This window comes from Tamandua tetradactyla, chromosome 17, assembly GCF_023851605.1.
Source record: "Tamandua tetradactyla isolate mTamTet1 chromosome 17, mTamTet1.pri, whole genome shotgun sequence".
Taxonomy (NCBI): domain Eukaryota; kingdom Metazoa; phylum Chordata; class Mammalia; order Pilosa; family Myrmecophagidae; genus Tamandua; species Tamandua tetradactyla.
Genome location: NC_135343.1, coordinates 47,553,350 through 47,691,168, shown reverse-complemented (window position 1 = coordinate 47,691,168; position 137,819 = coordinate 47,553,350). Strand labels below are relative to the sequence as shown.

Genomic DNA, 137,819 nt, shown 5'->3' with positions numbered 1-137,819 from the left:
AATTATTTGCTTCCTTTCTCTTTTTTCTTTGTCAGTCTAGCTAAATGTTTGTTGATTTTATTGCTCTTGTCAAAGAACCAAATTTTAGTTTTGTTGATTCTATTTATATATTCTCTATTTCATATATTTCCACTCTAATCTTTTCATTTCCCTCCTTCTGCTCACTTTGGGTTTAGTTTTCTCTTATTTTTCTATATTCTCCAATTGTGAATTAGATCTTTGATTTGAGATCTTTCTCTTATTTATTTATTTTTTTGTTTTTGTTTTTCTTTCTCTTTTTTAATGTAACCATTTAGAGCTATACATTTTCCTCTCAGCACTGCCTTTGCTGTATTCTGTAAGTTTTGGTATGTTATGTTTTCATTTTCATTCACTTCAAAATATTTCTGAATTTCCCTTGTGATTTCTTCTTTAACCACTGGTTGTTTAATAGTGCTGTTTAATTTCTGCATATTTGTGAATTTCCCATTTCTCCTTCTATTATTGATTTCTAGCTTCATTCCATTGTGGTTAAAGAAGATACATTGTATGATTTCAGTGAACTTACTGAGACTTTTTTGTGACCCAATATATGTTCTATCCTGGAAAATGATCCATGTGCACTAGAGAAGACAGTGTATTCTGCTGCTGTTGGGGGAAGTGTTCTATTTATGTTACGATATGTCTAATTTGTTTATAGTATGGTTCAAGGCTTCGATGTTCTTACTGATCTTCTCTCTAGCTGCTCTATCCATTATTGAAAGTGGTGTATTTGAAGTCTTCTACTATTAATATAGAAATGTCAGTTTCTCTCTTCAAATTTGTCAACATTTGCTTCCTATATTTTGGGGCTCTGCCATTAGGTGCATATATTTATGAATACATCTTCTTTTTATATTTTTAATTGCCCCTTTTTCAGTATATAGTGACCTTCTTTGTTTTTTGTAACAGTTTATGATGTAAAGTCTTTTTTCCCTGATTTTAATATAGCTACCCAGCTCTCTCTTGGTTACTATTTGCATAGTGTGCTGGTTTGAACCTGTTGTATACCCCAGAAAAGCAAAGTTCTTTAATCCTCATTCAATATTGCTGGTTGGGAACTTCTTTATTGTTTCCATGGAGATGGAGACATTTTCATGGCCTTAGAACTGTAAACTTGCAACTTAAAATATTCTTCTTAAAAGCTGTTCCAGTTCTGGTATAATGCATTCTGGCAGTTCGCAAACTAAAACAGATTTTGGTACCAGAGAAGTGGGGTACTGTGGTTTGCAAATACCAAACATGTTGGAATGGCTTTTTAAATGGGTAAGGGGAAGATTGTGGAAGAGTTGTGAGGAGTTTGATAGAGAAGGCCTAGAGTGCTTTGAAGAGACTATTGGTAGAAATGTGGACTTTAAAGTTATCTCTGATGAGTCTTTTGACAGAAATGAGGAATATGCCATTGCAAACTGGAAAGAAGGTGACCCTTGCCTTAAAGTGGCACAGAATCTTGCAAAATTGTGTATTGTAGCTGAATAAAAGTTAGAATTTAAAGGCAGCTACCCAGGATACTTAACTGAGGAGATTCCAATTAAATGTGGGATGTGTGGCCTGGTTTCTCCTTGCAGCTTATAGTGAAATGTGACAAGAAAGAGAAAAGTTGAGAACTGAAATCTTGGGTATAAAGAAACCAAAAACTGATAGTCTGGAAAACTCTGGGCTTCCACTTGGAGAGAGCGAGTTTGCCCTGAAGGCAGAGGGTGGGCCTTCCACCTCATTGCAGTGAATGAGTTGTGCTGCCTCAGGCCTTCGAGAGAGTAGAGCAGAGAGAGCCAGGCTTCCACCACATAGAGGGGTTGAGCTTGTGCCCTGGAGATTGCAGAGAGCCAGGGTGAAGCCCTGATGCTTGGAGAGGGTGGAGCTGAGAAAAATGTGGTCTCCCCAGTGCCCTCCAAGGTTTCATTTGGAGAGAGCTGGGCCACTGTGTAGGCCCTTGGAAAGGGTGGGACTGCTGCTTTCTAAAGCCCCTAGGATAAATGATTTTCAGACTTTAAAATCTAATGGAGTTTGCCCTGCAGGTTTTCAGAACTGTTTGGGTCTAGTGACTCCTGTGTTCATCCAATTTCTCCCTATGGAAATGGGAATATGTATCCTACAACTGTCCCTCCTTTGTAGGCTGGCAGCAAAAAACTTGTTCTGAGTTTTACAGGTCCAGAGCCAGAGAAGAATTTTCCCTTAGGATAAATAATGCCTGTCACTGACTTTGATGAGATTTTTTTACTGTTTCTGACTTTGTATCGTATTTGTATTGTTACTAAAATGGTTTAAGGCTTTCTGATATTGTTATGGAATGAATGCTATTTTGCATTTGGAAAGAACATATCTTTTTGGGGTCCAAAGTATGGAATGTGCCAGTTGAAACTGTTGTGTATCCCAGAAAAGCCAAGTTCTTTAATCCTCATTCAATATTGCTGAGTAGGAGCTTTTTTATCGTTTACATGGAGATGTGATCTACCCAAACATGGGTGATAACTTTTTTTAAAATTTATTTATTAATTAAAAAAAAGAAACAAAATAAAACAACATACATAATCAGTAATTCATAATATCATCACTTAGTTGCATATTCATCATTTCTTAGAACATTTGCATTAATTCAGAAAGAGAAATAAAAAGACAGTAGAAAAAGAAATAAAACAAACACAGGAAAGAAAAAAAAAGATTATACCTACCATACCACTTACCCCTTGTGTTCATTGATCACTAGCATTTAAAATAAATTTATTTTAGCATTTTCCCCCTATTATATATTTTTATTCCGTATGTTCTACTCGTCTGTTGACAAGGTAGATAAAAGGAGCATCAGATACAAGGTTTTCACAATCACACAGTCACATTGTGACAGCTGTATCATTATTCAATCATCCTCAAGAAACATGGCTACTGGAACACAGCTCTACATTTTCAGGCAGTTCCCTCCAGCCTGTCCATTACATCTTGAATAACAAGATGTTATCTACTTGATGCATAAGAATAACCTCCAGGATAACCTCTCGACTCTGTTTGGAATATCTCAGCCATTGACACTTTGTCTCATTTCCCTCTTCCCCCTTTTTGTCGTCATTCAGTGTTTTAACATAATTGTATTGTAGTTAGGTAATACTGTGCTGTCCATTTCTGAGTTTTTATATTCAGTCCTGTTGCACAATCTGTATCCCTTCAGCTTCAATTACCCAATGTCTTACCCTATTTCTATTTCCTGATGGTCTCTGTTACCAATGAAATATTCCAAGTTTATTCACTAATGTCAGTTCATATCAGTGAGACCATACAGTATTTATCCTTTTGCTTCTGGCTAATCACACTCAGCATAATGTCCTTAAGGTCCATTCATGTTGTTACATACTTTATAACTTTATTCTGTCTTATGGCTGCAGGTGATAACTTTTGATTAGATGGTTTCCATGGAGATGTGTCTCTACCCATTAAGGGGTGGTTGCTTACTGGAGCCCTTTAAGAGCGAACCATCTTGTATGCCTAAGAGTTACTTCTACAGGACCTCTTTTGCTGTTTATATGTGGCCTCACTTTCTCTAAGACCAACTCTGCAAGAGAAACCATTGTCCTCTCTCCTATTTGGGTCATGACATCGAGGGATGAAAGTCTTCCTGGTGGTGTGGGAGATGACTCCCAGGGATTAATCCAGGCTAGGCACCATGGGATCAACAATACCATCCTGACCAAAAGTAAAAAAATATTAGTGACTGAGAGAGTTCAAATAGAGTCAAGAGGCTACTCTGGAGGCCACTTTTACACAAGCTTCAGTTAGTTATTGTTGCCTATCATAACTTGCCAAACTCCAACCAAAACTGTTCCAGCAATTCTAAAGAACACCTAGGGCAATATATAAGATTCAACAGTTTCCATGCACTAGGGTAACTTTCCAGAAACCTACAACCTCTAGACGGGTCCCTGGACCAGATAAATCCTGAAACCTAGAGGGTCCAGCCTCTCCAGAACATCAGCTAATTTCATCTCCCTACCCCATATTACTGACAGCCCCTTCCAACATGAAAAAGTTAAAATAGCCATAGCCCAAATACCCCTAAAGAGTGGGACAGAAAGATCAAAGGTGATGGTGGAGTTATACAGAGAAGGTAGGGTTTAACAAACTAATATAATTGCTGAATCATTAAATTGATATTTCTTTTGGTTTCCATTATCTTAGAGCAGCTAGAAGTAAAAACCTGAATTGTAGAATTGTAACCCATACCAAACTCTGAAATCTGTTCTACAACTAATTGTTGTACTGTGAGAGCAACCAGAACCAACAGAGCCCACATAGCCAGAGACCTTTGGAGATAAAAGAAAATGCCCCTGGGGAGCTTCATGAAACAAGAAGCCAGGAGAGTAAGCTAGCCATGTGCCCTTACAACTGAGAGATAAAGCCCAAACTTCATTGGCCTTTCTTGAGTGAAGGTAACCTCTTGTTGGTGCTTTAATTTGGACATGTTCATGGCCTTAGAATGATAAACTTGCAACTTAGAATATTTCCTTTTTAAAAAGCCATTCCAGTTCTGGTATATTGCATTCTGGCAGCTTGCAAACTAAAACACATGGTATTTTCCATCCTTTCACTTTCAACCTACTTGTTGATTGAATATGAGGTAAATTTCTGGTAAACAGTCTATAGTTAAGTCATGCTTTTTTATCCATTCTGACAATCTCTGACTTTAGCCTGGATAGTTCAATCCATTGATATTTAAAGTAATCCATGATACTATAATAGGATTTTTTCTGCCATATTTTTTTGTTTTTGTAAGTCATGCCTTTTTCCCCCCAGTTCTTCCACTAATGACTACCTTCATATTTGTTTGATTTTTTACACTGAACAAAAGTTCCTTCTCATTTCCTTTTGTATGTATTTTTCAAATATTTTCTTCATGGTTATCATGGGGTTCAAGTTTAACATCCTAAATTTATAACAATCACATTTGATTTTATATCAACTTAATGTCAATAGCATGTACAACACTGTTCCTATAATCCTTCATCCTCTACTTTTTTGTTGTACTTGTTACAAATTATATATTTATACACTGTAGCCCTAAATTATTGATTTATCATTACTTTTTATGGATTTGCATATTAGAACATGTAGGAAATAAAAAGTGGAGTTACATATCTCCCCCCAAAACAAACCCCAATAGTATTTTTTAAAAAACTTTTTTATTGTATGCTATAACATATATACAAAGCAAAGGAATAAAAAAAGCAATAGTTTTCAAAGCACCCTTCATCAAGTGGTTACAGGAAAGATCCCAATAGTACTTTATACCTTTGTCACCCATTTAAGTTTTACTAATGCAGTCACCTTGGTTCACACTGCCCAGTGGTGATGGCAGTTCCTAGCTGCTTCTAGGTTTCTGTGAGGGACAGCTGTTGCTTTTGTCTGCTAAGCATCTGCTCCCCTTTCTACTACTAATGCCAACATAATTTTTCTTAGGAGAATTAATGCTCTCCCACTCTCAGTTTATGTGGTTCAGATGGAGAATAGGTGCATGGTACAAGCCTGGTCATCAGTACACTCCACGGTCTTGGCTAACGATTGACTCAAGGGTGAGGGCATGGCCAAAGCTGCCACTCAACGAGAACCCATTCCTGGACTTTTATTGTAACTGTCGGACACAGAAGTCCTCTTTTTCCTGATGGATTTACCAAGATAACAGCATATAAGCCTAGAGGGGTCAAAAGTACTATACTGGAAAAGAAAAAGATTAATTGAACAAGCACTGAGCACATAAGAACCAAGAGATGCATAAAATCTGAGTCCTGATGGCAATGGACACTGGATTTGGCTATGCCTGAAGACTAATATGAATTGAGCTTTCTGTTAGTGCAATTAAAAGAGTGTGACTAACATAAGATGCTCTTCTCATTATATGGTCTCTTCCTGGACCATTCTGAGGTTCTAAGGGCCATGACCAGAAAATTTGTGTTTAAAGAGTAATGCTGGGGATTCCAGGAAGCTGGCCAAATAGGGTAGGTCAAGTTCAGCTCTGCTGCAAGGAAAAGTTAGAGAAGGGACAGGAGGGCAACTGAGATGGTGATTCAAGAGTGCAACTGACCTAGGAGAGCCTTTTGATTCACACAGGGCAGCCCTGGTTGCAAAAGCTGATGAACTGAGAAGCAGAAAACTGAAGCCTAAGGTGGAAGCCCAGAACCCACAGGAGTGCACTGATGGGGAGACGGGGACTAGGAAGTAAACCAAGCTGCATTCCTTGAACGCACTACCCTCAGCGAAGCCCTGTGACCCCACACCATACACACCTGAACCCCGTCATCTGCCTCCACCTCCTGCACTCTAAGCATCTCTGCCCCCCCACCTGTGCATACCCACCCCACACACCCACCCACTCTACCTCTCCCACACCCCTCCCAAGCACTTCCTGCCTCTCCCTGCTGTCTGCAGGCTGTTACCAGCGCATAAAGGCTGTAGGCGCTTACCTCCATACCCAGGCTACACCCATGCCCCCTGCCCACAGGGTCTCACAGCCTCACCCCACCTCGCCTGAGCTCTGTGCATCAGTTTACGGCACTCTTAGACCCACGCATGCGCTCAGCCCCCAGTCATGTCCTTCAGCTCTGGGAACATCAGTTTATGGCACCCCTAGACCCATGAGTGTGCTTGGTCCCCAGTCATATCCCTCAGCTCTGGGAACATCAGTTTATGGCACTCCTAGGCCCACACATATGCACAGCCCTCAGTCATGCTTCTCATCTCTGAGGAAGTACTAACCTGCACAGCCAGGTCACATCTGCCCCCAGCCCATGAAGGCATAATGCCTACCCATTACCAGAGCTCTGCGCATGCACACAAACAGCCTCACACCCTAGACCAGTGCACACCAGAGTTACTCCCCCCAGACCTGTGCACCCATACAGCTACATCTTCCCTGGCCGCTGGGTGCCCACGTTCACAAGCACCAGCAACATCCCCAACCTGTGTCTATACCTGAACAGCAATGCATCACTGCATTTTGTGCCCCACCCTATACCCTGCATCCTACTACACAACCACCCCACAAACACAAGCCTTAGACCACTGAAGGAAATAAACTCCCAAAATAAATCAATCAAGATATTTACATGCTACAAAAAACAACAGAAGATCACTAAGCATATCACAATGCAGACAGATAAAGCCCAGCCTAATGACCAAATTAAAACACCAGTGGAGACACAGACATGGGAACAATTAATCAAAGATGTTCATATAAGTCTACTTAATAAAATAAGTGGGATGGTTTATGATATAAAGGAGATCAAGAAGACAGTAGAAGAGCATAAAGAGGAATTTGAAAGAACAAATAGAAAAATAGCAGATAACACAGAGATTAAAGGCTCTGCTGACCAAATAAAAACATACTAGAGGCACACAACAGCAGATTTGAAGAGGCAAAAGAAAGAATAAGTGATATAGAGGATAGGATAACTGATTTTGAACACTCAAAATAGAAAATGCCAAAAAAGATGGATAACTTTGAATTGGAGCTCAGGTAAATACTAGACAAAACAAAGGGCACAAATACAAGAATCATTGTTGTCCCAGAAGAAGAAGAGAGGAGTAAAGGGCTGAAAAGATTAGTTGAGGATATAATGGGAGAAAATTTCCCAACCCTTATAAAGGACATAAAATACAAGTCAAAGAAGCCAAATGAACTCCTAACAGAATAAATCCAAATAGGCCTTCCCCAAGACACATACTAATCAGTCTGTCAAATGTTGAAGAGAAGCAGAAAATTCTCTCTGTAGCAAGAGAAAAATAATCTACTACATACAAGGGATACCACATAAGACTGAGTTCAGACTAATTGGCACCATGGAGGTGAGAAGGCAGTGGTATGATATATTTAAGATCCTAAAAGAGAAAGACTTCCAGCCAAGAATTCTGTACCTAGCCAAACTAGACTTCAAAACTGACAGATAGATTAAAATTTTGACAGACAGACAAATCCTGAAAGAATCTGTCAACAAGAGACTGACTCTACAAGAAATAATAAAGGGAGTTCTGCCAGTTGCAAAAAAAAACAGGAGAGGGAGGTCTGGAGGAGGCCACAGAATTAAGAGTACCAGTAAGGACAACTTAAAGGATAAAAAGAGAAAGAAGGAAAAGAATATATAGATCTGACAAATAAAATAAAAAAGATAGGATGGTGGATTCAAGAAACACCTTTTCAGTAATAACTTTGAATGTTAATGGACTAAACTTACCAATTAAAAGATATAGACTGGCAGAATGGATTAAGAAGTATTATCCAGCTATATGCTGCATACAAGAGACTCATCTTAGAAACAAGGATACAAAAGATTGAAAGTTAAAGGATGGAAAAAGATGTTCCATGCAAGTTGTAACTAAAAGAAAGCAGGAGTAGCTATACTAATATTGGACAAAATAGACTTTAAATGTAAAGTCATCATAAGAGACAAAGAAAGACACTACATATTAATTAAAGGGACAATTCACCAAGAAGATATAACAATCTTAAATGTGTCTGCTTCCAATCAAGGAGCTCCAAAGTACATGAGACAGACATTGGCAAAACTGAAGGGAGCGACAGATGTTTCAACACTAACAGTAGAAGACTTCAATATACCACTTTCCTCTATAAATAGAACAACCAGTCATAAGACCAACAAGGAAATAGAGAAATTAAACAACTTGAGAAATGAATTAGACCTAACAGACATATATAGGTCATTGCATTCCAAAACACAAGGATATACATTCTTCTCTGGTGCTCATGGAACATTCTCCAGGATAGATCTTATGCTGGGGCACAAAACAGGTCTTTATGAACTTAAAAACACTGAAATTATTCAAAGCACTTACTCTGATCACAATGGAATGAAGATGGATCCCAATAACCACCAAAGAACAAGAACATTCACAAATATATGGAGATTAAATAATACACTCTTAAACAACCAGTGGGTCAAAGAAGAAATTGCTAGAGAAATTAGTAGCTATCTGGCGATGAATGAAAATGAGGCTACAACTTATCATAACTTATGGGATGCAGCAAAGGCTGTGCTGAGAGGGGAATTTATTGCTCTAAATGCTGATATTAAAAAACAAGAAAGAGCAAAAATTAAGGACTTGACAGCACGCCTGGCGGTCCCGCGGATCTGTCTCTTGCTTCAACAGTGTTTGAACGGAACAGACCCGGGGACTCTCCCCCCACCTCTCCGGCCTCCACCACACTCCAACTGCCTCTCCCGCTGCAACCTCTGGGACCAACTTCTGGGCCAGCCCCTGCCTCCAGGACCAGCTAACAGGTTTTTTGTGGTTAGCTCCTCATCGTCGACCAACCATGAACTCCCAGATTCACCAGAATTATACCGCCGATGTGGAGGCCTCTGTAAACCACCTGGTCAACCGGTATCTGCGGGCCTCCTACACCTGCCTCTCTCTGGGCTTCTATTTCGACCATGACGATGTGGCCCTGAAGGGCGTGGACCACTTCTTCCGCGAGTTGGCGAAGGAAAAGCGTGAGGGGGCCAAGCATCTCTTGAAGATGCAAAACCAGCGCGGCGGCCGCGCACCTTTCCAGGATGTGCAGAAGCCGTCCCAAGATGAGTGGGGCATGACCCTGGATGCCATGGAAGCCGCCCTGGTTCTCTAGAAGAGCCTGAACCAGGCCCTTTTAAAACTGCATGCCCTGGGTTCTGCCAACTCAGACCCTCATCTCTGTGACTTCCTGGAGAACCATTTCCTAGATGAGGAGGTGAAACTCATCAAGAAGATGGGCAACCACCTGACCAATCTCCGCAGGCTGGCCAGCCCACAGGCCGGCCTGGGCGAGTATCTCTTTGAAAGGCTCACCCTCAAGCATGACGACTAGGAGCCTCCAGAGCCCAGAGGCCTTTATGGGGCGCCCCTCTGCATTCCTCTGGCATCCAGGCTTCTGCCTGAGCCCCTCCCTCCAGCCAGGAGGCTCTCTTTAACCAGCTGCCCTGCCACCCTCTAACAATCCTTGAACCAAGTGTGAACAATAAAGCTTATTGCAGCAAAAAAAAAAATTAAGGACTTAACAGCAAACCTTGAGGAACTTGAGAAAGAACAGCAAACTAACCCCAAAGCAAATAGAAGAAAAGAAATAACAAAGATTAAAGCAGTGTTAAATGAATGGGAGAACAAAAGAACAATAGAAAGAATCAATAACACCAAAAGTTGGTTCTTTGAGAAAATCAATAAAATTGATGGGCCACTAGAAAGACTGACAGAAAAAGAAAAAGACGATGTAAATAAAATCAGGAATGAGAAGGGGTGCATTACCATAGACCCTGAAGAAGTAAAAGAAATCATAAGAGGATACTATGAACAACTATATGCTAACAAACTAGACAACTTAGATGAAATGAACAATTTCTCGGAAACACACAAACAAGCTACACTGACTCAGGAAGAAATAGAAGATCTCGACAAGCCAATCATACGTAAAAAGATACAGGGCAGGCCATGGTGGCTCAGCAGGCAGAGTTCTCACCTACCATGCCTGAGACCAGGTTCGTTTCCCAGTGCCTGCTCATGCAAAAAAAAAAAAAAAAAAAAAAAAAAAGATTCAATTAGTCATCAAAAATCTTCCTACAAAGAAAAGCCCAGGGCTAGATGGCTTTACAGGGGAATTTTATCAAACATTCCAAAAAGAACTAACACCAATCCTATTCAAACTTTTCCAAAAAATTGAGGAAAAAGGAACTCTACCTAACTCATTTTATGAAGCTAATATCTATTTCTTTTTTTTTTTTTTTGCTTGGGCAGGCTCCAGGAATTGAACCTGGGTCTCCTGCTCGGCAGGCAAGAATTCTTGCTACTAAGCCACCATTTCACCACCCTTGAAGCAAATATCATTTTAATACCAAAACCAGATAAAGATGCTATAAGAAAGGAAAACTACAGGCCAATCACCCTAATGAACACAGATGCAAAATTTCTCAACAAAATATTAGCAAATCAAATCCAACAACACATTAAAAGAATTACACAGCATGCCCAAGTGGGGTTTATACCAGGAACGCAACAATGGTTCAACACTAGAAAATTAATTAATGTAATACAGCACAGTAACATACTGAAAGGGAAAAATCACATGGTCATCTCAATTGATGCTGAAAAAAGCATTCGACAAAACTCAAAGTCCTTTTCTGACAAAACATTCCAAAAGATAGGAATCAAAGGTAAGTACCTCAGTATGATAAAGGGAATATATGAAAAACCAATAGCCAGCATCGTACTCAATGGTGAGTGGCTGAAAGCCTTCTCCCTAAGATCAGGAATGAGACAAGGATGCCCACTGTCACCACTATTATTCAACATTGTGCTAGAAGTTCTAGCTAGAGCAATCAGGCAGGACAAAGAAATAAAAGGCATCCAAATTGGAAAGAAAGAAGTAAAACTTCATTTACAGATGACATGATACTATACTTGGACGATCCTGAGAAATCTACAGCAAAGTTATTTGGGCTAATAAACAAATTCAGCAAGGTGGCAGGATATAAAATCAATGTGCAAAAATCTGTAACATTTCTATACATAAGCAATTACTTAACTGAGAAGTCAATTAAGGAAAAAATCCATTCAAAATAACAACTAAAGGAATCAAACACTTAGAAATGAACTTTAACTAGGGACGTAAAGGATTTGCACACAGAAAACTACATAACATTGCTAAAATAAATCAAAGGAGATTTAAATAGATGGAAAGACATTCTCTGCTCATGAATTAGAAGGCTAAATATAGTTAAGATGTCAATTCTACCCAAATTAATCCACATAATCAACACAGTACCAACCAAAATTCTATCAACCTACTTTGAAGACTTGGAAAAACTAGTTACCAAATTCATCTGGAAAGGAAAGGGACCCTGAATAGCTAAAAAGCATTCTAAAAAAGAAGAACAAAGTGGGAGGACTAACACTTCTTGACATTAAAACCTATTATAAAGCCACAGTGGTCAAAACAGCAAGGTACTGGCACAAAGATAGAAGCATTGACCAATGGAATCAAATTGAGAGTGCAGAAACAGACCACCAAATCTATGGTCAACTGATTTTTGACAAGGCCTCCAAATTCTCTGAACTGGGGCAAGCAAAACAGCCTTTTCAATAAATGGGCATGGAAGAACTGGATATCAATAGCCAAAAGAATGAAAGAGGACCCCTACCTTACACCTTTACAAAAGTAACTCAAAGGGGTTCAAACATCTAAATATAAGAACTAGCACCATAAAGCTTCTAGAAGAAAATGTAGGGAAACATCTTCGAGACTTAATAATAGGAGGTAACATCCTAAACTTAATATCCAATTCACAAGCAACAAAAGAAAAAATAGATAAAAGGGAACTCCTCAAAAACAAATGCTTCTAAGACAAAATCCTGGTAGAAGAGGGTTCAAGAGAGGATGCAGGAAAAGAAACTGAAGTCAGCCAGTGAGTATGGACAGCTCTTTCAAGGAATTTTCCTATAAAGAAACCAGGAAAATGGTGGCTAGAAGGAGTATGAGACCAAGAAAATTTTGTTTTTCTAGATCAGGGGTATTGAGCATAGGTTGTGATCTGATGGAGATGATAAAATAGGGGGAGAAACAGAACCACTTCCGGGTCAAGATGGCGGCTTAACAATGTGCGCGTTTTAGTTCGTCCTCCAAAACAACTACTAAATAACCAGAAACAGTACAGAACAGCTCCTGGGGCCATGTCAGTGACCAGACACACAGCATACTCCAGATTGGACCAGCTGGACCGGCTGCAAGCCCCCACAGAACCGTGAGTGCCCCAAGCCACGGCGGCTGGCGCCCCTCCCCCACAGGCTGTTTCCCAGAGGGGAAAGGAAAGAGATTTTACCAGCAGCAGGGACTGAGCATAATTAAACGCCAATTGTGGAATTAATTAACAAATTCTGACTACTAAAAATAGGCCCCCAGCTCAGGGGATCCTGGTCAAAGTGGAGATTGCTCATTTTTGCCCCAGCACCAAGAGGGCAGGGCTGGCGGAAAAAGGGGGAAAAAAAAAAAAGAAGGAAACAGAGGTTTTTGTGGTTGTGTTTCTACAAAGGCTTCACTGCTTTTGGATATAGCGGCAGGACTTCTCAGGCTGCAACGGCCCCAGGCATAGGCAGAACTGAGCTTTTTTGGGGGCTTGTCTGGAGCCTGTGCCTTCCCCAGGGGAGGGGTGAACCCCAACCCAGGTGGAATCCCTCCCTCAAGGAATTCAGACACCAGGGCTTGGTAATTTAAAGCTATTAAAACCAGCCTACAACCTCTCCTCTGTCTCCACCAAGCCCCCAGCAGGGAGAGTCCACCAAAGTTAAAGGTACCGCATCATCTTATGCTGGTGGGACCTGCAGGCAGACGAGCACCACATACTGGGAAGGATAAGAAAAACAGAGTCCAGAGACATCACAGGAAAGTCTTTCAACCTGCTGAATCTCACCCTTAAGGAAAACTGACGCAGGTGACTCTTTCTGCCTGATAGGAGGCCAGTTTGGTATGGGAAAACCCGGCTGAGGTCTATAATATCTAAATAGACCCTCCTAAGGGTTGGGGTGGGGGAAGGCACCATACAAGCAGGACAAGAAACAAGAAAACAAGAACAGAAAAATTCTCCTCTGTTAAACAAAACTTAAGTTAGAGGTCCAGATAAAGCTGAACTGAATATCACAGAACAGATAGACAACAAATTTATCCAACAAGAAAACCATAGGTAAAAGAAGTGCAAGCAATCTCCAGAATAAACTAATTAAGGTAATTAAATGCCTAGACGCCAGCAAAAAATAACAAATCACACTAGGAAAATTGAAGATATGGACCAGTCAAAGGAATAAACCAACACTTCAAATGATATACAGGAGCTGAAACAATTAATTCAGAATATACGAACAGACAGGGAAAACCTCATCAAAAACCAAATCAATGAATTGAGGAAGGATATGAAGAAGGCAAGGAATGAACAAAAAGAAGAAATTGAAAGTCTGAAAAAACAAATCACAGAACTCATGGGAATGAAAGACAAGGTAGAAGAGATGAGAAAAACAATGGAAATCTACAATAGTAGATTTCGAGAGACAGAACATAGGATTAGTGAAATGGAGGATGGAACATCTGAAATCTGACAAGAAAAAGAAAATATAGGGAAAAAATGGAAAAATATGAGCAGGGACTCAGGGAACTGAAAGACAATATGAAGCGCATGAATATACATGTTGTGGGTATCCCAGAAGGAGAAGAGAAGGGAAAAGGAGGAGAAAAACTAATGGAGGAAATTATCACTGAAAATTTCCCAACTCTTATGAAAGACTTAAAATTACAGATCCAAGAAGTGCAGCGTACCCCAAAGAGAATAGCTCCAAACAAACATAATCCAAGACATTTCCTAATCAGAATGTCAGAGGTCAAAGAGAAAGAGGGAATCTTTAAAGCAGCAAGAGAAAAGCAATCCATCACATACAAGGGAAGCCGAATAAGACTATGAGCAGATCTCTCAACAGAAACCATGGAGGCAAGAAGACAGTGGGCTGATATATTTAAATTATTAAAAGAGAAAAACTGCCAACCAAGAATTCTATATCCAGCAAAACTGTCCTTCAAAAATGAGGGAGAAATTAAAACATTTTCAGACAAAAAATCACTGAGAGAATTTGTGACCAAGAGACCAGCTCTGCAAGAAATACTAAAGGGAGCACTAGAGACAGATACAAAGACAGAAGAGGGAGGTGTGGAGAAGAGTGTAGAAAGGAAGACTATGAGTAAAGGTAAAAAGAAGGAAAATTAGATATGACATATAAAATCCAGAAGGCAAAATAGTAGAAGAAAGTACTACCTGCAGTAAGAACACTGAATGTTAATGGATTAAACTCTGCAATAAAAGACATACTCTGGCAGAATGGATTAAAAAACAGGACCCATCTATCTGCTGTCTCTACTCAAAGGACATGAGGGCAAGGACACAAATGGACATTTACACACCAATGTTTATAGCAGCATTTTTTACAATTACCAAGAGATGGAAGCAGCCAAAATGTCCATCAACAGATGGTTGGCTAAACAAACCTGGCATTTACATAAGGTGGAATACTATGCAGCTGTAAGACAGAATAAAGTTATGAAGTATGTAACAACATGAATGGACCTTAAGGACTTTATGCTGAGTGTGATTAGCCAGAAACAAAAGGACAAATACTGTATGGTCTCACTGATATGAACTGACATTAGTGAATAAACTTGGAATATTTCCTTGGTAACAGAGACCATCAGGAGATAGAAATAGGGTAAGATATTGGGTAATCGGAGCTGAAGGGATACAGATTGTGCAACAGGACTGAATATAAAAACTCAGAAATGGACAGCACAATATTACCTAACTGTAATACAATTATGTTAAAACACTGAATGAAGCTGAATGTGAGAATGATAGAGGGAGGAGGGCTGGAGCATAAATGAAATCACAAAGAAAGATAGATGATAAAGATTGAGATGGCGTAATCTAGGAATGCCTAGAGTGTATAATGATAGTGACTTAATGTACAAATTTTAAAACTGTTTTTGCATCAGGAAGAACAAAGGAATGTCATTTCTGCAGAGTGCTGAAAATAGATGGTACTTAATATTTTAAAAGTATTTAAACTTTTAAACTTATTTAATCAATAAGTTGATTATGTGTGAGACTAAAGCAAAAAATGTTTATTTGGTACAAAATTTATATTTTGACTAGTGCATTTCCTAATATAACTTATGTAGATAGCTTGGTTGAATAACATAAGTACATGGAACCTTGGGTAAGACATGAGATTTTGTTGGTTTGTCCAGCTAGATGCCCCAGTAAATCCCAGAATGATTTGATCAGTGAGCGGAAAAGTATATGCAAAGTCCCCTTTGGGAAATGGTGAGAACGGGAGAAAACTCAACTCCCCCAAGTTGAATTCTTGATATTCTCACAAGCAGTGTGGACAACCAAAGCTATAGGCTGAGCCCCCAGTCTTGGGGTTTGTTCATATGAAACTTAACCCCACAGGGGATAGGTCAAGCCTACTTAAAATTAGGCCTAAGGGTCACCCCCAAGAGAACCTCTTTTGTTGCTCAGATGTGGTCTCTCACTCCAGCCAACACAGCAAGCAGACTCACCACCCTCCCCCATCTACGTGGGACATGACTACCAGGGGTGTGAATCTTCCTGGCAACATGGGACAGAAATCCCAGAATGAACTGAGATTCAGCATCAAGGGATTGAGAAAAACTCTAGAATGAGCTGAGACCCAGCATCAAGGGATTGACAAAACCTTCTCGACCAAAAGGGGGAAGAGTGAAATGAGACAAAGTGTCAATGCCTGAGAGATTCCAAACAGAGTTGAGAGGTTATCCTGGAGGTTATTCTTACCCATTAAGTAGATAACACCTTGTTAACCAAGATGTAATGGAGAGGCTGGAGGGAATTGCTTGAAAATGTAGAGTTGTGTTCCAGTAGCCATGTTTCTTGATGATGATTGAATAATGATATAGCTTTCACAATGTGTCTGTGTGATTGTGAAAACCTTGTGTCTGATGCTCCTTTTATGTACCTTGTCAACAGATGAGTAGAACATATGAAATAAAAATAAATAATAGGGGGAACAAATGTTAAAATAGATTTAGTTTGAAATGCTAGTGATCAATGAAAGGGAGGGGTAAGGGGTATGGTATGTAAAATTTTTTTTTCTTTTTTTGCTTTATTTTTCTGTTGTCTTTTTATTTCTTTTTCTGAATTGATGCAAATGTTCTGAGAAATGATCATGATGATGAATATGCAACTATGTGATGATATTGTGAATTGCTGAGTGTATGTGTTGGGAATATTTGTGTTTCTTTCTTGTAATTTTTTTTTAATTAATAAAAAATAATTAATAAAAATTAAAAAAAATACTTCTGCACCTCAAAAGATTTTGTCAAAAAGGTGAAGAGGCAGATAACTCAATGGGAGAAAATATTTGAAAATCTCATATTAGACCAAAGGTTTGATATCCAGTATACACAAAGAAATCATACAATTTAACAAGAAAAGACAAACAACCCAATTATAAAATGGGTTAAAGATATGAATAGGTATTTTTCTGAAGAACAAATACAGATGGCTCAAAGCACATGAAGAGATGTTCATTTTCATTGGTTATAAAGGAAATGCAGATCAAGACATAATGAGATACCACCTCACACCTATCAGAATGGCTGCTATTAAACAAACAGGGAACTATAAATGTTAGAGAGGATGTGGAGAAACTGGGATACTTATGCACTGCTGGTGAGAGTTTCAGAATATTTGGCCTTCCATATTTCCTTAGGAAATTAAACATCGAGCTGTCCTATGACCCAGGAATAACACTACGTGGTATATACCCAGACGAGCTGAAGGCAATGACACAGACAGACATTTGCATACTGATGTTCATAGCAGCATTATTCACAATCACCAAAAGATAGAAACCCAAAAGCCCATCAACAGATGAGTGGATTAACAAAATGTGGTATATACATACGAAGGAATATTATACAGTAGTAAGATGAAATGATGTCCTGAAGCATATGACAAGATGTATGAGCCTTGAGGACATAATGCTGAGTGAAATAAGGCAGACACAAAAGGATAGATACTGTATGATTCCACTTTTATGACCATGGTAAAGGTAAAATCAGAGGCAAATAACACAGAATATAGGGGACTTACAGAAGCTAGAGATGATTGAATGGTTATCTAATGAGGTTGAACTCCAATGCAATGGAATAGATAGAAGTGAAGGCGGTTTCCTAGTGGGTCTTTAAGTAATATTACCATAATGAAGACGAACAAGATTGAAAGGGGTTGTATAGACCTATGTGTTCCATTGATTAACACTAGGAATATAAACTAGTTCTTATAAGAACTATTTCATAGTTATGATTTGTGAACCAAGAGTGTTTAAGTCTAGGGTACTGGGGGAAAACTGCTATTGTATGCTATGGGCTATGTTTAAAAGGAAACCATCAGCACTACCACAGCAACAGCAGAGGTATATAATGGGGTGAGGGACAAGAGTTAAGACGAGATTTAGATTTCCTATTTGGTGAGGGTGTGTGTTTATTGGTTTTCTTTCTCTTGGGAACAATGAAATTATCTAAAGTTGGGAGTGTGGATGGACTGTGGACTTTGGGCCCTCTACATGATCCCTGAAGAATGCGGGTGGCTGAAGGAGGCACTGACTGAGAAGTAGACTGGCGAACGATGGTGTATACTTATGAATGAATATTGTGCTGTACAAAAAAGGAATGAAGTCGTGAGGCATGCAACGATGTGAATGAACATGGGGGACATTTGGTGAGGCAAAATAAGCCAGAAACAAAAGAACAAGAATGGTATGGTCACCTTTAGAAAATGCTTACAAGAAAAAAGGAGCCTACATTGTAAGTTTTTTTTTTTTTTTTTTTTTCGCATGGGCAGGCACCAGGAACTGAAATCGTAAGCTTTAAATACCAGACACATTTAGTTTGGAGTGGTAATTATTATTTCTGGATTTTGAGAGGCTGTTTTATATGTATTATATATATATATATAACCTCATATTTAGAGATAAGAATGAAGCCAATCAGGTTTGGATTAGAGTAATTCAGAGCATAGAGATAAGGAAGACAATGTCTATATTGTAGATCTGTGCATACTCTTTGAGACCAAAGGAAAAAAGTTTATTTCGTCTGGAACCAAAATTTTGTGTAGCATGTAATCTAACTCAACCTATCTGTATAGCTCATTTGAACAACTGAAACACAGGGAGCCCAAAATAAGAAAGAGGTACTTTAATCCTGTATAGGTTAATGTAATGCCTGGATACATCCTAGAATATTTTAAGCAGATAATCAAAAAGTATTGGCAATGGGATGGGATGGGATAAAAAATATGGAACTATTAAACTTTACCATCAGGAAATCCCCTGACACTGTGTCAAACTATAGGGACACCCAAATCAATAAGCCATGCCCTTGATCATAAGGCTTACTCTTGTAGAAGCTTAGGTAGGTAGTGAAGAAGCTTAGCCTACCTATAGATATGCCTAAGAGTTACTTCTGGAGGATCTCTATTGTTGCTCAATGTGACCTCAGTCTCTCTAAGCCCAACTCTGCAAGTGAAATCATTGCCTCACCACTATGTGGGACATGACATACAGGGGTGAAAGTCTCCCTGGTGATATGGGAGATGACAGCCAGGGATGAATCTGGCCCTGGCACCATGGGATCAACAATTCCATCCTGACCAAAAGGGGGAAAAGAAGTGTAACTAATAACATATCAGTGGCAGAGTCAAGAGGTTACTCTGGAGATTGCTCTTACGCAAGCTTCAGTTAGACATTGCTACCTATCATACTTGCCAAATCCAACCAGGAACATTCTAGCCAATTTTAAAGAACACCTAAGGCAATATATGGGATTCCACAAGGGTTCCATGCACTAATGTAACTGTCCAGGGGCCTGCAACCTCCAGATGTGTCCCTGGACCAGATGAATCCTGAAAGCTAGAGGGCCTGGCCTCTCCAGAACATGAGATAGTTCTGTTCCCTACCCCATATTATTGATAGATCCTTTCAACATGAAAAAGTTAGAATGGCCATAGCCCAAACACCCCTTAAGAGGGTTAGAAAGATCAAGGTGATTGTGGAGTTATCCAGAGAAGATAGGATTTAACATGATTGTTGAATCATTAAATTGATATCTCTTTTAGTCCCCAGTATCTTAGAGCAGCTAGAAGTAAAAACCTAAAATTGTGGAATTGTAACCCATGTCAAACTCTGAAATATGTTCTACAACTAATTGTGGTGCTGTGCTTTGAAATTTATTGCTTTTTTGTATATATGGTATTTTTCATCAAAAAGAAAAAAAAAGTCAATTGTGATGATAAAGTATTTATGCCTTCCAGCCTGCTATATTTTGGAGTGGCTAGAAGGAAAAATCTGAGAGGATCATATTGTAGCCCATAACAAACTCTGGAATGTGTCCTATAACTACTTATTGAGGGGTGCTTTGGGAACTGTTGCTTTTTTATTTCTTTGCTTTGTATATATATATTATACAATAAAAAACTTATAAAAAGTCGATTGTGGTGATAAAAAAAAGCTTTCTAGCCTCCTATAATCTGGAGCAGCTAGAAGGAAAAATCTGAGAAGATGGTAAGGTAGGCCATGACAAACTCTGGGATCTGTCCTGCAACTACTGCTTTTTTATTTGTTTTGTAAATATGTTTTATACAATAAAAAAGTTCTTAAAAAAAGAGAGTAATGTTGGGACTGAGAACTAAAATGTCCATTTAACTTATCCTGTCTACCATGGTCCGATTAAAAATAATTTAAAACTCCAGAGTTAAGGGAAAGGTGGCTTGGGCAAGATAACTACTACAGACTCAGGTATTTAAGCATGGGTGCTATGAACTGTTCAAAATGGTAAAGGAACCAATGATACAGATGGCCTGGGCAGTGCTTTGATTGAATTGTACTTTGGTGTCATGCCATTAGTTTCTTTTAAGGTGAAGTGAGATGAAGAGAACAAACTGCCATGGATGAGGAAGCTAACTATAGGGAATGACTGAGGAATATCTAGGAATAGTTTGCTTGTTTTAGTCTAGGTGGATGTTCCACCTCTTTGACCCAACAATAACCCATTACCATTTGTCAAACACAGGTAACATCCTATGCTCTCACTTGGGCCCCAGAAAAAGGCAGAAATAACCCTTGGCTATTATGGAGGTATTTTTGGAGGAGGATGAAGTTGGAAAAAATAACACTTCCCTAGGAACCGATCACAGAGGAGAACTATGAGCTCCTGATGATTACACAGGACTTCTTCAGGCCATCAGACCAGCAATTCTCTCTTCTTAAGTCAATGCTTTCTCAGCTGTCTGCCCTCCAGGTTGTGTACAAAGATCTCTGCTAGCTTTTGCAGGCTAGGTTTATGTTGAACAGCCTCCAGTAGTGAGGTCACCCGCATGGAAGGTTTCCATATATGACATGCCTCTGCTGCTGCACCCAAGAGCATTCCCAAGGCCTTTTCACTGATGCTGTCCAAGAATAAAATCTTGGCTGGAGTCCCACAATGAAGGGGCAATGGAGTTTTGGTTTCTAAAAATACTAGGTATTGTCTTTTTTGTCCATTTATAAAAGGAATCTCTTTAGAAAGATTTTTTGTTGAACAGTACAGGTAATAGCCAAATGATTCTCTATTGTAACAGTTCTCTGGTGAAGATTTGGAAAATTCAAGAAAGTATAGAAGAAAAATAATATTACTCATTCCATAATTGCATCACCTATAGAAAAGTAAAAGAATATTTTGATGTAGTTCTTTCTCACAGCTTTTATAAATACATATATCTGTGTATATTTTAGGCAGGCAGTATTGCATTGTGATTAAAATCATGGGTTTAGAAGTCTGACACTTGGAGTTCTCATATCGAGTTCTGTGGCCTTGGACAACTTAAACTCTTTGTCTTACTTCCTTTATCACTAAAGTTTGCTAGTTCTTAATCTAATCCCCAACCAGTACCACATTATTTTAACTTCACTTAAAGATTTGTAAGAGTTATCTGTTAAGCAATTTCCCTCAACATTCTTCAATCTTTTTATTGTTGTTATTTCACTTATTTCAGATGAATTTTAGAATCATCTTTTCAAGTTAAAAGTAATATTTTTGGTTGACTTGCATTTCAATTTATGGATTTCTTAGAGAAGAACTAACATCTTTAAAGTATTAAGTCTTCCTGTCAGGGTATGTCTGGCTTTCCATTTAATTTCTTCATGTCCCTCTGTAAAGCTTAGTAATTTTCTACAGACAGGTCTTGTACATCTCCTGTTTGTTTGTTTTTTTTCCAAGGCAGTTTATATTTCTGGTTGCTAGGGTGAATAAGGGTTTTACCCCCCATCACAACTGTCTATTACATGTACCAAAAAGCTATACAAACATTTATATATACATATGATGTCTTATTGTAGACAACATTGCCAATCTCTTATTAAGTCTAACCATTTTTCAGAATTAACTTTAGGTTTCTAGGTAGATACTTAGTTTGCAGCCAAAAAATTATGTCTCCTTTCCAATAGCTCACTCTTTATCCTGCTTTATTACACTGGTTAGGTAATCCTTTAAGGACATTTTTCAAATATAGCAGTTAAAAAGGGTCTTTTCTTGTCCCTGACAACAATATTTTCTTAAAAGAATGATGCTGGGTGTTGTTTCAGACGATATATTTTATTGCATTAAAGAAATTTTTTCTTTCTTTATTGGAAGGGGGCTAAAATAAAGAGTAGATGTTGATATCCATCTTTAAATACCTTATCTATGTGGGACTCCCATTTTTGTTTCCTTTGACCTACTTTTGTGATATATTCTATTAGAATTCTTTATGCAGCCATCATTACTGTTTCAGTTTGCTAAAGGTGCCAGGATGCAATATACCAGAACTGGATTGGCTTTTACAACAGGGACCTATTAGTGTGCAAATTTACAGTTCTAAGGCTGAAAATGTCCCAATTAAGACATCAATAGAATGATACTTGCTCTGAAGACAGGATGCTGGCATCCAGGGTTCCTGTCAGCTGGGAAGGCATATGACCAGTGTCTGCTGGTCCTTTTCTCCAGTTTCCATTGCTTTCAGCTTCCATGTGTCCTTGCTTACTTCTCCAATATTTTCTCTTTTAGCTCTCTCCGGGTGTTTCTCTCTGAGCTCTCTGAGGTCACTCTGCTTTTCTATTCTTTACCCTCTCATAAAGGGCTCCAGTGCAGGATTAAGACCCACCTTGAACGGCATAAGTCACTTCTCAATTAAAATAACCCAACCAAAAGTTCCCACCCACAATAGGTCTGCCTTGACAGGAATGGATTAAAATAACATGACTATTTCTGGAATGCATAACAGCTTCAAACCAGCACAGTTACCTTCCGAGAACAAACCTACTAAATACATCATGAACTCTGGTGTTGGACAGACTTGTGCTGTTGTTCTGGTCTCCAACTTACTAGCTGGAGATCATGGGCAAATCCTTAGCTGGACTCACACAATATGTGCTGGCAGTTATGATAAACTATTCCTTTAGTATATTGTTGAATTTATTAGTGCTTTATTTAGGATTTTTGCATCTATGTTATTGAGATTGGTGTGAAGTATATATATGTGTGTTTGCATTCACAACAATGAGTTAGGATGGTATATTCCTATTTCTTGTGCTCTGCCACAGAATAAGAATTATCTATTCCTTGAAAGTATAAAAATAACTCAGTAGAAAAACAATCTGGAGATACAACTTGCATACTTTTTTCCATATTTTCATTGATTATTGATCAATTTGAGTCTTCTGCTTAAGATAATTTTGGTTTCCTGCATGAGTATAATATTGTTTTCCAGAAAAATATCCATTTCATTGAGTAGCAAATTCATTAGTTTAGTTATTCATTGGACTTTCTTATAATGTGAATTTGTCATAATCCCTCGTTCATTTCTAATTTTGTATGGTTTTTCTCTTTCTTCTTAGGCTACTTTATTGTTTTTCCAAAGAATGACATTATGAATTTTTCTACCAATACCTCTATTTTAAAACTCAGGGTGGGCCATGGTGGCTTAACAGGCAGAATTCTCACCTGCCATGTAGGAGACCCAAGTTCAATTCCGAGTACCTGTCTATGTTAAAAAAAAAAAAAGTCAGTAATTTCTGTCTTCATCTTCATTTTTTCCTACTTTATTTCTTCCCTAGAATATTTGTTCTTCTTTTCCTAATTTGCATCAAATGCTTAATTAAAATATTTTGATTATTTCTTATTTAATATAATTAAAGCACTTAAAGTTCTACACTTCTCTATAAAATTTGTAAAAATTTTAAACAATTTTAATTTGTGATGTTGCATTACCAGTCATCTCTAGATAAAAGATGAAAGGCTATATATGCAGTTTTAATTTTTCTTACCTTTTTCCTTCACCTTCTTAGAAATAACTTTTAATTTTTTATTGTGAAAATAACACATATACACAAAAGTATTAAATTTCAAAGCATGCCACAATGATTAGTTGTAGAACAGATTTCAGAGTCTGATATGGGTTAAAATTCCACAATTTTAGGTTTTTACTTTCTCACTGCTCCAAGACTCTGGAGACTAAAGTAATTATCAATATAATGATTTAGCCATCATACTTATTTGTTAAATACACTTAAATCCTATCTACTCTGTATAACTCTACCTCCTTCTTTTATCTTTCCCCCAATTTTAGGGGTATTTGGGCAATGCTCATTCTAATTTTTTCATATTCAAAGGGCTGTCGATAATATGGGATAGGGGATGGATCTTGGTGATGTTCTGGAGAAGCTGGGCCCTCTGTGCTTCAGGACTTCTCTGGCCTAGGAACCCAAGGGGAAGTTTGCAGATTTCTGGAAAGTAATCATAGTGCATAAAACCTTTGTAGAATCTCAGAAAAACCTTAGGTGTTCTTTAGGGTTGGCAGGAATGATTTTGATTAGGGTTTAGCAAGTCATGATAAGTGATGATGTCCAGCTGAAGCTTCCTTAAGAGTAGTCTCCCAAGTAGCCTCTCAACTCTATTTGAACTCTCTCAGCCTCTGATACCTTATTTGTTACACTTCTTTCCCCCTTTTTGGTCAGGAAGGCATTGTTGATCCCATGGCGCCAGGGCCGGGCTCATTCCTGGAATCATATCCCATGTTACCAGTGAGACTTTCACCCCTGGATGTCACATCCCACACAGAAAGTAGGGTAATGATTTTCCTTGCAGAGTTGGGCTTAGAAAGAGAGGCCACATCTGAGCAACAAAAGAGGTCTCTGGAAATAATTCTTAGGCATAACTATAGGTAGTCTTTCCTTCTCTGCTATATAAATAAGCTTCTCAAGAACAAACCTCAAGATCAAGCGCTTGTTTTACTCTTGCCACTTTCAGGATTTTTTCTGCTTCTCTTCCACATATGGCAGGCTGATTAGCATATGTTGTAGAGCAGGACTACTTGAATTTATTCTATTTGGGGTTTGTTGGGATTCTTTGATTTGCATGTTTATGTCTTTTATGAGGGTTGGGAGGCTTTCCCCCACTATGTCCTCAACTAATCTTCCTAGCCCTTTCCTCTTCTCTTCTTCTGGGACACCAATGATTCTTATATTTTCATGTTTTGTTCTATCCATCATTTCCCTGAGATCCAATTCAAATTTTTCCATCTTTTTTGCCATTTGTTCTTTTGTGCATTGGAAATAAATTGTTCTGTTGTCTAGTTTGCTTATTCTTTCTTCTGCCTCTTTAAATCTGCTGTTGTGTGTCTCTAGTATATTTTTTATTTGGTCTACAGAATCTTTAATCTCTGTGATATCTGCTATTTTTCTATTTATTCTTTCAAATCCTTCTTTATGCTCTTCTAGTGTCTTCTAGAATGCCTTTATGTCATTAGCCAATCCGTTGAATTATTGGGCTATATCTGTCTGCATCTTCATATGCTTTGTGATTTTCTGTTGCCTTCAAGGCATGTAATTATTTTGATAGGGTTATTTTGGAAGTTCATTGCCTTTAGTAGTCTAAAGCTTTGTATTTGTGTGACAAGCATGTGGCAGGACTTGGGGCATGAGGCAGGTCACAATGGTATGGTGGTGGGTTGCAGTGCAGGGCAAGGCACAGAGCGGGGGCACTATACTGGTCCCGGGAACATGGGCGTGGGGCACAGAGTTGTGGGGGGCTGGTGTGGGGGCCTTGGGAGTGGGATACAGCTCCAGCAGGCCTTGGAGCATAGGGGTAGGACAGTGTCAGGGACACAGAGGCAGGGCATGGAAGGAGGTGGATCAGGGGAACTGTGTAGGTGTGCACAGTTGGATGCGTGGGCAGGGTGTAGGTGCACACATGGAGAATAGGGGTCGTGGGTATTGAGGCACAGAGGTTGGGGCACAGGTGGAGCAGGACATAGCTGCATATGTGCGTGGGGGGTGAGGGTCTGAGATGGGCTGGGCAAGGAGCAGGGAGGGGCAGGGTGAGGATGCACAGGTACTTGGGGCATTGGGGGGCAGTGCTTGGGTGTGTGGGGCATGGGTTGCATGTGGGGTGCAGTGCACGTGGGTGTGGCACGTTCAAGGAACATGGCTTGGCTTATGTCCTAGTCCCCATCTCCCTGTCTTTGCATTCCTGAGGGCTCTGGGCCTGTGTTTGGAAAGGGGTGCATTAGGGTCTTGGCACTAGATGGATGGTCTTCAGTTCTCTGCTTCTCAATTCCTCAACTTTTTCAACCAGGGTCTCTCTAGGTGGTAAAGAAGACCCTCTCAGGTCAACTGCACCATGAAATCACTGTCCTGGTCATTTTTCTGTTATTTCTCTAGCTATTCCTTAAAGCATGGGTGAACTTGACCTATCCCATTCTACCATCTTCCTACTATAACTTGTTAATTTTTAAATTGCACAATCTTTAAAATCATTATTCAAAATTTTTGTACATTTACTTACTGTTTTGGTCCCAAAATGCAAAACTTTATCACTTATTACCTGGGTGCCTTTGGACAAGTCTGTTCATTTATCCATATCTTATTGCGTGTCAGGCACGCAATACAGATTGCGTATTGAGGACTGAGGATACAAGGGTGAACATGACAAAGTTGCTGTTCACAAGGAGTATACTTTAAGGGACAGATATACATAAGCTAGAACTATACAAACAGGATGGTTTTTTGTTAGTGACAGTGTGATATGGAAAGCAAAGAAGGTGACTTCATGGACTGATGGGTAGAGATTCTTTAGAAAGGGTCACCAGGGAAGACCTCTCCTAACTGCCACATCCTAAAGACCAAGATGGGTCCTTAACCAAAAACCCCTCTTGAGGCATTTGGAAGGACTGAACTCTTTAAGCCACTGTCTCCTTCAGTTTTGTGACATGATAGTGCTGTCGCTCTCCTAGTCTCGGCCTTCTTAGTAGACACTCTTCCACTGATCACTCGTTAGAGGACCTGTTGGGCTGAAAGACTATCTGCACTGATAGCTGGAAGGAGAATTCAACTGCTGACTCCCTTTGCTGACAGCCTGACCTTCAATTCCTTGTACCTTTAGCATAAGATGATGCTGGGGTGGCAGCACAGGCCCAAGATAATAATGTCTGAGTCAAGGAGCTAAAGATGGCTTCCTACTAGGTAGGAGGAGAGCTTCTCAGGGCCAAAGCAGAGATTCAACTAACTTCCTAGCATACAAAATATATGCACCAAGGGCACTATCTTAGAAGGACTAAGCAATAAGGAAATAAGGAAATGCTATTCTGACTGAAAGAAACTCAATAAAGTGCTATGGAGCAAAAGCGGTATCTACACTATCAGAACTTACACCATAGCTCAGAGATATGACTCTCACAAGAAGACAATGAGAAAATATTGCAAAATAGCAAGCAATCACACACCAAGTTGCATGGAAAAGGCAATAAATGCTATTAGTGTTTAAAGAAGGAAGCCCTTAGAGTAAACTTATCCAGTGAGAGAAGATATTTTAAGAAGGCGAATTGGAACCAAGCCCTTGAGTAGCAGGACACAAGAGTCCATGATTATGCAGTGCCACGGGGATGGGTCCTGGATCTAACAGGCATAGAGAATGATACTGGACACATCTTACAAGCTTAAGGTCTCACTTCTAACCCCTAGTTGGCTAAGGTTAACTAAAAATTGATACATGGATTAAGGACTGAAGACTTTAGCGAAAAGGTCCAATCATCTCTTGCTCTTCTTTCATCTCAAGAAATAACTGCATCAACAACAGTGAAATGTTCAAACAAGATTGTGTTGGAGCCAGGGGTTAAAAACAGATGGTATAATTTCCTTAGATACCGGCTCTGTTCTGGGTCATAGGGAAAATGAGTAAGAATTTGGAATGGTTCTTGTGATTCTTGAGATTCTGATTTCCTGCTCAAACACCAGGACAGCCCAGACAGAGATCTGGAGCAGAAGCCAAGCTAGTAATAAAAAAATATGGATATACCTGAAGAGTTCTCTGGCTGGAAGATGAATAAGATAGAGGTTCAGCAGATGGAAGCAATGGCACTTCACCTCTAGCACTTCAAGATATACAAATAATATCTTCAGTCTTTATAGTATCTTACAACTCTCAAGACCTCATTTGAGCTAGGCATATGTGCTGGCTTCAATCTCTTGTGAACCCCAGAAAAGTCCTTTAATCCTCACTCAATATTGCTGGTTGGGAGCTTTTCTATTGTTTCCATGGAGATGTGACTCACCCAATTGTGTGTATTAATCTTGATTAGAGGGAGAAATGACTCCATCCATTCACAGGTGGGTTTTTGATTAGTTTGCTGGAATCCCTTAAAAGAGGAAAGATTTTGGAAGAAGCCATGAGAACCAGGAGAGTGCAGGCAGCTAGAGACCTTTGGAGATGAAGAGGGAAGGCGCTCCCAGAGGAGTCTCATGAAACAAGATGCATGGAGAGAAAGCTAGCAGACATCGCCATGTTCTCCATGTGTCTTTCTTTCCAGTTCGAGAGAAACCCTGAACATCAGTTGGCTTTCTTGAACCAAGGTATCTTTCCCTGGATGCCTTAGATTGGGCATTTCTATATCCTTGCTTTAATTTGGACATTTTCAGGGCTTTAGATCTGTAAACTTGCAACTTAATAAATTTCCGTTTTCAAAATCCATTCCACTTCTGGTATATTGCATTCTGGCAGCTTGCAAACTAGAACAGCATATTAGACAAATTTCGTTTTACAGATTTTAAAGACATTTGGGAAGTTAAGTGACTCACCGGTGAATAAACAACTGGGCCTAGAAGCAAAGTCTTTAAATGTTCAATCTGGCACTTCTTTCATTCTACTAATTTGTCCCTGAAGAGAAGAATGTTCCAATGATCTTCATCTGAATAGGCTTTCTTAGTGCCCCAAGCAAAGCTCCTCACAAAAAGAAATGTGCCTTGACATAGAAGTTCCACTCTGGGCTCACAGGCTTGAGAGATCCCTGCACAAACTAATCTCCAAATCCACATGGGGTTAAAACACTAAGATTTTATGGAGTGGAAGGCCCAACAAATGACTTAAACTATTTTCCAGGGAATAACAACTGATCTGGCCTTAAAGCTATTCTCAAACTCCTTTTGAAATAGACTGAAATTATACGATTCTCTAGGCTTTCAGGGTTTTAAAGCTTTGTTCTCAGCAATCTTCAGCTTTAAAGAAAACAAAACAAATACATCTGAAGCCACACCCAGAGACTTAAATTCAGGTAGGGTGAGGGCATCATTTGTTTCTTTTTCCCCAGTCTTTTATACCTGGTAAAATACATAAAATGTACCATTTCCCCATTTTAATGTGTACAATTCTGTGGCTTTAAATACATTCAGTGTTGTGAAACCATCACCACTCCCTAGTACAAATTTTTTAATTATCCCAAAAGGAAACTGTATTAGTTAGGGTTTTCTAGAGAAACAGAATCAACAGAGAACACTCGCAAATATAAAATTTATAAAAGTGTCTCACGTGACCCCAGGAACGCAGAGTCCAAAATCCACAGGGCAGGTTGTGAAGCTGACGACTCCGATGGAGGGTCTGGATGAATTCCACAGGACAGACTCGCCAGCCGAAGCAGGAAATAGAGCCTGTCTCTTCTGAATCCTCCTTAAAAGGCTTAAAATCACTCATTGCAGAAGACACGCCCCTTTGGCTGATTACAAATGGAATCAGCTGTGGATGCAGCTGACATGATCATGATCTAATTCTACAAAACATCTTCATTGCAACAGACAGGCCAGCACCTGCCCAACCAGACAAACAAGTACCACAACTTGGCCAAGTTGACACATAAAACTGACCATGACAGAAGCCCTATCCAATTAAGCAGACACACACTTTTCCTGTCTCCCCAGACCCTGGCCATCATTAATCTACTTCCTATCTTTATAGGTTTAACCATTTTGAATGATTCATATAAATGGAGTCATACAATATGCGACTTTTATATCTGGCCTCTTTCATTTAGCATGTTTTGGAAGTTCATCCATGCTGTAGCATGTATTAGTATTTTCTTTCTTTTTATGGCTAAGTAATAGTCCACTGAAAGTATATACACTTTGTTTATACATTGTTGATGGACATTTGGTTGTTTCCACCTTTTGGCTATTGTGAATGATGCTGCTTTTTAAAATATTCTTTATTGTTAAATATAATATATATACAAAAAAGCAATAAATTTACAAGTCCATTTTAATAAGTAGTTATAAAACAGATTTTAAAGTTTGGTATGGGTTACAGTTGCACAATTTTTATTTTTTCTTCTAGCTGCTCCAAGAGACTGGGGACTGACAGAAATATCAATATAATGATCCAGCAGTCATACTCATTTCTTAAATCCTACTTTCTTCGTTATACTCCTCTTTCTCTTTAAATAACATTTATACATATAAGCAACAAATTTCAAAGTACATCGCAACAATTAGTTGTAGAACAGATTCAGGGTTTGGTATGAGTTACAATTTCACAATTTTAGGTTTTTATTTCTAGCTACTCTAAGGTACTAGAGCCTAAAAGAAATATCAGTATGATTCAGCACTCGTACTCCTTTGCTAAACCTGACTATCTCTGTATAACTCCACCACACCTTTGATCTTTCGCCCACTCTTTATGGGTACTTGGACTACGGCCATTCTAACTTTTTCATGTTAGAAGGGGCTGTCAATAATATTGGATAGGGGGATGGAAATAGTTAATGTTCTGGAAGGGCTGGCCCCTCTGAATTTCAGGAATTATCTGGTCCAGGGGCTGGAGATTGTAGGATTCTGGAAAGTTACCCTAGTGCATGGAACTTTTGTAGAATCTTATATAAAGCCCTAGGTATTCTTTGGGATTGGCAGAAATGGTTTTGGTTGGGGTTTGGTAAATTTTGATAGGTAGCAATGTCTAACTGAAGCTTGCAAAAGAGTGACCTCCAGAGTAGCCTCTCAACTCTATTTGAATCTCTCAGCCACTAATACCGTTTTTGTTACACTTCTTTTTCCCCTTTTGGTCAGGATGGCATTGTTGATCCCATGCTGCAAGAGCCAGGCTTATTCCTGTGGGTCATCTCCCATGCCACCAGGGAGACTTTCATTCCTGGATGTCATGTCCCATGTAGGGGAGAAGACAATGGTTTCACTTGCGGAGTTGGGCTTAGAGAGAGTGAGGCCACGCCTGAGCATCAAAAGAGGTCCTCTGGAGGTGACTTTTAGGTATACCTATTGGTAGACTAAGCTTCTCTGCTACATACATAAGCTTCACAAAAGCAAGCCTCAGGATCAAGGGCTTGGCCTATTGATTTGGGTGTCCTTAATGTTTGGATCTAGGGTTTCGCCAGTTAAAGTTAATAGTTCCATAATTTTTCTCCCATCCCTCAAAGGACTTTGCCAAGACTTTTTAATTATCTGCTTAATATACTGTGGCATGTATCCATGCATTACATTAAACTATTTATTTGTTTAAGAGTTTGTTATTTAATCTCCATATATTCGTGAAAGTTCTTGTTCTTTGGTGGTTATTGATTTCTAGCTTCATTCCACTGTGATCAGAAAAAGTCCTTTGAATAATTTCAATGTTTTTAAATGTATAAAGAGGGCAGTGCAACAGTGGCTCAATGGTAAAATTCTCACCTGCCTAAGGAAAAAAAAAATAAATTTATAAAGGTTGTTTTGTGCCCCAACGTATGATCTATCCTAGAAAATGTTCCATGAGCAGTAGAGAAAATGTATATTTTGGTATTTTGGGGTGTAATTACCTATATATGTCTGTTAGGTCTAATTCATTTATCAAATTGTTTAAGTTCTCTATTTCCTTGTTGATGCTCTGTCTGGTTGTTCTGTCTATAGAGGAGAGTGGTGTATTGAAGTCTCCAACTATTATTGTTAAAACATCTATCATTCCCTTCAGTTTTGCCAATGTTTGTCTCATGTACTTTGGAGCTCCTTCATTGGAAGCATAAACATTTATGACTGTTATTTCTTCTTGGTAAATTGTCCCTTTTATGAATATATAGTGTCCTTCTTTGTCTCTTATGATGTCTTTACATTTAAAGTCTATTTTGTCTGAAATTAATATAGCTACTCCTGCTTTCTTTTGGTTACAGCTTACGTGGAACATTTTTTCCATTCTTTCACTTTCAATCTATTTGTATCCTTGTGTCTAAGATGAGTCTCTTGTAAGCAGCATATAGCTAGATTATATTTCTTAATCCACTCTGCCAATTTGTATCTTTTATTGGTAAGTTTACTTTGTTAACATTCAAAGTTATTTCTGTTAAGGCATTTCTTGAACCCACCATCTTATCCTTTGGATTTTTTTTTTTTAATGCAGAGATGTTCTTAAGACCTTTATTTAGCCAAAACCTGAAAATAACCCCAAGAGCCACCAACAGGTGAAAAGATAAAGAAATTGGATTATTGTCAAAACTCATCAAAATAAATACATAAAATGGGAGCACTTTATTATAGGTAAACTATTCCTCAATCAAATTAAATTTTAAAAAATTTAAAAAACAGAGTGACTCAATTGGACACTCCGGGTAAATGGTCTACAGATTTTTCTTGTGCTGCATACTACAGTTCCCAGCATGAAAAATCCTTGGAACTCAAGTAATTAGCACTTTCCAGAATTTTGGAAGACAATGATAGTCAAATATTGAAGAGTCCAATTCCAGTTATAATCATCATAAGTACAGAAAGTGTCTGTGCACTCAATCAGCTTCTGCTATGCATCCCGGGTCAAGAGTAGACCCATATCGTGCTCTGTAGATTTTCAAGTTTTCACATCTACCTTGTCAGCAATTCCATAGAAACTAGAACTGGTAATATAGGTCCCCAAGGAGAGAACATCACACTCAGGACACTCTTGCTGCTTCAATTTCCACATCTTTTTGAAGATATGGTGAAAGTTTGGAGCTACGCAATGATCCTACTCTAAGAAAAGTATAAGGCCAGCATAGTCTTGAAGAATTTTAACCGTTTCCCAAACAAAATGTAGCTTCCACCACCAGGGGTGTTTGGTTTGGGAGAACTTGGCCTCTCTATAACGGACTACGGAATCAAGATAATCAACATTAACATATCACATTTTCAAAGCTGCATTCTTTTCCAGGTCTCTGGGGCAATCTCTGGGGTCACTGCCTGGAAGTTCATTAGGGTATAACTGAATGCTGCAAAGAAAGAACACCTGCAGAATGGGGCAGAAATCCACAGCGGCAATAAAATTATTTATCTGTCGACCAGAAATCGTGGTAAAGGACGATGAGAACGTTATCGATGTCTTGGCCTTTTCAAAATGAGTCCAGCAGCAACTGAGGTATTCAAGCCGATTATGCATCTGGATGACAAGCACTAGCTCCCGGGTCAGGCGGTGGGGACAGAGCAGGAGCTGGACTTACCTACATTTCTCAGCATCTGGTCAAAGTTCACTTGTAAACTAGAGATCTGTACTGAGGCGTCAAGTTGCCTGCCTCCAGGTACGGTGCAGCTGGGACCAGAGAAGCAGGCAACAAGTTTGAGATCCTATGGCTGCCCCAGGCAGGCTCAGTGTCAGAAGCAACAGTGGGGCTAGGGCCTCGTTCTTCCGTTGTCACTCATTGCTGCTCCAGCGAATGAAGCCGCAGGCGGCCACCAAGAATATCAGGATCGGTACCTTCCGTTTATAGATGTGGAACCTGATGATCTCCAGAGCCAGGATCAAGGGTGGCCGGGCGCAGAAAGGAGCAAGCTGCTTCTGCATGAAAGGTGCCAGCTGGCTGCAGCCGTTGCCTGGGCCTGAAGCAATTGGAACTGGTTCCCGCAACTGCCCTCACTAACTACTTGAAGGCTCACAATTTCCCCACGTCTCTCGGGGTCCACACATCTTTGTTTGGCAACTGCAGCTCAGCCAATGGCTTTGCCACTATACGCCCTGGCTTGGTGTCACCTTGGTCCTTTCCATTCAGTACCATGGTCCTGGAAGAAGCCCCCTCTCTTAGCTTCTTCAGGGTTTTTCTCTAAGCTCTCTGGGCTTTTCTATCATTTGGATTTTATTTGTCAGATCTGTATGTTCTTTCCTTCTTTCTCTTTTTATCCTTTAGGTTACCCTTACTGGTACTCTTCAATTCTGTGACCTCCTGCAGACCTCCCTCTCCTTTTTTTTTTTTTAGCCAGCAGAAGTGCCTTTTAGTATTTCTTATAGAGCTGGTCACTTGTTGACATATTCTCTCAGCCTTTGTGGTCTGTGAAAAAAATTTTTTTTTAATTTTTATTGACAAAACATATTAACATACAAACATGAACATTTTTAACATATGAACATTCCATTCTTGGTATATAATCAATGACTCACAATATCATCACATTGTTTTATGTTCATCACCATGATCATTTCTTAGAACATTTGCATAACTCCAGAAAAAGAAATAAAAAGAAAAAAGAAAAAACTCATATATACCATACACCTTACCACTCCCTCTCATTGACTGCTAGTATTTCTCTCTACCCAATATATTTTGACCTTTGTTCCCCCTATATTTTTTCTATATTCCTTACCACTCCCTTTCATTGATCACTAGTATTTCATTCTACTCAATTTATTTTAACCTTTGTTCCCCCTACTATTTACTTTTAATCCATATGTTTTACTCAGCTGCTCATACCGTAGATAAAGGAGCATCAGACACAAGGTTTTCACAATCACACAGTTACATTGCAAAAGTTTTATCATTATACAATCATCTTCAAGAAACATGGCTACTGGAACACAGCTCTACAGTTTCAGGCACTTTCCTCTAGCCTATCTAATAGTCCTTACACTAAAAAAGGGATATCTATACAATGCATAAGAATGACCTTCAAGATGACCTCTTGATTCTGTTTCAAATCTCTCAGCCGCTAACACTTTATTTTGTCTCACTTCTCTCTTCCCCCTTTCAGTCAAGGTTTTCTCAATCCCTTGATGCTGAGTCCCAGCTCATTCTAGGATTTCTGTCCCACATTGCTAGGGAAGTTTATACCCCTGAGAGTCATGTCCCAGTAGAGAGGGGGAGGGTAGTGAGTTTGTTTGCCATGTTGGCTGAGAGAGAGATAGGCTACATCTAGCAACAAAAGAGATTTTCTGGGGTGAGCCTTAGGCCTAATTTTAGGTAGGCTTAGCCTATCCTTTGTGGGGATAAGTTTCACATGAATAAACCCTAAGATTGAGGGCTTGGCCTATTGATTTGGTTGTCCTCACTGCTTGTGAGAATATCAGAAATTCTCCAAATGGGGAAGTTGAATTTTCCCCCTTTCTCACCATTCCTTCAAGGGGACTGTGCAAATATTTCTTTATTCACTGTTCAAATCACTTTGGGTTTTATTGGGGCATCACTCTGAACAAACCTACAAAATCTCATGCCCTATTCAAGGTTCTACACACTTATGGTGTTCAATCGACCTGACTATATTTGTATTAGGAAATGCACTAAAATGTATATTTTTTGCTTTACTCTCACACAGAAGTTGAAGTTTTAAAATATGAATGACCATCTATTTTCAACACCCTGCAATATTGACATTCCTTTGTTCTTCCTCATGCAAAAACATTTTTTAATTTGTACATTTAGTCATTATCATTGTACACTCTAGGCATTCCTACACAATAATATAAGTATACTGAATGAAGCTGAATTTGAGAATGATAGAGAGAGGAGGGCTGGGGGAGCATATATGAAACCAGAAGGAAAGACAGACGATAAAGACTGAGATGTCTGTGAAAATTTTAATCTCTCCCTCAGTTTTGAAGGACAATTTGGCTGGGTACAGAATTCTTGGCTGGAAGTCTTTCCTTTTCAGGATCTTAAATATATCATACCATTGCCTTCTCACCTCCACACCAGTTGAGTAGTCCAAACTCAGTCTTATGTGGTTTCCCTTCTATGTAGCAGATTGTTTTTCTCTTGCCTCTTTCAGGATTTTCTGCTTCTCTCCAATATTTGACAGATTGATTACTATGTGTCTTGGGGTGGGCCTATTTGGATTTATTCTATTTGGAGTTCATTGGGCTTCTCTGATTTGCATATTTATGTCTTTTATAAAGGTTGGGAAATTTCCCCCCATTATATTCTCCACTAATGTACCTAATCCTTTACTTTTCTCTCCTCTTTCTGGGATACCAATGATTCTTATATTTGTGCACTTTATTTTGTCCATCATTTCCCTGAGATCCAATTCAAATATTTCCATCTTTTTTACCATTTGTTCTTTTGTGCCTTCAAAAAAAAAAATTGTCCTGTCTTCTAGTTCGCTTATTCTTTCTTCTGCCTCTTCAAATCTGCTGTTGTTTGTCTCTAGTATATTTTTCATTTGGTCTACAACATCATTAATCTCTGATATTTGTTATTTTTCTATTTATTCTCTCAAATTCTTCTTTATGCTCTTCTAGTGTCTTTTTGATCACCTTTGTATCATTAGCTGATTTTCTTTAGTAAAGGTATACGAACATCTTTGATTAGTTATTTCAAAGTCTGTATCTCCTCTGGTGTTTTAATTTGGTCATTAGACTGGGCTGTATACGTCTGCATCTTCATAGTTAGTAATCTTCTGTTGTCTTTGTGATATGTAAATATCTTGTTAGGGTTACTTTGGCTGTTGATTTCCTTCGGTAGTCTAAAGCTTTGTATTTGTGTGACAGACATGGAGCAGGATGCAGCGTATAGGGAAGAGCACAACAGTGGTGTGATGGGTTGTGGTGCGGGTATATGCACAGGTCAGGAACCCTATGCTGGTGCCTGTAAGCATGATGTGTGGGTCATGGTTTTGTAGTTGTGCAGTGTGGGGGCCATGGGGGTGAGGTGCAGTTCAGGCAGGCCTTGGTGGCATGGGGGACACAGAGGTACGGCATGGCAGGAGGTGAATGGAGGCACTAAGCAGATGTGCTGGAGCTGGTATGTAGGCAGGATGTGGGTTGGAGTGTGAAGCACGTGGTTTGTGGGTGTCCCAGTATGGGGAATACAGGGCACAGAAGTCAGGGCACAGGGAGTTTGGGGTACGAGCAGATCCTTGCATGAGTTGGGGTCAGGGGGGCCCCAATGGGGCATCCAATACAGATGTGCTAGGGCACAGGTCATGGAGGTTGTGGAACGTGTCAGGTGTGGGTGATGACGGGTGGATGGGGCCCTGATGCAGGTCCACAGGCGCAGAAATCGGGTGGTTAGGGGTGCCCACTTGTTCAGGGTAGAGGCTTTGTGGCACAGACGTGCCTGAGAGCACCTGCCAGGTGTGGGAGAAGGGCACTGATACCATGGGGTAGGACGAGGGTGTGCACGTGTGTGGGGCAGGGGGGTGTTGGGCTGCAGGGGTCAAGAGATTCATGCACACATATGTGGGTGCCCAGAAGGAAGGGTGTGGCTGTGCCAGTGTGTGGATCTGTGGGGGCAGGGTCCTGGTATGTGTGGATGGGGGCGGGCAGGGCCCAGGCATGCATGTGCACAGAGCTTGAGGGTAGCGGTGTGTGCAATTCTGCCTGTGTGGGCTGGCGGCAGATGTGATCCAGACGTACAGGTCAGTTTCCCCAGAGCTGAGGGGCTTCACGTGAGTGTGCGTGTGCATGCATCTGTGGGGCTGGATGCTGATGTGTGCATGCGCAGAGCTCATGGGTGCCGGGAAGGGTTGAGAGACTGTACTGACTGGGTGTTGGTCTGACCAGGGTATGAAAATGAGTGGCTGCAGCCTGGATGCACAGTTGACTGCCTGCAGGGTACAGGGAGGTGGAGGGTGGGGTTGAGGGGCTGATGGTGGGTACATGGGTCTTGAAGAGGAAGAGCAAGGCTGTGCTTGCACAGGGAAGGTGGATCAGGCTGGGACAGGCTTGAACGCATGCATAGGGTGAGGGTGTGGGGCAGGTATGCAGGTTGGGGTGAGGGTACTTGGAGCGCAGTGGTGGGAGACAGGTGACAGGGTTCAGGTGTGCGGCGTATGGGGGGAGTCACAGGTTGCAGGGAGGGGACAGTGCGCATGAGTAGCGCATTCAAGGGACATGGCTAGGCCTACTTCCTTGTCTTACCTCCCTGTCCATGAACTCCTGACCACTCAGGGCCTCTGTATGGAAAGCAGTGCATTAGGTGCATGCACTAACTGGCTGGTCTCTGGTTCTCTGCATCTCAATTTTTCTTTTTCAATCAGGGCCTCCCTATGTGGTGTAGAAGACCCTCCCAGGTCACCCACACCCCAGAATTGGTCTACTGGTCCTTCTTCTGTCCCTTCTCTAGCTGTTCCTTGGAGTAGGGGTGAACTTGACCTATCCTATTTTGCCATCTTCCCAGAAGTCCTATAGTGTCTTTCTTTCATACACAAGTTTTTAATTTTGAAAAAGTCCAATTTATCTACTTATTTCCTTTGTTGACTGTGAGTTTAGTGTCATATCTAAGAATCCTTTGCCAAATCCAAGGACATGAAGATTATCCTGTGTTTTCTTCTAAGTGTTTTATAATTTTGGCTCTTGTATTTAAGTACTTCATCCATTTGGAGTTAATTTTTGTATACAGTATAAGGCAAGTGTCCAACTTCATTCTTCTACATGTAGAGATCCAGTGGTCCGAGCACCATTTCTGGAAGAGACTATTCTCTCACCATTGAATGTCTTGGCACTCTTGTCAAAAACCAATTGACCTAAGGAACAACGTCGTGAGGAATGCAACAATGTGAATGAACATGCGGGACATTTGGTGACACAAAATAAGCCAGAAACAAAACAACAATAGTATGATCACCTTTAAGAAAACAGGGGCCTAGCTTTTAGAGCAGACACATTAAGTCCAGAGTGGTGATTATTATTTCTGGATTTTGAGAGGCTGTTTTTTATATATAACCTGATATTTAGAGATTAAGAATGAAGCCAAATAGGTTGGGGTTAAAGTAATCCAGAACATAAAGGTAAGGAAGACAGTGTCTATATTTTAGAACCACACATACTCTTTGACACCAATGAAAGAAAGGTTTATTTGATCTGGACCTGAGATTTTCTGTAGTGCATAATCGAATTCAGCCTATCTCTATAGCTCATTTGAACAACTGAAACACAGGAAACACAGAATAAGAATCCTTTAATCCTGTATAGATTATTGGAATGCTTGGACACATCCTAGAGTATATTAAGCAGATAATCAAAAAGTATTGGTAAAGTCCCCTGAGGGAGGGGAGAAAGACTATAAAACTATTAAACCTTACCATCAGGGAATCCCCTGATACTGTGTCGAAATTTAGGGACACCCAAACAATAGGCCATGCCCTTGATCATGAGGCTTACTCTTGCAAAGCTTATGTAGGTAGCAGAGAAGCTTAGATTACCTGTAGGCATGCCTAAGAGTTACTTCTGGAGGACCTCTGTTGTTGCTCAGAGGTGGCCTCACTATCTCTAAGTCCAACTCTGCAAGTGAAATCATTGCCCTCCCCCCCTACGTGGGACATGACATCCAGGGGTGAAAGTCTCTCTGGTGATGTGGGAGATGACTCCCAGGGATGAATCCAGACCTGTCACCATGGAATCAACAATTATACCCTGACCAAAAGGGGGGGAAATGTTTAATTAATAAAGTTTCTGTATCAGTGGCAGAGAGAGTTCAAATAGAGTCAAGAGGCTACTCTGGAGGTTGCTCTTACACAAGCTTCAGGTAGACCTTGCTACCTGCCAACCCCCAACCAGGACCATTCCAGTCAATCCTAAACAACACCTAGGGCAATTTAAAACATTCCACAAGGGTTCCAGGCACTACAGTAACTTTCCAGAAACCTACAACCTCCAGATGGGTCCCTGGTCTAGTTAAATCCTGAAACCTAGCCCAGCCTCTCTAGAACATCAGATATTTCCATCCCCCTACCCCATATTAGAGACAGACCCTTCCAATATCAAAAATTTAGAATTGCCATAGCCCAAACAACCCAAAGAGAGGTATGGAAAGATCAACGGTGATGGTGGAATTATACATAGAAGATAGGACTCAACAAATGACTATGAATGCTGAATCATTAAATGGATCTCTTTTAGCTGTATTTTAGAGCAGCTAGAAGTAAAAACCTAAAATTGTGAAATTGTAACCCATTTCAAAGTCTGAAATATGTTCTACAACTAATTGTGGTGCCGTGCTTAGAAATTTACAGCTTTTTTGGATTTATGTTATTGTTCACAAAAAAAGAAGGAAAAATAGTTGATTGTGATGATAAAAAAGTATTTAAGCCCTCTAGCCTCCTATATTCTAGAGCAGCTAGAAGGAAAAATATGAGAGGATCATATGGTAGTCCATGACAAACTCTGGGATCTATCCTGTAACCACTTTTTGAAGAGTGCTTTGAAAACTATTGCTTAATTTCTTTGCTTTGTATACATGTCATACTATACAATAAAAAAGCTAAAAACAAAAAAAAAAAATTCAATTGACCTAAGATGTATGGGTTCGTGAATGTTGTTTTAAAAGTTCCCCAGGTGACTTTAATGTGCAGCCAGAAGAACTTTATGTGGAAAGTTCTGATAAAGGCTAAATTTAGACTTTAGGTGATGGAAAGCTATTGCATGTTTTTACACAAGAAGGGAAACATGATGATGGTTGAAATATGGGAAGCTTCTAATCATACTGTGCAGAACAGATCAGAATGAAGAGACACTGAAAACAAAGGGTCCCAGTAAAAAAACCTGCAGTAGTCCAATTAAGAGATGATAAAGTCTTGAACCAAAGTGTTAGCCTTGGGAATGAAAAGGAGGTGGAAATTTCTGGAAAATACAGTACTGGGCAACTTCAGGACTGTTTAAAGCAAGACAGAAGGGTCCAGGCTGCTTCTAGGGCCACAGCAAGGGAGGAGGGGGAGCAGTGGGGGAAGCACTCTTCCCTGTGCCCACACCTACTTGTCCCTATATTTGACTTAAACCAAAAACTGCAGAAGAAAGAATTTCTAATATATTGGGAGTTAAGAACACAAGAAATGGAAAAGAACACAGAGACTTAGTTATCTGGGGGTAGGGAGAGTCCAAACCACTAATTGAAGCAATAAAGATCAAACAGATTTAGGACACAAACTTTTAAAGTAAAGCCAAAAAGTCCCTTGAGGGATGGGAGAAAAAATATTGAACTATTAAGCTTTACCACGGGGGAAACCCCTGATACTGTCTCAAACATTAGTGACTCCCAAGACAATAGGTCAAGCCCTTGATCTTGATGCTTGTGCTTACAGCAGAGAAGCTATGTATACCTATAGACATGCCTAAGAGTTACTTCCAGAAAGCGTCTTTTGTTGTTCAGGTGTGGCCTCTTTCTCTCTAAGCCCAATTCTGCAAGGAAAATCATTACCCTCCCTCCGCTACGTGGGACATGATTTTCAGGGGCAAAAGTCTCCCTGGCAAAGTGGGACATACTCCTAGGGATGAGCCTGGCCTGGCACCTTGGGATCGACAACACCTTCCTGACCAAAAAGGGAAAACAGGATGTAACAAAATATGGTATCAGTAGCTAAGAGAGTTCAAATAGAGTACAGAAGCTTTTCTGGAGGCTGCTTACACTAGCTTCAGCTAGATACTGCTAATTACCAGAGTTCACCAAACCCCAACCAAACCATTCCTGCCAATCCTAGAGAATACCTAAGGCTTCATCTAAAATTCTACGAAAGTTTCATGCATGAAGATGACTTTCCAGAAACCTACAATCCCCAGATGGGTTCCTAGGCTAGATAAGTCCTGAAACTCAGAGGGGCCAGCCTATTCCCAGAACATCAACTAATTCCATCCCCCTATCCCATATTATCAACACCCCTTTCCAACATGAAAAAGTGAGAATGGGTACAGCCCAAATACCCTAAAGATTGGGAGAAGGATCAAAGGAAAAGGAGGAATTATAACAGAAGATAGGATTTAACATGAGTATGACTGCTGAATCATTACATTGTTATTTCTGTCAGTCTCGAGTCTTAGAGCAGCTAGAAGGAAAAACCTAAAATTGTAGAAGTGTAACCCATATAACACTCTGAAATCTGTTCTTTTTTTTTTTTGGCATGGGCAGGCTCTGGGAATTGAACCTGGGTCTCCAGCATAGCAGGCGAGAATCCTGCCACTGAGCGATCATACGGCCCCTGAAACCCATTCTATAACTACTTGTTACAACGTACTCTGAAATTTATTGTTTTATATATACATTTCACAACACAAATTGCTTTAAAAAAAAGATGAAACCAAATTTTATGCAGTTACAATTTCTTCCCCTACAGAATTCTGACATAGTAAGAAACCTCCATCCTTCTTCTGTAAGTTTCACAAACACCACCATTATTTCTATGCCACCTTTGAATACTAAGCTCAGCTCATAGAAAGAAAAATACAGAATCAATTGGAGTTTCAAATACCTTAGGTATTGCCTAAGTCAGAAAAGAAAAGCCAGCAAAATAAAATAGAGCAGGGGGGCTGAGAGGAAGTATGGACAGCGGGCTGATGATGAATGCCAGATGACTTGGATCTCAGCTAAAGGACAATATTCCATTTACTGAACGTGCAGTAACTGGGCTTTCTGAAAGTCAAGATCTTCTTTGGAAAGATTTTACTTGGGTGAGAAATGAACTTTTGCTCAGGTGAATTATCAAAAAAGAATTTGCAACTCAAGCAAGATAAAATGAAATTTTCCACATTGAGAAACATCCAGTGTCTGTTTGCTCCACTAAAATACAAGATAGAATTCAAAGTAGTGCAACATGCTCAGTGGCTACCACTTTTTCCAGACTCAAACTTGGATATTTTGAGCTCAAACACTAGATATTCTGAGAGGTAATGATGAGACTACTGTATTTCAAGATATTCTTAATGATCCATTCACAAAGTGAAAAGAATCACTTGTGATGGTTGAATATAAACTTGGTTTACTGTAATACAGTTATGCTGTTAATGAAAATAGAGTGCATTTGTTTATAGTCGTCTTTTTACTATAATTTAATGTATGTAACTTTAAAAGTACTGGCACACGAGAATTTTTACCTAAATAGTTATCAGTGATCATTTGAAATTATTTGGTTCTTTGGCTTATGACCATGTGACACTTGAAAACACTTAAGGGAGATGACATTAAAACTAATTTATATTAAAAACAGTGGCCAAGTCTTTTAAAAAAATCATTGCTAATGAATATTATAAAACTGCCTGCGGGTTTGAGTTAAACCCATTTTCTAGATATTACATAAAATGTAATTTTGAATAATCATTATCAGTATTTGTGCAGCCTTCCTAGGAGCATCTTTCAGAGTAAATATTTGTAATTGATTTCACTGGCAGCTTCAAATTAGGAAAAAATAAGAAATCTATACTTTATTCTGTTTCAGGATTATCCATTAATATAGCCATAAGAATATCTGTTTTATTGATATGCTTTTAAATTACAACCATTCTTTGACTCTTTCAGATTGAAAACCGTAAGTTCAGAGGTTTTGATTTGGGCTGTGTCTTTAAAGTGAAAAAATTAACCAGTATATTTAAAAACAGTGGTTCTCAAATAAATATAAATAAATAAACGAACAAATGAATAAATAAAACTGGAGCAGGGTAGCTAATACTCCAAATAATGGAAGCTTTTTAGGACATAAGGAAGAAGTGAATGGGATGACCCACTTGAGACAGCACCAAGGGAGGAGAGAGGACTTCACACCCTAGATGATGGCAACAGGCAGAGAAAAAACACTGAATAATTAAAAATGAATTGGGACACACCTTCAATATCAGTTCAGCTCATTTCTCATTTTTCCCTCACCTTTCCAAAGCAACCAGACCTTTTACTTAACCTGTTTATGTGATGCTCAATCCTACTGTTTACTCTAGAGCACACACGCACAAATAAGTTAATTGTTATTTTATTGCAGAGGAAAAATATTCTGAAATATTTGTTATATAACAATAATTATTGACAAAATAATTTTTTAGGGTTTGCAAGCTTACCATCTGATGAGATGTACTGAACTGTCAATATCCCTTCCCATAAACCATAGGAAAATCCAAAATATTTTCTCCATGGTTTCCAAATTTCTCCATAGATGCCCTAATAAGTCCAAAAGTAAACAATAAACAAATTGGCAGAGAAATGAGAAGGGTAGCTAAGAGGAAAAAATGTTAACAGTTGGTGACTCTAGAATGAAGGGTAGATAGATGTTCATTATACCATTCTTCCAATTTTTCTTCGTTTTTTAGATTTGCAGTTACAGGTAGGCTGAAAAGCTGTTTTACTGCAGTCATGCTTCTTTACAGACATGCCTAGAAAATATATTCAATTTTCTTTTCAAACCAGAAATAGAAAATCAGTTCTCCCCCAGGTTATATGCACTTCCTCTTCTTACCAAGCTTTCTGGCAATTTTAAATTAATGGACTATAGTTCAGTGATAAGGTTTTATAGTTCTTGGAGGAGTTTTGGGTCAAAATCTCATCGAAGGTCTGTGATGGTTACTGCTCGGTCCACAACAGTCACATGGCTGCAGCTCTGTGACAGGGAGAAAGAAGAAAGGTAAAGTCCTTGGAATATTCCAAAAAGTCATTCATTTTTAAAAACTCTTTATTTAAAATCCTCATTCTAGGGCAGTGCACAGTGGTTCAGTGGCAAAATTTCCACCTGCCATACCGGAGACCCAGGTTCAATTCCCGGCGCCTACCCATGTAAAAAAAAAAATCTTCATTCAAGACCAGTGCTTCTCAGTCTGAGAAGCTACCAAGTGATTTTATGGTCTGGGAATCAATACTCCCATCAATCCTATTTATAGATGAAATCAATGTTTACGCATATATCTTTGTTTCTTTTCCAAATATATGTATATTTTAGAGTGATCTGTAAAACACACATTTATTTAAAAGAACTACTGAATTCATGATAGCATTTTGATAATTCTATCAATCAAAAGATACTAAAATATACTTTTTATCACATGGGCCATGCTAACTTTTACATGCAAAAGGGGTTCTTATAGCTGAAGCTTGGGCACTGGCATCCTAGACCTTTTCTCCTGATTGTACAGGCTGTTTCAACATACTGGGACTTAGACATTTATTACATCTCAAGGCAGACCAACCCATTTTTTAACAGATCTGTCAGAAACTTCTTCCTTATACTGAGCTGAAAACTCATTCCAAGAGGTCTTAGATTTAGTATTTGAAGTCATATGAAATACATCCCCTAGCGCCTTTTTTCTTTTAATACTTAGAGTCAGCTCTTATTGCCTTCATACGATTTTTCCTCTAAGCATCTCCAGTTCCTTCTGAGTCCCTTTTCCATACTGACTCATCTTTTTTGAACCTAAAAGGAATAATAAGGAGGAGGTCTGGCCAGAATAGAATAAGGCAAGACTATCACATTAGATCTGTGAAGTAGTTACAACATATCACTGAAATTACTGATGTTATTATCAATTACAACTTTTCCATCACAGAACAAAAACATAGGGGAAAAACAGCCTCCCAGAAGAGTCAATGAATCCTTATCTAAGCAAAATTCTGAAATCAAATATGCTTAATCTAACTTTTTTTTTCCTGAGGTAAGATTTACATAATAAAAACACTAAACATTTTAAAGTGTACAATTCAGTGGCTTTTTGTACATTTACAATGTCCAACCATCACCTCTATGTAGTTTCAAAACATTTTCATCACTCCAAAAAGAAACTCTTTGCTAATTAAGCAATAACTACCTATTCTCTGCTCTTTTTGGCCCCTGGGAACGTCTAGCCTGCTTTCTGTCTCTATCAATTTACTCAATCTGGATGTTTCATAGCAAGGGAATCACACTATATGGGGTCTTTTGTGTCTGGCTTCTTTCATTGGCATGCTTTCAGAGTTCAACTACAGTGTAGTATGTAACAGTAATTCATTTCTTTTTTATGGCTGAGCTTTGCCTATCTATCATAAGTAGCTTTTTTCCCCACAGCATCCAAATCTCCTACTGAAGTACACCTCCACTTCCCAAGCCTCTAAAACTGAGACTTGGGGAGGTGAAGCAGTCTGATCAAAGATACACACACATTAAGAACAGAGCTATCCATTCCTATCTCACACTGCTTCCCATGGATGTCCTTATTGTGGGGATCTAGAGCGATAAATGACAAGGAATAACGTAGTATGTGGGTCAGAAAGGATGAAACACTTCATCACCTCTGACTGTCCTCTCTGCTTGAAGCAGAGCCCCAATTTCATCCACACAGATACATACACAGAACAGAGGTGGATTCTTGCTATGTGGATGAAATCCTTTCTGGCGACAGGAAGAAATCTCCTCTAGTCCATGGTCTGTTAGTTTAAAGAATCCAGTTCTGAAAGAAGAAAATGCAGGCACAGAGTCAAGCAAAGGTGTCCTCCCATCCCTAACACACACACACACATACACACACATATACACACACACTGGTTCTGGTCTACATCGCAGAGCTCATTTTGAGACAGCTTCATGCTGGCTCACAGGTCTCTTCTCTGGTGAATGAATCAAGGACTGACTCATCATTACCCCCATACTTGTTTTGCTGGGAGAATTCATAGTGAATGGTAGGATTTGGAATGAAAAAGAAGTAACTCTGTGAGATAATCTGTTTGATTTTTAAGTTCTCTAATCCAACAACAAGCTCTTGAAATGCCTATCACTTCAAGTAAACACTTCAAATTGTTCATGGATTGTTCTAGCTTGCTAGCTGCCAGAACGCAATATACCAGAAATGGAATGGCTTTTAAAAAGGGGAATTTAGTAAGTTTAAATTTATTAAATTTATTAAACTTATTAAAGGGGAATTTACAAGTTTACAGTTCTAAGGCTGAGAAAATGTCCCAATTAAAACAAGTCTATAGAAATGTCCAATTTAAGGCATCCAGGGAAAGATACCTTGGTTCAAGAAGGCCGATGACATTCAATGTTTCTCTCTCACCTGGAAGGGCACATGGTGAACATGGTGGCATGTGCTGGCTTTCTTGTGGCTCTACAAAAAGGGACTCCCTCCAAAATGTTTCCTCTTTTAAAGGATTCCAAAGCAACTCCACCTTCAATGGGTGGAGACATACCTCCATGGAAATCATCTAATCAAAAGTTACCACCCACAATTAGGTGGGTCACATCTCCACAGGAGCAATCGAAACGCTCCCACCCAGCAATACTGAATGAGGATTAAAGGACATGGCTTTTCTGGGGTCCACCATAGATTCAAACCAGTACATGGACTTTTCAAAGAAAAGCACATAAGTCATTGCTTGGATATTGTTTAAGTATCCTGGGCTTTTGCTTAAGCAAATACCATGAAATGGGTCCAGTTAACCAACGGGAATTTATTTGCTTACAGTTTGGGACCAAAAGAAAGTCCAAATCAAGGCACCATCAAGGCGATGCTTTTTTCCCCAAAGACTGTGGCATTCTGGACTGGCTGTTCATAATCCATGGTCCTCAACTTGTCCTTAACAAGGCACATGGTGGCTTCTCCTGGTCTCTCCCTTCTCTTCTGGGTTCCACAGATATTTTGCTTCTTGCTTCCTCTGGCTCTCTGTGTGCCTGAACTTCATTCTCCTTACAAAGGAGTCAGTTAATAGGATTAAGATCCATCCTGATTGGTTTGGGCCACATCTTAACGGAAGTAACCTCATCAAAAGGTCACACTTAAGAACATGCTTTCTGGGGTACATACACCTTTAAACTTCTACACTACACCTTTTGGATTCCAAAAAGGCACATTCTTCCTAGATGCAAAATACATTTCATCATAACATCTGAAAGCCTTAAGTCATTTCAGTTACAATGCTAAGTACAAATCTCATCAAAACTGGGTATGAGTATGGTCTGTTCTGGGTGCAACACGCCTCTGAGGACCCGTGAAATCTAGAAAACAAGTCATCTGCTTCCAATATACAATGGGAAACAGATATAGGATAAACATCCCCATTTCAATACGGAGAAACTGGAAGGAAAACAAGGGTCACAGGTTCCAAACAATTCTGAAACCCAGCAAGACAAATTATCCATTAGATTTCAAGATCTGAGAGACATGTATAGACTGATATTCTGTCCTTCAGGCCTGATGGAGTACAGCCCTGCCCTCTCCAAGCACTTCTCACCCAAACACTAGGGTGAAGGCTCAACCCTCTCTGAGCATCGCGATGGTGGCCAGGTTCTCTACAAACCTTATGGTTCAGGGCCCACCGTCTCTAAGCATTGGGATGGCAGGCAGGCTCTCTGCAAACTCCTGAACAAAGGCCCCACCGTCTCTGAACACTGAGGTGTCAGTACTCTCCATGAGTAACAGGGTAGAAAGTCCACCTTTTCTAAGCGCAGCGGCAGACTCACCCTTTTCATACACATACGTGGGCCTCCTGCCTTGGCCAGAGTAGATCTCTTCAGTTCAAACCTCAGCTTCCATGATTCTGTCCTTGAAGTCATTCTTCCTTTACTTTGTCTCTTCTCTGTCCCTTTCAATGAAGGCTGACAGTGTTTCCATTCACAGAAATTTTGCAAAATCCTTGTTGGTTTTGCATGTAGTTCACAAGGGGTCCAATCCATCAATTTCTGGTTTCTGTGCCCAAGAATTCATTTCTCAATTTATCCCCTTCCTCTCTCATTTCATCACTTTCAAATTCGGCCTTCCATCTGACATCAGAACTCAATTTTGCCAAGTTCTCTGCCACTTTAAAAGGACTGCCTTTCCTCAGGTTTCAAATAACACAATTCATCATTTCTAACTAAGGCCTTATCAGAAGTACCTTTAACATCCATATTTCTACCAACAGTCTCTTCAAAGCAATCTAGGCCTTTTCTATCAAGCTCCTCACAATTTTCCCAGCCTTTACTCATTACTCAAGTCCAAAACCATTTCGACATTTTTGGTATTTGCAATAGCATCACCTTACTCTCAATACCAAAATCTGTTTTAGATTTCTGGCCTGCTCAAGCAAATATCATGAAATGGGCGGGATTAAACAATTGGAATTTATTTGCTTATGGCTCTGAAGCTAACAGAAAGTCCATATCAAGGCATCATCAAGGTGATGCATTCTTCCTAAAGGCTGTGGTGTTCTGAGGCTGGCTACCTGCAATTCTTCATCCTTAGCTTGTCATGTGGCAAGGTACATGGTGGCATCTCCTGGTGTTACCTTTCTCTTATGGATTCGTTGTTGTTCAGCCTCTTAGTTCCTGTGGTTTTCTCTCTGTGTCTGAATTTCACTCCGCTTACCAAGGACTGCAGTAATAGGATTAAGACTCATCCTGATTTGGTTGGGCCACATCTAAACTGAAGTAACCTCATCAAAAGGTCCTACTTACAATGGGTTCACACCCACAGGAATGGATTCAATTTAAGAATATTTTTCTAGGGTACATACAGGTTCAAACCACCATAGATATCCTTTTAAACAAGTATAGGAGCTTTATCAGCACATGGGGCTAATAGGGAGTCTTTTAAAAGAGCAAATATATATATATATTTTTACAACCTATATATTTTATAGAGAACAAAGAGGCAAGGGCCCTTTAACTCCCAAGAAGAGAGACCTTTTCTTTTACCTTCCCCACTGCCTGCTTGTAACACTCAGACCCAGGTCCCATGTACTCACTCCTGGAACTTGGGGGAGCAAACAATAGCTATTGACTCTGGTAACATCATCTGGTAGGAGCAATGTGTATGTAGATCAACACTGGAGAGAAAGGCAGTCTGTGTGGGATGAGTCTGTGAAGAGAGAAACAAATTCAGAGAAGGCTCAGTGAAGCAAGACCAGACAAGCAGGGTACATGAAGAAAGACAGATCCAAGCAGCTGCTAATAGCTGGCTATAATCTCCTTCTCAAGTTCAAAGTTTTCTGTGACCATGAGGAGAATGTCAGAAATTCACAACTAATGTACTTCCATTCCAGTATTTTAAACAAATGTAGTTTAACACGCGTATGTGAAAAGACTCATAATTTCTAACTGACTATAAAGACTTAACTGGCTTCTCACAAGCTCTCTCTATACAATGGAGAGACACCCATCATGGAGCCAATTAGTACATACTGTCCAATGCCTCAAACTGGCAGAAATCAAGGACTTAACAAATCACAGTCAGAGGAATGATTCTTCTTCCTCTCCCAGGTGGTAAAAGGTCAAGGATGAATCTTCACAAGACATCTGGCTTCTGTGCCTTAATGCTACTTTCATCTTTTACTTTATCTCTCTGCTTCCTGACTCACAGTGTCTAAGCTCCCCTATGTAGCCTGTTCACAAGCTGCTTGTGAATTTCTTCTTGCTTTCTACTTTCACCCACTTGCAAGACTCCCAAGATCAGCTTTATAGAGAGGACTCCTAGATTTCTCTCTCCTCCATTGGCCTTGCTTCTAAGTTCCAGCCTCACATTTCCAACTGCCTGATAACCATCCCCACTGGTGATGCCTCAACCAGTACCTTTGATTTACTTGTTCAAAACTGAACACAACATTTGCACCACTTCCCAAGTAAGTCCTCCTCCTCAATTCCCTATTTCTGGTTTTGGAATGATCACTGCCACCCCCATGAGCTAGGCACAAACTCCCTGAGTCATCACTGATTCCTCTCTTACTCATTCCCCCTATTACCCTTTGAAATCTTCCTCACATTCATCGCTTCCTTCCTGAATATACTATCATCACCCTAGCTCTTATTGTTACTAGATTTCATCACTACAGTAATTTCTTAAATAATCTCCCTGCCTCAAACCTATCTTAAAACTGTCATTCTTTGAATTTTCTAATGTACAGCTTTGATCATCTCATTGCTCAGCTCAAAAACCTTCAAGAGTTCTCAACTTGAAAAAATCACAACTATCTTGCCTGTTACCCAAAGAGTATGGTTTCAATGTATTGCAATTTATTATAAAACTTATCTTCCACTGCTTCCAAACAGGAACCATAATCTGCAGCAAAACCACCCAATGCTCCAAACGCAGCCTGCCTTTACCCAATGCTGTCTCTTCCTTAGAGAATTCTTCTTTGTCCATCTCTTCATCTCAAAATCTTACCTTCCTTTTATGATCTAGCTAAATGATCACCTCTTTCATGGATCATTTTCAGCATTCCTTAAAACCAGGTAGGACCCCTTCCTCCTGAATTCTACAGCACTTTGCACCTTTTGAGGCACTTAGCATATTCTGGCTCATGTTAAGAGTTTTATTACTTGCCTATTTGTCTAACATCCTTCTTCAGACTAAAATTACATCTAACTCAAATTTGTATCCCCTGGAAGATAACGAACAAGTCTTCTATTCCCCATCAACTATAATGGAGGATACACAGCATTAGGCAAACCAGTAATCTAATCCTCAAAAGCTAACAGTGGAGTACAAGAAGTCAAGTATGCTAGGAACCACATCCAAAGGAAGGAAAATAATCTATATAACCTGGAAGCAATTTTCTTTACTAAGAGAAAGAAATAATCCGTGTGTTTATAACATTATGAGAGAAGAGGAGACTAACACTCAGAGAACTCAGAATTGCTTACATGAATCCAGCCCAGCGTGATGAGACCCTGCTGATCCTGGATGAGGAAAAGCTCTTCTTCGCTCTCTGTGTTACAATAATCAGAACCAGCACTTTGCTTGGGGATGAGAACATGGGTAATGGTAAATTCATTCCTCATCTGCCAAAGGAGAAAACAGTTCATCACAGTTTCATGTCACCTACGCAGCCCTACTATATCATAACAATGGAAAGTTAAACCTCTATACAAGTGAAAGCATTCTTAGCCTAGAACAGGAATCCTTCTTAGGTATTATTTTTTTTAAGAGAAGTTGTGGGTTTACAGAAAAATCATGCATAGAACAGAGTTCCAACATACCACCCTATAATTAACACCTTGCACTGATGTAGTATGCTTGTTACAGTGGATAAAAGCACATTTTTATAATCAAATTATTAACTACAGTCTACAGTTTGTCAGGGTTCACTGTCTGTATTGTGCAGATTTTTAAAAAATTTTATTCCAGTAACATATATACAACCTAAAATTTCCCTGTTTAATCAAATATATAATTCAGTACTGTTAGTTACTTTCACAGTGTTGTGCTATCATCAATATCATCCATTACCCAATTTGAAACTCTGTACAATTTAAGTCTTAACTTCCTATTCTCTACTCCCACCCCAATGCCTGGTAATCTATATTCTAACTCTATTGAGTTTGCTCATTCCGATTATTTCATACAGTGAGATCAGACAGTGTTTGCCCTTTTTCTGTCGGGCTTATTTCACTGAACATGATGCTGAGACTTACCCCAGAACCGTCTGATGCACAGCCTGGGTTAAATACCAAAGCCCTGGGGGAGTTTTCTGCTATAGCCAAATGGATATACTGATGGTTCTTGAAAAGTTTCAAGTAGAGTGCCATTTCTCTTTCTTTGCTAAAGCAGTTCCTCTTTCACTCTATTTCTCTAAGCCCTTCTCACCCTTAAGCCTTAGTTTAAATGTATTTCATTTCATTCATTTATTCATACCTCATTCATCTAGCAGTTAATAATGGGTCAAGTGTCTCAATTCAGTGACCTTTCCCTCCTCTCAATTTTTGTGCTCATATTGTACACACTATTTATTGTGCTCTTTATCTTTTGGTATATATTTCTCATCTCTCCAAAGTGATTGGTTGTTTTTTATGGACACAGTCTTCATGCCTTACACATTTTATATTCCAAGTCCCCACATAAAGATGCTCAAAAAATGACATAGAGGTAATGACTGGATCACCCCACCAAACTTAGAATTAGATATTTTTTACTACCAGTTTTAAAATAATTAATTTGTGTGATGGCTGGCACTCCAGCAGCCATCTCACTACCTAAAGAAAGAAGCCATGCATTGAGGTTGGCCAACCAAAAAGATAGTGGGAAGCTGGATCAGCTCCACACAAGCTCCAGTCTACTCTTATAAATGAGAGAAAGTTAATTCTTAATTCATTTGGGCCCCAATAGTTGGGCCTCTGTTATTAAGGGCAAAAAGCTGTAACAGATAATTAAGATCTTGAAGATCTTCTGAAATTTCATTCATTTTCATGACTGACCTGTTAACAGACCAGACACTGGTACAATGGTAACCACTTTGTTTCCCTTGTTATCCACTGCCTACTATTGTGCTGACAAACTGGCCCTTCTTTCAGCCTAGAATTCACTTTGCCTTTGGGGAGATGAGCTTTCCTCCATTATCTACAACTTTTTGTAATGAATATGCACCCCTCATCTTTCCATTCTTCTTTTTGTAGCACCGGCTCCTGCAAAACAGAAAACTGAGTTCTGATCTAGGCATGCACGGCTATTTTAGAGAGATAAGTGGCAACTAGAGAACGATTTCTGATAGAAGAACTGAAGCCTCGGTCTAAGGGATTTCTAGTGTAAGAATTCGAGAGTTTTCCCACGCAAAGGAGGACTCCAAGAGATGTTCTCTCATGCAACACGCAAAGGGGTTTATTTACCACACATGCGTGGGGCTCACTGAACGCGCAGGAACAGAGAGCCCCAAGCCTGGGTTTGGGGAAGCTTTTAAGGGGTAGGAGGAGGGGGGTGAGGGTCGAGCATGGGTCACAGGTGCTGCTTCATGCAAGAAGCAGATAACAAACTATTGCAAGAAGCAGATAACAAACAATTTGCAAGAAGCAGATAAACATTTTGCGAGAAGCAGATAGCAAACATTTTGCAAGAAGCAGATAACAAACATTTTTCGCGCATGAGTCATGGGAGCTGCTTCATGCAAGAAGGAGCTGTCTCATTGCGCAAAACTCCCTTACTCAACCTTCTCAGCTGCATTCTTAGATAAACTTCCTCCGGCAGTTACAACCTTCCATAACCAAGGCAGCAGATAACCTTGCATAACCAAGGCAGCAGATAACCACCCCCGGGAAGTTCCGGGTTGTTTTTCTTAGCCTGATGGGGCCCATAACTCTTTTCTTTACAATTCTTAACTCACACCAAATGCATAGCAGTGAATATAATATGACACAAATGCTTTTGCTGGATATTTCTATCATTCAGAAGCTAAAATATATGTAAATAGCTAAATTAAGCAAGAAAAATTAGCTACTGTTAAGCTTTATAAAATCCTTCTTTACACTAGAATAAAATAAAATGAAGTGTGAAAAGAAAATCTATTTGATTCAAGGGAATCTGAAAACCAATCAAATACAGGGTCACCAAATTCTAAGTGGCACGGCACCCTGATATGCTGTGCATGGTTCCTTCAGCAGAGAGATTAGCACAAAATGTAACCAACCCTGGATATCTTCTCTGAGAGTCAGAGAGAACAAGGAGGAAATAAACAGTCTCAGCTCAGGAAAAAGTTTGTTTTTACCAGTTTTCCACAGAGGATCCCACACGTCTCTACTCCCCGGGCGGTGTTGGCACTGGCTAACTGGAGAAACTGCGGGCAGAGCCTCCCTGGCACCACCACATGGCGCAGTCCATCAATTGTAGGAACTGCAATGGAGAGAGAGGGAAAATCTGAGACCATGGGGCTGAGTCTTCACAAGCAGATCTCATAATGGTGGCCCTGGGAGGCCCTCACTGAGGCCCTCCCAACTTCAGGCACTGAGTGAGGAATCTCTCCCCAATGGCAGAAAAAAAAACATTGGAAAATATCTTCCCCTACCTCTGGCCACAGCCTCTGGGTATAAATTACTTCAAGGAAAAAAAAAAATAGAGCAAGCTTTAATCATTCAAGTTAAGAAAAGGGTAAGCTACTACTTTACAAAAAGTTCCTGAGATATTCAGGAATTCTCTTTCAGAATCTAATGCAGAGGATTTAAAAAATAATCTCTCTGCAAATGTTCTAAGAAATGATGAATATGCAACTTTGTGAGGATATTGAGAATTACTGATTGTATATGTAGAATGGAATGATATCTTAATGTTTTGTTTGTTGTTAATTTTTTTAATTAATAATAAAATGGGAAAAATAATCTATCAACTGAATTTTCACTTTAAACCACTTTTTATCTCAGATAAGAACATGAGAGATGATTTTCAAAGAAATACCAAGGATGAACTCTTGATAATGGGAAATAATAGGGGTAATTATTTACTTCTGTACTTAGTCATTTAGAAGAAAGTTAAAACGTCAAGAAAACAAACCAAACAAACACAACAAAAACACAACCAGTATCTACCTCCACCCCCCCACCCAAAAAAGGTATAGACAAACAAATTAGCTCATAAAACCTGTTTCAGAAATCCAGTAACAGACCCCAGTCCTTGAACACCATAAAGAAACTCTATGAAAGAACCAGCAGGCTAAAGCTAGGGCGCATTTTTCCAAGTTACATTTCCATATTAAAACAAGAAAACATCAAAGGACAAGGGATGTGCTCCTGCACATTCAACAGCAGGATCTGAATTCCTGGAGAGAGAAAGTCAGACCAAGAGACACATAGCCAAACAGGCTTGGGATTCTGAAAGAGTAAGGCACAGTCCCTTCCTTTGAAGTCAATAATCATTTACTGAGTGTATACCAAATAGACACTCTACTTGTCCTGCAGGGAACACAATTATGAATTTAAGACTCAAGTCCTAATCCATCAGAAGCTAAATTTAGTTAGAGACAAATGACTATATTATCAGGTGGCTGACCTGAATTGCATCAGAGCTAAAAGGAGCTCTGGGGGTTAAGAAGAACAGAATCAATCTTAGTGAAGGGAGGGGTCTCTGGAAAAGCTTCAAAAGAACAAGGAAGGCAGACACCGAGAAAAAAGATTCTCAGTACAGGGCAAAATGTTAACAAACATCCTTGGATAAGATATTCTTGGGAATGTGCTGTGAACGTGAAAGTCCAATTTGACCAGAGGATAAAATGTGTGAAGGAACAGCAGTGGTAGATAAGGAACGAAGGAAGTGGGGACAAGCCCTAGGGGCCAGGTTTCAGAATGCAGCCCTCCTTAACCATTCTTACAGTGTACTTTTAAACCGATCTTCTACAAAGATGACTTCCTTAATGACCACTTGAAAGCTGATTTCTATACCAAAAAATCTACTCAAATCATCATGCCCTATTGTTATTTTCTCAGCTAATCAATCACTGATGAGAGGAGGACAGACTGTCAATAGTTTTTATGGCTAGACTCCTTAAAGATTAGGAATGCTTACAGGAGAAGCACAATTCTGCAGTCCTTACTTGTTTTTAAAAGTCAGTTGTAGGGTGCACAGGTGGTTCAGTGGTAGAATGCTCACCTTTCATGTGGGAGACCCGGGTTCGATTCCCAGACCATGAACCCCCCCCCCAAAAAAAATAAATAAAAATGTCAGGTGTAGAGTTGTAAAGTGGTACTATAAATTTCAAAGTTTCCTTCACAAAAGGCTGAGTGGTCTCTATTTCACTGAACATATTAAATCTCTGTATAACCCTGAAAAGTGAAGGGTCTGACTCTCAAGAGTCAGAAAACCAATCTGGCTCCGAGTAACTTATGATTTAAGTAAAGGCCACTTTTCTTACTAGCTCTGAATTATAATACAGTTAGTGTGACAGGACACAGTATGGCAATACTTAATAAATGGGTTTCTGTGATCAGAGCCTAATAAATAGGACCATGGTTGTAATTTTAGGCTGAATCCCCTAGAACGATACTTTTTAGTAGCAACAGAGATAGAAGAGGACATCAGAAAATGGACTTACTACTTTCTGAGCTGCTCCGTGCTCCAGGTTTCAAGGACCTGTCCACTGCAGGGGGCTTAGCTGGCCTTACACTTATATTACAGTCTGAAGGCTGTGTGGATGAGACAGGTGCTGAGGGAAACACATCTAAGGAAGGCTTTTCCAAGTCAGGCACCAGAGGGCCACCTACGCCTGGATCCACCTTCCCAAATCCTGTACTTTTCAGTCTCTTTTTTCTAGCTCCTGGTTACGGATCATCTCCTCAAAGGCATGGAACTGTTCCTGTTCCAATTGTTGCTGCTTCTGTTGTGCTACCCTCTGTCTTTCCTTTTCCAGTTCTTGCTGGATGGCCATATTCCGGGCAAGATCCTCTGCTTTCTTCCTCTACAAAGAAAGAAAAGGATTTAGGGTAACACTGGATCGACTTGACACCTGAAGAGAATAAGGCTTTTCAGCAGGGTGATTTCCCCAAATACGCTTCTACTCTGGACTGATTTCCCACCACACAACTCATGTTCCACTCAGTATCTCTAGTTCCACATGGACTATGGTTGCCACTCTTTTCTACTTAGCCACAGAATATCTTTTTTTTAAGGACAGTTGAAGTCCCAATCCTATCAGAAACCTTCCCAACATCTCTATTTTCTTCTTTACTGAAATCTCAATGCAACTTACTGTTCATACCCAGTAAGTTGTACTATATAGTTTTATTCACTAACCACACCATGTATATATTCTGTATCACGAGTAAGGCTGTAAGCTGGGACTAAATCCAAATCCACCCCTGTTATTTTGGGGTCTCTACTGAATTTTAAACCAAAATAAAGTCTTTACTTTTTGCTCTGGTCATCTGTTCAATATATATTGATATATTAAAACTAACAAAAGATATCAAGTAATAACCCCTTTATTAAGGCTCACTCAGTGCCTTAGAAATATGTGTTTCATAGCTGCTCAATCCTCTGCTGATTTTCAACAACAGAAAAAATATGGACTAGAGCTCAGCAAAGCACTACAAAATAACGTGTAAGCACTTGCGGTATATATTCAGGTCCAACACAAGTACACTGATCCATGTGCCCTTGGATTTTCTTCACATGTCTTAACTCTCACGCTTCCCAACAGGAATCATTTGAAAATAGCTTGGAACAATCAATTATTATAAACAGCTTCAGGCATAACCAAATGCAACTCAAACCCCCAAATTCTCTGATCTAAAAACCTATGTCTGGGTGAAAATTTACACTAGTCTTAGGTTCTCACTCTAGATGTAGCAGAAAAACAACAGATTTTCTAAGAGGACTAGTAGACTACATCTATGTTAAAATTCTCAGCCTAAACACTCACAGTCTATTTTTTTTAGTTTCTTGCAAAAAATGAGGTAGAAGGATCTGCTAAAATATCACATTAAAATCACAGGGCATAGCCCATGCACTTCTCAAACAAACAAACAAATGAAAAACCAACCAACAAACAAACATTCAACAAATGGTGCTGCAATAAGGGTATACTCACATGGAAAAAGAATGAAATGTGACCCCTGCCACACAGCATACAAAAAAAAAGCATAGGGCACAGCCTAAGCGTCCAAAATGCTTTCCTTTTCTTTTTTTCTTTATTGTTACATACTAACCTTTTCTGCATTATATTCTGCATATTCTTTAGTATATCGTTTTAATAGCTCTGCCTTCAGCTCTTCTGCTGTGGGAAATGCAATCTCCTTTAATTTCTGAAATACAAAACAAAAACTAGGAATGAGAGCAATTGCAGCTAATTGAGACAATAACTGAAGTCAAGTTGGCAAAGTCAATAATGTATCTAAAAATGATTTAAAATACTCTCTACTGTACCATAATTGCTACTTCACAACTGCTCTGGTGAAGTGGCCAGAGATGCATCACCTAATGCAGGATGTGATGCTCAAATGCAGAGATTATACTAGTTTTACCCTGAATTAGTCTGCGCTGCTTTGAAGCTTTTAGATGGGCAACATGAAAAAAAGACCTACCTTTATTATGTCTTTCTTTTCAGGAATGACAGTTGTTTTATAATCTCGATGCTTTGGTAGTTTTTCAATAAATAGCCTAAGGGAACACATCATAATGATTATGATGCAAAGAAAATGCCAGAAAAAAAAACACAGAAAAACCCCTGCCTTGACATCTCCCTTTGCCTTGAGCCACTACATGAAGAGTCTCCAAAACTAAGGGGAGAGAGAACAGACAAAACTCAGACCCACACTCTCTACTCATCTCCAACCCTACAGAGAGCAAAAAGTGTTTCCCTCTTCTCCCAAATCAGACTTTTATGACAAAAGATGATGTACTGGGCTGAAATTTATATACACTCAGAACCTTAAACTGTAACTTCACTTGCAGATACAGTCTCTGAAGATGTTATTAGTTAAATTGAGGCTTCAATAGATTAGGATGGGCCCAAATCCAATGACTGGTGTCTTTATAAGAAGAAAAGCAGAGATAAGGACACACTGGGGAGAAGGCCATGTGAAGAAGGCAGAGCCTGGAGTGACGCAGGTATAAACCAAAGAACGCCAAGGATTGTAGGCATTTCTTTCAGAAGTTGAAAGAGGCAAGGAAGGTGTGGTGGGTTGGAATTATATATCCCAGAAAAGCATGTTCTTACTCTTAATCCATTCCTGTGGATGTGAACTCACTGTTAATAGGACCTTTTGATGAGTTTACTTCAGTTAAGGTGTGACCCAACTCAAAGAGGATGGGTCTTAATTCTATTACTACAGACCTTACAGAGAAGGCCACAGAGAAAACTACAAGGAAGAATCAGAAGTCAACTGAATTTGGAGGAGAAAAAAGAAGGCATCATCATGCACACTGCCATGTAACAGAAAAGCCAAGGACCAAGGATCTCCAGCAGTCAGAAAAACACAACCGCTGAGGAGAAAAATTTCTTTGCTGACACCTCGATTTTGGACTTCTAGTGTGCTGGTTGGTGGACCCCAGAAAAGCCATGTCCTTTAATTCTCATTCAGTATTGCTGGGTGGGAGCATTATAATTTTCCCATGGAAATGTGACCCACCCAATTGTGGGTGGTAACTTTGATTAGATGATTTCCGTAGAGGTGTGTCTCCACCCATTGAAGGTGGAGCTGCTTGCTGGAAGCCTTTAAAAGAGGAAACATTTTGGAGAGAGTTCTTTTTTGTAGAGCCACAAGAAAGCCAGCAGATCCTGCCATGTTCACCATGTGCCCTTCCAGCTGAGAGAGAAACATGAACTTCATCAGCCTCCTTGAACCAAGGTATTTTTCCCTGGATGCCTTTGATTGGACATTTCTATAGACTTACTTCAATTGGGACATTTTCTCGACCTTAGAACTGTAAGCTAGCAACTTATTAAATTCCCCTTTTAAAAGCCATTCTGTTTCTGGTATATTGCATTCTGGCAGCTAGCAAACTAGAACATATGGTCTCAAAACCATGAGCCAATAAATTCCCACAGTTTAAGCCAATCCACTGTATGATATGTTTAAGCAGCCAGGCAACTAATACAGAAGAATTCTTCCCTAGAGCCTTCATAGAGAGCATGAACCTGCTGACATCTTGATTTCGAACATCTAGCCTCCAAAACTATGAGAGAATACATTTCTGTTGTTTTAAGCTACTCAGTTTGTGGTACTTTGTTATGGCAGCCCTAAAAAACTAACAGAGATGGAGAAAAACAACAACAAAAAAACTATTCCATATCCAAAAGTATACCTTGAAAGAAAGAGACACCAGAGCTGTGATTATGTCAGGCTTTCAGGGGAAAGGCTTTCATGAAAAATTTTTGGCAGCCAAGAGTAAGAATCTAAGAGAGAGTTCCCAATTCTCCATTTCTACTCCTAGCCATGTATGATCTTTAGCCTGGGCTTTTTTTCCCCTTTAGGATTCATGTTCCTTTAACAAAGAATATTTCTTGCACCATGTTAAGCACTGATATGCTCAAACGGTACATGAGTTACATGTGTGAACTAGATATTTATCATAGAAATAATGTGTTAAAATCTTTGATGAAAGAGAGAAATATAAGATCATACATTTTCTCTCAGTTCTTGTCCTCAGCTATAAAGATGAGTGGGGAAACAAAATCAATTAATAGACCTAAAATATTTAGAATATCTACTTAGGGAGACTGGAAACAAACAGTCAAGACTGAGTAAGAACTCAATTAGGGATATAATTTTATTCCACTTACTGAGTGCTTATAACATACCAGGTACTGTTCCAAGTGCTTTCTTTACATGTATTAACATTAATTCCTCACACTATAACAGAATGAGATAAGTCACTGTAATTGTCCTAATTTTACAGACAAGGAAACTAAGGCACAAAGAAGTTGAGTACTTGTTATAACTAGAAAGTGGCAGATTCAGAATTTCAACCCTGACACCACCTCCAGATTCTACCCTTTGAGCCACTACACTATACTCTCTGGATGGTTCTTGGAATCTTCGGAACTTTTGGAGGGGCTGAACAAAGGCATCTTTTAATAGAATTAAGTTGGAATAAACAGAATGGAGACCCAAAACAAATAGATAGGAGGGTAAATTATAACAATCCTAAAATTCTGTATTGGAGTTAGGATAAACTGACTCTTTTTGTCCATGGAATAGAAGTAAATGCAGGAAGAAGCCTCTCAGTAAGGGGAAAAGATGACCCCCACCAAAACAAACCCTCTATAAATGGGCCTTCCTCCTTCAGGTCTACATAAGGAAAATGAAAATTTCATTTCAAGCCATTTTTTAAGGCCTCTCAGAGAGGAATAAATTCTGAAATCAAGATAAATCTAAAAATCTTCCCTTTGGGTTCATAAATAAGATATAAAAGTTTCTTCAAAGTCTATTAAAACAATTACAGGTTATATGTTCAAACCATAAGGTCCTAAGGAGGATATCTGGATAAATAAAACTTTTTGTTCCAGAGACTTACATTTCAGTAGACCCTGGCCCCAAAGACCCAAGTAAATATTTACTTTCTTGTGTAGGCTAAATGTGCTCTGTATTGAAGCCTGAACCAGTAAAGAAAGCATCACTTCATAGAAATACCATGTTCACTTATGTTCTCAACCTGAACAACTAGACCAAACTCCCTAAGCCCAGAGATTTCTGTTACATACTTCTTTGTATTCTCATTTAAAACCATCCAAATGCCTTGTATAAAGAAGCACTTAATAAATATCTGATGAATAAAATGGCCCTAAAGCCTTTAAGTGAGTTAAGTGAAAAAAATCAAGGCGTAAAAAGTTTATCTAGTATGCTACCTTTTGTGTAAGAAAAGGGAAAAATGATATATATATATTTATTCATTTTGCTTTTATGTATATAAAGAAACATAGGAAGGACCTACAGAAATCAATAAAAGTAGTGGGCAATAGAAAAAAAGTAGATCAACAAGAGTGGGAATGAAACTTCTCACCAGGTACCTTTGTATATTATTTCAATTTTGAACTATGTAATGGAATCCAATTTATAAGCAAAGACAAAACTCCCAGATCTGTACATGGATACCTTCCATTGTTCCACAACTGTTGTCAATGGGGACATTTGAGCAGAAGGATTGTTCGAAAATAGAATGAGCAACACAATCCAAGGTCCATACTGGAGGCAATGAAGCTGAGTGGTTAAGAGGACAGGCTCCAGAGCTACTCTGCCTAGGCTCAAATCCTGGCTCGGGATTTGACTTATGAATTATGTTCTTGGGCAAATTACTTACTCTCACCATCCTTAAGTTTCTTCACATGGAAACAAACTAGTCCTACCTGATAGGATTACCTCAAGGCTTAAAAAGATAATGTAAATAAAGTATAGTGCACAGTGTTTAGCATATAGCTAACACTGTTTGCGTGCTTATGTGATTGTTTTTACTAATAAACAAATCAAAAAAAAATGTGGGCAAGAACAAGAGATGATGATGTTAACACCACAGCTAGAAACTTTCTAGGCCCAGAATAGGTGTGACCCAGGTGTACACTGGTCTCTGGGGTTGTATCTGGTTGCAGTCTAGAGAGAGGAAATATATCAGAGCAAACAAATTGGCAAAAACAACTGAAACAACCCAACAAGACACGGAAAAAAGAAGAGATAAGCAAAAAAGGTGAATAAGTATATTCAATGGTACTCAACTTCACTCATAATGAAGGAAATTCAAATTGAGATGTCACTTTCATTTAACAGACGGGCAGAGGTTTAAAGATTGATTATAACCAGTGTAGAGAAAGGTGTAGGGAAACAGGTATCCTCATACACTGCTAGCAGGGTTATAAATTGGTATAACCTTTTTGCGTAGGGAAGGGAGGGGGCAGGAAACAATTATTCAAAATTTAAAACATGTATATTTTTAAAATTCACAATTCCATCACTAGGAATTTATCATAGAGAACATCACAGAAGAGTAGACAGATATCCGTGTAAGACTATTCAATATAGCATTGTTGATTAATAGTGGGCAAAACTGAAAACCACCTATGTTCATTAACAGGGGATTATTTAGTAAATTACTATTCACCAAAATGTGAAAAACAAAGTATTCATTCATTCAAATAACATTAAGTGAGCATCTACTATGGGCCAGGAATTATTCTAAAAGCTGGGGCTATAGCAGTGAATGAACAACATAGTTAAATCCCCTCTTCCTCATAAAGCATATACCACAGTGGAGAAGCAGACAATAAACAAAACCAAAATAATGTTATAGTAACAACTAATGAACAAGTAATTAATAAGGAAAGGGGATAGGACATGATGGGGAGGGATGAAATTTTAGATGAAGCTAAGGAAGGCATCACTGAGAAAGCAAGCCATGGAGATATCTAGGATAAGATTGCTCCAAGCAGAAGGATTCCTCCCTGAGGTAGAATGAGAAGGATTAATATATTACTGTTAAGAAAGTAAGTTGCAGAACATAATATATCTCATGGTCCCATTTTAAGAAAAAAGGACGCACCTGTGTGGTTCCATGTACCTAACAAACTTTTTCTCTCTCTCTCTTTTTAAAACATTTTCTTGTACACACAAGAATTGTAGAAAGGGTTACCTCTGGTAGACGGGGATTTTCTTCTAGCTTTGTATCTCACTTACTGTACTGTTTGAAAAATTTTAAAATCATGAACAAGTATTAATTTTATATGAAAGTAATTCAAAAAAGTCAAGCAGAAATTTTATAGAATGGACAAATTCAGACTCTCATATCACTTATTCAAATTTTAAAAGTTAATCAACCAACGATGCATAACTGCAGATGAAAACCTTCAGTCTATAACTTCCAATCCCATCAGTGAATATTATCCACACAGGAGACAGCTCATTTTTCAGAAAGAGGGTCTGTGTTACAGGAGGCCCACATGGCAGACAGAACTTGCCTGAACACTCTGCAACTCCCTTCTATGTAGCCGAGTCAATGACCATAAAAAGCTGTGAAATAATCCACTGCCTGGTTTATTGTCTGTGCTCATCATGAAAATATGTACTGATTCAATATGCTGAAGCTCCTTCTGCTATACTGGGGTCTGCAAAAGGCAGTAAAGTAAAGAAAACCACCGAAGGAGGAAATATGCCTGAGATCATTAAGATGCCTGAACTGCTCCAGGAAAAAGAACAGCATGCCTTTTTAAATCCTGAATTAAAGTACCCACAAAAGGTCTAAATAATGATTCTCAATACTGGGGAAGGGAGAAGGATGGTGAGGTAGCTGCCTATCCTCCTCTCTCTTCTCTTCAACTTAAGAACTGCCTACATGGAATCACTGTTACTAATAGGAATAGACCAAGTAAAATGTGATTGAAAAGCAGATTGAGAATCATTGAGCTAGGAGGGTTTTTTGCAATTCCTGGGACTTATCAGTTCGCAGAATCAGAATCAGGATCTTGAAGAGCTATCTGCAAGAAAAATTAAGGTAGCTACATTTATTGCTCCAAGTTAAGCCAACCCAACAAAGTCCCAAATTAAGCCCCAAATCAAACAAATTAAGTAGATCAGTGCTAAATTTCCCTACACTCAACTCTCCACCAGCCCAGTTAATCATATCAAAACAGTCCTATAAGGAACATTCTACACAAGATGATACTGACTCCCTATATCAGTCCTTGCTATTTACATCGATATTTACGTGTCTCAAAAAATAAGTTTTAAATACACGTGTACTCAATCTTACTCCCTCTCGCCATCTGAATAAGTTTACTGCTATACTGTACCATTAGCCTGTCCTTCTCCACCCAGTCCTTTCATCAGCACATACACAAAAATACTGTAGAATCACTGATCTTAAAATACACACACACACACATACACACAATCCTTGACTCCCTTCAACCATTTCCCCATTTCTCTATTTTTCTTTCTATCTAAACTTCTACAAAGAGTTGTTTTGGCAAACTACCTTCAGTCAATCAAACCCAGCTAGCTACCTGTTTTTGTAAATAAAGCTTCACTAAACAATCAAAATAAAACAACCACAACCAAAAACGCTTCCTCGGAACACAGCTACACTATTCATTTACGTATCATCTATGGATGCTTTCACACTGCAAAGTTGAGGTGAGTAGTTGGAAGACAGACTAAATGGCCCACAAAGCTGAAAATACTATCTGGCCCTTTACAGAAAAAAGTCTGCTGAAGTGTAGTCTAAACTCAGTTCTCACTTTCCACTGTCCATTCATTTTTCAATCCACTCCAAACTAGCACACCTCTAATCCTTCCAGTGAAACTACACACCAGTATCATCAATGACATCATGTTACCCAACCCTGAAGCCTTCTACCTGCACCCATGTGACACAGCTGACCACTATCCCTGCAAACTCTGACTTCTTTTGGCTCCCATGACCCCACTCTCTTCTAGTTTTCTCCTACCTCTCAAATCTTATAAGTCTCCTTTGCTGCTCCTCTCACCACCATTCTCAGGGCTCAATCCGAGGCTCCTGCTCTCCTCATTCTATAGTCTTAGTTTCAAGGATTCTTGACCTTTCATGTGCCACATAGGCCCTATCTAGTAAAGCCTATGGGTTCCTTCTAAGAATAAATTAAGAGATAATATAAAATACAAATGGATAACTAAAGAAAACAACTCTACTGAAATACAGATTTCAAAAATTTTTGAAAAAATTGTGATATTGTTAATACATGTGCTTCTTTATTAATGCATTAAATAACACGATCTAGTCATGGGTCTAATAACTATGTTCTGAAATGTTAAAGTAGAGATACGTGTATATGATATTCGCTATAAAGTCACAAATATTACTGTGTGGTTTGAGGCCTACATTCAAAACTAATGGAGAGGCTTAAATTTCAGTTTGAGATTAGTAAAAATATGAAAAAAAATTTCCCATCCAAGTTCATGAACCCTTGAATTCTATCAAAGTATCCCTGTGGGTTCCCTAGAGCCCGGATTAAGAATCCTGGCACTATCTCAACCTTTATCAAGGTTTCAGAACCATGTGCATGTTGAGGACTCCTGAGCATATTATATTTCCAGCCCAGACCTCTTCAGTGAGTTCAAACAGCTATACTCTACCTCCTATTTGACATCTTTACTTGGATATCTCAAAGGCAAATAAAACTTAAATGACAAAAAACACAACACAACAAAAATCCTTGAACTGTTTTTTTTTTGCATGGGCAGGCACCGGGAATCAAACCCAGGTCTCCAGCACAGTAGGCGAGAACACTGCCTGCTGAGCCACTGTGATCCAATGCTTGAACTCTCGAATCTCCCCACCATCCAACCCATCTTTGACACCATTCTGCCCACCTCAGTAAACAGACCATTACAACCTAAGCTGCTAAAGGCAGAAAGCTGGGATCAACCTCAATGCCACCTTCTTTCCCAAACTACCAGCAAGTCCTGTGTTCTTTACTGTCAAAATATCATCTCCAACTGCTGCTTCCTAGCCCAAGACACTAGAATCTCTCCCAAACTAGTATGAGTTGCCTAACTACTTTCTCTGCCTTCTCTCAACACCTCTCCACCATTTACCACATTATAGCCAGTATTTATATATTTCAAATGTAGGTAAGATTAGGCCACAAACTCACTTAAAAATTTTCAGCAGTTTTCTACTGCTTTCAAGATAAAATGCGAACTCCCTATCATGGCCTCTAAAGGCCTACATGTTCAGACCCTGTCTGCCTCTCCAACCACATCTGCAGTCCCTCTCCCTCCTCACTTGATACATTACAAGCACAACGATCTTTCAATCCCAGAACACACTACGGTGTTTCCTACTTACGAGCTCCTGAACATGTGGTTACCCATTTTAAATGCTGTGCCCGATGGCCCTGGAACGACCAACTCTATTGTATCCTTCAATACTCAAATCTTACCTTCTCAGACAGACCTTTCCCTGGCTACTCTATTTAATTAGACACCCCTGGTTATTCTCTGTCACAGCACCCTCTTTGTTGCCTTCATAGCATTTTCCTGATTTTGAAGCCTTGTATTTATTTGCTTCTCTGTTTACCGTCTTCTCCTACAACTAGAAAAGAACATCAATAAGGGCAAGGGTCATGTTTGTATTCACTACGTATATCCAGCACCTAGTGCAGTGCCAAGCACACAGTTGGTATACTCAATATATATTTGTTGAATAAATATGGTGCTAGCCTCCAAGCACGTTCTTTGTGGGACAACAGGACCCAATAGCCCTTTAAAAAATACCTAGTTGAGTGAGTTCATGACTCTACTCGATTATCTCAATTAGTGATTCCCAAAAGGAATTATGCCTATTGGTCCTCTTCTGGGGAGTATAATCTACAAGAGTACTGGAAATAAGCAGTGAGGACAACCAATTCAATAGGCTGAGCCCCTCCCTGATCTTAGGGCTTGCCCCATGAAGCTTATTCCTGCAAAGGAGAAGCTAAGCCCACTGATAATCATGCCTTAGAGTCACCACCAGAGAACCTGTTTTGTTGCTCAGATGTGGCCTCTCTCTCTAAGCCAACTTGGCAGGTGAACCCACTGCCGTCCCCCCTACGTCAGATATGACTCCCAGGCATGTAAATCTCCCTGGCAATGTAGGACCTGACTACCAGATTAGCCAGGCCCTGCATCATGGGAATGAGAAAGCCTTCTTTACCAAAAAGGAGAAGATAGAAATGAGACAAAATAAAGTCTCAGTCACTGAGAGATTTCAGAGTTGAGAGGTTATCCTGGAGATTATTCTTACACATTATTTAGAAATCCCTTTTTAGTTTATGATGTATTGGAGTGGCTAGAGGGAAATACCCAAAACTGTGTTCCAGTAGTCATGATTCTTGAAGAAGCCTGTATAACTATATAGATTTTACAATGTGACTATGTGACTGTGAAAACCTTGTATCTGATGCTCCTTTTATCCAGGATATGGACAGATGAATAAAACATAATAATGATAATAAGGATAAAAAAAACAAATAATGGGGGAGATAAAGGGTAAAAATTGGGAAGATTGAAATATTGTGGGTCAATGAGAGGGAAGAGTAAGGGGTATGGAATGTATAAGTCCTTTTTTTTTCTTTTTATTCTTTTTCTGGAGTGATGCAAAAGATTACTGGAAATACACAAGAATACTATTTCTACTAATAGGAGCATATATGAATAGAAGCACAGCAGCCACAGAAACTTCTCAGGAAAACAAATTTTGTGCCCTCTGTAACTAGTATTGAAAACTAGTTAAAACTAAGTGAATAACTTATACCAACAATAAGAGGTAGAAATAGAATTACAATTCTGTGAAACTTTATCAGCATTGAGGTCACCTGCCAGGGCATGATGGCACTCATGAACTACAAGGTCTCTCAGGAAACAGGTTAGTAAGAGTAATTATCTCTGGAGGGGGAAATTGAGGGCTTAGAGGAAGAGAGGAGTGGTAGAGAAATTTACTTTTCAACCATAGATATTCTTTTGTACTTTCTGAATTCTGCACCATACACACACACATTTATCTATCTATCTATATATATATAACCTACTCAAAAAATGATTTAAAAATAACAAGAAGAAGTCAGTGTGGCTCAATACTATAATATCAAAAGACTACCTACAGGGTGCATGGGTGGTTCAGTGGTAGAATGCTCACCTTCCATACAGGAGACCCAGGTTCGATTCCTGGATCATGTATCCCCACCCCCACCCCACCCCCAAAAAAAGACTACCTTCAACTCAAAGAACGTTACCAAATGGAAAACAAAAAGAACAGGATCCATGTCATAGACTGAGTCCCGAATTAGGAATTTGAAAACCTGGGTTTTCTCACCCTGAACCATGGAACCTGAGCACAACACTAAACTTCTCTGAGCTTTGTTTGCTGGTGTACAGAATGGCAAGAAGGCATGAGGATGTGCTCTACTTGATGCACAGGGAACTCTGAAGAGGAAATGGAATCATGTAGGTAAAATGTCCTATGAACAAGTAAAAACCATATAAATACACTGTAATAATAATTGTTACTGTTTTAAAAAGGTCCTGCCTGGTATTATGAAAGAACCAGAATAATTATAATTAAGACCTTTTAACATTATTCCCTTCTTAAATTACAAGTCATTTCATTGCCACAGAGTTTAGGAGTTGTGCCTGCTACAGTACTGAAATCTTTCATTTATACTGCCTGCTCTAAGATACTAAGCAGCTCAAGGGAAAGGTCTTAATATGATGAGCCATACAAACTATAGGCTGTCAATAATTAATTTGATGACTTGGGTGATCATGAGAAAGGTTAAGAAAAGATTCCTCCTAAATGACTCAATTTGCTGCAAAATAAGTAAAGGCAGGAATTCTACCTCTGCTAACCCTCAACACTAATCCTCTGCCTAGAGATGCCTACATAGAGATGCCAGTAAAAACATTCATCAATACTTAGCACACTCAATTTAACCACCAATGCTTTTGCCTACAGCTGGGCCATGTACGCATAGTCCAAGAAGCTACATCTCTTACTCACGAAATTACTGAGTCACGAAAATAACATCTTCAGTGCCTGTGTCTGTGAATGGCAAAGACATCAATACGGAGGAGCTGCCAGCAAAAATGATTAATATTAATGATGTGGTAAAGTTCTCTAGTTTTAGCAATTCTGAGCAAAACATGTACACAGAAGAGCAGAATAAGTGAGGCATCAGTCACTGGGAAAGGAAAAAAAGTAAACTGTAGATATCTTACGTGATATACTTGTTATAGAGAATGAAGGCATGTTCAATGTTGCCTTCTTCCAAGTAAACAGATGCCATTCGGATAATCTCAACTCCAGAGCGGAAGTATCGACGGGGTGGAATATCTTCATTTACCTCCACAGTACTACCCCGCTGGGAGAGAAGCCTTACCCGGTCTTCGGGTGGGAGGCTCACATCCCCATAGTCAGACATCAGGACCAAGAAGTTCTAAGACAGGAAAGAGAAAACATGGTATCAATACCACGGCCCCCAAAATCCCAGCACAGCTCAGCACATAACTTTTTTATCTCACAAACCTTTTAAGAGGTATGCTGTGGCTCATAACAAATAAGATCTCCTTCCTACGAGAAAGCTGAGATGTTCAAGGAAGCTAAAATCACAACAATGAAAGGAATGGCAGACTTAAAAAACTACAATCTCTGTGGCATAATTAGGTGGCACAAGGAATATAACCATAATTTATGGGACATATGGAATTCAGTTCTACTCCTTCCTGTTAATCATTCCCTGTCACAGGTGTCCCTGCTTTCAGCACTAAGACTGGGGACAATATCTTTTTATTTCTCTTTCTAGTTGCCCACTTTCTTCCACCCCAGTACCTGGCAGAGTACACACAATGAACTTTCATGAAGATTGTTAATTGACTTCAAATTTGATCATTTTTATTTAACCTGAGGACAAGTGACATTTTTCTGTGGTACACTTTTTCAAATTGGAGCATAAGGTTAGTTAGGGGAACTGGTCTGGGACTGAATGGTCATAATCCTAACTCTGCTTGCTAAACCAATCAATATAATATCACATCATAGCAAGAAACTCTGGTATTGAAAACAGCCATTTAGTCAAATCTACCTTCAAAGACTAAGCACTCTTTGAATAACCAAAGGGCACAAAGGTAACTTGGATTGAAAAAAACAAAAAAAAGCTGGGAGTTATCCTTGTGTCCCCAAATCTATAATTTCACTTTTACAATCTTTATCAATATTGTTGCTGTTAGAACCAGACTCCAATTTCCAATCAGATATCATCACTCACTGTCATCTTCAAAAGGAATCTGGGTATTTGACACACAATGAATAACAGCACACCTTACAAAGCATGCTCTAGAATATAAAAACTACAGTAGAACTGATCATGGAATTCAAGGCCCTGTGTCAACTAGTCCTATCTGATTTTTTTCAATCTTATACCCTACTCCTTTTCAACAGAGATCTTTTGCTTCAGTCAGGCTTCTGACCTGTCCAGGCATCCTCACTTCAGTTTCACCTGCTTCCATTGTTTTTTGACTCAACCTGTTCCTCAGAGGTATTCTTCCCTCGGCCAATTCTATTCTAGCTCTCTTTGATAAATTTGGCTCCTCCAGAAAGGTTCCCTTCTAAAACACCGTCATTACTAACAGTACAAAACCTGTGGAGGCTACTGGGGGATGCAGAGGTATTTCATCTCCCACAGAGCCTCTTGGTGGACTCAAAAAGCTACGAGCAAATCTCAAACCTCCCCAAGTAGTCCGATTAGTGAATCCAGTCCATAAAAGCTAATTGAAGCAGAAAATGCGCGTCGTATCGCAGTGCCTTTCGAGAGGGGATTTTCGGAGTCGTGAAAATAACCTCCTCCCGAGGTCAGCAAGCGGTCCTGGGTACCAAAGGATTGAGCAATATTCCGAAGCTATATGGCATTCCCAAATGAGGGAGGAGCGCGGCAAAAGGGACTGAGGGGGAAAGACCAGGAAGCGGCGAGAGGAAGCAACACGAATAAGTGGAGAGGAACCATGGAAAACTTCTTGGAACGCCCTTCTGGAAGACACTCAAGACCAATTTCCCGACCCGGGGCAAAATCATCCACAGTTTTCACGTCTTTTGTGCGCGGTGGGCGGGGAAGCGCAGGGCCCGGCGGGTCGGACGCCAGCCCACGGGAACGACAGCCAGCGGGGGACTCGCCCGCGGCGGGCCGTCGGGGTCACGGGGCAGGGGAAGGCTGTGGCCCTACACTCACCGCGGCTGCTCCCCTCCAGGGTCCCGCCACGCTCAGCGCCCGGCCTCACCACACAACCCGGACCTTACCCACGTTTCCCCCGGACGACACTCGGAGCTTCCGGAAACGTCACATCCGGCCCCCCCACGCACTCTAGCTCGTGGGTCAATTTTCTTTTCCAGACATGAATGGAGCTGTGGGTGGGGCTAGGTTCGCCCCTGCGGAAAATCTGACCAATGAGGAGACTGCACGTGAGAGGGAAACGAGGCGAAGGAGGAACCGTGGAAGTAAAGAAACGGATCGGTTAAACTTAAAACAGAAAAAACCGTACAGTTTATTCTATGAACATTTGCAAACATACAGAAAAATTGGAAGAATTTTACAGCGAATGCCCATATACCTACCATATGGTTTCCATTCTTACCATTTTACTATACTTGTTTTATCACCTGTCTATCCGTGCGTGGATCCATCTTATCTGTAAAAATGCAGTTCAAAGTAAATTGCAGACATCACCTTACTTCCACCTGAGTACTTAAGCACGCATATCATTGACTAGAGTTCACTAATTGCTTGCAGTTTTTTTTCTAACGGGAAAAATACAATGAAATGCACACATTTTAAAAAACTATTATAAGCGATGAACCGACATACGGACGTTCTTGACATACAATCATTCTTGACATACGCACATTCTTGATATGGTTACAATCGATGGCTCATAATATCATAACATTGTTATGTATTCATCACCACTATCTTTTTTTTGGACATTTTCATCTCTCCAGAAAATGAAAGAAAAAAGAAATAAACTCATATATGCCATACCCCTTACCACTCCTTTTCATTGATCACTAGTATTTTAGTCTACTCAATTGATTTTAACCTTTGTTCCCCCAATTATTTATTTTTTATCCATATTTTTTACTTATCTATCCATACCATAGATAAAAGAAGCATCAGAAACAAGGTTTTCACAATCACACAGTCACATTGCGAAAGCTCTATCGTTATACATTCATCTTCAAGAAACATGGCTACTGGAACACAGCTCTACTGTTTCAGGCACTTCCCTCTAGCCTAATAGAGCTTAAACTAAAAAAGGAATATCTATATAATGTGTTAAGGATAACTTCTAGAGTCTGAAATCTCTCAGCTACTGACACTTTTTGTCTCATTTCTCTCTTCCCCCTTTCAGTCCAGAAGGTTGTCTCAATCCCTTGATGCTGAGTCCCAGCTCATTCTAGGATTTCTGTCCCATGTTGCCAGGGAGGTTTACACCCATGGGAGTCATTTCCCAAGTAGAGGGGGTGGGGGGGAAGGCAGTGAGTTTGCTTGCCCTGTCAGCTGAGAGGGAGAAAGAGGTCACATCTGAGCAACAAAAGAGGTTCTCTGGGAGTGACTCTTAGGCCTAATTTTAAATAGGCTTAGCCTATCCTTTGTGGGGATGTTTCATAGGAACAAACCCCAAGATTAAGGGCTTGATCTATTGATTTGTTTGTCCCCACTGCTAGTGAGAATATCAGGAATTCTCCAGATGGGGAAGTTGAATTTTCCCCCTTTCTCCACATTCCCCCAAAGGGACTTTGAAAATACATCTTTATTCACTGTTCAAATTATTCTGAGATTTATCAGGGCATCACACTAACCTGGACAAACCTACAAAATCTGATGCCCTATTCAAGGGTCCACGTACTTATGGTGTTCAATTAAACTGTCCATTTAAGTTAAATTAGGAAATGCACTGGTCAAAATATAAATTTTGGACCACATAAATATTTCTTGCTTCAGTCTCACACAGAAGTTGAGTTTTTAAAATATGAATGACCATTTCTTTTCAACACCTTGCAATATTGACACTCCTTTGTTCTTCCTCATGCAAAAACTTTTTAAAATTTTTATGTTTAGTCACTATCATTGTACACTGTAGGCATTTCTAGAGTATACCGTCTCAGTATTTATCATCTATCTTTCCTTCTGATTTCATACGTGCCCCCAGCCCTCCTCCCTCTATCATTCTCACATTCAGCTTCATTCAGGAAATGCACAGATCTTAAGTGTATGTTTGTTGAATGTTTACAAATACATACCAGGTATTACTTTAATACACTGCCCCTTACCCCTCCCCCCAATTAATTGGTTTTTTTCCAAATCATTTTGACTTTGGATAGGGATTTTCTGCCAGATAGCCCCTCCATCACACTCAGAAAAATCCTGCATTCAAGGAGGCATTACTGATCCAAGGGCCATATGTTAAGATTTTGAGGAAAAGATTTTAAGTTATGACTGAGAAGGATATAAAAGAGGGGCGCACATAATCATAAACAGTGACCACCAGGCAGACAGACTGTGCCTGTTAGAAAACCAATAAGCTCAGGTGCCGGCACGTCTCATGATGACAACTAAGAGAATATAGAAAGTAGGTGTCAGTCCTGGTGGTGAGGAGATTCATAAGCGTTCAGCAAAATGTTTGGCCTCTACTGCAAGTGGGTAAACATTCTTGCTTTACCTTATATGAACCAGAAGCAACAAGCAGAGAAACCCCAGCCAAATGTGAATACCTGATAGTCCTCCTTTCCTGCTCAGCTGGAGAAGTTGAAAAGTGGACAACTTTGTACATACGACCAGGAAGTTAATGCTGCAAAATTTCTACCAGGTTCTTGGCATAAGTAGAACTTCGCTTGATATTCTCTCAACTCCTCCTCCAAAGATTGGAGTCTGGGCATGGGAGGCATTCTGTTAACTAGCAGGTGTCAGCAGCTCTCCTGGTGGACTAAGGCAAGGCTAGGAATTTAGGTGCTCTGTCCTTCTGATGCCCACATCCGGCAAGTAACCTCTTGCATACTTCACTATCAGTCTCCTGCTCTACTGCACATTTATTCCTATCTGCTCTTTCCTGGGCAGCGGCAGGAGACTTCCAAAAGACCAAATTCTTAACTTGAACTATAGCATTATGGTACAGAAAACACGTACTGAGAGAAGCCTTCAAGAGGAGACAAAATCAAGAAGACTCCAGGCAGATGTCACTTGTCTACTTCGTTTATTTTGAAAATTGCTATCTCTTGTCAAAAAAAAAAAAAAGATTAGTTGGGAAAGTGAGTTCTTATACAAATTTGGAAAAATTCTTGATGTGTAATGTTAGAATTAATGCTTAGATGTGAATGCATGAGGTCAGTTTTATTTTAGATATATTTCCTTTCTTTTTACCTACTAGTTAATTGTGATATATACTTTATTTCCTAACTGAAGTAGTGCATCTCTTGGCCCCAGTGTATAGGTGCTGAGTAAATGGTGATTTTTAAAAATTATTTGTTTTTATTAATATATATTATATATTCACATACCATGTAATCATCCAAAGTGTACAATCAGTTATTCACAGTATCATCATATAGCTGTGCATTTATCATCAAAATTGACTTTTTTTTAGTTTTTGCTAAACACGTGATTTTAAAGGCAGCCTTATATTCTCCTTCCCTTCCTTCCTTACAAATGTCAATGATTTTGTAAAACATGTAAGTTTAGTTTGCACACACTTCTATTGGTAATATCTCAAACAGTATTCCTGAAGGAGTATGCAGGACTGTTTTTCTTTGAGAGAATTAGGTAGTAATTCTCCAAAAAAAGGTCTTTTTAAAACCACTTTAACCAGAGGGAACATAGATAGGTTGCAAAAAAATGCCCTTTTAAAAGTATATTGCAATAATGCATTTTTGCTTGTAGATTTTATAGTTTGTGGATTAAAGCACTTAAGAATGATGGCAGGAGGGTAGTGAAATCAGATTTAAGTTCACCCAGGAATAGGGTCGGTGTTGGAAAGAGTGGAAGATACAGTAGGGAAAGAGGTCTCATTTTGACTGACTCATTCTAACTCACCTAGCAAAGAGTTAACAGCACAGATTCCTGGAATTCACCTTAGATGATTCTGATTCAGTGACCTGGGAATAGGTGAGATCCAGGGATTGCCATTTTTAAAACATGCCTACCTTGGGACTCATTGAGTAAATAGGCAGCTCAGTTTTCTCAATTTACTCAGCCATATCTAACTAGCACTGTAAGAGGATTTCAAATCATGACTAGGACCCGTGTTGTAAAGGCCAGTCTTTCATTTGTTCACTCAATCTACAAGCATTTACTGGGTGCTTATTCTGTGCTAGCACTAAATTAGGCATTGGGCATTCAAGAGGGATCAAATTCCTATTAATTGATTGGAATTTGGGGGTGGGGTGGGGGCTGTGTGGTGGGGTGCATGGCAGACTCAGGTAAATGCTTTCACTATAATGTGTTAAGTGTGGTGGAAAGGATACAGGCACATTGTCATGTGAACATGGATGAGGAATGCCTACCTACCCTAGGCTGGGGCTTTTTGATGCTATGTAATTTTACAATTGTGCCTCTCTACTCCATACACATATATGCTCATACATTGTGCCTATGGAAATATTTACCTTTGAATTTAAAGTAAATTAAAAATTTGAGAAATGTAATGGCACCTTTTGACATAATTGAGGTGCTTGAATTTTGCACCCCAGTAAAAATCATGAGTGCTGTATTAGTTAGAATTACATTCTAAACTCCAATGAACAGCAGCTTCAATAAGTTAGAAGTTTATTTCTGTCTCAGGTAAACAAATATGGAAGCAGATAATCTGTGGCTAAGTATGGTGGCCCCTGAAGAATCCAAGTCCCAGTGTTCCTTTTGTCTTGTTGCTTCATCATCTGTGATAGCTTAAATCTCATTGTCCCAAGTGGCTACTTAAGGTCAGGCCATCATGCCCATATTTCAGACAGCTGGAAGGAAGAAGGGCAAACTATAATATGTCCCTCCCTCTCCTTTAAAGAACATGTTCTAAAATTTCACTCCGTTTTCGCTTACTCCCCCTACTCCAAAGCTTAGAGCTACTAGCAAGGTAGCAAAGTTTGACTCCCCCCACCCCACCCCACTGGGTCATATGCCCAGTTCTCTCACTAATGAAGCAGAGGAGAATATGTATATTGGGGAACCCTCTGCAGTCTCTGCCACAGAGATAAAGCCCCCTTATTCTCAGATAAGCAAAGGACCTAGTAAGCTTTTTTTTTTTCAGGTGATTCTTTACCCAGGTAAGTCTTAAGTATGCCACCTTAGCTGCATTAACATTTGGAATGGAAAAGAGATGCTCTCAAATTATACCTACCAATATTTTACTGCAGAAGGGATTTTTGAACTGTGCTTTGCACATACCATTTTTTTTTAAATAATAATGTTAATGTCTTAGATAATAGGGTTGATTGTCACTAGAGTATTGTACTAGGTAGGGTTCTCTAGCGAAACAGAATCAGCAGGAAATATATTTAGATATAAAATTTATAAAAGTGACTCACTTAACTGTGGAAACATAGAATGCAAGGTCTGTAGGCAGGGTGCAATCTGGTAACTCCAATGAAGGTCCACAATGAACTCTACAGGAGAGGCTTGCTGGCTGAAGCAGGAAGAGAGACTGTCTCTTCTGAATCCTTCTTAAAAGCTTCCCAGTGATTACACTAAGTGTCACTTATTGCAGAAGACACTCCCTTTAGCTGATTACAAATGCAATCAGCTGTGGATACAACTGATGCAATCATGATTAAGTCCATGATGTCCCCATAGCAACAGACAGGCCAGCACCTGCCTGACCAGAGAAATGGACACCACCACCTGGCCAAGTTGACATATGAACCTGACCATCCACCCCTTGTCAACTTGGCAACTATACACATCACCTTAAACCATACTTAAACTCTGAATAGAAAACAATAACAGGCACATTTTTTCCCCTTGCCTAACAATACTCAACTGTCCTATGTACAGCCAGAAATGCATTAAATCTCCCCAAAATAGGGTGCAAGTCCTTGGGTAATATTCATTCTTAAATTTGATATCTGTCATGGTTAGGGACAGGTGTCAACTTGGCCAAGTTGTGGTACCTGTTCATCTGATTGGGCAAGCGCTGGCCTGTCTGTTGCAATGAGGACATTTCATAGGATTAGGTCATGATCACGTCAGCTACATCCACAGCTGATTCCATTTGTAATCAGCCAAAGGGGAGTGTCTTCTGCAATTAGTGATGCTAAATCCAATCATGGGAAGCCTTTTAAGGAGGACTCAGAGGAGACAGGTTGCATTCCTGCTTTGGCTGGTGAGCCTCTCCTGTGGAGTTCGTCCAGGCCATCCATTGGAGTCATCGGCTTCGCAGCCTGCCCTGTGGGTTTTGGACTCTGCGTTCCTACGGTCACATGAGACACTTTCATAAATTTTATATTTGCAAGTGTTCCCTGTTGGTTCTGTTTCTCTAGAGAACCCTAACTAATACAATATCTTACACCTTAAATACTATAACATGAACAAAACAGCATTACAGTCCTCATTTTTGTATCTGATCATGTGGTCATAGTTCATATTTATGACTATCTTCTTCCATGTTCCCTTTACCCTCAGCAAGCACTTCAGCTGGCATGGTTCTTTGCCTGGTGGGGTGACCCAAACCTTCATTCCTGAAGTTTCAGAGCCATTGGTAGTCCTGCCTGGGTTGAGTTGTTGCAGTTTTCCATTGCCTTTAATCACAGGACATGATAGTACTAAAAGATGCCCTAGAGGATCTCCTATATTCCAGGAAAACTCTTCTTTACCTCCACTGTGTAATTGCAGTCCTATTTCACCTGAGAGTCAGGGTCAGTCACCCCAGCCAGTAAAGTAATCCCCTTCTTGGCTTGTTAACCCAGGGACAAGAGTAGCCTAAAGTGACCAGGTGGCAGGCTTAGATTCCAGTTCAGTGGAATCATTGTTGTTTCTCCTGGTGGAATTACTCTCCCTTCTGGAATTAAAACCTGTAGACCAGCAGAGCTCAAGGTCACAGAGACAGGAAACAAAAATTTTCCTAGTGGATGGCTAGGGGTAATAGTGAGTGCGCCATTCCCATTTCCACCCCTTGGTTCCTGGACCCATGGATCCTGGCTATGGGAGAAACAACACCATACAGTGGATGCTGATTCAGAGCATATACAGCCTCCTGGAGAACATTTCCTCAGGGAAAGGCAAGGCATTGCCACCCAATTTGCACCAATTCTGGATTGACAGAATGGTGAAAGGCCTTTGCCGTTTCATAAGTGGTGATTTTTACCCCAGCTCCTGTTCTTACAGGTGGGCCTCATACAGCTGAAGTTCACTTGGCTAGACCCCAAAGCCTATCTACTCTCCCCAGTATAACTCTGAACACTTGCCACTCATGTAATGGTTTCCCTTATGTTTTGTGGGTTCATCTTCCCCAGCTATAATAATGCAGGTCTGAGACAAACCAAATCTGTTGGAGGTGTGTCCTGAGTCCTCTCATTTCTAAAATACCCATCTGGTAGGCAATGAAATAAGGCCAGTCTCCCTGAGAGACTTTTTACATTTGTCTTGGTCAACCCTGACTCATCTTCTGCCATCTTCAACTTTATACAAATTTTCTTCTTTTAACCCTAACCTCAGACACTGCTTCTTACTTCTGCCATTTACTCCACCCCTGCTTCTTTTTATAAGTCCATATAATTTCATCCCTTGTGGCCTTCATATTTCTGGACCAAGTGCCTTTCTATTTCTTCATTCCTTATCCCCTTTTCCCCATTCTCCCAGCCAACTTCCCCACCTTCTTTCTAATGCCCCCTCAATCCCAACCCCATCAAAGAAAACACAAGTTAGAAGCATCTCAAAACTCAAAAGGCTTCTTTATTTTATCTATTAATACTATTAATATTATTACATTTCTATTAATATCTTCTTTATTAATACTATTCTCTATTAATAATATTACATTTCTTCATTCAATTTATCAAGTTTTAAATATATATTAATAATAAGAAATTTGTATCTATCTATCTAACTATATGGAAAAATAACTGGTGCACAAAGTGGCACCAAAAATCCTAGTAACTCTTCTTACATTGCATAGCCATAGCGTTGAGAAATTTCCATTTCTTTTTCTCTTTCAATGAAAAACTGCATTTTCCCCAAAGAGGTGTATTTGGCAGCATTCTCACGTTCTTTTTGAGCCTTTCTCTTCATGGCCTCGCGCTCTGGCCTCTGCTCGTTTGTGATGGGCTTTGATATTACCGGCCCAGGAATATCGGGCTTCCTCCATGGAATTGGTTGGAAGCGGAAATCTTGGAGTAGAAACTGGTTTTGAGGCTTGGGTGGGGACTGGAGCTTGGTCACAGTAGCGGGAGCAGGGTCCCTTTGGAGAGAAGTGCAAACGGATGTTTTGTAGGATGCAGGCTTCGAAGCTGCAGACTGAGGAACATCAGGCCGGGTAGAGTTGGTTAAACCTGGCCAGGTTGGGTTGTTTGAAATCGGCTTAGCAAGTCTGACAGAGCCTGGCTGGGATGGATTGACTGCAGTAGGTTGCGTTGAACTAGTAGAATCAGGTCGGGCAGGGTTTGCCACAGAAGGCCGATGTGAGGCCAGAGACTGTGGCCTCCTAGGAACAGGTCGAGGTGGAGGCTTCTCTATGGTTAGAAAAGGCAAAGGCACCAGCTTGACCTTGCCAGGAGGTGGCCTCTCATAGTTGGATGGAGAGGAGCACTCTTTCTCAGCTCTGTTTTCTGCTTTCTGGGCTTTGACTTGAGTTTTCTCAGGACCTTTTCTCTCACGTGGGGTATCCAGCCACGGTTTGTTAGCTGAAGGTGGCCGGGGGCCTTTGGTGTTGCTTGAGTTTCCCAGGGTCTGGAAAGAAGAGTGTCCACTTTTCTTATCACTCTTCTTCCCCAGTGCATGAAAAACCTGCACAGACTCCAACATGTGCATGCCCAGGCAGCTTCGAGGCTTTTTAAAGGTCTCTTGGCTAAAGTCAGGTTGATTGTTCTTCCGTTTCACCTTGGAAATTGTTGGCTTTTCTTCTCGCTTAACTTTATTCTCTGACTGCTTACTCTCTTCAGTTTTCTTGGAGTTGTTTTCTCTGGATCTTTTGGTCTTTTCCTGCTCATGGCCCTTAGTTTTGCTGATTCTGCTGGATGCTATTTTCTGAGGTTTACTGTCAGGAGGCTTGGCAGTAAGAGCCCTGTCACTGGCTGTAGCATTGCAAATCACCACTTTTTCCTTTAACAGGCACTCTGAGTTCTTTGGCTTGATTTTGGCCTTGGGAGCATCTTTGAGAGGCTCAGAGGCCTTGTGTTTGTTCTTCCGGGTTTGATCAGAGGAACTCTTTGTCACACTTGGATTTTCCCGTACCGGATTTACCTTGACGGCTTTGATATCTTTGGCCTTCGTTGCCTTGGGTCTTTTAGATTGATCAAGGTCCTTCAAGAGCTGGGGAAGATGAATATCTTCCACCAGTGTAGCAATATCTGAAAAACCACTGCTAGACTCCATCCCATTTTCAAATGTCCCTTGGTCCTCAAGACCCATGTTGTTCTTTAACAGATCAGTGTTTTCAGAAACAAACTGCCCCTCTTGGCTGAGGGGATCAATGCATGCCAGAAGCTGATGGATATCAGGGATTTCTAAAGGGAGTAGTGGAGGATCTTGGTTTTCTATTGTGATCTGATGGGTATCCAGAGGCTTTGGAAGCTTGGTTTTAATCTCATTCAAGTTCTCATTCTCTGTTTGTTCCTGGCTTGCAGCTGAAGGCAATGCAAGGAGATTACGAGAACTCTTAACTGGAGCTATCACTGAAATGTCCCCAAGCTTGGATGGTGGGCTACTCTCAAGTATCTGGATATTTCTGGCACTGCAGGACTTGGGGAATTCTGAATTTTGTGGCAAACAAAATGTCTGGATTGGAAGTTGCAATCCCAGGGAAGTCTCCATCCCCAGGGAAGTCTCCATCACTACAAAGGAATTAAGGAAGAAGTCAGTTCCTAGTAAATGAGACACTCTCCCTAGACACCAACAACGGGCAAGGCTTTTCTACAAACTTATCTTAAGGACCATGGACAGGACCATGCATTAGTAAATAAAAGGCTGCTGTTCTGGTTAGGAACAGAATGATCATTTGATGTCATTGCTTCTTGGCTTCCTTTGTATTTCATAGGATTGTTATAAATCAAATAAAAAGTGTGAACCTGATTTTTTAAATAGGAAGTGTTTTAAAAAGGCTAACATTCTCATATAGGGTCCTTTCAATTCTATCCACTCTCCTGAGAGAATAAAAACACTTTGTGCCATGGACTAGGCAGAGCTCTTTCTCAAAGAGAAAGAGTATATAAGTATATAAAGAGTATATAAGCAAGGACAGATTTTGAGCCTGCTTGCTTTGGACAGGATCTCTGAACACAAGATCTTAAATCCTGGTGTGTATTAAGGAAATAAGGAGAAGGTAAACTGACACAACTGCAGTAAGAGTTCTGAAGTGCCTCCCAAAGAGAATAAAGTGATGGATTAGGAAAGGGAGTTAATTAATATGTGTTAATGCAGGGGTCATGACCACTTACGGGAGTGAAAAATGTAGTATCACTCAGCATGCTCTTGGGGTTTTTTACATGGTGCATAAAAGGTCACTACAGAGTGCCACCTATATTAGGTGTTCTTTATGTACATAGGATCTGAAAACATTGGAGAGCACCTAGCAAGTGTAGCAGTTAAAGTCTAGGGCTTAAATTCTACCTGGCTGTGGTAGATTTGACCTTTCTGCTGAATGTTGACCTTATTCCTGTCTCATTGTACTTACCTTGAAAATTTCCTTCTGTGATGGGTTGAGCAGACACAGAGTAGTAAATTCCAGAGGTCGAGGCTGGTGGCAGGACATTTGTGGATTGAACCTCCTTTAGCACCATCACCATTTCTGGTTGAGAGGTGGAAGCCCTACCTCCTGTGTATGACACAGAGCTATAGGATTGCAGACATGGGCCAAGATCTCCAGAAAGTAGGGTGCCCAGTGTGCCTTGGTTGTAGTAATATACCTGGCTCCCTTCCTGGTAGGGAAGTGACAGGCTATGTCCCTGATTTGGAATCAGAGATGGTGTTCCCTGAAGAAGGCTTTTAGCAGGCAGTGATGGATACAGAGGGGCCATGGTATTGATGTCTGGAGTTTTATTGTATTGGGCTGTCATAGGAATGGAAGAAACAGCCTTTTCCGGGTCGATGACAGTGACAGTGAAGTCCCCAAGGGAGGATGACTTCTTTTCAGTGCTTCCTGTGATCTCCCATTCCAAAATACCTGGATAGGAAGCAGCTGAGGTGGAGATCTGGCTCTGGCCAGAAACTCCAGACAACATAGTTGAGCTGGAATGTTGGTAAAGGTAGGCATTACCTATGAGTGGTTGGAAAGAGGTGCTAGAGGCTGATGGTAGTAGCCATGCCGAGCTGATGGCTGGTGCAGAAACCCTGGAGAAGTTGCAGACATTTCCTGTTAGGGGAACAGCATTGCTCACCACAGGAAGAGAGAGCTGCAGAGAATTTGAAGTTCCAAGCAAAGATGGAGTTTGGAAATTTTCTGTAGGAAACAAGAAGGTGATGAAAAATCATTGAGATTGATAAACTCTCACCATATTTGAGGAACGACATTATCTTAAGATTGTCTCTGATATCAGTTCTCACTGAGATACCAAATACCAAACTGTTTATAATGGTTGCAACTGCTGGGGCAGTTTGGTACTATTCTGTATTACCTACTTGTGCTCCCAACTTGGGCCCAGATGTGGAGAAAGTCCAATTAGTCTGGTTCATACATTTTCTCTAGGCTGGAAGGAACCTTCTCCCTACCTTATTTTCTCCTTGAGCCTTTATCAATGTTGACCCATATACTATTTCCCTAGATTGGAAACTTCTTAGAAACAGGAAGTCCTCAGAGAACTTCTGTCTTACCATTCTTATTTTATGAGTAAGAAAACTGAAACTCAGAGAGGTCAGATGACTTGCTCAAATACTCCTGTATGCCTGTAGCATTATCAGGTTATAAAACCTAGGTATCCTGACTCCCTTGCTAGACTCTTCTCTGAGCATTTACAGTCAGAAACTGAGAGAGATGGACCTTTTAACATGGGCATTTTTTTATTCAATTGAAAACAGTGTAATCTTCAATGTCTCATTTTGCATGTGCAATTTTTATGACTTTCCTAGAGTTCATATATAACCCAGTCCAGTTGGTAAACCCTCTTCAAGTTTGACTTCTGATTCTAAGTCAAAATGACTACCTGAATGGTGGTTTCTTAAAAAAATGTTTTTTGAAAGAAAAAAGTTATTTAAAGCCTTTGAGCTTCTGGTTCCTCATCTATAAATTGGTTACAAAAATAACAATTCATGCGAGAATAAAAGTGATATATTATGTATGATTTATATGGAGGAAGCTATAAAAAGTTCTGGAAAGATAGAAATAACATACAAATAATAAAAAACATATTACAGCTCTAAAAAAAGTATATTGGCATTAATGAAAACTGGGGTATATAGAAAGCTTCAAAACATAATACATTTACTAACAATGAAGTTCTGTAACATATATGCAATATTATGAAAATGAACAATGCCACTCTGTTTTAGTGAATACTATTAAGCCAGGGTAGCCTAGAAAAGAAGGTGATTTTGAATGAATTTCTAACTAGTACATACAGAGAAAAATGTATTAGTGAAAACTGCACAGCAAGCAGCAAAATGAAGTAAATGTGAATGTATAGGTAAACACAATATATGTAGACAAATATTGCAATAAGTACAGGAACAAAGCAAGATCAAAACAACAGTCACTGTTTTGTACGTGTTTTTATGTCAAGGATTTCCATTATCATGCTCATTTGTATTTCTCTGACAAGCACTTGCTAAGCAAGAAACAGATATATTGATCCTAATACAAATTGATGCTTCAGCTGAAAGGGGGCAAATGCAATAGAACACATTGGGTGATGTGTGTCTGATCCTGTGTTCTTGTCTCCCCCAAAAGCTGCCCCCTTCTAATTAACGTCTTTGTCTGGCCTTTGTAGAGCTTCACAAGTTGCTGATTTGGTAATTGCTAGGTGGTCTAATTTGCATTAATATAATGTGTTGGTCTTTCTCCATGTTTTTTGGGGGTTCTTATTGTTCACAAACTTCTTTTCTTGCACGTGTTGGAAGAAAAATAGCCAGAGTATCTTTGAAGAAGATTTTGCACCATGCAAAAGGATCTGAAACAAGCTTGGGGGCCTCTCTTTGAAGTGGGGATCTTGAACCATCCTTTCCTTCATGTTCCCCTATTTCCTATTTTGGACCAGATTTTCTGTCCTAAAAACATACCCCATCACCCCTCTCCAGCTCCCCTGTCCCACATTTAATTGGGATGGTATCTCCACAACTTTTCAACGACTTTTGCAAAAAACCTGAAGAACCTAAGAACACTCCATCCCTCATTCGAAACGTTTTGAATTGAGGCCATTCCTGTGTGTAATTTGTGCCAAAGATTAACACTGCTGTACGTGGATTGACCAAACCTACTTAATCATCAATCCTAGGGTACAGAGAACTAATGGCATACCGGAGATTCTATATAGAAAGTGGAGGTGAGAGATCAAGAAAGGGAAGATGAATGTATATGCAAACCACTCAGGAACTCTTATGCAGGTGCAAGAAACATATGTCAAAGTGGCCACAAGATTGCTTAACAGGAGACAGAAGAATGTAACTCCATATTTGCTGCTAGAAACTTAAGCTTTGTGGGGAATCTTGAATTTATGGGGAGGAAAGGAGGGTAGGATAGTGTGTACCTGCCCTTTCCCTAAAACCCCTTCCCCTCATTCCTGAACTGCCGAAGACTAAGCCCCCTTGTGCTTTAGTGACCCTATCACTGGGGTATGGATTTTTGTTTTTGTTTTTTGACATGGGCAGGCTCCAGGAACCGAACCCAGGTTTCAGCATGGCAGGCGAGAACTCTGCCACTGAGCCACAATTACCCTGAGGTATGCTTTTTGATGGTTAATTTTGTGCTGGGTACTTTCTCTTCTGCTGTCATTTTGTAACATGCTGAGCCTTTCCCCTTCCCTGCTTTTCCCTGAGATAATACAATGAATAGATACTTAGTGGAACTGAAAAAAAAAAGAAATGGATATTTCAGATTAATATCGCCACATAACAAGCAGAAAAGAACACATGTATCTTGAAGGTTTTTATGTTCATCCATAAAACCTAGTTTATAATCATCTTCAGCATCTTCAAAGCCTAAAAAACAATCATCACTGCTAGAATTCTTTTTTTTTTTTTTTTTAGTTTAAGGTAGGGAAAGCCCCAAAACTTCCATAACATTGTTTTAGATAAATGCGGAATTAGAGAGCTGGGGCTTGACCTTTTCATTTTCTTCTTCGGTAGCTAAGGTATAAAAACATGATTGCTTACAAGTGTGAATTCCATTTAATAACTGTAAAACTAAAAGCAGCCTTTGGCTAGGAATTTGTCCTCCTGATGTGCCTGAGAATCCAACACATTTTTAAAACTTAATTTTATTTTAAAAGGCAAAACATCTACATTGTTTTAAAATCAGAATGTAATAAAAAGCATACACTGAAAACTCTGTTCCTCCACCTCTCCTTAGATAACCATTTTATCAGTTTCTTGGCTATAGGAATCATCATTTCTAAAATGTTTACAATGAAAACTTCCAAGTGCCATCTCTGTTCAAAGAAGCAATAAAAATAACTGAATTTTTTAAAAAGAAGAAAAAAGGAGTGGTTATTCTGATAAGCTACATTTTCTAGAGATAATCTAAGCATTTGCTGAAAACAACTTCATTTTTCTCCGTTGAGAGTAGATTTCACTCTATGCTTTCTGCTTCAATTTTAAATCTTGGGTCCTCTTCAACATTCTACTCTAACTACCTCTTTTTTCCCCCCTTGAGAGCCCCTTCATGCTCCTTATCTCCTTCATTCTTACATTTTCTCCTCCCTTTTGGCTCCTGTTGACTGTGTTTGATGAAAACAGTCTTGAATGAACAGAGCCTGGAATATCTGCCTCCTTTAGTCCAGTTCTATTCACTCCCCCTACTTTATCATCTCACATAGTTTAGATGGGAAACTCTAAAATACGTGAATGTTGCTTTTTGAACAGTACAAATTTGAAATACTGAAGCTGAAATATCAGTAAAGGGAGACTATTAGAGATGAAACATCCTTCCTCAGTATATATTGCTAGTTTTCTATACCGTTTAGGTCTTCTATTTCTGTTGAAACACTCTTAAGAAGTGTTTGATTTCATTTTCTATATGTGTGCCCTATAAAACTCAATATTAGAAAATAACGGGACCATTGAGATTAATCAAATCTAATATCCTAGGGTAACAGATGAGGAAACAGATTTTGAAACTCAATGACTTGTACAAAGCTTCCCAGCTAGTAAGGTGTCAAATCCAAAACTGAAATTAGGTCTCTGGTTTCCTAGTTCAGTATTTCCTCCCATTATTTCATGCAATTTTCATCCTACTATTAAATTTAGGGGAAAAATCTGATGGAAAAACATTTAAAACAGTTTCTTTCCTTACCTGACATGGTCAGAGAAGAAGAAACATCAACTTTGCTGCGACAAGCGTTGAGGAGACGACACTAGACGATGTCTGAGTGGCTGAAACCAAAGACAGCATGTGTCCAGTACAAACAGCACTGGTCACTGGTCACTTGCGATGATACGAATTCATTTAAAGACAACTCCATGGAAACCCCAAGATTCTACCAGGTGGTAGTAGGTTTGGTGAGAGAATGAGGTCACAAAGCAGGCAGTTTAAAGGCCTGCTATAGCCAATAGGTAGGTCAGATCCCCAGCTAGAAGACAGGATTGGCTGGAGGGAGGGCTGAATTAGCACTTCCATGGCTGAGCTGTGAGCAGGACACAAGTGGCTTTCCTATTTTCCCCCAGGCTCTTATACTAGGAAAATCATCTCAACGTTTCTTGTAGATGTTCATTAATAAAATTAGCTAATAGTTAAGAATATTTCATATATTTAAACATTTATAAATATACATTATATATAGTTAGCCATCCTTAGAGAAGAAAAAAAGGGATAGCTTAGGTAGAGCAATGATAGCCTGGAAACCATACCATGTGACAAGTGAACCTGCTGCAGCTTTTAAAGGACCAATGGAGAGGATTAAAAAGTTCTTTTTGTAACTCAGTCAAAGAGTACTTTGAAGTTTGTTGAGTGGATCTTGTGGTCCCAGGTTCTTCTCTGTTGGTATCTCCTTGGATCCCACCATCTGTTAGCTGGACCTAACCTGGCTGGACCAGGTTGGACTTCCATCTCTCTTCTGCCTTCTTTTTACTTCCCTTCATCTTAGGCATTGTTTCTGAGGCAAGCCTCGATCTTGCATTCTTACATTCACGGATGGTGCTTCAAGTTAACTTCCAGAAGCAGAGGCCTTCTTCAAAAGCTTCATGCCTCACACAATGATTCTCTCTATGAGAAGCAGACACCAGGGAGCTAGAAGAAACAGCTAACTGAAAATCTTCCCTCTTCTGGCCTTTGATCGCAGTTCTTTAATCTGTGATTCTCTTCCTCTGGTTCCTGGAACCAGGTAGGCATCATCCTTTGCTCTCTTTTATAGGAGAGAGACATTTTGAGATATTTTTCCCATCTTTTCATATAAATGTATCTAGTGTGGCAGTTACTGTAGCCTCCTCCCCCCTTACAAACAGCCACCATAGAATCTTAGGCCCCTAGGATTCTCTGTCTGCCATACTTGGGTGCAAGACCAGGTAAAATGAAGAAAGAAGAGGACGTTAGTGGAGAATGGGGAACAGGCAAGATACCAGGGTACAGAAAAAAATTATTCATATGGGTTTATAGTGTCTCTGTAAAAAACAGGTTTACACACATTGGCCTTATCGTATAAACGTTAAACTGTTTTTGAATTAACAAAAATTTGACCAACTAGATAGTCTGGCAACTGCCATAAATTCTGTGCCCTAAAAAGAATAGTCTTAAATTTCTTTTTCTCACTTTCTTTTATGTTACATTACCTCATTTATGTCATTCTTTGGTATGTTTGTAGAATATATAAAATACTTTTACATGTACTGGTTGTCTATATGTTCATCTGTGTGTTTTTTCTTTATTAATGTAATTTTTGTTCATTTTTAGTGTGGTAACACACATACAACTTAAAATTTCCCATTTTAACCACTTTCAAGTGGGCAATTCAGTGGTATTATATTCACAATGTTGTGGTGTCATCATCACAAGCCATCACCTAAATTTTCCATCGCCCTGTAAAGAAACTCTTCCCATTAAATATAACTCCACATTACTCACTCCTCCCCTGATAAACCTGCAATCTGTCTCTATAAATTTGTATATTCTATTTATTCATATAAATGGAATCATACAACATCTGCTTGTGTGTGGCTTGTTTTTCTTGGTAGGACGTCTTCAAGGTTCATCCATTTGTTGTATCAGAACTTCATTCCTTTATACAGCTGAATAATATGCTATTGTGTATTGTGTGTGTATATATATATGTGTGTGTGTGTGCATATATATACACACACCACATTTTGTTTATACATTCATCTGTGGACAGTTGGGTTGCTTCCACCTTTTGGCTATTATGAATAATGCCACTATGAACATCGGTTTACAAATATCGGCTTGAGTCCCTACTTTTAATTCCTTTGGCTATTTGCCTAGAAGTTGGCTTGCAGGGTCATATGGTAATTCTATGTTTAACTTTCTGAGCAACTGCCAAACTATTTCTCACGGTGGCTGCACCGTTTTACATTCTCACAATATACAAGGGTTCCTATTTCTCTGAAACCTTATAACAAGTGAAATAACCTTATAACAAGTAAATAACAAGTGAAAAATAACACTTGTTATTTTTCTTTATATTTAAAAATAATAGCCATTGTAGTGGGTCTGAAGTGGTGTCTCATTGTGATCCTGATTTGCCTTTCCCTAACGGTTAATGATGTTGACCATATTTTCACCGGCTTTGTGGCCATTTGTATATCATCTTTGGAGAAAAGTCTGTTCAAATTCTTTGCTCACACAAAAAAATTTTTTTTTACACCCACCAACATGCAAACACGAACATTCTTACCATATGATCATTCCATCCTTGGTACACAAACAACAACTCACAGTATCATCACAGTTGTATATTCATCACCACAATCACCTCTCAGAACATTTACATCAATCCAGAAAAAGAAATAAAAAGAAAAAAGAAAAACATTCATACGTACCATACCCCTCCCCCTCACCGATCACCAGCAGTTCAATCTACTAACTATATTTTAACATTTGTTGCCCTTACTAGTTATTTTTAATCCATATATTTTACTCATCTGTCAATAAGGTAGATAAAATGAGCATTAGACACAAGGTTTTCACAATCACACAGTCACATTGTGAAATCTGTATCATTATACAATCATCTTCAAGAAACATGGCTACTTGAGCCCCCAGTCTCGGGGTTTGTTCCTATGAAACTTAACCTCAAAAAGAATCGGTCAGGTCTACTTAAAATTTAGGCCTAAGAGTCAGCCCCAAGAGAGCCTCTTTTGTTGCTCAGATGTGGGCTCTCTCTCCAGCCAACACAACGAGCAATCTCACCACCCTCCCCTTGTCTACGTGGGACATGATTCCCAGGGGTGTGGACCTTCCTGGCAACGTGGGACAGAGATCTTGGAATGAGCTGAGACTCAGCATCAAGGGATTGGGAAAACCCTAGAATGAGCTGAGACTTAGCATCAAGGGATTGAGAAAACCTTCTCGACCGAAACGGGGAAGAGGGAAATGAGACAAAGCGTCAATGGCTGAGAGATTCCAAACAGAGTCGAGAGGTTATCCTGAAGGATATTCTTATGCATCAAGTAGATATCATCTTGTTATTCAAGATGTAATGGAGAGGCTGGAGGGAACTGCCTGAAAATGTACAGCTGTGTTCCAGTAGCCATGTTTCTTGAGGATGATTGAATAATGATATAGCTGTCACAATATGACTGTGTGATTGTGAAAGCCTTGTGTCTGATGCTCCTTTTATCTACCTTGTCAACAAGGGAGTAGAACATATGGAATAAAAATAAATAATAGGGGGAACAAATGCTAAAATAAATTTAGTTTGAAATGCTAGTGATCAATGAAAGTGAGGGGTAAGGGGTATGGTAGGTATAATCTTTTTTTTTTCTTTCCTGTGTTCGTTTTATTTCTTTTTCTATTGTCTTTTTCTTTTTCTGAATTAATGCAAATGTTCTAAGAAATGATGAATATGCAACTAAGTGATGATATTGTGAATTGCTGATTATGTATGTTGTTTTATTTTGTTTCTTTATTGTTTAATTAATAAATAAATTTAAAAAAAAAAAGAAACATGGCTACTGGATCACAGCTCTACATATTCAGGCAGTTCCTTCCAGCCTCTCCATTACACCTTAACTAAAAAGGTGATATCTACATAATGAGTAAAAAAAAACGTTCAGGATAACCTCTCGATTCTTTTTGCACTCTCAGCCATTGACACTTTATTTTGTCTCATTTTGCTCATCCCCTTTTTGGTCGAGAAAGTTTTCTCAATCCCTTGATGCTGAGTTTCAGCTCATTCTAGGATTTCTGTCCCACATTGCCAGGAAGGTCCATACCCCTGGGAATCATGTCCCACATAGAGAGGGGGAGAGTAGTGAGTTTGCTTGTCGTGTTGTTTTGCCCATTTTTTTTTTTGAGTGAAATGTTTACATTTATATTGAAATATGCACTAAAACAGAATGAGTTCTACTAGTCAATGAGACTTTGCCAAAGAAGAATCACAAACTTCCATTGGGGAGTTCCAGTCAGCTAGTAGCAGCAATCCCCAAGCAGGAACACTAAGGAGAAGCCTGGGGGACCCCTCTCCAAAAAGCCTCCTTTGAAGAGGCCCCAACTTACTTCTCCCACATGCACCCACACAGATTTAGGAGCTTGGACATGCTCCTCATTTTCATATATTCTGAGTTTCTTCTTCACTGCAATAAATATAAAATTGGCAATGCTCATACACCACAGCACAGACAATATTTCAGGCTTTAGCATACAACTGTAAACAGTGACTAGGTTAAAAAAATAAAAAGAAACAGAAAGTTGGAATTTCTTTTAACAATGAGAGACAGAATTCTCAAGAGCAGGGCATGAGGTACTCAAGATTTCTTATGCTAGGATAAAGTTTTTGACAAAAGTTTCAGGTTTAGACAGATCCTGACAGCCCAGACTCCAGAGGGCAGATGAAGTACTGCCTATGGCAGTCTAGGGTATATGGGCAGCAAAACCAGATCCAAAGTTTGTTAAGTAGATTCAAAGTCTGCACATTAGCAAAGGGGCAGAATTTTATTCAAAAGGCTAGTGGTTCAAATACTATTGCTTTAATAGCTCTAGCAGATATAAACCCTAGGAACATCTGAGGTTTATACATATACTCAAAGCAAACTGGAGGTCAGCTCTCAAAGGGAGAGACACTAAAAGGACACAAAACCAGATCCTAGATCATGCTGGGCAGTAAACTTCAACCTGCCATATTCAAGGAGTGACTGTGGAAACCTTTATAGTTCTATCACTGGTTACCATCTAGGGTAGCGGGAATGGGTGGGCAAATGAATTAAAATTTGCCAAAAGAGGAACAGAATAACACCTCTGCTAGCTGCCTAGAAAGTTGGCCCCTTAATCACAATGACAACTAGGACATTTCACTTGGACAGTGCATTAATTTTCTTTTTAAATAACAAAACAAAACAAAAAGGTACAAAGAGGTGAACTCCAAAGACAAAGCCTTAAGTTTTGTCACTGTGGCAAACTGTAATGGTCAATGAAAGAAAGAGAGACAGTACTTTTTGCTTAAAGCAGTGCAAAGATATTTGGTAAGAAATGTTAAGTAGATTCAAAGTTTGCACATTAGCAAAGGGGCAGAATTTTATTCAAAAGGCTAGTGGTTCAAATACTATTGCTTTAATAGCTCTAGCAGATATAAACCCTAGGAACATCTGAGGTTTATACATATACTCAAAGCAAACTGGAGGTCAGCTCTCAAAGGGAGAGACACTAAAAGGGCATTCTGCAGAAATAACCTAATGGGTTTATTCGGACTGTACTTTCCACCCTCTGATAACCAGAAAAATATCTGGAGAGCAGTATCTTCTCATACGCAAAATTCTGGCTTAATTCATTCTCTTCCCTAGAAGTGTGCCTCAGTTAAGGAAAAAAAAATTTCTCGAAAAGCTTAAGAACCTGGGCTCCTAAAAATATAAAGGTAATTTTAACATAGTAAACAAGTTTAGTAAAACACCATGTGTGTATTTTCTGTTGTTAATGAAGACATGATACATTCTGAGAAGTATGTATTTATTTTAAAAAGATAAACAAAGCAAAATCCCCAGAAACAGGCTTTGACAAGAAATAAATTAGCCCAAGTTCTAACCTCCAATCAGAAGTGGGTCTTTGCACAATCAGCCCACTACCCCAAACACACAAAAGCACTGCAATGTCTTAAAACCAGAACAAAAAAACACACTGAACTTGGACAGTAAGCAGAATCACTGCAGAACACATTTTGATGGGTTACTTCAATACCAACTGGTACAGTTTAAGATACTTGGTTGTAGATCCAGTTTGTACATATTCTATAAGACAGCAAGCCATATATTGGACAATAAGCCATATATTGTGCCATTATTTTTTTAATGGCAGTTCTTGTAGCTCAAGCAAACCATTAAGATTCTCAAGAGCTCTCTTGAAAGGAATTTTCAGATAGTGGAGATACTTTAACGAGAAAACCTAAGTTAAACAAACCCAGCAGTTTCTGACTAAAATGATGGGAAAAAGTGGACTACAGTTTCCCCATGGGAAAAGGCCAACTTTTTCTGGACTTTAAAACCTAAGCCAATAAAATATACATAAACCTTGAAATAATGCTAGCCTTACTGGAATGAAAAACAGAGTTCTGATCCCACCCCCCACCCTGCAAAGGAAACAAGGACAGGTTTTAAGGGAAAAACAAATGGAACCAACCAGAACTCGGAATATGGATAGCACTACACAGACTCTATAGTACAGAACACCACACAAGAATGAGTTATATATGAGTAATATCATCATGAGAGTAACTGGCTGGGGACTTATACTTCCAGCAACAGAATTCCTAGGTCAAAACAATGTTAAAAGTTTGCAATGTCAACAAAAAAAGAGGGGAGAAGGGAGAATGGGGAGGAGAGGCTGCATGCATTGGTCTATTACAGCCATGATATTAAGCAGCATAAGAATAAAACCCTCCAACAAGTCCCCAAAATGGGGAAAAACCTGTTTTTACTGCTATGCATAAGAAAAATTAGTAAGAGGAGAAGAAATTCAGAAACTACAGCATCTCCCATATATGAATGATGTTCATATGGATGCTATATGTTAAGAAAACACTGAGAATACATATGAGTAAATAAAAAGAAAACAAAAGACTAACATATGAACTTTAAAAAGGTGGGAAAATTATCTGTTTTAAGCCAAGTGGGTGTGATTCTTAATTATTATACATGACATAATCCATAGACAGAAAGGTAAAAACAAAACAAAACAAGAGTCTTCATATCGTTCAGTACTTAAGCTGATGCTGTCATAGGTTAACAGTGATAATTCAATGAATGTGTCAAAATACAACTAAAAAGTCCCCTTCTGGTTTCAAATGAATTTAAACAACAATCTTCCTTGGCTAATTTTTCTCCTGTGTCAAACCTTCTATGTACAGGACCAGTTTAAATCCCTCCTCCCCTTCAAACACTAGATATGAACATCCAGGAACATTCTAAAATGCAAAGTGCCTTAAGAAAGAGAAGGATTCTGTAGTGCCAGTGATATAACTGATCTTAGGAAGCTGTGATGCTATTAACACTGATGGGAGCCAGTCAGGCAATGGTGGTTTGCTTCTCCTCAGGTGTTTCCTCCAATAATTGCATGATCAGTTCATGGAGGGGTTTGCAGATCTTTGCATAGCCCCCTCCCATGAGATGCAGAAAATCAAACATGTCGTGACAGGAGATGGCACCGTCCGAGTGCACAAAGCCCCCATCTGTATTCAGGAGCTGAACATTGGCAAGCTTCGGCAGGGAAACCTTGAGAAGCTGGTTCACCTTGGCATTCTTTTGCCTCAAAGGGTTGGGCTTTTCACCTCGAGGTAACAAACCCAATACGATGATTTTGGCCTGTGGCTGCCTCGTGTTGATAAGCTGTACGATGGCCTCGATCCCACCTGCTACCTCTTCTGCTGTATTTTCATGGTTGTTTGTTCCTACCCAGACAACAATGACCTTAGGTTTAATATTCTCCAGTTCTCCATTCTTTAGTCTCCATAAAACATGTCTTGTTGTATCTCCTCCAATTCCAAAATTCAGTGCATGAAGGGGGGGAAAAAAGCTCTCGCTATATCTCATACTGCTGCATTAACTGTACCATGGAGTCGCCCACAAACAGTACATCAGGCTCTGTCTTTACAGTCCAGGACAAATCTGTTGTGCTGAGACATCCATCTGTCATCTCCTTGAATATCTTCAGCTGCATGCGGAATAGCTGCTGGGTTTGAATCTCCTTGGCTCATTCTATACGCAGGTAGAGGGTCCGTGCGGGCCCCAGGCGGCTGCGGCGTCGGCGGGAGGCGCGTCTGTCGCTCGCTCAGTCCCGGCGGCCCCGCTCCTGCGCGTCCCTCCTCGGGCCCCAGCACCAGCAGCAGCACCTCCACTTCCGATTCCCCTGCCACTTAGGCAAAATCGTTTGGCCCATTTTTTAAAATGTTTTTTTGTTATTGTGAAAAATAACATATGTGCAAAAAAACAATAAATTCCCAAGTACATTTTAACAAGTAGTTATACCACAGATTTTAAGTTTGGTATGGGTTACATTTCCACAGTTTATTTTTTTTTTCTTCTGGCTGTTCCAAGACACTGGAGACCAAAAGAAGTATCAACATATTGATTCAGCAGTCATATCCATTTGTTAACTCTTCTCTTCTGTATTATATTCTTCCTTCTCTTTTTTTTCTGAAAGATAACATATATAGAAAAAAGTAATGAATCTCAGAGTGCATTGCAACAATTAGTTGTAGAACAGATTTCAGAGTTTCCTTTGACCTACTTTTGTGATATATTATATTACAATTCTTTACGGAACCATCAGTACTGTTTCAGTTTGCTAAAGGTGCTAGGATGCAATATACCAGAAATGGACTGGCTTTTAGAACAGGAACCTATTAGCATGCAAATTTACAGTCCTAAAGCTATAAAAATGGGACACAGGGGTCTGTACAACCCCTTTGTTCTAGTTTGCTAGCTGTGGAATGCAACACACCACAGAAGGATTGGCTTTTAATAAAAGGGGATTTATTTTGTTGGTTCTTCAGAGGAAAGGCAGCTAACTTTCCACTGAGGTTCTTTCTTACGTGGAAGGCACACGATGGTCTCTGCTGGTCTTCTCTCCAGGCCCCTGGGTTCCAACAACTTTCCCCGGGGTGACTTCTTTCTGCATCTCCAAAGGCCTGGGCTGAGCTGCAAGGGCTGAGATGAGGAATGCCAAGCTGCTTTGGCTGTGCTACATTGCGTTCTCTCATTTAAGCACCAGCCAATTAAGTCAAAGGTCACTCATTGCAGCAGACACGCCTCCTAGTTGACTGCAGGTGTAATTAGTAACAGATGAGGTTCACATACCGTTGGCTTATGTCCGCAGCAACAAGACTAGGTATGCTCACCTGGCCAAGTTGACAACTGAATCAAACTAACACACCTTTCAATCATGTTCACCTTCAATATGACAATATTACATATAGACCCACTAGTGAACAGCCTTCACTTCTATCCATTCCCTTACAGTGTGTTCAACCTCATTAGATTACTATTCACCCATCTCAAGCTTTTGTGTATCTCTAGGTCCCCTACATTATGCATTATAAGCCTCTGGTTTTACCTTTACCATGGTCATAAAAGTGGAATCATACAGCATCTATTCTTTTATGTCTAGATTATTTCACTCAGCATTATGTCCTCAAGGCTCATCCATCTTGTCATGTGATTCAGGACATCATTTCGTCTTATTGCATAATATTCCATAGTATGCATATACCACTTTTTGTTAATCCACTCACCTGTTGATGGACACTTGGATTATTTCCATCTTTTGGCGGTTGTGAACAGTGTCTGTGCCCATTTCTTTTAGTGGGGTTTTGCTGTTGCTGAGTTGAAATAATTTGATATACTTTTTTGTATATTAAAACCTCAACACAGGATATTGGGCCAAGATGGCGGCTTAGCGAGGTGTTGTATTTAGTTCGTCCTCCAGAGCAGCTAATAAATAGCCAGGAATAGTACAGAACAACTTCTGAGGCCACATCAGTGACTGGACACGCAGTGTATCCCAGCCTGGATCAGCTGGACTGGTTGTAAGCCTCTCAGAACTGTGAGGCCCCAAGACATGGTGGGCAGTACCCCTCCCCCACAGGCTGCTTCCCAGAGGAGAAAGGAAAGAGAGTTTACCAGCAGCAGGGGCTAAGCGCAACCAAACTCCAATTGTGGAATTAATTCACAAATTCTGACTATTAAAAATAGGCCCCCAGGGCGGGCCACGGTGGCTCAGCAGGCAGAGTTCTCGCCTGCCATGCCGGAGACCCGGGTTCGATTCCCAGTGCCTGCCCATGCAAAAAGCAAACAAAATAGGCCCCTAGCTCAGCCAAACCTCCAGCAAAAGCAGAGGTCGCTGGTTTTTGCCCAGGCACAGAGGAGGCAGGCTGACAAGAAAAGAAAAACAAACAAAGAAACCAAAAAAAAAAAAAAAATAGGCATTTTCGGATTTGAAAAGGTCTGGGTCTTGAGGGAAAGGAGGGGGCACTTTGGACCTGGAGATAAACAGAGCAACGTACCAACTTAAGCTCTTGATTGGCAAACATGAGGCATGGGGGTCCTGCTCTGAAAAGAATTTTTCTCTATTGTTTTGGTGGCTATGTTTCTAGTGCTTGACTGCTCTTTGAATACAGCTGTAAGGCTTCTTGGGCTCCACTACCCCAGGCATAGGCAGAATTAAGCTTGTTTAAGTGTTTGTCTGGAGCCTGTGCCATCACCAGGAGAGGGGTGGGGCCCAGCTCAGGTGGAATCCCTATCTCAAGGAGTTCAGACCCCAGGGTCTGGGAAAGTGAAGTGATTAGAGCCCAGACTACAACCTCTCCTCTGTTCCCACCACATCCCCAGCAGGGAGAGTCTGCTGAAGTTAAAGGTACTGCATGACCTTATGCTGGTGGGACCTGCAGGCAGACAAGTGCCACATACTGAGCAGGATAGGAAAAACGGAGAGCCCAGAGGCTTCATAGGAAAGCTTTTCAATCTGCTGGGTCTCTCCCTCAGGGAAAACTGACTCTTTCCTCCTGAGAGGAGGCCAATTTGGTCTGGGAAAATCTGGCTGGGGTCCATAATACCTAAGTAGACCCTCCTAAGGGGAGGAAAAGGCACCATACAGGCAAGGCAAGAAACAAGACACAAGAACTGAAAAATTCTGATCTGTTAAACAAAACCTAAGCTAGGGGTCCAGAAAAAGCTGAACTGAATGTCAAAGAACAGACAGACAACAAAATCATCCAGCAAGAAAATTCAAGGCAAAAAAAAAAAAAAAAAAAGTGAAAATATTCTCCAGAATAAAGTAATTAAGGTAATTAAATGCCTAGATGCCAGCAAAAATAACAAATCATACTAAGAAAATTGAAGACATGGCCCAGTCAAAGGAACAAACCAACAATTCAAACGAGATACAGGAGTTGAAATAATTAAGTCAGAATGTTCAACAGACATGGAAAACCTCATCAAAAATCAAATCAGTGGGCAACACAATAGTGGCTCAGTGGCAAAGTTCTTGCCTGCCATGCCAGAGACCCAGGTTCGATTCCCAAAGCCTGCACATGTCAGAAAAAAAAAAAAAAGAAAATTCAACATCCTTTCAGGAGGAAAAATGTTAAAAAAAAATCAAATCAGTGAATTGAAGGAGGATATAAAGAAGGCAAGGAATGAACAAAAAGAAGAAATTGAAAGTCTGAAAAAACAAATCACAGAATGTATGGGAATGAAAGGCACAGTAGAAGAGATGAAAAAAACAATGGAAACCTACAATGTCAGATTTCTAGAGGCAGAAGATAGGATTAGTGAACTGTTGGATAGACATCTGAAATCTGACAAGCAAAAGAAAATACAGGGAAAAGAATGGAAAAATATGAGCAGGGACTCAGCACATTGAATGACAACATGAAGCACACCAATATACGTGTTGTGGGTGTCCCAGAAGGAGAAGAGAAGGGAAAAGGAGGAGAAAAACTAATGGAGGAAATGATCACTGAAAATTTCCCAACTCTTATGAAAGACTTGAAATTACAGATCCAAGAAGTGCAGTGTACCCCAAAGAGAACAGACCCGAATAGACGTATTCTAAGACATTTACTAATCAGAAAGTCAGAGGTCAAAGAGAAAGAGGGAATCTTGAAAGCAGCAAGAGAAAAGCAATCCATCACGTACAAGGGAAGCCCAATAAGACTATGCATAGATCTCTCAGCAGAAACCATGGAGGCAAGAAGACAGCAGGATGATATATTTAAATTATGAAAAGAGAAAAACTGCCAAACAAGAATTCTATATCCAGCAAAATTGTCCTTCAAAAATGAGGGAGAAATTAAAACATTTTCAGACAAAAAAAATCACTGAGAGAATTTGTGACCAAGAGACTGGCTCTGCAAGAAATACTAAAGGGAGCACTAGAGACAGATACAAAAAGACAAGAGAGAGAGGTGTGGAGAAGAGTGTAGAAATGAAGACTATCAGTAAGGGTAAAAAGAAGGAAAATTAAACATGACATATAAAATCCAAAAGGCAAAATGGTAGAAGAAAGTACTGCCCATACTGTAAATAATACTAAATGTTAATGGATTAAACTCCCCAGTCAAAAGACATAGACTTGCAGAATAAATTAAAAAAACAGGACCCATCTATATGCTGTCTACCAGAAATGCATCTTAGACCCAAGGATAAACATAGGTTGAAAGTCAAAGGTTGGGAAAAGATATTTCATGCAAATAATAATCAGAAAAGAGCAGGTGTAGCTATACTAATATCCAACAAATTAGACTTCAAATGTAAAACAGTTAAAAGAGACAAAGGACACTATGTATTAATAAGAGGACTACTCAGGGCCTCTGTATGGAAAGCGGTGCATTAGGTGCTTGCACTAACTGGCTGGTCTCTGGTTCTCTGCATCTCAATTCTTCTTTTTCAACCAGGGCCTCCCTATGTGGTGTAGAAGACCCTCCCAGGTCACCCACACCCCAGAATTGGTCTCCTGGTCCTTCTTCTGTCCCTTCTCTAGCTGTTCCTTGGAGTAGGGGTGAACTTGACCTATCCTATTTTGCCATCTTCCTAGAAGTCCTATAGTGTCTTTCTTTCATACACAGGTTTTTAATTTTGAAAAAGTCCAATTTATCTACTTATTTCCTTTGTTGACTGTGAGTTTAGTGTCATATCTAAGAATCCTTTGCCAAATCCAAGGACATGAAGATTATCCTGTGTTTTCTTCTAAGTGTTTTATAATTTTGGCTCTTGTATTTAAGTACTTCATCCATTTGGAGTTAATTTTTGTATACAGTATAAGGCAAGTGTCCAACTTCATTCTTCTACATGTAGAGATCCAGTGGTCCCAGCACCATTTCTGGAAGAGACTATTCTCTCACCATTGAATGTCTTGGCACTCTTGTCAAAAACCAATTGACCTAAGGAACAACGTCGTGAGGAATGCAACAATGTGAATGAACATGCGGGACATTTGGTGACACAAAATAAGCCAGAAACAAAAAAACAATAGTATGATCACCTTTAAGAAAACAGGGGCCTAGCTTTTAGAGCAGACACATTAAGTCCAGAGCGGTGATTATTATTTCTGGATTTTTAGAGGCTGTTTTTTATATATAACCTGATATTTAGAGATTAAGAATGAAGCCAAATAGGTTGGGGTTAAAGTAATTCAGAACATAAGGGTAAGGAAGACAGTGTCTATATTTTAGAACCACACATACTCTTTGACACCAATGAAAGAAAGGTTTATTTGATCTGGACCTGAGATTTTCTGAAGTGCATAATCAAATTCAGCCTATCTCTATAGCTCATTTGAACAACTGAAACACAGGAAACACAGAATAAGAAAAAGGTCCTTTAATCCTGTATAGATTATTGGAATGTTTGGAAACATCCTAGAGTATATTAAGCAGATAATCAAAAAGTATTGGCAAAGTCCCCTGAGGGAGGGGAGAAAGACTATAAAACTATTAAACCTTACCATCAGGGAATCCCCTGATACTGTGTCGAAATTTAGGGACACCCAAACAATAGGCCATGCCCTTGATCATGAGGCTTACTCTTGCAAAGCTTATGTAGGTAGCAGAGAAGCTTAGATTACCTGTAGGCATGCCTAAGAGTTACTTCTGGAGGACCTCTGTTGTTGCTCAGATGTGGCCTCACTACCTCTAAGTCCAACTCTGCAAGTGAAATCATTGCCCTCCCCCCCCTACGTGGGACATGACATCCAGGGGTGAAAGTCTCTCTGGTGATGTGGGAGATGACTCTCAGGGATGAATCCAGACCTGTCACCGTGGAATCAACAATTATACCCTGACCAAAAGGGGGGGGAAATGTTTAATTAATAAAGTTTCTGTATCAGTGGCAGAGAGAGTTCAAATAGAGTCAAGAGGCTACTCTGGAGGTTGCTCTTACACAAGCTTCAGGTAGACCTTGCTACCTGCCAACCCCCAACCAGGACCATTCCAGCCAATCCTAAACAACACCTAGGGCAATTTAAAAGATTCCACAAGGGTTCCAGGCACTACAGTAACTTTCCAGAAACCTACAACCTCCAGATGGGTCCCTGGTCTAGTTAAATCCTGAAACCTAGCCCAGCCTCTCTAGAACATCAGATATTTCCATCCCCCTACCCCATATTAGAGACAGACCCTTCCAATATCAAAAATTTAGAATTGCCATAGCCCAAACAACCCAAAGAGAGGTATGGAAAGATCAACGGTGATGGTGGAATTATACATAGAAGATAGGACTCAACAAATGACTATGAATGCTGAATCATTAAATGGATCTCTTTTAGCTGTATTTTAGAGCAGCTAGAAGTAAAAACCGAAAATTGTGAAATTGTAACCCATTTCAAAGTCTGAAATATGTTCTACAACTAATTGTGGTGCCGTGCTTTGAAATTGAAAGCTTTTTTGGATTTATGTTATTGTTCACAAAAAAAGAAGGAAAAATAGTTGACTGTGATGATAAAAAAGTATTTAAGCCCTCTAGCCTCCTATATTCTAGAGCAGCTAGAAGGAAAAATATCAGAGGATCATATGGTAGTCCATGACAAACTCTGGGATCTATCCTGTAACCACTTTTTGAAGAGTGCTTTGAAAACTATTGCTTAATTTCTTTGCTTTGTATACATGTCATACTATACAATAAAAAAGCTAAAAACAAACAAAAAAAATCAATTGACCTAAGATGTATGGGTTCGTGAATGTTGTTTTAAAAGTTCCGCAGGTGACTTTAATGTGCAGCCGGAAGAACTTTATGTGGAAAGTTCTGATAAAGGCTAAATTTAGACTTTAGGTGATGGAAAGCTATTGCATGTTTTTACACAAGAAGGGAAACATGATGATGGTTGAAATATGGGAAGCTTCTAATCATACTGTGCAGAACAGATCAGAATGAAGAGACACTGAAAACAAAGGGTCCCAGTAAAAAAACCTGCAGTAGTCCAATTAAGAGATGATAAAGTCTTGAACCAAAGTGTTAGCCTTGGGAATGAAAAGGAGGTGGAAATTTCTGGAAAATACAGTACTGGGCAACTTCAGGACTGTTTAAAGCAAGACAGAAGGGTCCAGGCTGCTTCTAGGGCCACAGCAAGGGAGGGGGGGGAGCAGTGGGGGAAGCACTCTTCCCTGTGCCCACACCTACTTGTCCCTATATTTGACTTAAACCAAAAACTGCAGAAGAAAGAATTTCTAATATATTGGGAGTTAAGAACCCAAGAAATGGAAAAGAACACAGAGACTTAGTTATCTGGGGGTAGGGGGAGTCCAAGGACCACTAATTTAAGCAGTAAAGATCAAATAGATTTAGGACACAAACTTTTAAAGTAAAGCCAAAAAGTCCCTTGAGGGATGGGAGAAAAAATATTGAACTATTAAGCTTTACCACGGGGGAAACCCCTGATACTGTCTCAAACATTAGTGACTCCCAAGACAATAGGTCAAGCCCTTGATCTTGATGCTTGTGCTTACAGCAGAGAAGCTATGTATACCTATAGACATGCCTAAGAGTTACTTCCAGAAAGCGTCTTTTGTTGTTCAGATGTGGCCTCTTTTTCTCTAAGCCCAATTCTGCAAGGAAAATCATTACCCTCCCTCCGCTACGTGGAACATGATTTTCAGGGGCGAAAGTCTCCCTGGCAAAGTGGGACATACTCCTAGGGATGAGCCTGGCCTGGCACCTTGGGATCGACAACACCTTCCTGACCAAAAAGGGAAAACAGGATGTAACAAAATATGGTATCAGTAGCTAAGAGAGTTCAAATAGAGTACAGAAGCTTTTCTGGAGGCTGCTTACACTAGCTTCAGCTAGATACTGCTAATTACCAGAGTTCACCAAACCCCAACCAAACCATTCCTGCCAATCCTAGAGAATACCTAAGGCTTCATCTAAAATTCTACGAAAGTTTCATGCATGAAGATGACTTTCCAGAAACCTACAATCCCCAGATGGGTTCCTAGGCTAGATAAGTCCTGAAACTCAGAGGGGCCAGCCTATTCCCAGAACATCAACTAATTCCATCCCCCTATCCCATATTATCAACACCCCTTTCCAACATGAAAAAGTGAGAATGGGTACAGCCCAAATACCCTAAAGATTGGGAGAAGGATCAAAGGAAAAGGAGGAATTATAACAGAAGATAGGATTTAACAAATGAGTATGACTGCTGAATCATTACATTGTTATTTCTGTCAGTCTCGAGTCTTAGAGCAGCTAGAAGGAAAAACCTAAAATTGTAGAAGTGTAACCCATATAACACTCTGAAATCTGTTCTTTTTTTTTTTTTTTTGGCATGGGCAGGCTCTGGGAATTGAACCTGGGTCTCCAGCATAGCAGGCGAGAATCCTGCCACTGAGCCATTATACGGCCCCTGAAACCCATTCTATAACTACTTGTTACAACGTACTCTGAAATTTATTGTTTTATATATGCATTTCACAACACAAATTGCTTTAAAAAAAAGATGAAACCAAATTTTATGCAGTTACAATTTCTTCCCCTACAGAATTCTGACATAGTAAGAAACCTCCATCCTTCTTCTGTAAGTTTCACAAACACCACCATTATTTCTATGCCACCTTTGAATACTAAGCTCAGCTCATAGAAAGAAAAATACAGAATCAATTGGAGTTTCAAATACCTTAGGTATTGCCTAAGTCAGAAAAGAAAAGCCAGCAAAATAAAATAGAGCAGGGGGGCTGAGAGGAAGTATGGACAGCGGGCTGATGATGAATGCCAGATGACTTGGATCTCAGCTAAAGGACAATATTCCATTTACTGAACTTGCAGTAACTGGACTTTCTGAAAGTCAAGATCTTCTTTGGAAAGATTTTACTTGGGTGAGAAATGAACTTTTGCTCAGGTGAATTATCAAAAAAGAATTTGCAACTCAACCAAGATAAAATGAAATTTTCCACATTGAGAAACATCCAGTGTCTGTTTGCTCCACTAAAATACAAGATAGAATTCAAAGTAGTGCAACATGCTCAGTGGCTACCACTTTTTCCAGACTCAAACTTGGATATTTTGAGCTCAAACACTAGATATTCTGAGAGGTAATGATGAGACTACTGTATTTCAAGATATTCCTAATGATCCATTCACAAAGTGAAAAGAATCACTTGTGATGGTTGAATATAAACTTGGTTTACTGTAACACAGTTATGCTGTTAATGAAAATAGAGTGCATTTGTTTATAGTCGTCTTTTTACTATAATTTAATGTATGTAACTTTAAAAGTACTGGCACACGAGAATTTTTACCTAAATAGTTATCAGTGATCATTTGAAATTATTTGGTTCTTTGGCTTATGACCATGTGACACTTGAAAACACTTAAGGGAGATGACATTAAAACTAATTTATATTAAAAACAGTGGCCAAGTCTTTTAAAAAAATCATTGCTAATGAATATTATAAAACTGCCTGCGGGTTTGAGTTAAACCCATTTTCTAGATATTACAGAAATGTAATTTTGAATAATCATTATCAGTATTTGTGCAGCCTTCCTAGGAGCATCTTTCAGAGTAAATATTTGTAATTGATTTCACTGGCAGCTTCAAATTAGGAAAAAATAAGAAATCTATACTTTATTCTGTTTCAGTATTATCCATTAGTATAGCCATAAGAATATCTGTTTTATTGATATGCTTTTAAATTACAACCATTCTTTGACTCTTTCAGATTGAAAACCCTAAGTTCAGAGGTTTTGATTTGGGCTGTGTCTTTAAAGTGAAAAAATTAACCAGTATATTTAAAAACAGTGGTTCTCAAATAAATATAAATAAATAAACGAACAAATGAATAAATAAAACTGGAGCAGGGTAGCTAATACTCCAAATAATGGAAGCTTTTTAGGACATAAGGAAGAAGTGAATGGGATGACCCACTTGAGACAGCACCAAGGGAGGAGAGAGGACTTCACACCCTAGATGATGGCAACAGGCAGAGAAAAAACACTGAATAATTAAAAATGAATTGGGACACACCTTCAATATCAGTTCATCTCATTTCTCATTTTTCCCTCACCTTTCCAAAGCAACCAGACCTTTTACTTAACCTGTTTATGTGATGCTCAATCCTACTGTTTACTCTAGAGCACACACGCACAAATAAGTTAATTGTTATTTTATTGCAGAGGAAAAACATTCTGAAATATTTGTTATATAACAATAATTATTGACAAAATAATTTTTTAGGGTTTGCAAGCTTACCATCTGATGAGATGTACTGAACTGTCAATATCCCTTCCCATAAACCATAGGAAAATCCAAAATATTTTCTCCATGGTTTCCAAATTTCTCCATAGATGCCCTAATAAGTCCAAAAGTAAACAATAAACAAATTGGCAGAGAAATGAGAAGGGTAGCTAAGAGGAAAAAATGTTAACAGTTGGCGACTCTAGAATGAAGGGTAGATAGATGTTCATTATACCATTCTTCCAATTTTTCTTCGTTTTTTAGATTTGCAGTTACAGGTAGGCTGAAAAGCTGTTTTACTGCAATCATGCTTCTTTCCAGACATGCCTAGAAAATATATTCAATTTTCTTTTCAAACCAGAAATAGAAAATCAGTTCTCCCCCAGGTTATATGCACTTCCTCTTCTTACCAAGCTTTCTGGCAATTTTAAATTAATGGACTATAGTTCAGTGATAAGGTTTTATAGTTCTTGGAGGAGTTTTGGGTCAAAATCTCATCGAAGGTCTGTGATGGTTACTGCTCGGTCCACAACAGTCACATGGCTGCAGCTCTGTGACAGGGAGAAAGAAGAAAGGTAAAGTCCTTGGAATATTCCAAAAAGTCATTCATTTTTAAAAACTCTTTATTTAAAATCCTCATTCTAGGGCAGTGCACAGTGGTTCAGTGGCAAAATTTCCACCTGCCATACCGGAGACCCAGGTTCAAATCCTGGCGCCTGCCCATGTAAAAAAAAAAATCCTCATTCTAGACCAGTGCTTCTCAGTCTGAGAAGCTACCAAGTGATTTTATGGTCTGGGAATCAATATTCCCATCAATCCTATTTATAGATGAAATCAATGTTTACGCATATATCTTTGTTTCTTTTCCAAATATATGTATATTTTAGAGTGATCTGTAAAACACACATTTATTTAAAAGAACTACTGAATTCATGGTAGCATTTTGATAATTCTATCAATCAAAAGATACTAAAATATACTTTTTATCACATGGGCCATGCTAACTTTTACATGCAAAAGGGGTTCTTATAGCTGAAGCTTGGGCACTGGCATCCTAGACCTTTTCTCCTGATTGTACAGGCTGTTTCAACATACTGGGACTTAGACATTTATTACATCTCAAGGCAGACCAACCCATTTTCTAACAGATCTGTCAGAAACTTCTTCCTTATACTGAGCTGAAAACTCATTCCAAGAGGTCTTAGATTTAGTATTTGAAGTCATATGAAATACATCCCCTAGCGCCTTTTTTCTTTTAATACTTAGAGTCAGCTCTTATTGCCTTCATACGGTTTTTCCTCTAAGCATCTCCAGTTCCTTCTGAGTCCCTTTTCCATACTGACTCATCTTTTTTTGAACCTAAAAGGAATAATAAGGAGGAGGTCTGGCCAGAATAGAATAAGGCAAGACTATCACATTAGATCTGTGAAGTAGTTACAACGTATCATTGAAATCACTGATGTTATTATCAATTACAACTTTTCCATCACAGAACAAAAACATAGGGGAAAAACAGCCTCCCAGAAGAGTCAATGAATCCTTATCTAAGCAAAATTCTGAAATCAAATATGCTTAATCTATCTTTTTTTTTCCTGAGGTAAGATTTACATAATAAAAACACTAAACATTTTAAAGTGTACAATTCAGTGGCTTTTTGTACATTTACAATGTCCAACCATCACCTCTATGTAGTTTCAAAACATTTTCATCACTCCAAAAAGAAACTCTTTGCTAATTAAGCAATAACTACCTATTCTCTGCTCTTTTTGGCCCCTGGGAACGTCTAGCCTGCTTTCTGTCTCTATCAATTTACTCAATCTGGATGTTTCATAGCAAGGGAATCACACTATATGGGGTCTTTTGTGTCTGGCTTCTTTCATTGGCATGTTTTCAGAGTTCAACTACAGTGTAGTATGTAACAGTAATTCATTTCTTTTTTATGGCTGAGCTTTGCCTATCTATCATAAGTAGCTTTTTTCCCCCACAGCATCCAAATCTCCTACTGAAGTACACCTCCACTTCCCAAGCCTCCAAAACCGAGACTTGGGGAGGTGAAGCAGTCTGATCAAAGATACACACACATTAAGAACAGAGCTATCCATTCCTATCTCACACTGCTTCCCATGGATGTCCTTATTGTGGGGATCTAGAGCGATAAATGACAAGGAATAACGTAGTATGTGGGTCAGAAAGGATGAAACACTTCATCACCTCTGACTGTCCTCTCTGCTTGAAGCAGAGCCCCAATTTCATCCACACAGATACATACACAGGACAGAGGTGGATTCTTGCTATGTGGATGAAATCCTTTCTGGCGACAGGAAGAAATCTCCTCTAGTCCATGGTCTGTTAGTTTAAAGAATCCAGTTCTGAAAGAAGAAAATGCAGGCACAGAGTCAAGCAAAGGTGTCCTCCCATCCCTAACACACACACACACACACACACATATACACACACACTGGTTCTGGTCTACATCGCAGAGCTCATTTTGAGACAGCTTCATGCTGGCTCACAGGTCTCTTCTCTGGTGAATGAATCAAGGACTGACTCATCATTACCCCCATACTTGTTTTGCTGGGAGAATTCATAGTGAATGGTAGGATTTGGAATGAAAAAGAAGTAACTCTGTGAGATAATCTGTTTGATTTTTAAGTTCTCTAATCCAACAACAAGCTCTTGAAATGCCTATCACTTCAAGTAAACACTTCAAATTGTTCATGGATTGTTCTAGCTTGCTAGCTGCCAGAACGCAATATACCAGAAATGGAATGGCTTTTAAAAAGGGGAATTTAGTAAGTTTAAATTTATTAAATTTATTAAACTTATTAAAGGGGAATTTACAAGTTTACAGTTCTAAGGCTGAGAAGATGTCCCAATTAAAACAAGTCTATAGAAATGTCCAATTTAAGGCATCCAGGGAAAGATACCTTGGTTCAAGAAGGCCGATGACATTCAGTGTTTCTCTCTCACCTGGAAGGGCACATGGTGAACATGGTGGCATGTGCTGGCTTTCTTGTGGCTCTACAAAAAGGGACTCCCTCCAAAATGTTTCCTCTTTTAAAGGATTCCAAAGCAACTCCACCTTCAATGGGTGGAGACATACCTCCATGGAAATCATCTAATCAAAAGTTACCACCCACAATTAGGTGGGTCACATCTCCACAGGAACAATCGAAATGCTCCCACCCAGCAATACTGAATGAGGATTAAAGGACATGGCTTTTCTGGGGTCCACCATAGATTCAAACCAGTACATGGACTTTTCAAAGAAAAGCACATAAGTCATTGCTTGGATATTGTTTAAGTATCCTGGGCTTTTGCTTAAGCAAATACCATGAAATGGGTCCAGTTAACCAACGGGAATTTATTTGCTTACAGTTTGGGACCAAAAGAAAGTCCAAATCAAGGCACCATCAAGGCGATGCTTTTTTCCCCAAAGACTGAGGCATTCTGGACTGGCTGTTCATAATCCATGGTCCTCAACTTGTCCTTAACAAGGCACATGGTGGCTTCTCCTGGTCTCTCCCTTCTCTTCTGGGTTCCACAGATATTTTGCTTCTTGCTTCCTCTGGCTCTCTGTGTGCCTGAACTTCATTCTCCTTACAAAGGAGTCAGTTAATAGGATTAAGATCCATCCTGATTGGTTTGGGCCACATCTTAACGGAAGTAACCTCATCAAAAGGTCACACTTAAGAACATGTTTCCTGGGGTACATACAGCTTTAAACTTCTACACTACACCTTTTGGATCCCAAAAAGGCACATTCTTCGTAGATGCAAAATACATTTCATCATAACATCTGAAAGCCTTAAGTCATTTCAGTTACAATGCTAAGTACAAATCTCATCAAAACTGGGTATGAGTATGGTCTGTTCTGGGTGCAACACGCCTCTGAGGACCCGTGAAATCTAGAAAACAAGTCATCTGCTTCCAATATACAATGGGAAACAGATATAGGATAAACATCCCCATTTCAATACGGAGAAACTGGAAGGAAAACAAGGGTCACACGTTCCAAACAATTCTGAAACCCAGCAAGACAAATTCCATTAGATTTCAAGATCTGAGAGACATGTATAGACTGATATTCTGTCCTTCAGGCCTGATGGAGTACAGCCCTGCCCTCTCCAAGCACTTCTCACCCAAACACTAGGGTGAAGGCTCAACCCTCTCTGAGCATCGCGATGGTGGCCAGGTTCTCTACAAACCTTATGGCTCAGGGCCCACCGTCTCTAAGCATTGGGATGGGAGGCAGGCTCTCTGCAAACTCCTGAACAAAGGCCCCACCGTCTCTGAACACTGAAGTGTCAGTACTCTCCATGAGTAACAGGGTAGAAAGTCCACCTTTTCTAAGCGCAGCGGCAGACTCACCCTTTTCATACACATACGTGGGCCTCCTGCCTTGGCCAGAGTAGATCTCTTCAGTTCAAACCTCAGCTTCCATGATTCTGTCCTTGAAGTCATTCTTCCTTTAGTTTGTCTCTTCTCTGTCCCTTTCAATGAAGGCTAACAGTGTTTCCATTCACAGAAATTTTGCAAAATCCTTGTTGGTTTTGCATGTAGTTCACAAGGGGTCCAATCCATCAATTTCTGGTTTCTGTGCCCAAGAATTCATTTCTCAATTTATCCCCTTCCTCTCTCATTTCATCACTTTCAAATTCGGCCTTCCATCTGACATCAGAACTCAATTTTGCCAAGTTCTCTGCCACTTTAAAAGGACTGCCTTTCCTCAGGTTTCAAATAACACAATTCATCATTTCTAACTAAGGCCTTATCAGAAGTAACTTTAACATCCATATTTCTACCAACAGTCTCTTCAAAGCAATCTAGGCCTTTTCTATCAAGCTCCTCACAATTTTCCCAGCCTTTACTCATTACTCAAGTCCAAAACCATTTCGACATTTTTGGTATTTGCAATAGCATCACCTTACTCTCAATATCAAAATCTGTTTTAGATTTCTGGGCTGCTCAAGCAAATATCATGAAATGGGCGGGATTAAACAATTGGAATTTATTTGCTTACGGCTCTGAAGCTAACAGAAAGTCCATATCAAGGCATCATCAAGGTGATGCATTCTTCCTAAAGGCTGTGGTGTTCTGAGGCTGGCTACCTGCAATTCTTCATCCTTAGCTTGTCACGTGGCAAGGTACATGGTGGCATCTCCTGGTGTTACCTTTCTCTTATGGATTCGTTGTTGTTCAGCCTCTTAGTTCCTGTGGTTTTCTCTCTGTGTCTGAATTTCATTGCGCTTACCAAGGACTGCAGTAATAGGATTAAGACTCATCCTGATTTGGTTGGGCCACATCTAAACTGAAGTAACCTCATCAAAAGGTCCTACTTACAATGGGTTCACACCCACAGGAATGGATTCAATTTAAGAATATTTTTCTAGGGTACATACAGGTTCAAACCACCATAGATATCTTTTTAAACAAGTATAGGAGCTTTATCAGCACATGGGGCTAATAGGGAGTCTTTTAAAAGAACAAATATATATATATATTTTTACAACCTATATATTTTATAGAGAACAAAGAGGCAAGGAAGGGCCCTTTAACTCCCAAGAAGAGAGACCTTTTCTTTTACCTTCCCCACTGCCTGCTTGTAACACTCAGACCCAGGTCCCATGTACTCACTCCTGGAACTTGGGGGAGCAAACAATAGCTATTGACTCTGGTAACATCATCTGGTAGGAGCAATGTGTATGTAGATCAACACTGGAGAGAAAGGCAGTCTGTGTGGGATGAGTCTGTGAAGAGAGAAACAAATTCAGAGAAGGCTCAGTGAAGCAAGACCAGACAAGCAGGGTACATGAAGAAAGACAGATCCAAGCAGCTGCTAATAGCTGGCTATAATCTCCTTCTCAAGTTCAAAGTTTTCTGTGACCATGAGGAGAATGTCAGAAATTCACAACTAATGTACTTCCTTTCCAGTATTTTAAACAAATGTAGTTTAACACGCGTATGTGAAAAGACTCATAATTTCTAACTGACTATAAAGACTTAACTGGCTTCTCACAAGCTCTCTCTATACAATGGAGAGACACCCATCATGGAGCCAATTAGTACACACTGTCCAATGCCTCAAACTGGTAGAAATCAAGGACTTAACAAATCACAGTCAGAGGAATGATTCTTCTTCCTCTCACAGGTGGTAAAAGGTCAAGGATGAATCTTCACAAGACATCTGGCTTCTGTGCCTTAATGCTACTTTCATCTTTTACTTTATCTCTCTGCTTCCTGACTCACAGTGTCTAAGCTCCCCTATGTAGCCTGTTCACAAGCTGCTTGTGAATTTCTTCTTGCTTTCTACTTTCACCCACTTGCAAGACTCCCAAGTTCAGCTTTATAGAGAGGACTCCTAGATTTCTCTCTCCTCCATTGGCCTTGCTTCTAAGTTCCAGCCTCACATTTCCAACTGCCTGATAACCATCCCCACTGGTGATGCCTCAACCAGTACCTTTGATTTACTTGTTCAAAACTGAACACAACATTTGCACCACTTCCCAAGTAAGTCCTCCTCCTCAATTCCCTATTTCTGGTTTTGGAATGATCACTGCCACCCCCATGAGCTAGGCACAAACTCCCTGAGTCATCACTGATTCCTCTCTTACTCATTCCCCCTATTACCCTTTGAAATCTTTCTCACATTCATCGCTTCCTTCCTGAATATACTATCATCACCCTAGCTCTTATTGTTACTAGATTTCATCACTACAGTAATTTCTTAAATAATCTCCCTGCCTCAAACCTATCTTAAAACTGTCATTCTTTGAATTTTCTAATGTACAGCTTTGATCATCTCATTGCTCAGCTCAAAAACCTTCAAGAGTTCTCAACTTGAAAAAATCACAACTATCTTGCCTGTTACCCAAAGACTATGGTTTCAATGTATTGCAATTTATTATAAAACTTATCTTCCACTGCTTCCAAACAGGAACCATAATCTGCAGCAAAACCACCCAATGCTCCAAACGCAGCCTGCCTTTACCCAATGCTGTCTCTTCCTTAGAGAATTCTTCCTTTGTCCATCTCTTCATCTCAAAATCTTACCTTCCTTTTATGATCTAGCTAAATGATCACCTCTTTCATGGATCATTTTCAGCATTCCCTTAAAACCAGGTAGGACCCCTTCCTCCTCTGAATTCTACAGCACTTTGCACCTTTTGAGGCACTTAGCATATTCTGGCTCATGTTAAGAGTTTTATTACTTGCCTATTTGTCTAACATCCTTCTTGAGACTAAAATTACATCTAACTCAAATTTGTATCCCCTGGAAGATAACGAACAAGTCTTCTATTCCCCATCAACTATAATGGAGGATACACAGCATTAGGCAAACCAGTAATCTAATCCTCAAAAGCTAACAGTGGAGTACAAGAAGTCAAGTATGCTAGGAACCACATCCAAAGGAAGGAAAATAATCTATATAACCTGGAAGCAATTTTCTTTACTAAGAGAAAGAAATAATCCGTGTGTTTATAACATTATGAGAGAAGAGGAGACTAACACTCAGAGAACTCAGAATTGCTTACATGAATCCAGCCCAGCGTGATGAGACCCTGCTGATCCTGGATGAGGAAAAGCTCTTCTTCGCTCTCTGTGTTACAATAATCAGAACCAGCACTTTGCTTGGGGATGAGAACATGGGTAATGGTAAATTCATTCCTCATCTGCCAAAGGAGAAAACAGTTCATCACAGTTTCATGTCACCTATGCAGCCCTACTATATCATAACAATGGAAAGTTAAACCTCTATACAAGTGAAAGCATTCTTAGCCTGGAACAGGAATCCTTCTTAGGTATTATTTTTTTTAAGAGAAGTTGTGGGTTTACAGAAAAATCATGCATAGAACAGAGGTCCAACATACCACCCTATAATTAACACCTTCCACTGATGTAGTATGCTTGTTACAGTGGATAAAAGCACATTTTTATAATCAAATTATTAACTACAGTCTACAGTTTGTCAGGGTTCACTGTCTGTATTGTGCAGATTTTTAAAAAATTTTATTCCAGTAACATATATACAACCTAAAATTTCCCTGTTTAATCAAATATATAATTCAGTACCGTTAGTTACTTTCACAGTGTTGTGCTATCATCAATATCATCCATTACCCAATTTGAAACTCTGTACAATTTAAGTCTTAACTTCCTATTCTCTACTCCCACCCCAATGCCTGGTAATCTATATTCTAACTCTATTGAGTTTGCTCATTCCGATTATTTCATACAGTGAGATCAGACAGTGTTTGCCCTTTTTCTGTCGGGCTTATTTCACTGAACATGATGCTGAGACTTACCCCAGAACCGTCTGATGCACAGCCTGGGTTAAATACCAAAGCCCTGGGGGAGTTTTCTGCTATAGCCAAATGGATATACTGATGGTTCTTGAAAAGTTTCAAGTAGAGTGCCATTTCTCTTTCTTTGCTAAAGCAGTTCCTCTTTCACTCTATTTCTCTAAGCCCTTCTCACCCTTAAGCCTTAGTTTAAATGTATTTCATTTCATTCATTTATTCATACCTCATTCATCTGGCAGTTAATAATGGGTCAAGTGTCTCAATTCAGTGACCTTTCCCTCCTCTCAATTTTTGTGCTCATATTGTACACACTATTTGTTGTGCTCTTTATCTTTTGGTATATATCTCTCATCTCTCCAAAGTGATTGGTTGTTTTTTATGGACACAGTCTTCATGCCTTACATATTTTATATTCCAAGTTCCCACATAAAGATGCTCAAAAAATGACATAGAGGTAATGACTGGATCACCCCACCAAACTTAGAATTAGATATTTTTTACTACCAGTTTTAAAATAATTAATTTGTGTGATGGCTGGAACTCCAGCAGCCATCTCACTACCTAAAGAAAGAAGCCATGCATTGAGGTTGGCCAACCAAAAAGATAGTGGGAAGCTGGATCAGCTCCACACAAGCTCCAGTCTACTCTTATAAATGAGAGAAAGTTAATTCTTAATTCATTTGGGCCCCAATAGTTGGGTCTCTGTTATTAAGGGAAAAAAGCTGTAACAGATAATTAAGATCTTGAAGATCTTCTGAAATTTCATTCATTTTCATGACTGACCTGTTAACAGACCAGACACTGGTACAATGGTAACCACTTTGTTTCCCTTGTTATCCACTGCCTACTATTGTGCTGACAAACTGGCCCTTCTTTCAGCCTAGAATTCACTTTGCCTTTGGGGAGATGAGCTTTCCTCCATTATCTACAACTTTTTGTAATGAATATGCACCCCTCATCTTTCCATTCTTCTTTTTGTAGCACCGGCTCCCGCAAAACAGAAAACTGAGTTCTGATCTAGGCATGCACGGCTATTTTAGAGAGAGAAGTGGCAACTAGAGAACGATTTCTGATAGAAGAACTGAAGCCTCGGTCTAAGGGATTTCTAGTGTAAGAATTAGAGAGTTTTGCCACGCAAAGGAGGACTCCAAGAGATGTTCTCTCATGCAACACGCAAAGGGGTTTATTTACCACACATGCGTGGGGCTCACTGAACGCGCAGGAACAGAGAGCCCCAAGCCTGGGTTTGCGGAAGCTTTTAAGGGGTAGGAGGAGGGGGGTGAGGGTCGAGCATGGGTCACAGGTGCTGCTTCATGCAAGAAGCAGATAACAAACATTTTGCAAGAAGCAGATAACAAACAATCTGCAAGAAGCAGATAAACATTTTGCAAGAAGCAGATAGCAAACATTTTGCAAGAAGCAGATAACAAACATTTTTCGCGCATGAGTTATGGGAGCTGCTTCATGCAAGAAGCAGCTGTCTCGTTGTGCAAAACTCCCTTACTCAACCTTCTCAGCTGCATTCTTAGATAAACTTCCTCCGGCAGTTACAACCTTGCATAACCAAGGCAGCAGATAACCTTGCATAACCAAGGCAGCAGATAACCACCCCTGGGAAGTTCCGGGTTGTTTTTCTTAGCCTGATGGGGCCCATAACTCTTTTCTTTACAATTCTTAACTCACACCAAATGCATAGCAGTGAATATAAAATGACACAAATGCTTTTGCTGGATATTTCTATCATTCAGAAGCTAAAATATATGTAAATAGCTAAATTAAGCAAGAAAAATTAGCTACTGTTAAGCTTTATAAAATCCTTCTTTACATTCCCCACTCGTTTTGGTACATATCTCTAATCTTAGAGATTTTCTGGGTTATTTAATACTGAGTACTGTTGTCTGATGAGCATTAATTTGACATTTCCAATCTGCCTTTGTAAAAACTGTATAATTCTATTTAGAATATATGGTCCTATAGTTATTATTAAAAGTAACACAATTAAAGGCTCAGCGAGAGCAGATAATAGCGTTGTCAACCAGGAGGACTTAGTAAACCAAGATTCAAACTACCCCTGTTGCGCTGCTCGTTCTTTTTGTCTTTCACGAAGGCGCTCTCTGAGTTTTGTCATGGACTTTTTAACACCGGAGTGATCTGCATAGAAACAGCACTGTTCTTTTAAAGCTGCACGTAGTCCCCCCTCTTTAAGGAAAAGTAAGTCAAGTCCTCGCCTATTTTGTAGAACTACTTCTGAAAGGGAGGTTAGAGAGTTCTGAAGGGCCGTGACAGATTTTTCTGTTTCCTTTAAGTCTTGATTGATCGCGGCCTGTAATTGACTGGTTTGTTGATTGCTATGTGATTGGGAAACTACTGGCAAGTAATACAGTATTAAAAGCAGTAATAAGTATAATTTCGAAAACATATAAAATTGAGTGTTTATAGTTGGCTCAGCATTTTTCTGGCAGTGTTAAACTAATGCAAAGGTTATTCAATAACTTTTCCATTGGGAAACTATATAATATCACTGGGCCATGTTGCTATATATATAAATAATCACCTTATAGAGCATAGAGGTTACATAGTTGGGATCATCAAAAGTATATAATATTTACAACACAGGAAAGTTTAAAAAAAAAGTATAAACAGCCAAGAGATTATGCTGCTATTTTTCAGACTTATTTTAACCATGGGGAGACAAGCAAAATATTAAATACATTAACAGCCAACACCGGGGTTAGATTACACATGAGAGCAGAGGGGGTATTCCTGGCCCTGAAAAGGGCATAAGGCAGGAGCATGGTCCAATCCTTCAAGCCAGTCTCTATAGCTAATTTGGTTAGGGTCTCTTTAATTGTCCTGTTTATCTTTTCTACCTGTCCTGAGCTTTGGGGTTTGTAGGCGCAATGCAATTTCCAATTAATCCCCAATATCCTGGCCACACCCTGATGTATCTGGGCTACAAATGCGGGTCCGTTATCTGACACTATTATTTTTGGTAGACCAAACCGGGGAAAAATTTTTTCCATAATTTTTTTGACTATGACCTGGGCCGTTTCTCTCTTAGTTGGGTAGGCTTCAACTTATCCTGAAAAGGTGTCTATAAAAACTAGTAAGTATTTAAGTTCATATTTTGCAGGTTTGATTTCAGTAAAGTCGACTTCCCAGAACTGCCCAGGTCACATTCCCCTTAGTCTTTTTCCATTAGGAGCTTTGGTGGGGTAGGCGTTTATAATTTGACACGCCTGACATTCTCTGGCTACGCGATCTGCCAGTTCTTTCTTTTTTTTTTTTTTTGAGGCTGTCAGAGGGTACAATTCCCTCTGGTCTTGCAGGAGCTGCTGTAGTTTCCCTGTCCCCAGGTGAGTGAGCTGGTGGACCTGCTGTATGTAAGCTAGGGCTTCCGACTCTCCTTGGGGTGTAACCTCAGATAGTGTCTCAGGGGGTTGCTGGTTTTGGTTATTAGGACCAAGTTTATAGGGTCCCTTAATGCTGCCGCTTTTGCTTCTTTATCTGCTCGCCTATTACCCATGGTTACTGGGTCCGAGCCTCTTTGGTGGCTAGCACAGTGGACAAAGTTCTTTGTTTCAGCCCTGGCGGCCATGTTGCATGTTTCCGGCATCGCTGAGGGTGGATTTTATACATGCTATTTTAATTGTCCCCAACATTTCCTCCCTTTGTTTTTTCAAAAGGATGGAGGAAGAATGCTGATCCAGCATTCTTTTGGCATTAACCTTTGCTGGGGGAAGTAGAGGCCTCATCCCCCAGGTTGTTTGTGGCTCTGTTTTTCTGGGGAGAGGAATTTTTGCAGAGTGAACCTCTATGCAAGATGAGGCATACTTCTCAAGGAGCTCGAAAATGGCCTTTAATTGTTTTGGCCCTCCTTTGCAGTGCTTTGCCTTGCACCCAGCGGTACCAATCATAGCATAAGCTAGAAGCATATTTTCGAGTTGTATGCTGCTCCCGTAGGAGTGGGGATTCTTACCCGAGAGGGTGGGTAGCAGTCAGATATTTTGGTTTCATACCTTGGTTAGCGAGATGAAGCCGGTGATAATGCACTTGAATGGGCCTGCTTAGGGCAGAATTAATTTGGTCCTTAATTAGCTGTATTATTCTTTTTTCTTTTATTAACTTTTTTTTTCTCTCTCTCTCTCTTTCTCTCCTTTGTTCTTTTTCCTCCTCTGTTTCTCTCTTATAAAACACTTTTTCAGCTTCTTTGACTAAATCTCGCAAGGCTAGGTCCTGCAACCCGTCTAAGCGCTGCAGCTTGCGTCTAATGTCTGGAGCTGATTGGCCGATAAAGGCCATGGCCACTGAGGCTCTTTGATCCTCTGATTGAGGGTCAAAGGGAGTATACCTACGGTATGCTTCCATTAGTTTTTCTAAAAAGACTGAGGGTGACTCGTCCGCTCCCTGAATAACCTCTCTTACCTTGGCCAAATTGGTGGGCCGGCGTGCGGCTGCTCAGAGACCCGCTACTAGAGTCTGGCGATAGATGGACAGATGCTCCCTACCTTCAGAGGTGTTCGGGTCCCAGTTAGGGCGGCGCAGCGGGAACCGATCGTCGATGACATGCTGGAATTGGGTGGGTCTCCCATCTTGTCCGGGAACCTGCTTCCTGGCTTCCAGGAGGATCTGATCTTGCACTTTCGTGGTGAAGAGAGTCCCCAGGAGTTGTTGACAATCATCCCAAGTGGGCTGGTGAGAGAATATAAGGGACTCCACCAATCCAGTCAGCCTAGTGGGAGCCTCGGAAAAACGGGGTTTATTATTTAAGTCAGAGGAGGAAAAAGGGCCAGTATTGTAGAGTGGGCATTTCTCCCCCCATGTCTATCATCCACTGGAGGCCTGTACGGTCTGAGGGGGAGAGTGACCGCCACATCAGATGGGCTTTGTGCTCGTCTGCTTCGTGTACTATGTGCCGGTCCTGGTTCATCTGGGATCGTCTGTGGGTGAACCTGCGGAGAGGGAATGGAAGAGGGCGGAGAGAGAGAACTAGAGGAGGGAGAAGGTGAGCTAAGAGAAGGGGGGGTCCTGTACCGGAGCTGAAGGGTAGGGAGGAGGGGAAGAAGGACCTGCGTCGAAGAGGAGTAGATCCGATTGGGATTCCGGTAGGACTGCAGGAGGTAAGGAAGGATAGAGTTTCAGAGCTTGAGAAGGACCCGGCACTTTGATTGGGAGTACAGAGGGAGAGTCATGTTGACCAAGAGGAGTAAGAAACGGCTTTACCCATGGAGGTGGGTTTTCACACAGGTCCTGCCAAACCATGATGTAGGGCTGCTGGTCCGGGTGGCCATACGGGTCAGGGCGGAAGATGACTGACTTGACGGCCCGAATCAAGGGTAGATGAAAAGCTCCTTCCCGAGGCTATCTCACGTTAAAAGAGGGCCACCCGGCTGAGCAGAAGGTCTGCCATTTACCTTTTTTACAATAAGAGATAGATTCTGACCTCTTTCCCTGACCTCAGACCATTGTCTTAAGGTCAGAGAAAGTGGAGTCGATGTTCCCTGACCCATCTTTGGTAAAACAAAAACAATTCCTAACACACAAATACAGACAGACACACACAGAGCCGGCACACCACGTTTATACAGTTTCAGAGACACAGCTCTGACTGGCCTGATGACTGTGATCGAGTCTCCCCCCGTCAGAAGGGAAACAGAATCAGAGTCGGCCCTGTAGGAAGCCTCCAAGCGTCCCCGGAGGTCCCCCAATCCCGAGGCGTCCCTCGGGAGAGTGACCTGTAACCCCTGGACACGTCTGCCGGTTGCGGTCGGGGAGTGCTCACGCAACTCTCCGACAGTCACTGCCAGTCTGACAGACTAAGCGATCGCACCTCAGACAAAAAGGCCTCACTTACCCCGAGAGAAAGAGCTGTTGGAGCCTCCCCTTACGAAGAGCCGATCTCGGTGGGACCTCCAAATCTAAGAATTCGAGAGTTTTGCCTCGCAAAGGAGGACTCCAAGAGATGTTCTCTCATGCAACACGCAAAGGGGTTTATTTACCACACATGTGTGGGGCTCACTGAACGCGCAGGAACAGAGAGCCCCAAGCCTGGGTTTGGGGAAGCTTTTAAGGGGTAGGAGGAGGGGAGTGAGGGTCGAGCATGGGTCACAGGTGCTGCTTCATGCAAGAAGCACATAAACATTTCGCAAGAAGCAGATAACAAACATTTTGCAAGAAGCAGATAACAAACATTTTGCAAGAAGCAGATAACAAACATTTTTCGCGCATGAGTCATGGGAGCTGCTTCATGCAAGAAGCAGCTGTCTCGTTGTGCAAAACTCCCTTACTCAACCTTCTCAGTTGCATTCTCAGATAAACTTCCTCCGGCAGTTACAACCTTGCATAACCAAGGCAGCAGATAACCTTGCATAACCAAGGCAGCAGATAACCGCCCCTGGGAAGTTTCGGTTTGTTTTTCTTAGCCTGATGGGGCCCTTAACTCTTTTCTTTACAATTCTTAACTCACACCAAATGCATAGCAGTGAATATAAAATGACACAAATGCTTTTGCTGGATATTTCTATCATTCAGAAGCTAAAATATATGTAAATAGCTAAATTAAGCAAGAAAAATTAGCTACTGTTAAGCTTTATAAAATCCTTCTTTACACTAGAATAAAATAAAATGAAGTGTGAAAAGAAAATCTATTTGATTCAAGGGAATCTGAAAACCAATCAAATACAGGGTCACCAAATTCTAAGTGGCACGGCACCCTGATATGCTGTGCATGGTTCCTTCAGCAGAGAGATTAGCACAAAATGTAACCAACCCTGGATATCTTCTCTGAGAGTCAGAGAGAACAAGGAGGAAATAAACAGTCTCAGCTCAGGAAAAAGTTTGTTTTTACCTGTTTTCCACAGAGGATCCCACACGTCTCGACTCCCCGGGCGGTGTTGGCACTGGCTAACTGGAGAAACTGCGGGCAGAGCCTCCCTGGCACCACCACATGGCGCAGTCCATCAATTGTAGGAACTGCAATGGAGAGACAGGGAAAATCTGAGACCATGGGGCTGAGTCTTCACAAGCAGATCTCATAATGGTGGCCCTGGGAGGCCCTCACTGAGGCCCTCCCAACTTCAGGCACTGAGTGAGGAATCTCTCCCCAATGGCAGAAAAAAAACATTGGAAAATATCTTCCCCAACCTCTGGCCATAGCCTCTGGGTATAAATTACTTCAAGGAAAAAAAAATAGAGCAAGATTTAATCATTCAAGTTAAGAAAAGGGTAAGCTACTACTTTACAAAAAGTTCCTGAGATATTCAGGAATTCTCTTTCAGAATCTAATGCAGAGGATTTAAAAAATAATCTCTCTGCAAATGTTCTAAGAAATGATGAATATGCAACTATGTGAGGATATTGAGAATTACTGATTGTATATGTAGAATGGAATGATATCTTTATGTTTTGTTTGTTGTTAATTTTTTTAATTAATAATAAAATGGGAAAAATAATCTAGCAACTGAATTTTCACTTAAACCACTTTTTATCTCAGATAAGAACATGAGAGAAGATGATTTTCAAAGAAATACCAAGGATGAACTCTTGATAATGGGAAATAATTTGGGTAATTATTTACTTCTGTACTTAGTCATTTAGAAGAAAGTTAAAACGTCAAGAAAACAAACCAAACAAACACAACAAAAACACAATCAGTATCCACCTCCACCCCCCCAACCAAAAACGGTATAGACAAACAAATTAGCTCATAAAACCTGTTTCAGAAATCCAGTAACAGACCCCAGTCCTTCAACACCATAAAGAAACTCTATGAAAGAACCAGCAGGCTAAAGCTAGGGCGCATTTTTCCAAGTTACATTTCCATATTAAAACAAGAAAACATCAAAGGACAAGGGATGTTCTGCTCCTGCACATTCAGCAGCAGGATCTGAATTCCTGGAGAGAGAAAGCCAGACCAAGAGACACATAGCCAAACAGGCTTGGGATTCTGAAAGAGTAAGGCACAGTCCCTTCCTTTGAAGTCAATAATCATTTACTGAGTGTATACCAACTAGACACTCTACTTGTCCTGCAGGGAACACAATTATGAATTTAAGACTCAAGTCCTAATCCATCAGAAGCTAAATTTAGTTAGAGACAAATGACTATATTATCAGGTGGCTGACCTGAATTGCATCAGAGCTAAAAAGAGCTCTGGGGGTTAAGAAGAACAGAATCAATCTTAGTGAAGGGAGGGGTCTCTGGAAAAGCTTCAAAAGAACAAGGAAGGCAGACACCGAGAAAAAAGATTCTCAGTACAGGGCAAAATGTTAACAAACATCCTTGGATAAGATATTCTTGGGAATGTGCTGTGAACGTGAAAGTCCAATTTGACCAGAGGATAAAATGTGTGAAGGAACAGCAGTGGTAGATAAGGAACGAAGGAAGTGGGGACAAGCCCTAGGGGCCAGGTTTCAGAATGCAGCCCTCCTTAACCATTCTTACAGTGTACTTTTAAACCGATCTTCTACAAAGCTGACTTCCTTAATGACCACTTGAAAGCTGATTTCTATACCAAAAAATCTACTCAAATCATCATGCCCTATTGTTATTTTCTCAGCTAATCAATCACTGATGAGAGGAGGACAGACTGTCAATAGTTTTTATGGCTAGACTCCTTAAAGATTAGGAATGCTTACAGGAGAAGCACAATTCTGCAGTCCTTACTTGTTTTTAAAAGTCAGTTGTAGGGTGCACAGGTGGTTCAGTGGTAGAATGCTCACCTTTCATGTGGGAGACCCGGGTTCGATTCCCAGACCATGCACCCCCCCCAAAAAAAAATAAATAAAAATGTCAGGTGTAGAGTTGTAAAGTGGGACTATAAATTTCAAAGTTTCCTTCACAAAAGGCTGAGTGGTCTCTATTTCACTGAACATATTAAATCTCTGTATAACCCTGAAAAGTGAAGGGTCTGACTCTCAAGAGTCAGAAAACCAATCTGGCTCCGAGTAACTTATGATTTAAGTAAAGGCCACTTTTCTTACTAGCTCTGAATTATAATACAGTTAGTGTGACAGGACACAGTATGGCAATACTTAATAAATGGGTTTCTGTGATCGGAGCCTAATAAATAGGACCATGGATGTAATTTTAGGCTGAATCCCCTAGAACGATACTTTTTAGTAGCAACAGAGATAGAAGAGGACATCAGAAAATGGACTTACTACTTTCTGAGCTGCTCAGTGCTCCAGGTTTCAAGGACCTGTCCACTGCAGGGGGCTTAGCTGGCCTTACACTTATATTACAGTCTGAAGGCTGTGTGGATGAGACAGGTGCTGAGGGAAACACATCTAAGGAAGGCTTTTCCAAGTCAGGCACCAGAGGGCCACCTCCGCCTGGGTCCACCTTCCCAAACTCCTGTACTCCTGTCGCTCTTTTTCTAGCTCCTGGTTACGGATCATCTCCTCAAAGGCATGGAACTGTTCCTGTTCCAATTGTTGCTGCTTCTGTTGTGCTACCCTCTGTCTTTCCTTTTCCAGTTCTTGCTGGATGGCCATATTCCGGGCAAGATCCTCTGCTTTCTTCCTCTACAAAGAAAGAAAAGGATTTAGGGTAACACTGGATCGACTTGACACCTGAAGAGAATAAGGCTTTTCAGCAGGGTGATTTCCCCAAATACGCTTCTACTCTGGACTGATTTCCCACCACACAACTCATGTTCCACTCAGTATCTCTAGTTCCACATGGACTATGGTTGCCACTCTTTTCTACTTAGCCACAGAATATCTTTTTTTTAAGGACAGTTGAAGTCCCAATCCTATCAGAAACCTTCCCAACAACTCTATTTTCTTCTTTACTGAAAACTCAATGCAACTTACTGTTCATACCCAGTAAGTTGTACTATATAGTTTTATTCACTAACCACACCATGTATATATTCTGTATCACGAGTAAGGCTGTAAGCTGGGACTAAATCCAAATCCACCCCTGTTATTTTGGGGTCTCTACTGAATTTTAAACCAAAATAAAGTTTTTACTTTTTGCTCTGGTCATCTGTTCAATATATATTGATATATTAAAACTAACAAAAGATATCAAGTAATAACCCCTTTATTAAGGCTCACTCAGTGCCTTAGAATTATGTGTTTCATAGCTGCTCAATCCTCTGCTGATTTTCAACAACAGAAAAAATATGGACTAGAGCTCAGCAAAGCACTACAAAATAACGTGTAAGCACTTGCGATATATATTCAGGTCCAACACAAGTACACTGATCCAAGTGCCCTTGGACTTTCTTCACATGTCTTAACTCTCACGCTTCCCAACAGGAATCATTTGAAAATAGCTTGGAAACAATCAATTATTATAAACAGCTTCAGGCATAACCAAATGCAACTCAAACCCCCAAATTCTCTGATCTAAAAACCTATGTCTGGGTGAAAATTTACACTATTCTTAGGTTCTCACTCTAGATGTAGCAGAAAAACAACAGATTTTCTAAGAGGACTAGTAGACTACATCTATGTTAAAATTCTCAGCCTAAACACTCACAGTCTATTTTTTTTAGTTTCTTGCAAAAAATGAGGTAGAAGGATCTGCTAAAATATCACATTAAAATCACAGGGCATAGCCCATGCACTTCTCAAACAAACAAACAAATGAAAAACCAACCAACAAACAAACATTCAACAAATGGTGCTGCAATAAGGGTATACTCACATGGACAAAGAATGAAATGTGACCCCTGCCACACAGCATACAAAAAAAAAGCATAGGGCACAGCCTAAGCGTCCAAAATGCTTTCCTTTTCTTTTTATCTTTATTGTTACATACTAACCTTTTCTGCATTATATTCTGCATATTCTTTAGTATATCGTTTTAATAGCTCTGCCTTCAGCTCTTCTGCTGTGGGAAATGCAATCTCCTTTAATTTCTGAAATACAAAACAAAAACTAGGAATGAGAGCAATTGCAGCTAATTGAGACGATAACTGAAGTCAAGTTGGCAAAGTCAATAATGTATCTAAAAATGATTTAAAATACTCTCTACTGTACCATAATTGCTACTTCACAACTGCTCTGGTGAAGTGGCCAGAGATGCATCACCTAATGCAGGATGTGATGCTCAAATGCAGAGATTATACTAGTTTTACCCTGAATTAGTCTGTGCTGCTTTGAAGCTTTTAGATGGGCAACATGAAAAAAAGACCTACCTTTATTATGTCTTTCTTTTCAGGAATGACAGTTGTTTTATAATCTCGATGCTTTGGTAGTTTTTCAATAAATAGCCTAAGGGAACACATCATAATGATTATGATGCAAAGAAAATGCCAGAAAAAAACACACAGAAAAACCCCTGCCTTGACATCTCCCTTTGCCTTGAGCCACTACATGAAGAGTCTCCAAAACTAAGGGGAGAGAGAACAGACACACAACTCAGACCCACACTCTCTACTCATCTCCAACCCTACAGAGAGCAAAAAGTGTTTCCCTCCTCTCCCAAATCAGACTTTTATGACAAAAGATGATGTACTGGGCTGAAATTTATATACACTCAGAACCTTAAACTGTAACTTTACTTGCAGATACAGTCTCTGAAGATGTTATTAGTTAAATTGAGGCTTCAATAGATTAGGATGGGCCCAAATCCAATGACTGGTGTCTTTATAAGAAGAGAAAGCAGAGATAAGGACACACGGGGGAGAAGGCCATGTGAAGAAGGCAGAGCCTGGAGTGACGCAGGTATAAACCAAAGAACGCCAAGGATTGTAGGCATTTCTTTCAGAAGTTGAAAGAGGCAAGGAAGGTGTGGTGGGTTGGAATTATATATCCCAGAAAAGCATGTTCTTACTCTTAATCCATTCCTGTGGATGTGAACTCACTGTTAATAGGACCTTTTGATGAGTTTACTTCAGTTAAGGTGTGACCCAACTCAAAGAGGATGGGTCTTAATTCTATTACTACAGACCTTACAGAGAAGGCCACAGAGAAAACCACAAGGAAGAATCAGAAGTCAACTGAATTTGGAGGAGAAAAAAGAAGGCATCATCATGCACACTGCCATGTAACAGAAAAGCCAAGGACCAAGGATCTCCAGCAGTCAGAAAAACACAACCGCTGAGGAGAAAAATTTCTTTGCTGACACCTCGATTTTGGACTTCTAGTGTGCTGGTTGGTGGACCCCAGAAAAGCCATGTCCTTTAATTCTCATTCAGTATTGCTGGGTGGGAGCATTATAATTTTCCCATGGAAATGTGACCCACCCAATTGTGGGTGGTAACTTTGATTAGATGATTTCTGTAGAGGTGTGTCTCCACCCATTGAAGGTGGAGCTGCTTGCTGGAAGCCTTTAAAAGAGGAAACATTTTGGAGAGAGTTCTTTTTTGTAGAGCCACAAGAAAGCCAGCAGATCCTGCCATGTTCACCAGGTGCCCTTCCAGCTGAGAGAGAAACATGAACTTCATCAGCCTCCTCCAGGTATTTTTCCCTGGATGCCTTTGATTGGACATTTCTATAGCCTTACTTCAATTGGGACATTTTCTCGACCTTAGAACTGTAAGCTAGCAACTTATTAAATTCCCCTTTTTAAAAGCCATTCTGTTTCTGGTATATTGCATTCTGGCAGCTAGCAAACTAGAACATATGGTCTCAAAACCATGAGCCAATAAATTCCCACAGTTTAAGCCAATCCACTGTATGATATGTTTAAGCAGCCAGGCAACTAATACAGAAGAATTCTTCCCTAGAGCCTTCATAGAGAGCATGAACCTGCTGACATCTTGATTTCAAACATCTAGCCTCCAAAACTATGAGAGAATACATTTCTGTTGTTTTAAGCTACTCAGTTTGTGGTACTTTGTTATGGCAGCCCTAAAAAACTAACAGAGATGGAGAAAAACAACAACAAAAAAACTATTCCATATCCAAAAGTATACCTTGAAAGAAAGAGACACCAGAGCTGTGATTATGTCAGGCTTTCAGGGGAAAGGCTTTCATGAAAAATTTTTGGCAGCCAAGAGTAAGAATCTAAGAGAGAGTTCCCAATTCTCCATTTCTACTCCTAGCCATGTATGATCTTTAGCCTGGGCTTTTTTTTCCCTTTAGGATTCATGTTCCTTTAACAAAGAATATTTCTTGCACCATGTTAAGCACTGATATGCTCAAACGGTACATGAGTTACATGTGTGAACTAGATATTTATCATAGAAATAATGTGTTAAAATCTTTGATGAAAGAGAGAAATATAAGATCATACATTTTCTCTCAGTTCTTGTCCTCAGCTATAAAGATGAGTGGGGAAACAAAATCAATTAATAGACCTAAAATATTTAGAATATCTACTTAGGGAGACTGGAAACAAACAGTCAAGACTGAGTAAGAACTCAATTAGGGATATAATTTTATTCCACTTACTGAGTGCTTATAACATACCAGGTACTGTTCCAAGTGCTTTCTTTACATGTATTAACATTAATTCCTCACACTATAACAGAATGAGATAAGTCACTGTAATTGTCCTAATTTTACAGACAAGGAAACTAAGGCACAAAGAAGTTGAGTACTTGTTATAACTAGAAAGTGGCAGATTCAGAATTTCAACCCTGACACCACCTCCAGATTCTACCCTTTGAGCCACTACACTATACTCTCTGGATGGTTCTTGGAATCTTCGGAACTTCTGGAGGGGCTGAACAAAGGCATCTTTTAATAGAATTAAGTTGGAATAAACAGAATGGAGACCCAAAACAAATAGATAGGAGGGTAAATTATAACAATCCTAAAATTCTGTATTGGAGTTAGGATAAACTGACTCTTTTTGTCCATGGAATAGAAGTAAATGCAGGAAGAAGCCTCTCAGTAAGGGGAAAAGATGACCCCCACCAAAACAAACCCTCTATAAATGGGCCTTCCTCCTTCAGGTCTACATAAGGCAAATGAAAATTTCATTTCAAGCCATTTTTTAAGGCCTCTCAGAGAGGAATAAATTCTGAAATCAAGATAAATCTAAAAATCTTCCCTTTGGGTTCATAAATAAGATATAAAAGTTTCTTCAAAGTCTATTAAAACAATTACAGGTTATATGTTCAAACCATAAGGTCCTAAGGAGGATATCTGGATAAATAAAACTTTTTGTTCCAGAGACTTACATTTCAAGTAGACCCTGGCCCCAAAGACCCAAGTAAATATTTACTTTCTTGTGTAGGCTAAATGTGCTCTGTATTGAAGCCTGAACCAGTAAAGAAAGCATCACTTCATAGAAATACCATGTTCACTTATGTTCTCAACCTGAACAACTAGACCAAACTCCCTAAGCCCAGAGATTTCTGTTACATACTTCTTTGTATTCTCATTTAAAACCATCCAAATGCCTTGTATAAAGAAGCACTTAATAAATATCTGATGAATAAAATGGCCCTAAAGCCTTTAAGTGAGTTAAGTGAAAAAAATCAAGGCGTAAAAAGTTTATCTAGTATGCTACCTTTTGTGTAAGAAAAGGGAAAAATGATATATATATATTTATTCATTTTGCTTTTATGTATATAAAGAAACATAGGAAGGACCTATAGAAATCAAGAAAAGTAGTGGGCAATAGAAAAAAAGTAGATCAACAAGAGTGGGAATGAAACTTTTCACCAGGTACCTTTGTATATTATTTCAATTTTGAACTATGTAATGGAATCCAATTTATAAGCAAAGACAAAACTCCCAGATCTGTACATGGATACCTTCCATTGTTCCACAACTGTTGTCAATGGGGACATTTGAGCAGAAGGATTGTTCGAAAATAGGATGAGCAACACAATCCAAGGTCCATACTGGAGGCAATGAAGCTGAGTGGTTAAGAGGACAGGCTCCAGAGCTACTCTGCCTAGGCTCAAATCCTGGCTCGGGATTTGACTTATGAATTATGTTCTTGGGCAAATTACTTACTCTCACCATCCTTAAGTTTCTTCACATGGAAACAAACTAGTCCTACCTGATAGGATTACCTCAAGGCTTAAAAAGATAATGTAAATAAAGTATAGTGCACAGTGTTTAGTATATAGCTAACACTGTTTGCGTGCTTATGTGATTGTTTTTACTAATAAACAAATCAAAAAAAAATGTGGGCAAGAACAAGAGATGATGATGTTAACACCACAGCTAGAAACTTTCTAGGCCCAGAATAGGTGTGACCCAGATGTACACTGGTCTCTGGGGTTGTATCTGGTTGCAGTCTAGAGAGAGGAAATATACCAGAGCAAACAAATTGGCAAAAACAACTGAAACGACCCAACAAGACACGGAAAAAAGAAGAGATAAGCAAAAAAGGTGAATAAGTATATTAAATGGTACTCAACTTCACTCATAATGAAGGAAATTCAAATTGAGATGTCACTTTCATTTAACAGACGGGCAGAGGTTTAAAGATTGATTATAACCAGTGTAGAGAAAGGTGTAGGGAAACAGGTATCCTCATACACTGCTAGCAGGGTTATAAATTGGTATAACCTTTTTGCGTAGGGAAGGGAGAGGGGCAGGAAACAATTATTCAAAATTTAAAACATGTATATTTTTAAAATTCACAATTCCATCACTAGGAATTTATCATAGAGAACATCACAGAAGAGTAGACAGATATCCGTGTAAGACTATTCAATATAGCATTGTTGATTAATAGTGGGCAAAACTGAAAACCACCTATGTTCATTAACAGGGGATTATTTAGTAAATTACTATTCACCAAAATGTGAAAAACAAAGTATTCATTCATTCAAATAACATTAAGTGAGCATCTACTATGGGCCAGGAATTATTCTAAAAGCTGGGGCTATAGCAGTGAATGAACAACATAGTTAAATCCCCTCTTCCTCATAAAGCATATACCACAGTGGAGAAGCAGACAATAAACAAAACCAAAATAATGTTATAGTAACAACTAATGAACAAGTAATTAATAAGGAAAGGGGATAGGACATGATGGGGAGGAGATGAAATTTTAGATGAAGCTAAGGAAGGCATCACTGAGAAAGCAAGCCATGGAGATATCTAGGATAAGATTGCTCCAAGCAGAAGGATTCCTCCCTGAGGTAGAATGAGAAGGATTAATATATTACTGTTAAGAAAGTAAGTTGCAGAACATAATATATCTCATGGTCCCATTTTAAGAAAAAAGGACGCACCTGTGTGGTTCCATGTAGCTAACAAACTTTTTCTCTCTCCCTCTTTTTAAAACATTTTCTTGTACACACAAGAATTGTAGAAAGGGTTACCTCTGGTAGATGGGGATTTTCTTCTAGCTTTGTATCTCACTTACTGTACTGTTTGAAAAATTTTAAAATCATGAACAAGTATTAATTTTATATGAAAGTAATTCAAAAAAGTCAAGCAGAAATTTTATAGAATGGACAAATTCAGACTCTCATATCACTTATTCAAATTTTAAAAGTTAATCAACCAACGATGCATAACTGCAGATGAAAACCTTCAGTCTATAACTTCCAATCCCATCAGTGAATATTATCCACACAGGAGACAGCTCATTTTTCAGAAAGAGGGTCTGTGTTACAGGAGGCCCACATGGCAGACAGAACTTGCCTGAACACTCTGCAACTCCCTTCTATGTAGCCTAGTCGATGACCATAAAAAGCTGTGAAATAATCCACTGCCTGGTTTACTGTCTGTGCTCATCATGAAAATATGTACTGATTCAATATGCTGAAGATCCTTCTGCTATACTGGGGTCTGCAAAAGGCAGTAAAGAAAACCACCGAAGGAGGAAATATGCCTGAGATCATTAAGATGCCTGAACTGCTCCAGGAAAAAGAACAGCATGCCTTTTTAAATCCTGAATTAAAGTACCCACAAAAGGTCTAAATAATGATTCTCAATAGTGGGGGAGGGAGAAGGATGGTGAGGTAGCTGCCTATCCTCCTCTCTCTTCTCTTCAACTTAAGAACTGCCTACATGGAATCACTGTTACTAATAGGAATAGACCAAGTAAAATGTGATTGAAAAGCAGATTGAGAATCATTGAGCTAGGAGGGTTTTTTGCAATTCCTGGGACTTATCAGTTCACAGAATCAGAATCAGGATCTTGAAGAGCTATCTGCAAGAAAAATTAAGGTAGCTACATTTATTGCTCCAAGTTAAGCCAACCCAACAAAGTCCCAAATTAAGCCCCAAATCAAACAAATTAAGTAGATCAGTGCTAAATTTCCCTACACTCAACTCTCCACCAGCCCAGTTAATCATATCAAAACAGTCCTATAAGGAACATTCTACACAAGATGATACTGACTCCCTATATCGCTCCTTGCTATTTACATCGATATTTACGTGTCTCAAAAAATAAGTTTTAAATACACGTGTACTCAATCTTACTCCCTCTCGCCATCTTAATAAGTTTACTGCTATACTGTACCATAAGCCTGTCCTTCTCCACCCAGTCCTTTCATCAGCACATACACAAAAATACTGTAGAATCACTGAGTAAACAGTAAACAGACCATTACAACCTAAGCTGCTAAAGGCAGAAAGCTTGGATCAACCTCAATACCACCTTCTTTCCCAAACTACCAGCAAGTCCTGTGTTCTTTACTGTCAAAATATCATCTCCAACTGATGCTTCCTAGCCCAAGGCACTAGAATCTCTCCCAAACTAGTATGAGTTGCCTAACTAGTTTCTCTGCCTTCTCTCAACACCTCTCCACCATTTACCACATTATAGCCAGTATTTATATATTTCAAATGTAGGTAAGATTAGGCCACAAACTCACTTAAAAATTTTCAGCGGTTTTCTACTGCTTTCAAGATAAAATGCGAACTCCCTATCATGGCCTCTAAAGGCCTACATGTTCAGACCCTGTTTGCCTCTCCAACCACATCTGTAGTCACTCTCCCTCCTCACTTGATACATTACAAGCACAACGATCTTTCAATCCCAGAACACACTACGGTGTTTCCTACTTACCAGCTCCTGAACATGTGGTTACCCATTTTAAATGCTGTGCCTGATGGCCCTGGAATGACCAACTCTATTGTATCCTTCAATACTCAAATCTTACCTTCTCAGACAGACCTTTCCCTGGCTACTCTATTTAATTAGACACCCCTGGTTATTCTCTGTCACAGCACCCTCTTTGTTGCCTTCATAGCATTTTCCTGATTTTGAAGCCTTGTATTTATTTGCTTCTCTGTTTACCGTCTTCTCCTACAACTAGAAAAGAACATCAATAAGGGCAAGGGTCATGTTTGTATTCACTACGTATATCCAGCACCTAGTGCAGTGCCAAGCACACAGTTGGTATACTCAATATATATTTGTTGAATAAATATGGTGCTAGCCTCCAAGCACGTTCTTTGTGGGACAACAGGATCCAATAGCCCTTTAAAAAATACCTAGTTGAGTGAGTTTATGACTCTACTCGATTATCTCAATTAGTGATTCCCAAAAGGAATTATGCCTATTGGTCCTCTTCTGGGGAGTATTATCTACAAGAGTACTGGAAATAAGCAGTGGGGACAACCAATTCAATAGGCTGAGCCCCTGATCTTAGGGCTTGCCCCATGAAGCTTATTCCTGCAAAGGAGAAGCTAAGCCCACTGATAATCATGCCTTAGAGTCACCACCAGAGTGACAGAATGGCAAGAAGGCGTGAGGATGTGCTCTACTTGATGCACAGGGAACTCTGAAGAGGAAATGGAATCATGTAGGTAAAATGTCCTATGAACAAGTAAAAACCATATAAATACACTGTAATAATAATTGTTATTGTTTTAAAAAGGTCCTGCCTGGTATTATGAAAGAACCAGAATAATTATAATTAAGACCTTTTAACATTATTCCCTTCTTAAATTACAAGTCATTTCATTGCCACAGAGTTTTAGGAGTTGTGCCCTGCTAACAGTACTGAAATCTTTCATTATACTGCCTGCTCTAAGATACTAAGCAGCTCAAGAGAAAGGTCTTAATATGATGAGCCATACAAACTATAGGCTGTCAATAATTAATTTGATGACTTGGGTGATCATGAGAAAGGTTAAGAAAAGATTCCTCCTAAATGACTCAATTTGCTGCAAAATAAGTAAAGGCAGGAATTCTACCTCTGCTAACCCTCAACACTAATCCTCTGCCTAGATGCCTACATAGAGATGCCAGTAAAAACATTCATCAATACTTACACACTCAATTTAATCACCAATGCTTTTGCCTACAGCTGGGCCATGTACGCATAGTCCAAGAAGCTACATCTCTTACTCACGAAATTACTGAGTCACGAAAATAACATCTTCAGTGCCTGTGTCTGTGAATGGCAAAGACATCAATACGGAGGAGCTGCCAGCAAAAATGATTAATATTAATGATGTGGTAAAGTTCTCTAGTTTTAGCAATTCTGAGCAAAACATGTACACAGAAGAGCAGAATAAGTGAGGCATCAGTCCCTGGGAAAGGAAAAAAAGTAAACTGTAGATATCTTACGTGATATACTTGTTATAGAGAATGAAGGCATGTTCAATGTTGCCTTCTTCCAAGTAAACAGATGCCATTCGGATAATCTCAACTCCAGAGCGGAAGTATCGACGGGGTGGAATATCTTCATTTACCTCCACAGTACTACCCCGCTGGGAGAGAAGCCTTACCCGGTCTTCGGGTGGGAGGCTCACATCCCCATAGTCCGTCTTTTGTGCGCGCTGGGCGGGGAAGCGCACGGCCCGGCGGGTCGGACGCCAGCCCACGGGAACGACAGCCAGCGGGGGACTCGCCCGCGGCGGGCCGTCGGGGTCCCGGGGCAGGGGAAGGCTGTGGCCCTACACTCACCGCGGCTGCTCCCCTCCAGGGTCCCGCCACGCTCAGCGCCCCGGCCTCACCACACAACCCGGACCCTTACCCACGTTTCCCCCGGACGACACTCGGAGCTTCCGGAAACGTCACATCCGGCACCCGCCCCACGCACTCTAGCTCGTGGGTCAATTTTCTTTTCCAGACATGAATGGAGCTGTGGGTGGGGCTAGGTTCGCCGAAACGAGGCGAAGGAGGAACCGTGGAAGTAAAGAAACGGATCGGTTAAACGTAAAACAGAAAAAACCGTACAGTTTATTCTGTGAACATTTGCAAACACACAGAAAAATTGGAAGAATTTTACAGTGAATGCCCATATACCTACCATATGGTTTCCTTTCTTACCATTTTACTATACTTGTTTTATCACCTGTCTATCCGTGCGTGGATCCATCTTGTCTGTAAAAATGCAGTTCAAAGTAAATTGCAGACATCACCTTACTTCCACCTGAGTACTTAAGCACGCATATCATTGACTAGAGTTCACTAATTGCTTGCAGTTTTTTTTCTAACGGGAAAAATACAATGAAAATGCACAAATTTTTAAAAAATCTTATAAGCGATGAACCGACATACGGACGTTCTTGACATACAATCATTCTTGACATACGCACATTCTTGATATGGTTACAATCGATGGCTCATAATATCATAACATAGTTATGTATTCATCACCACTATCTTTTTTTATTTTTTTTAATCTTTTTTATTTTTTTATTAACGGAAAGAAAAAAAAAGAAATTAACACAAAATTTAGAAATCATACCGTTCTACATATGCACTCAGTAATTCTTAACATCATCACATAGATGCATGATCATCGTTTCTTAGTACATTTGCATCGGTTTAGAGGAACTAGCAACACAACAGAAAAATATATAAAATGTTAATATAGAGAAAACAAATAAAAGTAGTAATAATAGTAAAAAACAAACAAACAAACAAACAAAAACAAAACAAAAAAATCTATCCGATCCACGCACGGATAGACAGATGCAGTTCCCCTATAGCTCAGATGCAGCTTCATTCAGTGTTTTAACATGATTACTTTACAATTAGGTATTATTGTGCTGTCCATTTTTGAGTTTTTGTATCTAGTCCTGTTGCACAGTCTGTATCCCTTCAGCTTCAATTACCCATTGTCTTACCCTGTTTCTAACTCCTGCTGGACTCTGTTACCAATGGCATATTTCAAGTTTATTCTCGAATGTCCGTTCACATCAGTGGGACCATACAGTATTTGTCCTTTAGTTTTTGGCTGGACTCACTCAGCATAATATTCTCTAGGTCCATCCATGTTATTACATGTTTCATAAGTTTATCTTGTCTTAAAGCTGCATAATATTCCATCGTATGTATATACCACAGTTTGTTTAGCCATTCTTCTGTTGATGGACATTTTGGCTGTTTCCATCTCTTTGCAATTGTAAATAACGCTGCTATAAACATTGGTGTGCAAATGTCCGTTTGTGTCTTTGCCCTTAAGTCCTTTGAGTAGATACCTAGCAATGGTATTGCTGGGTCGTATGGCAATTCTATATTCAGCTCTTTGAGGAACCGCCAAACTGCCTTCCACAGTGGTTGCACCATTTGACATTCCCACCAACAGTGGATAAGTGTGCCTCTTTCTCTGCATCCTCTCCAGCACTTGTCATTTTCTGTTTTGTTGATAATGGCCATTCTGGTGGGTGTGAGATGATATCTCATTGTGGTTTTGATTTGCATTTCTCTAATGGCCAGGGACATTGAGCATCTCTTCATGTGCCTCTTGGCCATCCGTATTTCCTCTTCTGGTAGGTGTCTGTTCAAGTCTTTTTCCCATTTTGTAATTGGCTTGGCTGTCTTTTTGTCATTGAGTTGAACAATCTCTTTATAAATTCTGGATACTAGACCTTTATCTGATATGTCATTTCCAAATATTATCTCCCATTGTGTAGGCTGTCTTTCTACTTTCTTGATGAAGTTCTTCGATGCACAAAAGTGTTTAATTTTGAGGAGCTCCCATTTATTTCTTTCTTTCTTCAGTGCTCTTGCTTTAGGTTTAAGGTCCATAAAACCGCCTCCAGTTGTAAGATTCATAAGATATCTCCCTACATTTTCCTCTAACTGTTTTATGGTCTTAGACCTAATGTTTAGATCTTTGATCCATTTTGAGTTAACTTTTGTATAAGGTGTGAGATACGGCTCTTCTTTCATTCTTTTACATATGGATATCCAGTTTTCTAGGCACCATTTATTGAAGAGACTGTTCTGTCCCAGGTGAGTTGGCTTGACTGCCTTATCAAAGACCAAATGTCCATAGATGAGAGGGTCTATATCTGAGCACTCTATTCGATTCCATTGGTCGATAAATCTATCTTTATGCCAATGGCATGCTGTTTTGACCACTGTGGCTTCATAATATGCCTTAAAGTCCGGCATCGCTAGACCTCCAGCTTCGTTTTTTTTCCTCAAGATGTTTTTAGCAATTCGGGGCAACCTGTCCTTCCAGATAAATTTGCGCGTTGGTTTTTCTAATTCTGAAAAATAAGTTGTTGGTATTGCATTTTGATTGGTATTGCATTGAATCTGTAGATCAGTTTAGGTAGGATTGACATCTTAATTGTATTTAGTCTTCCAATCCATGAACACGGTATGCCCTTCCATCTATTTAGGTCTTCTGTGATTTCTTTTAGCAGTTTTTTGTAGTTTTCTTTATATAGGTTTTTTGTCTCTTTGGTTAAATTTATTCCTAGGTATTTTATTCTTTTAGTTGCGATTGTAAATGGGATTCATTTCTTGATTTCCCCCTCAGCTTGTACATTACTAGTGTATAGAAAAGCTACAGATTTTTGAATGTTGATCTTGTAGCCTGCTACTTTGCTGTACTCATTTATTAGCTCTAGTAATTTTGTTGTGGATTTTTCTGGGTTTTCTACATATAGAATCATATCGTCTGCAAACAGTGATAGTTTTACTTCTTCCTTTCCAATTTTGATGCCTTGTATTTCTTTTTCTTGTCTAATTGCTCTGGCTAGAACTTCCAACACAATGTTGAATAATAGTGGTGATAGTGGACATCCTTGTCTTGTACCTGATCTTAGGGGGAAAGTTTTCAATTTTTCCCCATTGAGGATGATATTAGCTGTGGGTTTTTCATATATTCCCTCTATCATTTTAAGGAAGTTCCCTTGTATTCCTATCTTTTGAAGTGTTTTCAACAGGAAAGGATGTTGAATCTTGTCAAATGCCTTCTCTGCATCAATTGAGATGATCATGTGATTTTTCTGCTTTGATTTGTTGATATGGTGTATTACATTAATTGATTTTCTTATGTTCAACCATCCTTGCATACCTGGGATGAATCCTACTTGGTCATGATGTATAATTCTTTTAATGTGTTGTTGAATACGATTTGCTAGCATTTTATTGAGGATTTTTGCATCTGTATTCATTAGAGAGATTGGTCTGTAGTTTTCTTTTTTTGTAATATCTTTGCCTGGTTTTGGTATGAGGGTGATGTTGGCTTCATAGAATGAATTAGGTAGTTTTCCCTCCACTTCGATTATGTTGAAGAGTTTGAGGAGTGTAGGTACTAATTCTTTCTGGAATGTTTGATAGAATTCACATGTGAAGCCGTCTGGTCCTGGACTTTTCTCTTTAGGGAGCTTTTGAATGACTAATTCAATCTCTTTACTTGTGATTGGTTTGTTGAGGTCATCTATTTCTTCTTGAGTCAAAGTTGGTTGTTCATGTCTTTCCAGGAACCCGTCCATTCCATCTAAATTGTTGTATTTATTAGCGTAAAGTTGTTCATAGTATCCTGTTATTACCTCCTTTATTTCTGTGAGGTCAGTAGTTATGTCTCCTCTTCCATTTCTGATCTTATTTATTTCCATCCTCTCTCTTCTTCTTTTTGTCAATCTTGCTAAGGGCCCATCAATCTTATTGATTTTCTCATAGAACCAACTTCTGGTCTTATTGATTTTCTCTATTATTTTCATGTTTTCAATTTCATTTATTTCTGCTCTAATCTTTGTTATTTCTTTCCTTTTGCTTGCTTTGGGGTTAGTTTGCTGTTCTTTCTCCAGTTCTTCCAAGTGGACAGTTAATTCCTGCATTTTTGCCTTTTCTTCTTTTCTGATAAAGGCATTT

The 137,819-nt window shown here is 39.7% G+C and overlaps 2 protein-coding genes and 4 pseudogenes across 3 annotated transcripts; 1 reads left to right on the top strand and 5 right to left on the bottom strand.

Moving 5' to 3' along the window:
* The first annotated feature begins 9,238 nt into the window (after window positions 1-9,238).
* LOC143661602 (ferritin light chain pseudogene) lies at window positions 9,239-9,987 on the top strand (annotated as a pseudogene).
* A 22,516-nt stretch (window positions 9,988-32,503) lies between these two features.
* Window positions 32,504-34,133, bottom strand: LOC143661155 (alpha-1,6-mannosyl-glycoprotein 2-beta-N-acetylglucosaminyltransferase-like; annotated as a pseudogene).
* A 9,678-nt stretch (window positions 34,134-43,811) lies between these two features.
* Window positions 43,812-133,871, bottom strand: LOC143661020 (STAM-binding protein-like). The gene is given in 11 exon segments (XM_077134585.1): window positions 43,812-44,448; window positions 46,165-46,264; window positions 49,533-49,645; window positions 51,427-51,564; window positions 54,258-54,382; window positions 56,571-56,780; window positions 56,783-56,933; window positions 58,183-58,278; window positions 58,558-58,633; window positions 69,694-69,911; window positions 133,665-133,871. Coding segments are annotated over 10 exon segments (1,269 nt in total). The 5' UTR covers window positions 69,897-69,911; window positions 133,665-133,871; the 3' UTR covers window positions 43,812-44,391.
* On the bottom strand, window positions 79,398-89,070 carry LOC143661018 (uncharacterized protein C2orf78-like). The gene is given in 4 exon segments (XM_077134584.1): window positions 79,398-81,493; window positions 82,333-83,097; window positions 87,100-87,130; window positions 87,133-89,070. Coding segments are annotated over 4 exon segments (2,748 nt in total). The 5' UTR covers window positions 87,199-89,070; the 3' UTR covers window positions 79,398-79,607.
* On the bottom strand, window positions 92,900-95,155 carry LOC143661023 (platelet-activating factor acetylhydrolase IB subunit alpha2 pseudogene; annotated as a pseudogene).
* LOC143661021 (STAM-binding protein-like) lies at window positions 92,900-133,514 on the bottom strand (annotated as a pseudogene). Its single transcript, XR_013164387.1, has 10 exons — window positions 133,326-133,514; window positions 125,077-125,152; window positions 124,702-124,797; window positions 123,089-123,451; window positions 120,775-120,899; window positions 113,160-113,297; window positions 111,262-111,374; window positions 107,894-107,993; window positions 105,640-106,175; window positions 92,900-96,107 (listed from the first exon to the last, which is right to left on the bottom strand). The product of XR_013164387.1 is annotated as an STAM-binding protein-like (transcript).
* Window positions 133,872-137,819: the final 3,948 nt, after the last annotated feature.